Source organism: Mustela nivalis (genome assembly GCF_964662115.1).
Source record: "Mustela nivalis genome assembly, chromosome: 10".
In the NCBI taxonomy this organism is placed as follows: Eukaryota; Metazoa; Chordata; class Mammalia; order Carnivora; family Mustelidae; genus Mustela; species Mustela nivalis.
The window spans coordinates 104117285-104254245 of NC_139029.1; the positions used below are offsets into that span (position 1 = coordinate 104117285).

Sequence of the window (136961 nt, forward strand, 5' to 3'; positions counted from 1 at the left end):
TCTATCAGTCCATACACACGTCTATGTGCCTCATCTCTTTAACTATGACCAAGACGTAAGACGAGATGATCTTCTCTGCAGGAGCAAAAGGGGAGAAGAGAGCCGTCTCTGAGACGCAGGTGGGGATTCACGCTTGTGACGGTGATGCCGGTCCTGCCCCTAGCCCCTCTACTCAACCAGCTTTCTCTCTTCCCTCCAAGTCCGGCCCACTGTGACTTTCCCCCTCCCTCCCCCCTTTCTTCACATGCTTGTCTTTCAAAGCCTTTCTTCATTTCCTTAGCTTCTCCCACAGAGACCACGGTCACGGTTTTTCAGCACAGCTCCTTCCTGGGTTGGGCAGGAGCAGGGGAGGGGAATTGTGGGGGCATGGAGGTCATAACTTCCTGGGCTTTGTAATTAGAGTGAACGTGGACTGCTGGGTGTTGATGTCGTTAATAAGTTAAGGAAACGATATTTACTGATTTCCATGTTCTAGGGTTGTACTAAGTGTAAGTGGTTGTACTGCTCTCTGTTGCCTTTGCTTATTAAGTGAAATAAGAGGAAAAAAACCAGAAGATAGTTATTCATTAGATCGAAGACAGACTTGGATAAAGCCATCTCAGGTTCTGATCCCGACAGCCGCTAACTAATCGTGTGGTGACAAGATTTCCCCACCACCCCCAACACCCCCACACACACCCCCCTCCACCCCACCCCCTGCCCCTGTCAGGAAGCCCAGGGATGGGCAGACTCTCATTTTATCAAGGCGGGGATTTTCCTATTGTCTCTACTGTGCCCACTGAGGGCCCAGCACAAGACAGGGACAGCCTGGATCATAGGAATGCCTGAGATACTGTCCCTCCCAACATTCTACAATTCTAGGCTTCTTTTGCCAATAAATGACCAGAATATGGTGGTTAATGAGACAAGTGAGATGCAGGGGGACAGGGACGGTATGGAATTCAAGCTGGCAGTAGAAATATTTCACTGCAATTCAGACAAGGAGAAGAGTTGGTATTCAAATTAGTCCATTAAAATTCATGTAGAAAACTTGGTAAAAGTGTTATAAAAGGTTACCATTCAAGAAATCAAAACAGTGATAGGAGATGCACTATATTCTGAGACAGGCATAGGATTGAGAAGACTTTATGACTCTAAGAAGGGTTCAGCTTATCAGGGTAGGGCTTTTCTAGAAGGATCTTGGAATTATTGTGCAAGACTTGTTTCCCCACTCAGAGTCTCAAACCAAACCCTGACTCTGAAATGTCAGTTACTGTCCGTGACACTGAGGTGGTTTTTTAGTTAGTCAGATGAGAAAAAAATGTAGCTCTGGGAAATTGTACAAAGAAGTAGAGAGACAATAAAGAAATGAATACAGGATCAGTACCTTCATAAATTGTGTTCATTCAGGTAAAGTAATTTGTCTTTGCGATGCTGCGTTGGTTATGCTCTGTCTGCTAACCACATTTAGCAGGCTGATATGTTTGATTTCTAAGACTTGCCCACCTGCTTGGAAAGATTGTGTTTATTGGGTCAGAAGTTTGGAAGCATTGGAGAACATCAGTTATTTCTCACTTCTAATTGTAGGTGGAAATGTCTAATGATATTTGATGAATTACAAGCCTTCCCCGATCTTTAAGTCCTCTTCTTTCCTTCTACAGTGGTGGGTGGTGGGCTCATTTCCCCAGCTTTACAGAGCTATATGTCTGCTTTATCTCTGGAGGTATCATGTATATATCAGGACTTCCAGCAGCTGTGACACCTTATGATGAGCCTCTGTCTCATGTAGGAAACAACAACGACAAAACAAAACAAAACAAACAAACAAACAAAAACAAACAAACAAAAAAAACACATACAAAACCCCTCCTCAAATAGTATGGGGGAATCTGTCAGAGTGGAAGACAGGGCACTTTGGGAGCAGTGAGCAGACTAGCTTGACTGTAATCACACAGGGTATCTGAGAGCATTGTAGAAAACTTTGAGTACTGGACTTTCACAGAAGAGTCCACCGGAACTGCTGATATACTCAAGGCAGAGCCCCCCCACCCCTCCTCTGCCCCTAAGAACCTAGAGATAAGATTCTCATCTGAATGTGAAAGAAAGGTGCACTTTCCCTGCTTTGTGACTTTGGGCAAGTTTCTTAACATCTCTGAGCCTGTTTCTTCATCTATAAAGCAGGGATAGTAAATAAATAAATAAAGCAGGGATAATAATACCTAGCACAAAGGATTATTAGTAAAGCTGATTTGAAGTAATGTTTATAAAATGCTTAGCGTAGTGCCTGCACATAGGAAGAGTTCAATCCACAAGAGTTGTCTGTTGCTGTTGAATAAATGGCCAGGGAAGAACTGAGAAATTCCTAATTGTAATCAAGTGGTTAACATTATAGCTCAGTTCAACAAATGTGTGTTGTGTGTGTTAATGTTGTAGTCATACAACAATTTATTGGAATTGTTGGAATTTTTATTCCAACAGCTGGAAATTTATTCGTATTTGTTCAGCAAATACTATTGCGCAATTGCTTATAAGAAACCTGAATAGTGCCAGAAAGATACTTTCAAATTCTACTCATTCTATTTGTTCTTTTTCTTCTGAATGTATTCTGCATTTAAAAAAAAAAAATGTTTTTTTTTAAAGTAAATAGATATTGCAAAGTGAAAGAAGCCAATCTGAAAAGTCTGCAGAGTGTATGATTCCAATTCTCTGAAACTCTGGAAAAGGCAAAACTATGGAGACAGTAAAAGGATTGATGGCAGCAAAGGATTTCAAGGGAGGGAAGGAGGAATGAGTAGTAGGTAGGGCACAGGGGAGTTTTAGGCAATGAAAACATTCCACCTGATACTGCCCACAGAATGTATGGGACTAACAGTGAATTCCAAAGTAAACTATGGACTTCACTTAATAATGGTGTATGGATACTGGCTTACCAATTGTAACAAATGTAGCACACAAAGGCAAGATGTTAACAATAGGGAAAATTGTGTGAAGGAGAAGGTGAGGCAATATACAGGAATTCTCTGCCATGTACTTTTCTTTCAATTTTCATATACCTGAAATTTTAAAATGTGCCTATTTTTTAAGTAAATAGAAATTTCTGATTTCATTTTATCCCCCAGTCCTAACTCCTCAAGGTTACACTTTATTTCTCTGGCTGGAATGTATGTTTCTCCTTCATTTCCCTAAAATAGCTGTGTGTTTCTCTTAATCCCAGTACCTCTGCATTAATATACCTTTCCCATAGGAATGGAAACTGTAAGGACAGGGACCATGCTTTATTCATCTTTATGAGATCATGTCAGTTTTCTGTTCAGACCTCCTAATGGCTCCCCATTCCAAGTGCTTTACATGTATTGACTCGTTAAATCTTTAAAACAACCCTAGGAAGTAGGTGTGATTCTTATTCCCACCAGATAGGAGATAAACCTCATCACAGAGAGGTTAAGAAACATGTCCAATTTAATAAAGCTAGTCACTGGCAGAGCTGAGATACCACCCTAGGTAGTCTGACTCCAGAATTTGCAGGAAAGTACCAGAAAACTCCCCAATTTTTTTTGTACAGTAGGCTACACACATTTTTGGGTGGTATAATCATTTTAGGGTGCCTCAATTATGTCTTCTAATTTAAAAAAAATTATCTATTTTAGAGAGAGAAAGAGGGTGGGGGCAGATAGAGGGAGAGACAGAATCTGAAGCAGATTTCCCGCTGAGTAAGGAGACTGACAAGGGGCTTGATGATCCCATGACCCTGAGATCATGACCTGAGCAGAAATCAAGAGCCTGATGCTTAGCCAACCAAACCACCCAGGAGCCCCACTCAATTACATCCTTTTTAAAATGCAATAATAGAATGGTAGGAAAAAAAGAAGAAACACCTTGCACAGTGATTTTTTTTTTATAATTTTTGCAAATTACATGCATGTGTCTTTGTGTTGGATGCCATATTAGATGCATTTAGAAAGCTCACTGCTGTAATCTGTGAGGAGAACTGTTCCTTTGGGTAACAAGAAGCCCAGAGTTGAAGCACCTGCAGGCTCCCGCCAGTTGCACCAGGTACCTGCCCTTTTACTCAGAGAGCATGTTGGCCCCGTTCTGCGCAGGCGCTGGCTTCATTTCAGCCACTCCTGTCATATCCAAACCTAGTGATGTCTAGAAGCAGAAAAACACCATCCCTTCTAGAGGAACCTGTCCCAGACGTCCCCAGCAGATCGCCCCTTGACCAGAATAGATGTCTCCTTACTGGTCAGAGCTGAGTCGCTTGCCCACTATAAATGAAGCTCGAGAAAGGAGACTGGGACTTCTTTGATCAGATTCCGCCCACGTGATACAACTCTGCCAGCAAAGATAAAAGGCAGAATGGATGTTATGCAACCTAAGTGTTCGCCCTGAGTAGAACCCAGAAGAACAAAAATATTTCAAGTAATTCCCTATCTCTTTAGAGGTGGAAGTTAAGGGCAGACTATCCTTTGATTCATCCATTCATTTATTCCCTCAAATATTTACTGATTACCGTGTGTGCACCTGGGACATGGAGTTAAGCAAAAGAGACACAATTGATGCTTCTTGGGGAAAACTTTAGAAAAGGAGAGAATAGTTGAATAAACTCAGAAATATATGTGTAACTACAAATTGTTACAAGTGCTTGTGCAGAAACAAAGGCAATAGTGTGAACTGAGGCTGTAACAGGATCTGATTTACAAGCGGGAGGGTCAAGGTTTGGTCAAGGTTATGCAAATGGAGAGCGCAAGCTCTTGTCTGAAAGAGAGAGATTGAGAACTTTGGCTCTAGAAGCTCTTTACTATAATATAAAAGGTCATCTTTGTTTCCATTATTCAGATGTCCTTTACAAATCCTGGCCACCATGGCTTTTTCCTGGTAGATGTATCGGTTATTGTCCAAGTCATTTATCACAGGAGATCAGAAGCCCAAACTCCAAGATGGTCTGAAGGCTAGATGGCTGAGCTTCTGTTTACATCAAGCACTGAAGAGGAATTGTACAGGACTATCAATAATATTATTCTGTATCAGCCCATCCTTTGGAGTGGTCTTTGATTTTGTTTTTGTTCTGGTGACTTTGTGCCAAGGGGCAAGATTGATCACGTCCTGTGTATGGGCCTGCACTCTCCCCTGAAGGTAATAAACATTGTCATTGTCGGTCATTCTAGAAGAACTGAGTATGAGGCAGGGCTGGACTCCAGAGCATTTCTGTTGCACTCAGGTCATCTGGCCTCTGGAGCATGGGGAGGGGTGGGTGGAGCTGAGGGCAGGCAGAGAAGTGTCCAGGAGAGGACCTTGGTGTAGACCCCAAGAGCAGTGATACTTGGCTTCTAAGTTCCCACTTTGGCAATATACTTATCACATCACTAAGCCTTCAGCAAAGTCTTAACAAAACTTCTTTCCTGATCTTAACAGTCACTGTATGGAACTGGAGGTAGGATCAATCTCAATCCCCAGGTTGGGCAAAATGGCACAGGGAGAACAGAGGAAAATGGACATAACTGTGGAAAGAGAGGGCAGTAGTTTGGATCCCTATGACGATGACAAGCAGCTACCAGAATTGGTCTGTAGAACATGTAAATACTTCTTAAGGGCTTCTCAGGACTCCCTGGAAACAGGAGCCTGGTAAAAGATAGTAAGTACTTCTGCCATGAAAAGAGACAGAGTGTAGGCTATGGTGATTTGGGGCATGAGGTTTGGACATTTGGATTACAACGTGTTCTTTCTAGTGCTCGCAACCCCCATGGCAAGGTGATTTTATTATCTCAGAGGAGAGTGAGGCTCAGGGAAATGCCAGCCTCAGGCTTTGGGGCAAGTAAGCGACAGGTAGGGCTGAGTCCAATGTCAGTCCATTCTGCCATGCTACCTCCCTGAATAAAACTCCCTTGGGAACTTCCTTTCAAGACTTCCAAGAAAGGCTCAAGTCATTTTCTTTTTTTTTTGTTGTTTTAAGATTTTATTTACTTATTTGACAGACAGACATCACAAGTAGGCAGAGTGGCAGGCAGGGAGAGAGGGGGAGGCAGGCTCCCTGCTGAGCAGAGAGCTGAATGCGGGACTCGATCCCAGGACCCTGGGATCATGACCTGAGCGAAGGCAGAGGCTTTAAACCCACTGAGCCACCCAGGTGACCCATGTCATTTTCTTTCTGCTCCACCACCAGACTCTGGGAGAGTAATCTGTGGAATAATGTGGGAAATGGCAGCTACAGGAAGAAAAGAAGAGAAAAACTTTTAGCAGAAACTGAGGTGTCTTGTTCTATCCTCTAACTTCTCACTTTCTCATCTACAAAGCAGTCAGCATCCTACCCATTCTCATATCCTGCTTTCCCCTTCACATAAAGTTCTCTTTTCCCTTTTGAAGCCAATCTTGTACCGAGGCCGTCTCCCCTCCTGTTAGACTTTGATCCACCTGCCATTCTCTTTACTTTACTTCCTATCCCTGTTTGTTCCCATCCCTAGGCTTATATAAACACCTTCTTATCTTTTCCATTTTAACCCAACATTTCAATTAACTTTCCTAGTGTTGTCTGTACTTCCTCATTCTCACCTGGCTTATCCCTTCATTTATGTCACCGTAGGTCCTCATGAGTATTTTAAGAATCCTTTAAAATTATACTCATATAGGGGCACCTGGGTGGCTCGGTCTGTTGAGTAGCCAACTCTTGGTTTCGGCTCAGGTCATGATCTTGAGGTCGTGGGATCCCACCCCATATTGAGTTCTTCGCTCAGTACAGTCTGGTTCAGATCCTTTCTCCCTCTCCCTCCAGCTCAGACACACACACACACACACACACACACTCTCAAATAAATAAATAAAATCTTTTAAAAAATGAATAAGATTAAATTAAACTCATATGCGTATAGAAAAACACATAAACATGTACAATGCAAAGAATGATCACATAGTGAACACATCTGTGTATCTGCCACTAGGTAAAGCCTTAGGACATTCCCAGCACCCCAGAAGCCCTATGTTGTTCTTCGAATCATTCCTTCCTCCTTCCTTCATAAATCTACCATCATCCTGGTTTCTCATACCATGAATTTGTTTTGCTTGTTTTTAACTTCATGTAGATGGAACCTTACATTATGTGCTGTTCTGTGTCTGGTCCTCTGGCTCAACATCACGTGTGTGTGATGTAACCATGTTGCAGGCAGCAGGGGTTTTACTTACATTTTCACTGCTGTATAGTACTCCATTGTAAGATTATTCCACAGTCCATACATTTCACTGTTTAGGAACATTCGAGATTATTTCCAGTTTGAGGCTATTTCAGATCAGATTTCCATGAACATCCATGCATGCCTTTTTAGTGTGAACATGCCCGTATTTCTTCCTCTGTTTTTAAAGGAAGGAAGTAGTTTGGTGAGCACCACCATAAAATAGGTTGGGAAAATTAAGGCACAATAATATTTAACCAACTGGACAAGTTGATCATGAACAATCACAATACTTACACAGAGAAGCACAGGATACCAGGGAAGCCAAGAGAAGATACTTAGGGAAGAGATGTGTCCTTGCACGAGGGTGTAACACACAGAGAATAGAGAACAGAAACTGACCATGTAATTAAGTACAAAATTGCATAGGCCCAGAGTACAGACAACTTTTAGAACCTCCTGGCAAAGACTAGACAGTTTAATACCAGGGCTGGATTCTCCACTCCTGCTCACCCACCCTGTCTATGACAGAAGAGGTACCTGGAGGCCACTCATGGGAGAGGGAAAGGAGCTGTAAGTCCGAGGGTCATTTCTATAGATCCCAGACATATTTCTGGCTGTGTCTTCTGCCCTTTGCCTCCCACCCTAAAACTGAGACTAAAACCTCTGTGAATGGAGACACCTCCGATGGACTTTGCATGCATCCCACCCTTCCTACCCTACAGAGGCGCACCTGGGAGGGAGAAGAGAGCCGGCAGATGGCCCACTAGCCAGTGGGGTTTATCAGATGCAAATTTTTATGTCTGACCACGGAAGCCTGAAGTCTCTGTGTATTTGGAAGCCAAAGAATATAAGGGTGGAGGAGGAACTGAAAGGCTGTATGGGATTTGGGATTAGACCCCGAGTGCAGACAGCTGCCACTGACATCATCATTATCATCCATCATCATCATGGTCACCACCACCACCATCATCATCCCTTACATTCCTATCACAGAAGAGTCTACAAAGAACTTTCTGTTCCTCAGCTTTCACATCTCTGTGGGGGCCGCAGGGCAGGAATTACCCCCACTTTGCTGATTTGCCAGAGAACGCTCCGGAGGGAAGGCAGGGTCAGAACTCGCGAAGCGCCTCTCCTGTCCCTCCTTGGGAGCCCAAAGGGCAGCCGTTGGCTCGATGGCTCGCTGCTTCTTACGGAAGTGAAACAGGGAAAAGAGGGAAGGACACGTGCCCTGCGGTGCAAGGACTCAGAACGCAAAAGTGCTGGAATTGGCCAGAGGCTAAAGCGGCTGCAGGGTGGGGAGAGATGAAAGGTGGAAGCCTGTGCTGACTCCGAGAATTCTGTGCGCTCTGAGGTAAGTCCGGAGCCACCTGGAAGAGGCACGGGTGCCCAGAGGGGTGCCCAGTGGGCACTTTCAGCCCGTCCGCGGAGGTAGGGCGCGACCGCGTCGCACCCGCGCGCTTGGGGACTGCGGGCTCCGGCAAGTCGAACTTCCCGGGGTGCCCCACGGAGGGTGGGAGCGCGGTGGCGCCGCCTCCTCGCGGACGCGCGTCGAGCGCCCTCTGTCACCCACGCCACCCCGCCGGGGGCCCGAAGGCAGAGCCGGCCCGCCCAGGTGCGCCGGGGGTTGGCCCGCAGTCCGGAAGGTGCGCCGCCTCGTCCCGGGCCTGTGCCCTCGGCCTCCCCCCGCGTGAAAGCGAAAGTGCCGGGCCCGCGAAGGGCGAGCTTTGGGGGCGGGGCCGGCGCGGACCCGGGACCGGCGCCGGGCACTCGCCGGGCCATGGACGGGCTCGGCCGCCGCCTCCGAGCCAGCCTGAGACTGAAGCGCGGCCGCGGGGGTTAGTGCTGGGCTGGGGCGCGGGGGCGGCACCGACGTAGGAGGCCCGGCCACTAGGCTGGCGGGGCTGGGGGCGGGGGGAGCTCGGCGCGGGGGGGCGGCTCCGCCGGCAGTCCGAGGGCCACTAGGAGCGCAGCCTTGGCGCCAGGTGAGCGGGAGGGGGGACACAGGTGCAAGGGACGGGGCCAGGTGGCCGCGAGGTCGGAGATCTGAAGAGCGGCCGGGCCCGTGGGGGCGAGGGGGAGGTGGCGGGCCAAAGGAAGCCTTTGTGGGGCCCCGGGGCCACGTGTCCTTCCAGCCAGGAAGCTTGTGGTGCAACCGCAGTGTGCTCGAGGCGCCCTCCGGGAGCCCCCGCCTCAGTCCCGCCCCGCCCCGCCGCTGGGCTCGACAGGAACTCGGCTCCCCGACGTGAACACCCCCACCTGCGGGTGGCGGCGGGGCCGGGGAGAGCGTGGCCCCCAGCAGACCGGGGACAGACCTGCCTTGCTGCTGCCTTAGAGTGTGTTACCCAGACAGGGCGCACCTCCTGTGGCTCCTGACACCCGCCACCACCCCCCTTCTGCCCCCCCAGGTGAGGGGAAAATAATTACAGGGTTGTGGGGTTTCAATCAGAAGTCACTGTTCGATCCCTTTCTTCTTAGCAGGGGCACTGGCTTTGCAAGAACGCCATTAGTTGTTCATTCATGTTTTTAATTCATTCAACAAACATTTATTTCGATTTGCTAGTAGCCCGTCTTGTGGCTGGGCAGCAGGAACCCTTAGATACTTGCCCAGAGGTCCCACCGACTGAGGAGAAAGTAGCCAACTAGAGAGTAAATTGGGGCCATTCCAAGCTGTCTAACATTGACAGTCAAAAAGTTGAGTGAGAACCCTTCCTACTCCAGGCCTGGGAAACGGGGAGATCTGGGAATGAGATCAGTGCCCCTTCTACCATCACTCCTGCACCACCCCCCCCCGCCCCACCCCCACAGACCTTGCTGTTCACCCTAAACACAGGCTTCCAGTATCTGGTCCCTTTCAAGGCAAAGAGGTCAGAGACCAGAGTGGGGACCCACTCTGGCACCCCTAGTGTCCTCTTTTCTATGGAGACTTACTGGTCTGCTCTTACTGGACACCCTTAACTCTCAGAAATCCATGTGAATGGAAGAGTTCTGCTTTTTGCAGCCACGAAGAGACATTCCAGTTGTTTCCACACACCCCAGCCCCCAAACTGGGCTGATGATTGCAGCTGAAGCAGCTACCTGGGCATGGGAGTAGCTGTGAGATGAGCAGCCTGTATTACCTGTTCTGAGGTCAGCCACCTGTCAGGCCAGGAGAGTATGCCCTTTTCATCTTCCATACTATCCTCCACCTTTCTAAGGAGTTCCCCGTCTTCTTTTGCCCTTTTGTCCTCAGGGCAATTGTGTGATAAGAGGTGGTGTGTGTGTGTGTGTGTGTGTGTGTGTGTACATGCATGTGTAAGTCATCCTGGTGGGAAGACGTGGCAGTGGGGGTGGTCCTGAGTTGGGAGCTGCTGAGCTAGAAAAGGAAAAGCCAGCTTTCCAAATAAAAGTTCCAGAAAGTTCCCTCACCTATATTCTAGCTGGTTCTGTAACTTTACTCGGGTGCCTGTGGGAGGAGTTTCCTGGTGCAGGAACAAGTGTAACCAGACTCCTGACTTCCCTGGAAAGGGTGGCTCCCTCCTCAACTGAAAAACTCAGGACAGTAATTTCATTCCAGGGCTCTGGGGATTAAATGAGATGGCCTATATTAATAGGGTAGAGTGTTTTCTTTTCTGCTTTTCTCTTGTGTTGATAAACCTCTTTGAAAGGAAGAAGAAAGCAATCCTTTTCTGGATTTCTTGGGTTGCAGCCCAAAAGTTTAATAACTTCTTTTGTTTGATTTTACGTGTTTTGCTGTTCTCCAGGCTCTCCTGATAATGCAGGAGGAAATGGGCTGAAAATGCAACCCCTAAACCCAGGGTTTAGGGAAAGGAATAATTTCCTGAGGTTCTGGAACGATCAGTGAAAAGATTTGGGTTCTCAAAGACTTTTGCAAACAGGAGGCACCCCACATTGGTGGGATATTTGGTGTGTACTGCATCCAGAAGGTGGGAACATAGACATGGACCTCTCATAATTCCTACTCCAAACAGACTCTGTTAATAGTCCCTAAATAGCCCCTGAATTATTCTGTGCCTGAGTTTCCCCATCTGTATCAGGACAATACTTGTTCCTCAGACAGGTGGTGAGGATTGTGAACAAGTCTGCACATTTTGAGTAAGACGTAGCGACAATTCTGAGTGTTCTGGGTCATTGTCCTCACCATTACAGCTTTTGTGACATCCTTATTTACTGTAATTGGGCTTCTCCCCAGGAGTCATGTCTGGATCCCCAAGTATTGGCTCTTACTAGTCCCACAAAAGCCTGGTCTGGAGCTCTTAAGAACGAGACAGCCATCTCCCCATATTCCAGCAACCCACTTTCTGCTAGAAGTCTGCTAATTCTTTGCTGAAGCACAGACAGGGCCACCAAACCCTTTTGCCTCCTGGCTCTTAGCCCACAGATTTGCTCATTCGGAAGTTTATGTGAGACTCCCAGGTGACTTAGTGCTATTTTTCTTTTTTCCCCAGCCTCCAGACACAGCGTTGAGATACCACTAGAGCTCAAGGGGCCAGTTGCTTGGCTCTTAGCTGGCCTGACCCAACAGGGAAAAAAGACTGAGCAGGACTGGGGGTGGGGCCAGGATCACCTCGTAGCTTTCCACTGTCAAGGAGTTAGCCTCAGGCTGCTGATGCAACCAGTCCCCTACTGTGGGCCACGGGGGGTGGGGGTGGGGGGAATGTCCTGACTCAGTGCTTCCTATCTGGGAGGAGGCATTCTTTGCTGGAGCCCTGGAGTGGGTCCCGTGAGAGAAGTCAGTCTTCAGATATATTGCAGGGCGATGCCTGGGCAACTCAGAGGGTTAAGCATCTGCCTTCAGCTCAGGGCATGATCCCAGGGTACTGAGATGGAGTCCTTCAGCGGGGAGCCTGCTTCTCCTTCTCCCTCTCCCATTCCCCCTGATTGTGCTCTCTGTCAAATAAATAAAATCTTAAAAAGAAAAAAAAAGAAAAAGGATATATCATAGGTGGTAAGAGATGCACCATTGTAGATCATCCTGACATACCAGGAACTCACCAGCTCAGAGATGGATTTGCTCTCTTTTTTACGTCCAGGAGAGGAGGGTTTTAAGGTTTGGATCGATTTCCACAACTCTTTTGCTAGAAAAAATTTTCCATGGAAGAAATTAATGAGCCGAGTCTATTTATCTTAATCAAGAGAGGCAGTGGCATGCTGGCTGTGGGAAAGGTTTGGTATCCTGTGCTTGCTTGCAGTCCTGAAGTTCTGGAAGCTTCCATGTGCAGCAGGGGGGCCTTGCAGGGTTTTTTGGCCATAGTGAATCAAGTTGAGATGTGAAAGGTCAGGAATCAAAGTTACAGGAATACAAAAATCCCTGTCCTGGGGCTGGAGAGGTTCCGGTGCCCAGTCTGCTGCTGCTGCGCTTTCCTCACTGTCCCGAGGTTGTCCATAAACCCACGGCACAGTCCGCAGCACAGGATTCAAAGCCCTTAGCCCAGAAACAGCTGGGCCTTAGAGGTGTTTGCTCATGACCTTTTTTCTTGCCACACCCCGGGGCTCTTGGGAGGAGCTGAGGTCAAAGCAGCAGTGCCAGGATGCTGCCTCTGTCAACGCGGGCGTTTAGCTGCCTTCCTGGGTCCCGTCACATCCTTCTTGCTCAATCATTGGGTGCTCAGCATGGAAGCCGCTCTCCTCTCTCTGGAAGGCAGCGCCTGGCGTGGCTTCATGGAGTTGTGGCTGGAGACGGAAGCGGCAGCCACTCCTTAGACTTTCTGTAGCCAGCCTGTGTCCTGAGGAAGGGGAGACACTCCATGCCCCCTGCAGGCTGGAGGCGATGGAAGGACAAGTGATAGGCGGGATGCTCAGGCTCTTCCACAGCCGGCTGCCTCGACTCCGAGCAGGTCTGGACTGGACTGCCCACTTCCTGTTTTCTAGGGTGACCCTCTCCCACGGGGCTGTTTCCTCCTTGAAATGCTTCTTCCTTCTCTTCCACATAAAGTCTCTATAGCCTGACCTCCACTTGGTCCCCCATGTGCGTAGGCCAGGATGCTTCCCCTATTAGATTGCAGAGCCGGTCATGCCAGCCCTAGGGGCCAGTGTGGCCACAGACACATGGCCCTAGGACCTGCTCTGATTCAGGTCCATCTCCACCCAGTCTTTCCTGCTTCGGGTCTTGCCCTGGGCGCCTTTGAATGGGCCCAGTCTCTGCCTCCACAGTGGCTCCCCAGTACATTTCCTTGGCTTCCGAATCAGCGGTTTCTGTTCTCCTCTTGGCTCCCTGTGCTTTCAGAAATCTCCCAGGGGAGGCATGAAAACCATCCGGGTGGCTCTCCCCGTGCTCCGGGCACTAAGTCATTGGGCAGGCTCCGGGCATCTCGGCGTCGGCATGGTGGCCTTGAGGGGCGAGGCTCTCCGGAGCCACACAGATCCCTTGGGGCATGGGCCACTGAAATACCAAGTGGGCCTTGGTGTCTTGCTTTCAGGATCTCTTCAGGATAATCCAAGGGACCCTGTAAAGGAGCCAGAAAGGCCCCAGGAGCACTGTCTGCCCGCCTTCGCTGGAGGGCAACACTTCTTTGAATACCTCCTCGTGGTTTCCCTCAAAAAAAAGAGTTCCGGGCCTGACTATGAGCCCACCATCACCTACCAGTTTCCCAAGGTAAGGATGGAAGGAGGAGGCAGGGTGAGGCAGGATTTGGGTGTTTGAGAGGCGGTGGGGGGAGGGATGCCCTCTTCCCCACTCCACCCTGCCAGGGCTTGAGTCTGGAGCCGCCCTATGCTCGGTGCTCCCGTTTCCTTCAGGCCCAGCCCCGTTTCCTGTTATCACCCACAGAATCTAGGTCTGGCTTCTTTGTGAGGAACTGACCTGGGCTCCCTGGCAGAGAAACGAGGCTGGTTCTTCTGCCCCTTTTGGGGGGCCTCCTCATTCTTCTAAATTCTGTCCTCAGCCACCTTTCTCTGTAGAGAGGCCTGCCTTCCGCCAGACCTCCTGGCCAGCATCCCCTCTCTGGGGTGGGTGGGAAGGAGAGGGTGGGGCCAGCTCTCCGCTGGTGGGCAGGCTCGGTCTGCGGCTGCAGCCCAAACACCAGGCTCCTTCTAGTCTGTCTGCTCTGGGGGTAGGGTCAATGGTGGGGATGGGGCATCCTTCTTGTGCACCCCGACGGTTCGACAGCTGAACGAGTCACTACTCTGCTCTGCTGTGGTAGCTCTCCCACGTGGCCCTCCCAGGAGGCCAGGCAGCCTCTGGGCCTTTCTGTGTTCAGTGAAGCCCTGGCTCCCTTCCTGCCTATGTGGGTCCTTAGGGTCCTGATATCTAACTTGGGCTCATGTAGATTTGGCCTAGGAGGGGCTGTTTCAGCCTTGGGGTGCATCCAGCGCCAGAATGTAGTTTCTGTGGGGAGGGCTGGTTAGAGGCACACTCTGAGCCACCATGCCAGCAGGAAGGCTTATCGTCAAACTGCCCTAGATCCACAAAAGAAGCCTGCCAGCCATGAGGCCCTCTCTGCTGGCCGGCCATGACCTCCACAATTCCCTGGTCTCTTGCTCTTCCTTCTAGAGGGAGAACCTGCTTCGGGGACAACAGGAAGAGGAGGAGCGGCTGCTCGGGGCCATCCCCTTGTTCTGCTTCCCAGATGGCAATGAGTGGGCCTCACTCACAGAGTATCCCAGGTAACTGCTCAGGCCTCGGACCGAGGAATCTGGGACAGGGGGAGAAGAGAGAGGTGCGAGCTCCCTGGGCCCTGTGGCTCCCTCCCTCGCTGTATACGCCAGTTTCTCACCAGCTTCCCTCCTGAAGGAGAGGGACTGGAGTCGACTCACTTATAAACATCTTGCCTGGAGTCCCCCAGGGCCAACGATCTGGGCCAACCACATTGACCCATCTGTCACCTGTGTCCAGAGAAGGGCAAGAATGTCTCGCCTGTCCTGGGAATGACGGTTGCCACGGTTGACTGCTTCTGGCCAAAGCTGGACTTTATGCAAGGCCTTTGGCTTCTGAGAAGGCAGTGTGGCAAAGTCCCCCTCAGCATCAGCCCTGGGATTTGGCTGCCTGAGTTTGGAGTTTGCCTCAAAACATTTGAGTCGAATGACTTTGGATAAGAACGACCTTCTCAGCCTCGACGCCTTTGTCCTTAAAGTGGGGATAACAACTGAATCCACCTCAACGGAAGCCTGAGGGGGCATGTTTAGAGCTAGCTACCGATACGCACTTAATAAATTACTGATGTGATTATTACTCTCATGATTCATCAGCAGCTTCCGCGGCCCTCCTGACCCCCCTCAGCATCTGTCTGAGGCCAACCACCTTCCTCTCTTAGGATCTGGTGAGTAAATGCAAACCACGTGTCTTCTCTTCCTCAGGGAGACCTTCTCCTTCGTCCTGACCAACGTGGATGGGAGCAGGAAGATCGGCTACTGCAGGCGCCTCTTGGTCTGTGCCACTCAGAACTGCCCCCTCCTCTCTGCAGCCCACTGCGCTCCACAGCTGGGCTTGCTCGAGCTTCAGCTGCAAAAGCCTCGGCTCCCTGGCAATGGCGGTTGCCTGGAGAGCCCGGTCCAGCCCCTGCTGTCACGTTAGCGCCCTCTATACCCCTGTAGTACGGGGACGCAGGCCCCTCCTTGCCAACCCACGGGACCTTTGCTGGCCCGGCTGTGGTCTCCGCTGTCCCCAGGCTTCCAATAGCTCATCCTGTGGGAGGTTCCCACCAGATCCTCTCTCTAGCCTCCGTACCCAGGCCTAGCTGCCTTGGCCCCTAGAGCCTCCTGGAGCAGAGACCAGAATTCAATGATACTTGGGTCTCCAGAGGCTTCTCCAAGTCCCTTGTACAGTATTGTTGCCTCTAGCCTGTCCCTCATCTCCACAGCATGCTTGCTCCCTCTCTCTGCAGACCCCAAATGGTGCTGGCACTGATGGCAGCAGTGTTTGGCTCCTTCCAAGCCATTAGCTTTTGACTTTGGGGGCTGCTCTGGCCTTCCTGCTGCCCACGCCTTGTACAGAACCTCTGCCCGGCCACGTCTTTCTCCCTCTGACCCCACTTCCCCCTCTGAGTCCCCCAGCCCCCACCTCTGGGCTTGTGCCCCATCAGCCCCAGTAGGGAGAAGCCCTGGGGAAGGCCGTGGCCCTGAGGGAGCCTCTCTGTCCCTCCCCAGCCCACCGGCCGTGGCCCTCGCCTCCCCAAGGTGTACTGCATCATCAGCTGCATTGGCTGCTTCGGCCTGTTCTCCAAGGTACAGGTGCAGCGGGATTCCCTGGGGCCTGCAGGGCCTGTTCAGCTCCTGGGTCTGCCTGGCTGCCTGACCTGTCTGTGCTCCCTGGGCCCCAAGCGGAGCTTTGCCCTCAGCACGGGCGGGCAAACCAAGGCAGAGAGGAGCTTGAGCTCGACTTGATTTGGGAGAAAAGTGGGCACTGAACCCAGGGGACTGTCTCCCCTGCCCTGCAGAGAGCCCAGGCCCCACCTCGGGTCAGAGAAGAAAGCAGGGGAGCGGGACAGCAGGGAGGGCCCCAGGTTAGGAGGCAGGAGTTTCCCATTCCTCATCTGGCAAAAGTGTGTGACATCCCTCACTTCCCTGACTCGTGGTCGGGCGTGAGACTCGAATGAAGTGACAGGAGAAACGCGGAACACTGAGCAAATATGAAGACAGTTACTATACGGAGTCATAACATGCTTTTCTGAGACTCGCTCTGACTCCTCCAAGGGCAGAGGTCTCTAGGGCTTCTCCTGCCGGAGTAACTGGAGTGCCTGGACACCTGAGGAGGTCCTTAGAAGGGACAGGGTGTGTCTTGGTGGCCACAAAAGAACTTCAGTGTGCTTTATCTCCAGCAGGCCCTTGGGAGGATGAGGGTGGGACACGGTCGGCCTTTGCTTGCTGGAGTGCTCCTCCATACAGGATTCTGAGGGATGGAGTCTGCCCAGGTTTCCAGGCTCCCACTGCATCCAGCTTGACTGGACATGGTGCTGTCATGGATGACGGCTTACCCTGGGAGGTCTCCGGCGGGGGAGGAGGGAGGCAGTTTACATGAGGCGCTAGGAGGAATGGGGACCGGTGAAGAGGATAAGAGGAAGAAGGCGGCAGGTCTCTTGCAGCAGGTCAACAGCAGCCCGGGTTCTGCCAGGGAGGAGAGGGGAGCAGTTGGCGGAGGGGTCTGGAAGGTCCTCAAGGATTGGCTGGACCAGGGCAGGGGTGGGGTTGGTGGGGTAGTGGAGGGGGGAAGGCCTCTGCCACCTCCCAGTGGCTGCCTTTGAGCCTTGCCTCCCAAGGTCCCCTGCCTTGCAGATCCTGGATGAGGTGGAGAAGAGGGACCAGATCTCCGTGGCGGTGATTTACCCCTTCATGCAGGGCCTCCGAGAGGCGGCCTTCCCTGCTCCTGGGAAGACTGTCACTCTGAAGAGCTTCATCCCCGACTCGGGCACGGAGGTGGGTTACTGAGGGTGTGAGCCCCTCCCTGGCTGGAGAGGGCAGCCTCTGGGGGGTGCCACTCTTTTAGTCCTGCCGTCCAGCCGGTTAGCACAGACAGACTGAGCCAGGCGGGGACAGAGGCCCGACGGGACTTGTTGACGGAGCTGAAAATCAAACCCATGGTTTCCGATCCTCCCAAGCACCTCCTTACGGTTCAAGTCACCGAAACTTGTATTTATAGCGACACACGTAAGCTGAGTTTCCTGGCACTAGAATGGATGCTGCCTGCAGCCCCCAAATTGCCACTTGTCCCCAATCCCCATCATCTTTCCGTGGGTGTCCAGTGTCTCTATCTGATGGCCTCCATCTGTCTTCTTGTCATCCATCCCCACCCCTGCGTCCCCACCCATGCCTCATGGCGATGCTACCGTTGCAGGCACTAAGCCCACTGAGGCCGCAAGTAGGACATTGGTGTAAGCATCCCAGGCCTGACCCTGGGGACTGTGGAAGATCGGTGTGTCCCTCTGAACTTTGGCTCCCCCACATAAAAATAAGGGGCGAGGCTTTTCCCTTTCTCCAAAAATAAGCATAACCCACATACCGCTTGCCATGCTCCAAGCGGTACTATTTTCTGGATGGAAAGTGGTGAGTACAATGAATGAGATTCCTGACCTCCTGGAGCTGAAAGTCTAGTCGGGGAGACGGATGTTAAATGTTCAACACACAAATGAAGTACAGAATTTATAAAGGTGTGACAGTGGTGAAAGGGAAGAAACGGGATGCTGCCTGGGTACATGATGGGAAACACACATCGAATTAGGGGGACCTCTGAGACGGAGGGGGAGACAAGAAGAGTGACCCGGGGGGCCCAAGCTGGGAAGGCCCTCAAGCAGAAAGTGTGTGCAATGGAGGGGGGCTCACAGCCAGCCTGTGGGCCAGGCTGGGGATGGGTCAGCATAGCCCTGAGCTTGAGGGAAAGGAGGGGAGGGGCAGGATCCGATGTAGGCAGGTGGGGAGAGAGGAGCGGAGGCTGGTGGAGGCCCAGAACTCAAGACCTTGCGATTGTTCAGCGTGGTGATGCCTCCTCTCTCCAATTCCCCTGCAGTTTATCTCTCTGACTCGGCCCCTGGACTCCCACCTAGAACACGTGGATTTTCGTTCTTTGCTGACGTGTCTCAGTGTTGAGCAGATCCTTCAGATCTTTGCATCTGCGGTGTTGGAGAGAAGAATCATCTTTCTGGCAGAAGGTCTCAGGTGGGTCCAGCTGCCGAGCAGCTCTCCTGGGCTGCCTGGCATTCCTGGGTTCAGGGGACAGGCCGGAGGGCTCTCTGAGGGAATCAGGCTGTAGGACCTGTGGGCTCACCCTTCTGCCTCCAGGTCTGATTTTGTACTAAGCCTTGTAGAGAAACACCTGTTGCAATTCCCCTGCTTCTGCCTCCAAACTTGACTGCTTCCTGTGCCTGAAGAAAGTTTCAGATTTATCTCTGAGCAGGGCCTGGAGTATTCCTGGGACAGCTGAGGTGGAGACCAGTCAGAGCAGGTGCAGATGTGATGGCTTAGGGAGGGCACAGGACAGGGTGAGAAGGCTTATATTGGTATGGAGGTAAAGCCTGTCATCCTTAAGGGCAAACACATCTCATCCATCCATTATTCACTCATTCAACAAACATTTATTGTGTGTCAACTGTCTGCCAGATGTCAAACATCAGGGAGATGCAGACAAACTTGACCTGGTCTTTGACCTTAGGGTATGTAGTATTCTATAGTGGTTGAAAGCAGAGGTGTTGAAATCAGCAGAACAGGGTTCCAATTCAATATATTCTTCTACCTTAGCTATGTGCTTCCCCTTAGGTCAGTTTCTTCACTTCTTGAAGTCATGATCTCATCTGTAAAATCAAGATCACGATTGTACCTTCCTCATAAGGCTGTGTTGAGGGTTAAACGAAATAGGGCACACATCAGGTACCTACCACTCTAGCAGGCACACACATACTAGTCAGAGCTAGCTGGGATTTTTTTTTGGGGGGCTGTTCTTTATTTTTACTTATTTCATGTATTTTTATTTTTTCATACTTTCTATTAAGTATAGTTGACATCCAGTGTTATATTAATTTCAGGTGTATAACATATTGATTCAACAATTCTATACATTGGGGCATCTGGGTGGCTCAGTAGGTTGGGCCTCTGGCTTCAACTCAGGTCATGATCTCAGGGTCCTGGGATCCAGCCCTGCATTGGGCTCTCTGCTCAGTGGGGAGCCTGCTTCTCCCCCTGCCCCCACCTGCCTCTCTGCCTACTTGTGATCCCTCTATCAAATAAATAAATAAAATCTTTTTAAAAAAGCATTTCTAGACATTATGCAATGCTTACCAAGATAAGTGTAGTCAGCACCTGTCACCATACAATATTATTATAATATTATTGACTGTATTTCCCATGCTATACTTTTCATCTCCATGACTTCTTTGTTTCATAACTAGAAGTCTGTACCTCTTAATGCCCATCACGTATTTTGTCTGTCCTTCTTCACACCTCCTTTCTGGAAACCACCAGTTTGTTCCCTGTAGGTATGAGTCGGTTTCTCCTTTTGTTTGTCTTGTTTTGTTTTTTAAATTCCACATAGAAGTGAAATCACATGGCATTTGTCTTTCTCTGTCTGACTTATTTCACTTGGCATGATATCCTGGAGGTCCACCCATGCTGGTATGAATGGCAAGATCTCATTATTTCATATAATGTATAATAGTCACTGTACGTACTTCTTTATCCATTCATCAGTCGGTCGCACTTAGGTTGTTTTCGTATTTTGGCTATTGTGAATAGTGCTGTCATGAACATGGGTGTACATATAGCTTTTCCAAGTAGTGTTTTTGTTTTCTTCAGGTAAACACCCAGCAGAATTACTGGGTTGTATGGTATTTTAATTTGTAATTTTTTTGAGGAACCTCCATACTGTTTCCCACAGTGGCTGCACCAGTCTGCATTCCCACCAACAGTGCACGAGTGTTCCTTTCCTCCACATCCTCGCCAACACTTGTTATGTCTTGTCTTTTTGAGACTAGCCATTCTGACTGGAGTGAAGTGATATCTCATTGTAGTTTTGATTTGCATTTCCCTGACAATCTGTGGTGTGGGTCATCTTTTCGTGTTAGGCCATCCGCATGTCTTCTTTAGAAAAATGTCTGCTTAGGTCCTCTGCCCATTTCTTTTCTAGAATTTAGGACTACTACATGAACACTTTTTATTTTTATTTTTATCTTATTTAAATTTTTATTTTATTTTTCATTTCATTTTATTTTATTTTTCAGTGTTCCAAGATTCATTGTTTATGCATCACACCCAGTGCTCCATGCAATACATGACCTCCTTAATACCCACCACCAGGCTCACCTAACCCCCCACCCTCTTCCCTCCACAAACCCTCAGTTTGTTTCTCAGAGTCCACAGCCTCTCCTGGTTCCTTTCCCCCTCCGATTTCCCCCAATTCACTTTTCATTTCCTTCTCTTAATGTCCTCCATGTTATTCCTTATGCTCCACAAGTAAGTGAAACCATATGATAATTGACTCTCTCTGCTTGATTTATTTCACTCAGCATAATCTCTTCCAATCCTGTCCATGTTGATACAAAAGTTGGGTATTCATCTTTTCTGATGGAGGCGTAATATTCCATTGTATATATGGACCATATCTTCTTTATCCAATTGTCTGTTGAAGGGCATCTTGGTTCTTTCCACAGTTTGGCAACTGTGTCCATTGCTGCTATGAACATTGGGGTGCATAAGGCCCTTCTTTTCACTACATCTGTATCTTTGGGGTAAATACCCAGTAGTGCAATTGCAGAGTCATAGGATAGCTCTATTTTTAATTTCTTAAGGAATTTCCACACTGTACTCTGCCCATTTCTTAATCACCTGATGGTGATGATTCTTGGTGCTGAGTGGTAGAAGTTCATATATTGTGGATATGAACCCTTTATCAGATTAGATCATCTACACATGTTCTCCCATTCAGTAGGCTGCTCTTTCATTTTATTTATGGTTTTCTTTGCTGTGCAAAAGCTAGCTGCTATCCTTAATATTAAGTTCTCTGTTGACTATATTTCTGGGCATAGTCAAAGAAGGATACTGTCATGTCTTGGTCTCTGCCTCTTCGGGGCTTCAAATGTGAGAATCCTTGGGGAGACATGTGACAGAATGGTGGAGAAAAATAACATGGAAAGAGTGGGAGGCTGACCTTCTGTGGCTGTGTGGGAAGGAGAAAGCCAGTGAGATTGGGCTGACATCCCTGGTTCTGTCTTTTAGGGAAGAAGAAGAAAAGGATGTTAGGGACTCAAAAGTTAGGCCAGAGGGTCAGGTGGATATCATGGGTTTTAGAGGAAAGGAAGTCTGGGCAGGGAGTAAGGGCTGTGGGTTGAACCTTTTGCAAAATCAGTGATAACCAAAAAGGCACTAGTTGTGAGCCAAATCCTTAAGGGAAGTGGTGTAATCTTTTGCTCTGGAAACAGTGCTTCCACTTTCAACCCTGTAGAAAAATGAGAAGGTTCTGTTGCGGCTAGGGCTGGGGTTCCTGCCTTTCCCCTGAGATGAGTGTTCAAGAAGTGAAGGTGATTCCAGGTGCCAGCTAATCTGGATCCAGGCCCAGGCCGGCAGGATTTGTCTCTCAGGTGCTCACTTTCTCCAGGGAGATCCCGAGACTCCCCAGTTCCTTCCCACACTGCGTTTGTCAGGGCCCCGAAGCCCAGGCAGGGAGGGGACTTCCGGGCAGCCTCAGCCTTGGCTGGACCCTCAGAAACCCAATCTTTCTAACTCAGGAAGTACGAGCTCCATACCAAGAACTGAAACAGGTTTCGGCATCCGTGTTTTTATTGGCCTTGGTTTGAGGCTTGTTTGGAGGAACGAAGAGCCATCCATGAAGAGGCTGTGGAGAGGACAGAGAGCGGGGCTGGGTGTGTGTGCTGGAGGGCGGGGTGAGGAGTCCGCCTGAGCCACGACCGAGGCCGTAATCACACAGGGAATGCTTTACTGGAAGGGTGGAGGGCTCACCTCTCTGGGACTTTCCGGCGGGCAGTCGCCAGGCAAAGGTTCCTGGAATCTAGGAATTTCCCAGACTAGCTCAGGCACCGACCTGTTCACTTGAAATAACCTCGAGGGGCCAGAGGGAGCTGTGAGACTTAAAGGCTGGGGGTGAGGGTGGAGAGCCTCCAAGAGGAAATGGGGCTTGGCCTCTCTGCTCTGCTCCACTGTTTACATGTTTGTCTCCTTAACTACGCTGTGAGTTTGTCAAGCCGGGTCAGTGCCTTGGACTTCCTGGTATCCACATCCTTAGCGCCGGGGCGAGCCTATAGATGTATAGATGGGCTCACCCAGTGATCTGCCCGAGTGAAGGCATTTCCTCTTTCCTCCTCTTTGGGGCCACTAGTTTTGTGCGGGGGTGAGAGAGAAGACTAATGGGGAAAAGAAAGATCAGAGAGAGAGAATCCCTGTCTTTGATGAGAGGGGCCTCAGCCTCTTCTGGCTTCTGTCCCTCCCCTCCCTGCTACTCAACAACCTGCACAGCTCCCAGACTCGCTTCTACGGTCTGTGGGGAAGGGGCTGTGGGCGCTGCACAGCGGTGGAGGCGCGGGCAGGCCTCCGTGACTCATGTTCTCTGTGCCCTGTCCCTAGCACCCTGTCTCAGTGCATCCATGCTGCTGCCGCACTACTGTACCCCTTCAGCTGGGCACACACCTACATCCCCGTTGTCCCTGAGAGACTCCTGGACACTGTCTGCTGCCCCACCCCCTTCATGGTCGGAGTCCAAATGCGCTTCCAGCAGCAGGTCATGGAGAGCCCCATGGAAGAGGTACGGTGTGGGAAGGAGGGGGTGTGACTCCAGGACCACTGGCGTTGGACCTGGGCTCTCTGTGGTTAAGGGCGGCGTTACTCGGAGCAAGTTGCTTCACCTCCTTAAGCCTGAGCTGCTTATCTGAGAAATGGGGACAGTGGTTTTCAAGTGCTAGCTAGGGATTAGAGGGGACATAACATACAGAAAGCTCATAGCCTGGAGCCTAACATAATTGATGCTCAGTAAGCGGCTGCTTCCTCCTGCTGAGCGGTTTCCTTTTGGGTGTAAGAGGCAGCTCATGCAGGGGTCATCCAGCTGTCCTAGGTCAGTTACCAAAGGGCAGGGTCTGGGCTGTCCCGTCTCTCATCTGAATGGACAGGCACAGCTGGTCTATACAACACACAGCCCATTAGAATTCATTCGCATTCCTTGCAAGTGAGCTAATGTAGCCCTCCTACAAACTATGAGTCTTGAAAAATGCAGATTTATGTAGCAAGAGTTACCTTTTTTTAAATTTAAATTTTAATTTATTTTAGAAGGGGTGTGTGTGCACGCAAGTGGTGGTGGGGCAGGGGATGCACAGAGGGAGAGGGAGAGAATCTTAAGCAGAATGTGTAGCCCGATGTGGGGCTTGATCTCACAAACCTGAGCATGATCTGAACTGAAATCAAGTCAGATGCTTAACAGGCTGCGCCACCCACGTAACCCAGGTTATTTTTCTGACTACCTCAGTGTTCACTCAGCCAATGAGAATATAGGTCCAGATCCCACTTGATTTTGTCATCTTATTTCTTTGCAATGCCCTGGACACACCAGAAGTGTCAGTTGTGAAAATGGGCATTGGTAGCATAAAGCTATCTCCAGTGTTGGAAAGACAACTCAAAACGTGCACTCTAGGGGCGCCTGGGTGGCTCAGTGGGTTAAGCCGCTGCCTTCAGCTCAGGTCATGATCTCAGGGTCCTGGGATCGAGCCCCACATCGGGCTCTCTGCTCAGCAGGGAGCCTGCTTCCTCCTCTCTCTCTCTGCCTGCCTCTCTGCCTACTTGTAACCTCTCTCTGTCAAATAAATAAATAAAAATCTTTAAATAAAAAAACAAAAAAAAAACAAAAAAAAAATGTGCACTCTAGTTTCAGTTGTCAGTAGCCACTTTCCGAAGGATTCCTTAGGTCTATCTGCATTGTTACCCTGCGCAAAGGGCTGACCAAAGGAAGAGGTGGGATCTCGTCGTAAGCTACTGAAGAGGCAGGAACCAGCCCTGGTGGGAGGACTCCTTCTACTTCCATAAGAAATAAGGGAGGTCCAGAGAACTCAGTTGACATATTCTAGGCCCCACAGGCAATGAGGGAACCTAGCACCCCAGGGAGAACCAAAGCCCTTCTTATACAAAATATTGCTGGGAAGTAAAGAAGCAGGCTGTTTCCCTTCCTGCTTCCTTGGCCTTCCCAGCCCTCCTCAGAAGTGCTGAGTAGACGAGCCCTTTGAGGGAGTCTTTGCCATGTGACTAACTGGGTCAGAGTATCAGCCCCATGTTTGGCAATGACTTAAAATGTCCCAACCCTAGGAATTATGAAACTTGCTGACGATGCAGTTCTAGCTCCTCCCCTGACAGCCAGGCAGGAAGACACCCCAAGGCCAGCCAGACTGCAGCTCCTGCTATCCAAGAGCCTTGGCCCATTTTAGTCCTCAGCAGCCGCTCTGTGAAATGGGCAGGGGATGAGGAACGGGGGAGGGCCAGGGCCCACTGTGGCTGTGGGGGGATTCTCTGCCCACCAAAGCTCGACAGACAGTAATAACGGCAAATACTAGAAAGATTTGGGGGAACTTCACAAAAAAATTCTTCATGCACATTCTTAGCTCCCTGAAATGAAGAGCCTTCCCTGATTAAAGAAAGGCATCCCAGCCTGTGTATTCAAAGTGGTCTCAGGCCTGAACTAGTTCAGCTTTTCTCCCCTGATGATGAATGATTACACTGCCTGCGCTCTCTTTTGGCACACTTTCCAGTTGCTCTTTTCCTTTATTTGGAAGAAGGGAGCATAGAAGGAGCATTCACCGTACTGACAAGACCAGAGTCTAAAGGAAAAGACAGGCTCTGCAGGCATTTAAATGGCCAACCCAGGCTTTGGGGGATCCTGGTAAACTGTGGAGCACAGACCTTCCTAAGGGAGGCAGCTGCCCTCCGTTCCATCTGAACGCGGTCCTTTAGAAACGTCGTCAACCAACCAGTGTTAGAGCCACTGACTTTTCAGAAGCACCTAAAGCAAACTTGATGTGAAATTTTCCAATTTAAATATTGGAAACCAACTCCAATTATTTAAAAGCACTCTGAGGTTTCGAGAAACAGATCAGCAGGTTGGAATCTAACCAGCAGGATGCCAATTTATAGTGTCAGGTCTAGACGGAGGGCCCCTCGGCAGTGATGAACTCAAAGGCCAGCCCTGTGTTCGCCTTTCGCACAGCCCGCAGACACACAGTCTCCTCACTGCCTTTCCTTCCCTGTTCCTGTTGCCCTTGGCACATTTCCTTCTCTTCCTATTTCCTGCGGGAAGGCCCAAAGATCCCAGGGAGTTTTTAAAGTAGGATTCCCAGGCAAGTACATCAAGTTGTTGCAAGCATTAAAAAAAACCAAAAATCATGGGGCACCTGGTGGCTCAGTGGGTTAAAGCCTCTGCCTTCAGCTCAGATCATGATCCCAGAGTCCTGGGATTGAGCCCCACATCGGGCTCTCTGCTCAGCAGGGAGCCTGCTCCCCCTCCCCCCCGCCACTCTCTGTGCTTGCCTCTCTGCCTACTTGTGATCACTGTCTGTCAAATAAATAAAAACAAAATCTTTAAAAAAAAACAATCAAAAAGTGTCCGGTGCTGGCCGAAATCTGACCAAGATGGCAGGGAGCTGAAGGCGTGGGGAGGACAGGGATGCGGTATCTAGAACAGCTCCATCTACGCTTGGAAACCAGTTCTACTATTTGTAGGAACTTGGGCGACTTCTTTGCCTCATCTGCAAGATGGGGATAGTGGGAAGGATTGAACGAGAGAAAATCCTTCCTGTGGGAAGGATTGAACGAGAGAAAATATGCAAAGCCTATCATGTGTGCCATATGCTAACCGTGCCATATATAGAAGCCATTCCTAGGATCAGTGTTTCATTAAGGGAGTGACTGGCTGTGGTTTCCCCAGTTGTATTCCCTCCTACCGTAGCACTCCTCCTCCCCGTTCCTACACCCTCCTACCTTTTCCCAGGAAGGCGACTGGGGGTTTCCAAGGATGGTGAGAAAGGAGGGTATCAGGCAGGAAGGGAGAATTGCTGATCTTGTTGCCACCTGGGCTGACAGGTGCAGCCACAGGCAAAAATGCAGATGCTAAGTGCTCCTGGGGTCTCTGATGGGAAGAGGGAAAGCCATTCATTCTGTGTTTATTTCAGGTCCTGTTGGTGAATCTTTGTGAAGGAACCTTCTTAATGTCGGTAAGTGTCTGGGCTCCCGCACCCTGCAGGCCCACCCCCAACTCCATCGCTCCAGTCCCTCCCATGCTCCACTTACTCGCACAAACTTAAAGTGCTTTTCCTGGGTGAGAACCCGTGCTAACAAGACCTCTCTGGAGGAGTCCTTGGCAAAGACGGCTCTACTACCAGGCTATCGGTTTGGGTGCTTCTAGGTCAGGGATGTAAATCGTGTGCCACAGGGATGCAGGGGAAACTTGCTGATGTTTACAGTCCGATGGAAAGCCAAGTAGCAGCTTCTGTTGCTTCTCACCCACGTGGCCAACTTGGGGTGGAGTTGGGGTGTAAGTTCCATGCCCCCCTCAGGCTTGTACAAACACTGCACCTCCTCCCAGTCTGCTTGACTTCAGAAGAGTCTGAGCTCTTCTCTCCTAGGTTGGGGACGAAAAAGAGATCCTTCCGCCTAAGCTTCAGGATGACATTTTGGACTCCCTTGGTCAGACGACCCATGAGCCATGGAGTAAGTCCTGGGTCCCCCCTATTTTGGGTTTCTCCACAGAACCTGAGGGCGGATTCCCAACCATCCCAGCCAGAACAAAAATGGACTCACTCAGCAGTCCTGGACTGGTCCCAGGGGCCTAGATTCTAGGGCAAGTATGAGTGTGAGATTTTATTCTTCCCAAGCAATGGCGGAGAACCTGTACCCCGTCTCCCATTTTAATCAGTAATCATGAGCCGGAACCCAGCTGCCTCTCTGGGAGCTTTCCGCCTGCCTTGGAAGCCACCTGGAGGCAGGAGTGGGTGGTTCTTCTGAGACGGCCTCTGTGTGTCCTGCAGCTTCAGAACAGCTCAATGAGCATGTTTCGGGCCCGTTTGTGCAGTTCTTTGTCAAGACGGTGGGACACTATGCTTCCTACATCAAGCGGGAGGCAAATGGGCAAGGCCACTTCCAAGAACGGGCCTTCTATAAGGCTCTGAACTCCAAGGCCATCCGCCGATTTGTGAAGAAGTTTGTGAAGACACAGCTCTTCTCCCTTTTCATCCAGGAAGCGGAGAAGAGCCAGACTCCTTCTGCAGGTATACGGTGACAGGTCCCTATCATTCAAAGCCCAGGGAGGGTCCAGGTCAGGTGTGGCCCTGGCTCTGGAGGCCTACAGAAGAGTCTTATCGGTGGGGTTGGACTGAAATAACCTAAAGCCTCAGAAAATGCCTCTGGGATGCCATTTTGTGCAAGTTGCTCTTTGTTTTAATCTGGAGCCAACTGCTATTAATTATTCTATTTGAAAAAAAAAAAATCCTATTTGTAGCCCCAGTTTTGGGCCAAACTGAATACCCCGCTCTCCAGGGGCCCATGAGGACATGGGGATCCTGACAGGAATGTAGATGCGGCAGGGGAGCACGGGGAGCAGGGAGGTTATTTCTGATTCTTACCCCTGAGTTTATCATCGTCCACGTGGCCAGACGACATACCTCTAACACCTGTATCTGAACCTGCAGGCTACTTCCAACGGAAGATACTTGAATATGAGGAACAGAAGAAACACAAGAAATCAAGGGAAAAGACTGTGAAATAAGAGCTGTGGTCAACAGGAGGGACTGGACTCACAGGCCAGTTTTGGACTTTTGGCGCCTGCCAGCACGGTGGGACTGGCGAAGCACGCCACCTCCAGAATCCACAGCCTTCTTCTGAGTCCTGGTAACCAGGTCTTGCTTTGAGCTGGCATCTTGGGTTTGGGATCCCTGGAATCAGTTTCTCTGGACTCTGGAAGGCTCCAAGCTCTGTGCTCACAGGGCTGGGCTCCAAGGGGCATGGCCTGCATGGGAGATGCGGAGCAGCAGACGGTAGTAGCACAGGGTTGGCGAGCCTCCGAAGTTGCTGTGACGGTCCTCTTCCAGGAACCACTATTACTAAATCCTCAACACGGAGAGCAGTTGTGGCCCAAAGGCTCAGTCTCTCCACATAAAAAAGAAGTCTGTGGGCATGTGAAGCTAAGAATAAAGATGAATATCTCCTTGTTGTTTACGTGTTATCTTTGGCTTTCCCTCTGGGGGCTGTGGAGAACCAGGAGTATGAGGCTGCAGATGTGAGAGTCAACTGGACTGGGAGTGGGGGACCTAGGCATAGTGACCCAGAACTCTGGGGCTGTGTGCGGAGTGGGAGAACTAGGGGGTCAGCAGCTGAGCTTCTAATAGGAAGGTGGGGGACACTGGTAGAAATAGCTACAGAAATAGCTACAGCACTGGGACAGGGCAACAGTTCTTCGTTCCAGTCAGGTGTGCCTTCCAGAACCTGGGAGGAAAGCCTGCTGGCCAGGGAAGCATCTGTGGTCTAGGGCAACTTAAGGGTAAGACATTTCAGCTTTCAGAAGCCAGGGAAGAGCTCTACATTGCCTCCATAGATAGGTCTGTCTGCCCATCACTTCCAGTTTGGAGCCTTCAGTTGTAGACATCCAGCTTCCTACCTGGTTATTTTGAGAAGCCTGGTTCAACTCCTCAGCTGAAGGTAGGGGGATTGTTTCTCTGCCATTTTTCTCCTTCCAGAGAAGAGTATTATAATCTTAAGAGTCCAAAGGAGTTTAGTGGTCACCTCAACCATCTTCCCTCCATACTTTTTCTTTTTTTTTTAAAGATTCTATTTGAGAGAGCAAGCGAGCGTGGCAGGGTGTGGGACAAGCAGATTTGGCACTGAGCACAGAGCCTGATGTGGGGCTCAATCCCATGACTCTGAAGATCATGACATGAGCTGAAATCAAGAGTCACCATGGCTTAACTGACTAAGCCACCCAGGTGCCCTTCCCTCTATACTTCTAATGACAGCTTCTGTTTCAATACCGTGAGGGATGGGAAACTTTTAGAAACCTCTTGTCTTTCAGAACTTTCATCTTTTTTTTTTTTTAAATTAAAAAAAAAATTATTTATTTATTTATTTATTTGACAGATGGAAATCACAAGTGGGCAGAGAACCAGGCAGAGAGAGAGGAGGAAGCAGGCTCCCCGTTCAGTAGAGAGCCTGATGCGGGGCTCGATTTCAGGACCCTGGGATCATGACCTGAGCCAAAAGCAGAGGCTTTAACTCACTGAGCCACCCAGGTGCCCCAGAACTTTCAACTTTTTAATGTGTGATGTGCCCTGGCATTTTCCTGCATGCACTTCTCTATCCCAGATGCTGGAGAAGTTGCTAGCAAGCAAAAATAGAGAGAGGTTTCTCTTTACTTCAACACTATAGCCAAGAAATTGAAGGTTTCACTGTTACTGCTACTCAAGATTACATGGGATTAATGGAGACATAAAAAGTGCGAGAAAGCAGAGTTCTGCCTATCAGCTGAGGCAGTACAGCTACTGTTCACCCAGGATCATGGCAACAGTATACACAAACAGCAGTAAGAAGATATCTCGTTTTAGCCAATATTTTCTTTTCTGCTGTCCCCCTCCATTCAAGCAACTTTACTATCTACATACCATGGAAACAGATCTGGATTATAATTAATGAAGATATCTGGTTCTCATTTCAAACTATAGTATACTGAGGAGCCAGAACAGGAGTACAACTTTTCAATAACTGCCCAGAGAGGCCTAAGCCTCTCGAAAATTTGGGAGAAAGGCCTGAGATTCCTAAAAGACATAATCTTAGGGTGCCTAGGTGGCTCAGTTGGTTAAGCATCTGCCTTCAGCTCAAGTCATGATCCTTGGGTCCTGGGATCAAGCCCCGAGTCGGGCTCCCTGCTCAGTAGGAAGCCTGCTTCTGCCTCTCCCTCTTCTGTTCCCCCTTGCTTGTGCTCTCTCTTCTAAACAAACAAATAAACAAACAATAAATAAATCTTTAAAAATAAATACATAAAAATAAATGATACAGCCTTTAAAAAAAAAAGCCATAATCTAAAGGATGACAAGTACAACAACAACAACAAAAAAAAAACTTGTCAAGAGGGAAAATGAACACAGTTCTCCTATGTTTCATTTTTTTGTTTTCTGTTTTTTAGTTCTCCTAGGTTTTGAGTTAAACAACTTCAACAAAATAGAAAGATCACAAGACACATAATGACAAAGCAGCTGACCGAATTTCCTTATTTATTAAAGAAGAGAAATAAATTTTGCTTGAATTTTAAAAAATGACATCAAAACTTAGTTATCTTTCCACTGAATAAAATTGAGAAAAAGGCTGGCTTTCAGGTCATATATTTATTTAAAAAAATAAAATGGATCAACAAAGTTACCACATTATTCTGCATGCTAACAGGATTTCCCAAGCCCATGAGAGATACCATTTCTTGAGCAATAAAATAATGACTTCCTCAACAATGTAAAGATAGGAAACCTTTCAATCCAAATTCAAGGTCTTTATCACTAATTTCATCTCACAAGCTCGTGGGATATGTGCCATAAGCTGAGCTCCTTAGTTAAAGAAAGCCTGAGAAGACACTAAACAAGGACGTCACTAAAAGATGATGATTTGTTAAAATTATAAAGCAACCATCTTTTGGCCTGCAAATATTCTACATTAGAAATCTCCACCACTGGGGATCTGCTTCCCAGGACAATTTTATTCTGAATCCAGGATAATTACAAACACATGGCAAATTTTCCTGCATGCTTCCTTGGGCCAAACCCTGTATGACAACATGTACAATTACAGGACAGGACTTGAAATTCCCATTCTCACACAGGATAGTTAAGGAGTGTTACTGATAACGAAAAGTTATACATCATTGATTATTATAAATTATATTTGTTCTTATCCACCCCATTCTCCTCAATATGTTTGGATTCTTTCCTGCAGAAAACACAAGGTTCCTATATAACACCGAGTTAACATCATTAATGATGATTAGAATGAGCTGCAGAGACCTTGATTCTGAAGACATGTATGTGCAGGTGAGACGCAATCTGATTGCAAACACTGACACAGTAGCGGATCAAATCAAAGAAAGAGAAGACCTGGAAAGAAGAGACACTGTTAGATTCTCAGGACCTTCTTAGGCCTTCCCTAAGCTTCCTGAAAGTAAAAAGGATGGGCTTCTCTGACTTTCTTCCCTTCTTTTCAGATTAGACTTCAACTCCATATGATTTAATAATTTCATTTTCTCAAGGGTTTTTCCTTTACACTAAGGATCATTAAACTCTTTCTCAGAGAGACAGTAAATATTTAAGGCTTTGTCTTCATTTCAACTGCTCAACTTTGCCATGCTAGCTCGAAAGCAGCCACAGACAATACAGAAATGAATGGCCATGGCTGTGTTCCAATAAAACTTTATTTACAGAAACAGGTCACTGGCCCACAAGATGTAATTTGTCAGTTCCTGCTTGAGTCAGAAATCTGAAGTTTCTGAGCACTGAGGAAGGCAGGACTAATAAGAATAATGAAAAAAAAAATGGCTCAAAGACGAAGCCACAAGGCACTCTTGCCAAGTCCCCTAATTGTGGTTTTTCTGGCATACCAAATCATGATAATTATATGATCTATCTTTCAGGACTGGCTGACAGAAACAAGAAAACAAGTGGCTTCCAAATCATGAAATAGGACACAGTATAATACTTACCAGGGCAATCCAAAGTACAATATATTCATCAATAAAGCTGTTGAAATACTGGTCCAGAAACAAAAGTGCTGGGCCTATGAAAGCTGTGTCGAGCAAATGCATTTCACTTTTAGTCATGTGAGCCACCTGCAAATGAAAGAGAAACCATGATGCAGGTGCTTTCATGCTAGAGCAACTGTGTGCTACACAGTAAATCAGGTTTGTGCTCAAATCACAAGTTTCAAGAATTATTTAGCAATACTTAATAGAAAGTTGCATTTCCAAAACTATAAAACTGACAAGAAGTATGGGTAAGAGCTATACACCAAAGGGACAGCCCAAGCAGCGAAGCCCCCCAAAAGATGTGTTTCATAAAGAGCCTTGAGTGTACAGACTAAGATTGGAGAAGGCACATAAACTAAAGCACCAAATTAAGCTGCAGTAGAAAGAAGTGCTGCGGAGGTCCATGCAGAGGTCCAGGCGGAGGTCCACGGAGCTTCTGGTAATGTCAAGCTGTAGCTTCAAGGAGAAAAATGGCTCCCATGTTGATGGAGGAGAGCAAACTTCAGAACAGAATGGAATAAAAACTAGGGCCATAAAACCAAACCAAGATGAATATTAAAAACAAAACAAATAAAAACTCTAGTGCTTACCACAAGCTTATTAGTGATTTTAGCAGATACAAAACCGAATGTCAGTATATAAAGACAGGGATGCTTTTCAAAAAGCTGAACTGCTGATTTCTTATAGATCATTGCAGCAAGGGTAATCACTGATCCAATATGGAGAAAAGGAGAGAGGACGCTTGTTCCCTGTGCAGAGTAAAGAGAGGGGAGGGATTAACAACACTCAATACTGTCAGATACTACTTGGATCTGCTTAAGGCAGATCAGCTCAAATTTTTAAGAACCTCATGGTGCCTGCCAGCCAGCAGTATCTGTAACTGAATACCAGACCAGCTAATGAAGAAAGCAGCAGCAGGGTTAGGCACAAACTGAGGATTTTACTTACACTGCCAGGTTTATTTTACAAAGCAGATCATAGTTCTCTTTACTTTTAAATTTATTTTGAGAGAGCACAAGTGGGGAAGCGGCAGAGGGAGCCAGAGAGAGAAATATCAAGCCGACTCCATGCCGAGTGTGGAACCTGATGTAGGACTCGACCCCAGGACCCCCAGATCATGACCTGAGCTGAAACTAAGAGCCAGGGGCTCAATTGACTGAGCCACCCAGGTGCCCCCAACCATACTTTTAAACATATGTATGTGTATAAATGCGCGTGTGTCTGTGTGTGCATACACAAAGAAATGCATGTAGGTGTATAAACATATGCATGTATAGATAAAACTGAGAAGTTTTGGATATCACTTTTATTTAAGACTAAGCAGAAACTCTAAATTAACTAGTATTTTATACAATTCAAATGAAAACGCAATTACAAAACTAAGTCCTGGTAAAAACAATTGCTGGAAATCTTAAGATGTACTCACTGCTATTGTTGATCCATTTTTTCCAACACCACCTGTGAAGATTACACGGAAGTAATTTGTACAGGAAAATATTGTCCCTGCTACAGTACAAAGTGCAGGAAAAATTTTCATTTGAATATTCAGCACTGGAATCTTTAATGGGTAGAGAGAGAGAACAATTAAAATCTTTACAAGTTAAAATAAGAAAAATACAACAGATGTTTGATTCATAATGCCAAATATCCTCCATTCCCTCCAGTTTAGCAAATACTTAAATTAATGAACATTTCCCTCTTTCCATTATAAACGATATAACCAAGAGAAGAGGCTATATAGAAATTAATCTCACTTCTGACACCAACTTTTAAAAATTACTGATTCAACTTCATTAATTTGTGCCACAAGCTAAGCAGAGTTCAACTAAATCCCAGAAGTCTGGCAACAGTGGAACAGGCTGTCTTCTGGACTCTGTATAAATGAAGTGTACTTTGCCTTTTTCTCTGTACATTTTTGGAATTCTGAATTCAAATCTGAAGTTTGTTATGAATTGTTATGGGAGAGAAAGTGTGGAGCATAAAAGACTAGTAATAGTTGCAACTAGATTTTTAAAAAATCTGCAAACTTAGGTGCCTCGTTGACACAGTAGGTAGCGCTCAGTCCCATAAAAAATCTGCAAACTAGGGAATGGAAGATGAAGTTTGTACGATTGTACTCAGAAGAGTTCCCAACTCCCAACTGTTAGGATACAAGCAGCTTGAAAATGCAGAGGGCAGCCAAGAGACATTCATATACAGGGCAAAAAAGACTTCAAGCACATCAAAGCAGATACAACTGTGTATCCAAAATTTTAACATGTTAAGTTTCCTTATATAAGCAATAAGCAAATAATGTATCTTTGTAGTTTACTGCAAACACGGATTGATTTACCTAAAGTAAGGGGAGGGGTGCTGGGGGCATTGGGATAATGTATTCAATCTTGCAAACACAATATCCACCATTTCAAATGAAATACATTTGTACTAATTTTTGAAAATCATTTAAGATTTTCTTCCTTTTTGCACTTCTCATTCCACTTTTAAGAAGGTTCACATTTTGTCCAATATGGGTTGAAAATAAAGCAACATAAAGTGATATATTCTATTAACAGAAACAAATGACCACAGCTACAAAATTCCAAAAGCCCACAGGATTTAATAAACAATGGGTTCTTATAATGAAAACATTTTAATTAGGGCTATTTATACTTTTTAGGGATACCATTTCAAAACCAAATAGGAAATGTCACATTTCCTACTTTTTTTTGGTACATATAAAACCCAAGTAATATTGGTAGACATAAATCTTTATCTTTAGATACTCCATTTCTTCAAAACTCTGAAGAACTCAGTTTGTTTACACAGCTCTATGACCTCTTGCAAAACTGCAGCTCTAAAAAAAAAACTGTAATCAGCTGTTCAAATTTCAAGCTGTAGTATGGCAGTGCTTAGTTTTCTAAAATGAAGTAGGTCAAATTAAAAATTAAGCCCAGAACATTAAGGAGTATCCTAAATGGTCTTCTTCCTTCCCTAATTCATTTCTAAACCCAACAGCCCAAAACAAAACTTGTTTACAGTAAAGGAGAAAATCAACACCAGGGATCCTTTGAGCTCCAAGAGATTTTTCTGCTCTAGTTCAGAAAACTAGGGATACTGCAATCTTAATCTGATGCACCTGGCTTAAATTTAATACCCTGGCTAGTTTCCTTTTCCCTCCAGAGACAAAGGACCTGTATGGCAAAGGGGGAAATACTATACTCCCTCAGATTTCAAAAAAAGCAAAGCATTAATCCATTACAGAGGTATGCCTGTGTTAGGGCCAGGATATCACATGAGTGCCAACCCTGGTGTAGCAGTAATCTGTGCCATAATACTACTACAACTATAATTAAAATTTGGTGAAAATGCTTTCAGGTAAATGGAAACTCTTGCCTGTTGAAAGAAGAAAGAATACATAGAAGTATTAAAGAAGCCAGGCAAATTAGTAAATGGCCTGAGCCACAACATTAGCGAGTTATAGACTTAGGAGGAAGGTATCATAAGCATTCTTAGGACGCTCTCCATTTCCTTCATAGAGGATAGCTATATACACCAAACCATAAGCTCCTGAATGTAGGATTTTGTTTGCACTGATTTTTATATTCTCTCTACAGCCATGCTTATTATAAGTGCTCAATATACACTTGTTGAATGAAGATTAAGATCTCCCTTTCTCTTAATTCTCTATGCAGTCTTACTGTTATGGGAGAATATGAAGACCGATCTTACCCTCATATTAAGAAGGAAAAGGATGTTAGCTACAAGAAAATCTAAGGCAAAGTGAAGGGAAAGCTAGAATGAGAGGAATCCCAAGGCTCACCAGGCAATCCCTTAAAACTTAGCACCAACTGAACCATTTATAAAAAGCTCTAAAATTGTTGCCATTTTCACCTCCCACCCAAGATCGAGGAGGGTGGGCACATTCTATCTTTCTCAATCTTTCCTTTTCTATCTTCCTCCTCTTGGAACTCATCTAAAGCAACCCACGGGCATCCACTCTACAGAAATAGCAAGAAAGCTACATTGAAAACACCTTTATCAGAGCTCTGGGTCTTTTAGACCTTGAGTCATGGTGTCTGCTCTATAGCCAGGGGAAAAGCCTCTGGATTCATGCTGCCACATTATGTGTTTAAATAGTATCATCCAATCTAACTGATCTTAAACAGGGTTAGAGATGGAAAAGCAGTTTTAAATTCTCCGATTTACCAGATTACAATGGACGTGTTTTGGTTCAACAGTTTGGATTAATACAGAATATCAATTATTAATTTGTTAAGACAAGTTTTCTTAGGGACATAATAAAATGTTCTTATAAGCTTTGCAAATTTCAGCAGAAATATAATGTATCACTTTGAGATTAGATACTATTAGCTGTCTTCAAAACAATGTGGCAATGACTGTAAATACTTTTAATATAAGTGATTTCCATCAAAATTCAATATAACAATGATTACAGTGTCTACCAAGTGTTTTACGAGAAATCACCATGTCTGAATTATTTAATTGTAAGGGCACTTTGTCAGTCTTTTAGTTTAAGAATGAGACACAAATAAATTATACTACATAGTAAGTCTTTAGTTCTACCTAAAGAATTCTGAAACTTCACCTGAAGTCTTTCACGACTTGCCTTAACTGGATTCCAGAAGGTATCTCACGGTTTAGTAAACATTTAATAAACTACTACATTTAAAAGAATCAAACATCAGTGAAAGTAACCATGAGGGGATTACATGTGGGTCCCTTTCAAAGTGATGAGATTCTCCTTTTAAAAAAAAAAAGAGTGATGTGATAAAAAAATAGTTTCAAGACATTCCAAAAGAATATATACTCTTTCAGGAAAGCAATACAAAAAATCCACATATGGGCTGTTGTTTTGTGTCTTGCAATGTGTTAACCTTGCACTGACTTTTGTGCATGAAAATAATTTCTTTCCTTCGAAAAAAGAAAAAAAAAAACACAAAAAATAACCAACCAAAACCAACAGAACTAATTACAGACTTTGGTAAAAACCCACCTTCTCTGAAGAAAAAAAAAAAAAAAAAAGCAGCAGCAAAAAATGGGTAATTCATAAACAGCAGATATAAATCACTTATCTTTGCAAAACAGCTGATCTTTTGGAATCAGCTATATGAAAACATTTGTACTGTTTTTGTTTGTTACCAAAAATCTGCTTCCTATCAGTAGAAGACTTTTAATGATGATTTGGAAACCAATTTCCATTTTATGCCTTCAACTTTAAAAGAGACAAAGATTTCACATTTGGGCCCGAAACTGGTATCTGTCCTCCATTCTGGAACACAAATAAGTCAGAGTATTACATGTAATCCTTCCTAAATTAACATAATGACATTTGAAACACCACATTCAATGATGAATTATGGGCTATGTAAAAAGAAAAAAATACAGTGGTCTGAGGCCAATTATGGGAATCTGTACTGGTAATAGCTCAAAGTACACAATATTTTTCTGAGCCTCCAAAAAGCACCAGAGAAATCAGGCCCTTCCCTTTCAGATAATGATGGTAAAGTAGGGTCAGTAACACTAAGACAAAGGCAATCTGTCTCCCTACTGCAACCTAATCTCACTACTACTGGAACTAGATTGCTGGGCCTGGGGATTTTCAATCTTGGATCTGACAGTAACTAAGGTTACTTTTTAAAATATATAATAAAAAAGGATGATTATATTATTTAATTATCAATAAAGATAGGACAAGATATTTGATCCTTTTGAAAAAAAAATCATTCTGTTAAGTACTTTGATATAAATCCTAGTAAAATAAGGTAACAAGTGCACTTGAAGCAAATTCATTGCCAGACACCACCTAAAGAAATAGGGATATATAGGGGCTCAGTCAGTTAAGTGGCTGATTCTTAATTTTGGCTCAGGTCATAATATCAGGGTCGTGAGATCAAGCCCTGAGTTGAGCTGATTGCTGGGCATAGTGCCTGCTTGGGATTCTCTCTGTCCATCTGTCCGCCCACAACAACAGTGCACTTTCTCTCTTTCTCCTCACACACTGTAAAAAAAAAAAAAAGATCCTCTCTCCCTCTGCCCCACACCCCCATCTTACACCTTTTCTCTCTTAAAAAAAAAAAAAAAAGGATGTGTGTATAGCCTATAACTTTATTTGCAATGCTTTATGCATTCCTATACTGATAAGGATAATCAGGTGTATATAACCAACACTGACTTGTTTTCCAATGATCAAGCAAGAAATCAGTTTTTTGGCTATTGGTATGACAAAACTCTACAGGTAATTTATACATGTTTAAGATAAGATACTTAAAAAATTTTTGGAAGAGGGGAGATTTTGGTATAAAGCACAAAGCCTATGAACATAATAATCAATATGGTCAAGAGATACAAAAAATTTAAGTCAACATACAACTGACCCTCAAATAACATGAGGGTTAGGAGTACTCAAACCCCATTCCAGCTCCATGCAGTTGAAAATCCGCATATAACTTTTGACTCCCCTCAAAACTGAACTACTAATAACATACTACTGACCAGAAGCCTTACTGATAACATAATAAATTAACATGTATTTTGTATATGTATTATATACTGTATTCTTACAGTAAAGGATGTTAGAGAAAAGAAAATGGTATTAAGAAAATCATAAGGAAAATACATTTACTGTACTGTATAAAACATTTTTTTTTTTTTTTTTTTTTTGTGGGACGCTTGGGTGGCTCAGTTGATTAAGTGGCTGCCTTTGGCTCCAGTCATGATCCCAGTGTCCTGGGATGAAGTCCCACAATTGGCTCTTTGCTTAACAGGGAGCCTGCTTCTCCCTCTACCTCTGCCTGCCACTCTGCCTGCCTTTGCTAGTTCTCTCTCTCTCTCTGACAAATAAATAAAACCTTAAAAAAAATTTTTTTTTTTTTATAAATGGACCCTCATAGTTCAAACCTGTGTTGTTCAGGGTCAACTGTAGAGAGTAAAAGTAATAAAATTCTCTGTATCTATTTATCTCTATGTATGTATGTCCATATTCTATCTATGTCCATATTCTATCCACAGAGCTCAGATTTCACTAGAATATATCTTAGATTTCACTAAAGACCCTACTGGCTTTTGAGATTAATGTGTAGGAAAGATGTGAATTTGAATGATATTATATACATAACTGGATAGTTTCAGAATTTTCCTGGTTGACTATGGATTATTTTTATTCCTTTATCTCCTCCCTCTTCACAACCCTATCCTCCCAACAAAAGGCATTAAACAATTTCTGGTGATGAGTATACAGGGAAGTATGTCAACTACACCTCCTCAAGTAGCTAATTTACCATCATAAAGTGAATCAAGTGTGGGAAAGATCTTGTTCAGTCAATTCTCTTATACCCTAAAATCAATCTGATATATATATATTTTTTAAAGAATTGTTTGTTTGGAGTAGTACATCTTTTGGTGAGATGTCACCAAATGAACTGTAAATTCTGAAGCAGTGTTGGTACTGATCAGCAATTACCTGGACTAGGGCTTACAAACGACTGTGACTCAAATCTGGAAGGAAAAGTTGCAACCGTAAGAACGGCTTTCACTGATACTAGATACACACTGTTCTAAAGGCTTTACATGCATTACTCATTTAACAAAAAAGAATAACAATGAAAAAAGTACTGTGATTGTCCTCATTTTACAGAGGAGGAAACTCAGCCACAGAGAGTTGAATAATAGATGGTGTTCACATAACAGGCAGCAGAGCCTGATTGAACTCAGGCAGTCTGGTTCCTAAGTCTTGGCCCACATATTATATATATTATGTTCCCTCTTTCAGAAATTTGTGGAAAAAAAAAAAAACACTGTGTATATGGGTCAGGTTGAAAATCAAAGTCCTGGCTTGTTGAAAAAATTCTATGGCACAATTTCAGTAAGCATTTGTTCTGTTTTGGGGCTAGTTTATCTACAACCCCAAATTTGTTATTCAGCTTTAAGCATATGACAGAAAAACTAGTAGACTCATATAGCTCAGAAAGAGAGAAAAAAGTCTTACCCTGTCTTTGGTTAAGTTGTTATACCACCTGCTGTTTCCTCAGATGTAAAATGGGTCAACAAATAATAATTGAAATACCCTTCAAAAACTATAGCCAAGGGCGCCTGGGTGGCTCAGTGGGTTAAGCCGCTGCCTTCGGCTCAGGTCATGATCTCAGAGTCCTGAGTCTCAGCAGAGAGCCTGCTTCCCTCTCTCTCTCTCTGCCTGCCTCTCCATCTACTTGTGATTTCTCTCTGTCAAATAAATAAATAAAATCTTTAAAAAAAAAAAATAGCCAAGGAATGGACCTAATGTACGACCTAACTCCAAGTAATAAAATTCACCATGCCCTAAAGAGAAGTTTGTGTCCTACCATTGCTGTGGTTTTTCATTTTCATAAAGAGTAAAATAATTTTATATATCACCCTTTAACTGGATTATCCTATACTGGAAAACACAAGCGAAAGACAACATGCATTACATGGGATACACAATGTGAACAAAGTTACCATAGATTGCCAAAAAGGTGGTCCTCCAATCACTGCCAGCAAATGCATGATTATTATGAAGATTTGCACTTCAGTCACATCAATTCTGATTAGGTACAAAAAGCCAAAAAAGCAGAATTACTCAAAACAATTTCAAGTTAATTACTTGCAAGCTTAGCAGCATTCCTCTATCATGCACAATAGAAAAAAATCTCAAATATTGAGGAGAGGGGAAAAGGAGGTGTCAAAAATTTGTTATGAGCAAAATCAAATAAAATCCAGAGGCTTTTAATTTAATTTGATGAATTTCACAGAGCAATAAAAACCCCTCCTTTCCATAGGAAATTTCTGACTCATTGAAGTTGGGCTGAAACTATAGCTTCACCTTTCCCACCAAAAATATAAAAACAAACAGACAAAAACAAAACAAAACAAAAAAACACCAAGAAACAAGAAAAAAGGGGTTGGGCAGGATATGTGTGTATTAAATTTCGAGTCTCAAGCAGAGAGGACTGCATTGTACTGCTATATAATATGAAATCTTGAAACAAGTGCTTTGTAATACCAAGTGAAGGAAATGGTGAGTTTTTACAAAAATAACATTATCACTGATATCTTACAAAATTTACTGCCCTTTAGTTATATTCAGTTAATGCCTTCCATGGTAGGGGGTTTGAAAAAAACTTTTTTTCACTCAATTCTCAATCAAATTCTTATCCTTAGGTCAACTACTCTTAAGATTTCTGGAAAGAAGAACTGAAAGCAGCCAAGAATTAGTTTTGAGGTTGCTGAAAATGATCTTAGAGTCAAGAAAAGACAAACCTGGTACAAAAACAGGGCAGTAGAAATTAGAAGTCTGAAAGTCTGAAAAAAAAAAGAATATGGACAAAAAGACTGAGGAGCAAAGCACAAACTGGTATTCCTTTCTTCCTATAGACTAGCACTTTGTATAATCTTGAAATCATCATTCTCAGATTATTGGATCCAAACTAAAATTCTCAGAACTTATCTTAGAGAAATGATTGCACAAAATGTTTACACAAGGTTATTTATTACAGCATTATTTATAATAGGAAAATTTTTAAAATAGCCCTCAGTGAGGAATTAGTTACAGAAACTCTGGTACTTCCATACAATGGAATATTTGGTAGTTCTTAAAAAAGGAGTGGGCAGCTCCCTACATAGTGATATTGAAAAATATCAAAGGTATATTAGGTGAAAAGGAATGCTGCAGAGTGTACAAATAGTATCTTTTTTGTGTAAAAAAGGAAAATAATATTTTCTTTCTTTCTTTTTTTGCCAGCAATTACATAACAAATTTCTGGAAGGAAACATTACAAACTAAGAACAGTGGTTACCTATTCAAGAGAACAGTGTGGGAATGGACAGCTGGGAGATGAGGATGGGAAGGAGACCATACACTGCATACCTTTTTTATGTTAGTTTTAAATGAAGTGAATAATCTATTAAGGTAAATTTTTAAAAAATTAGTCTAAGAAAAATAGGTATCAACAGTAAGGGGATTCAATTCCCAGAATAGAATGAAACCCCCATTTCTAAAATTGACACTTAAAACATGTAACATGAGCTAGATATGTAAGCTTTCATGCCCATAATAAATACTAACCTGAAACCAGTCTCTCACAACTAAAAAAATTGAGCTTTCTTTGCTTAAGAATGTCTTTTTAACAGAAGCTTATTAAGTTGCAAACAAACTGTGATGTAGTTCTCTTTAAATACACATTTATTGGGGGAAAAATGGACTGAATTAGGCTAAAAAGAATCTGTAGAGCTGACCTGATGAATGGTGTTGCCAATAAGGGGAATTACACTCAGTAGCAGATTCAGGAGACTAAGCAGGTGTCAAAGATGATCGACTCTGTCTTGGGTGGAGGAGGGCAGACATCTTACAACATTTTGCTGGATATATGAAGTAGCCTTTTGGGAGGGGAAGGGCCAGAAGTATAGAATTACAAAATAAAAATGGAGGGAACCTCATGCAATTAATCTTTGTACCTCGGATGAATGTAAAAGAGAATAGGAAACATGAAAGATCTTTACAAAGCCCCAAATGGGATTCTTAGGTAAAATTTTATGGATTAGCTTGTTCGAAAATTTTGGAAGATAGAATTTTCAAACCCATCCAGATACTGTCATTGTATTTAGATCAACAATGCCTTAATGTTAGCAGGGAGAGTGCAGGAAAGCTTACTTACCAGTTGTAGGTAGTTAGGAATATTTTTTCCTGTTTGCTTATCTGATTTAGAGGAATACTCAGTACTCCTGGATAAGCCCCTCCTGCTCTGAATCAGAACTGCCTATCACCACTCCTGGAGGTGTGGCTCTAATCTTGACTGTCAATCTAAAAGGTGCAGTAAGAGGCCATCCCCAGAGGCAGGAACTGAATAAGCTTATTAGAGGACAGGAGGCAGAAGCTATTAACAATGAACAAAAAAGTCAATGATTCTATTAAGGAAAGAGCTGGTTATGTGGCAGTTCACCTTCCCACCTTTCTACTAATCAGTTTCTTAGTGTGGGCTGAACTTATTGTAACATATATTTGGACAGGGCTCATTTCTCTCCTCTCGGCTGGGGAAGAAAGACAGTTATCCTGAAGGAAGATTGTTAAGGAAAGCCAGGAATCTGGCATTTCTGTAGTCACTTCCTTATTATTATTTTCAAAATAATAACATAGGTGATAAAATTCCCAAATGTTGGGACTACTCAAAAAACAAACAAAATCATCCTCTATAACTATACCAAAAATAAGCCCTTCGAGATACAAAGAATATATGGTACAACAGCATCCAAAACACCAGAGTGATTTCTTTTACAAGACCTATGGGAAAACAGGTCTCTACAGCATTAGATTGCCACAACCTAAAAGTTTCTGAGGGGGGTAATCTGATGATAATCTACTTAATTTTCTATAACCATGAAGGTATTTGAATATCCTGAATGGTACTGCTTTAAATAATTTCTTATTTCCACTTCATTGTAGCACAGGTTATCAAAGTACAAAAGGAACTTCCCCAATTGCTGTGTAAAATCCAACTAAATTGCTACCACAAGCCAGCAATAAGCAACATTCTGATTACTGATAGCTGCCACAGAAGACAAAGGGAAAGAAGCAAGTCAGTTGTGGAGACTAAGCTCCCTCATTCTTCTGGTGGGGAGACTCTAATATGGCACTCAAAATAACTTTGAATATTCATAATAAATCCCCTGGGCCCTACACTTCGAACAACATCTCAATGGTCTATTGAATGAAGAGGTAAAGAGATCAAGGTATCTTAAATGAATATGAGTAATTTTAACTTCTAACCAGTGAACAGAAACTCTCTAGTTGGACAGAACTCATGGGGCCTTCATCCCAACAGAAAGGCAGCCTAGATCAGTTATTACATCAGAATTACAGGTTTAAAATGTGACTCAGGGGTGTAACAACCCCAAACTACCTATGTTAACTAATTATGAAGAAAATTCCTATTTTGAGTTTTTTATTTCTCAGTGTTTAGTGAGATACCTAACAAATGCATTTGGTTTGAATCCCAACAAGACTCAGGAATAACTGAGGTATGTAAAGGGATTTAACTGACATTCTGTGAAATTCGGTAAGCATGTTAACCATCTTTTCCCAGAATGTTTTATGTATTTCCACTCTAATATCAGAAATAAGACAAGTTTATTTTTCTTGTACAGGTAACATACGCATTCAAAGATATATTTGCAGCTAATTTGCAAACATAATTTGTTTGTTAAACCACACATGGTAAGTAAATATAATTGTGTTATAATTTGGGTTGGCTATTACCTTGGTTAAAACAGAATTTGCACTAGGGTTAAATTCATAACATCAAACAACCCCAGATTTGTACGACTTGACTTGTGAGCTATTGATTATTTAAAAAGAAGAATTTTGTTTGAAAAGACATTCACCGAGGGTGTCTGGAATCCAATTCAAGAATTAGATTGTTACTAACCACAGATTTCCAAATATCTATAAATGGATCTGAAGTTCTAGGGAGCTTTTACATAACCAGAATACTTATTATACCAGAAACAGCATGGGTGGAGTGAAATCTTGGTAGACTGCCATGAAGAGTGGTCTAGAAGTTGATCATACTCCCTTCCAATACGTTGCTTCCTACCCTTGATAATGGACAAACTGGGTAAGGCAAGCTAAATGTTAAGTAACATTAACCAGACAAGTGAATGATAGCTATATTTTAAAATCAAGTGGTACATACAGAAAAAGTCTAAGCATCTATTTTTGAGATAAGCTGAATTATTTAAAACCGAATTATCTACCACTTGAATTATTACATGGATCTTTCGATTATTTGAGAAGAATAAAAACCACAAACAACAGTAACTCATCCAGTGGTTTTTGAATAGGAAGACAAAAACACCCAAAGGCTAAAACATAGTCAGTCCTCTCAGAGGAACTAAAATTTAGGTCTCACATTTAAGGGGACAGCAGACCCTTACATCCTTGGAAATGGAAGAATTAGGAGAGTCCTCTCACCTCTTTAGTAATAATGTTGATGGAGTTAAAGGAAGGGATCATGGACCTACTCTTCCTAGCACAATGAATTCTGGAAGAAATCTGGAAACTGTAGGGAATTACTAACACAGGTCTTAAAATTAATATAATAATAGTGGTAACAAACACTATGCACCAGGCACTTTAGATAACACATTACATTTTGACTCTTAATCTTCACAACTATCCCAGGAGGTAGAACTTCTGCCACCATTTTACAGATGAGGAAATTCAGTTACACAGGTTAACTGACTTTTCCAAGAAATTGGAAGTGTTGTACCTACAATAGTGCTAAAACTCTTTAGTATGCTGATCAATTGGGGTAAAATCTGTCCTAAGTCTTTAACCTTTTATCACTAAGCAGCCCACATAGGATGATGCTTCTTACATACTAAAACAACTTTCCTTAAATTGGTAGAAAACAAAAGCAACAGAATAAGAAGTTTAAATGCTAATAAATTAACTGGAAACAAAATATAATGAAGAACTAACTCTTTCTTAAGCTTATTTCCCCCGAACTTTGTAAAAAAAAAAAAAAAGAAAGAAAGAAAGAAAAGAAAAGAAAAGAAATACCCACAAAGAAACTATGACAGTCTCATCTCAATGATCAAATCAAAGCAACAAATATTAAAAGCAAATCTGTGCAAGTTAGCAACTGATAAAAGAGTGTATTTCCAAAAGATTTTTTAGGATGTTAAAATTAAAATGCATTAGTTTCTAGAAACATTTTAATAGGAAGGCTTTATATATACAGGTACTTTGTTATCAGAAACAAACAAGATTAAAGTAATATGGTCAATACACTGAGTATTTTCATTAAGAACACTGGGGAAAAAGACCTTTGGTGAGTGTAACTAATAATAATCATAAATGAGCCAACAAAAATGATAAATCTAGACAACTGCAGTAAGTGTAAGTTTCAGGTCTTTGAAGAAAGTACCAGAAGACAGGTTATGGGTAGAGGGGTGCTAACAGTGACACATTCTGAACTATGCACATTATTCCACCCTAGGAAGGACTCTCACAAATAATTGTGCAAATACATTGTGAACTCAAATAAAAATGGCTTTTTGTTTTGCTTCTAAATCATGCCTAGCGTACTTCTCAGTATTTTCCAAATTCTAAGCTTATTTTGTGTGTGGGGGAGGAAGATTTAGACTATCATTATTAATCTGTCCCCAAAGACGTCACTACCACTACTGATTAAATGGATTTACAATGCTACAAGATACTTTTCAGAAAAGAACTCTGCTACTAGACTTTAACTATTTCTACCACATTACTGAAACATTTTTGGGCACGGGGATTCAATATAGGAAACCTAATGCAGCCTTGTATTGCTAGAACGATCTGTAGGTGTCCACATGAACAGTTCCCCAATGTTCCGTGAATGCAAAATAAATGGAATTTAAGCTCTCTTTTTCTTGTGAATAAACCTTTCATACTGAAGTGTGAAGAATTCTTGGCTATTCTACTGGAAAACCATTTTCTAATAAATCTTTCTGAACTTTTAGAATTCTTAAGGTCAAAATTATAATTCTAATATGAGAGGAAAAGGAGAGGTTATTCACTCAGCATTAACTAAGGAAATATGTGTTTATTAGAAACAAACCAAACCTGAAAAAGGAGGGTATTCAAAAGATGGCTAAAGTAACATGAAAAGCGAAGGACACTAGTTTTAAAAGCACAACTAAGAGAAGAAAACAATAAACGATACAAATAGAAATGAGAATAGCTTCAAGCATTAATTTTCTAAAAAATGAAGATCATTGAAAACAGAAGCAGAAATGGTACTAGATTGCTTAAAGAACATATTCTAAAAGATTTAAGAGAATACACAGAATCTCTCCTACTACTGTTAAGAGTCCCCTCAACTTACTAATCTAAAGGGAAACTCTGCTTACTTTATTCTGTTTTCAAAATATAAATATAAAAAAAAAATCTATTTAATGGTGGAAAGGTATCTGTTTTAAAAAAAATACTACATAGAGCAAAAATTGTATTAGGTATAGTAGGTGAGAGAGAATTTTTTTAGCATCAAATGACCAGAAATATTATTTTCAAAAAATTTTAATAGGGTGGATTTTTATTGCCCTATATATATTAAAATTATTTTCTATTAACCTGTTTGTCTGTGAAATACCACCAGAAGGCTTTTTATTTTTTACATTTCAATTACTCTGTGCATGACAAAGGTGCTGTCTTTATTGAGTTCACGCCACTGTTCATTGGACAGCATGAATATTCTAGCAGTTACCGTGAAGTTCCAGAACCAAGGTCCCAGGGTTCCTGTGAGAAGCTGGCATATTATAATTATGATCTGGGACTCTGTAACATCGAATCTATGCATAAGGAAACAAACATTTCAAAATAACTTTACTCAGAGCTTTTGCCAAAGAGCCTTACAGGTAGCAAAAACAGATTTAGAAGGTAGCATTACCCATATAACAACATATAAAGATTCAATGATACAATTTATACAGTACTCTTACTATCCTTATGCAAACATGTATATTTCTTACCCACACCAAAATAGTAGAAAAGTTTAAAAATTCTAACTGTAACAAACTGAATAAATGACTTGTTAAAAGGGAGCTGGTAACACCAGAACTAAAAACAGAGTCAACTCTTAATTACCTAAGTAGTGAATACTACTTGCCAAATAATCACACTATCTTTAACGTAGGTCCCGTCCGTGGCAGAACCTACCCAGACTTCTCTGGAAAGGAATGTTTTCCAGAAGCTCCAGTGCACAGTCATCTATGTATTTGAAGAAACACTAATCTATCCTCTCCACTGCCCCACATCTCATCATACTCCTACTTGTGCTAATCTCAGTAGAATTAGCCCATGTATATGGAAAAGGTAAGGAGAAACTGTGACTACTTCAGATACAATTAGAACCCAATCAAACTGGTCAACTCCTTGTCCTGTTTCCTAATAATCTCTAGTCCAGAATTTTACCCTTTTCACTCTTTCTCTTCCCTTAATTCCAACCAGCATTATAACTCTCTACTATACTGGATTAGCTTATTAGTGGTAAAAATAAGTAAAACATCCAATTCAATCATGAATGAAGTTTTGGAACATAGATGGTGACAGAAAAAGACTAGTGGTACGGAACAGGCTTCAAATCAAAATCGTATCATCAAAATTAAGAGCTGAGGAATGCTAAAAAAGACAGAAACTGGTCTATGATTTTACCTGATGATCCAAGAGTCCAAACTGCAATCTAGGCTTTAGGTTAATGTAAGTAGGTGTTTTAAGATATGTTTTTTAACAACTTAATAAAATTAAAATGAGCACAGTCCTAATGACTGACTCATTACCAACAGCAACAAAAAAAATACACAGGGAAACTAAAATCTGCAAGGAAAATCTCTGATATTTCTCAGTTTATGTGATAAGTCTTTAACTTTTAAAGATAAAAATACCCTATACAGGCATTCAATAGGAAGTTTCCTAATTCTTAATCCATAAAGAGTGGATCATACAATAACAGACAGTTTGGATTATAACATGAACAGTTTTTAATTAATAGGATATCTGCAAGTATTTATTCTTTAGAGGTTTCTTGGGAAAGAAATGAACTGGATTTGTCAGATTACCAATAGAGCATAGCCTATTGACTTTTCTTATTCAACTAGAAAAGAAAAATTCAGAAGTTATCAACTTATATAGAAATAAATGTGGTAGCAGAGTTATTAGCTAATGTAAATGTGAAACATTAGAAGCATGAACTGAAAAATGTAATAAATACTCTGCCTGTTGTAAGTAGTAACTACACTGGAAACAACATCTGTGAAATTAATAGACTCACAGAAGGAACCTTAGATACCATCAAACACAAAACTCTGATTTACAAATTAGGAAATTAAAGTTATAGGCCTTGCCCAAGCTTATATACAGTATTATAATTTGGAGATAACATTTGAGGCAAGATATACTGATCTAGTTCAATTCATTATAATTTTTTTGTCTTGTGAAAAGAGTATCCTCCCCATTCCCCCAAGCTCCCCACACAATGATAATTTAAGTAAGAATTCTACTTTTCAGGGTGGAGGATTTTTTTAAGTCCAGTACTTTGCATAAATAGTTTTATCGGAGATTATTTAGAGTTTCTAAAAATTTAATTTATAAAAATGATTCCATATATATATGTAGAAATTATGGATTTTAAAATATCTAGATACACAGGGTTTAAGCCTTAAGAGAGGAAACATGTTCTCTTCCATTTAATATAATCCATAAACATTTTAAGAAATATTTTACAAATATTTACAAATGAGCTTCAACTCTTAATTTTTTTCCACCCACTTGTTCCTTCTGTGAAGTTCTAGTTCCTCCCCAGTCTTTCAAATTCCGGCTAGTAAATATCCTAATGAGCCCAGCTGGACCTAGAAAGGTCCCAATGAGCAATTCTCATCTAAGTCAGATCTGTACCAGCTCAGTCCAGGACTGTGAGGACAGGGGTCTGTCTAGATGTGAAAGGTAATAATATTCTCTGTAAAAGGCAGTTTCCAGCTGTGATCAGAGCAAAGTGTTGAAAGATTTAGCTCATAATTTCAGGGATAATGTATCCAAATCACATTGGCTTTCTCATAATATCTGACTTTGAAAGGAAATTACTTATAGAGGAATTAAACTATGGAGCCTATTTCTAGTCAAGATATTATAAGCAAACTTAATAGTAACTAAAAATTGTGATATTAAAAGACTAAGAAAAACAAAAATCTCTTATTTGGCAAATACAGTATGTGGTTATTAAACACACAACAACCTATATTGGTTATATATAAAAAAGAAAATCTTATGATCTTTTTCACTTATGTGTAAGCATCAAAATAAAACAATTAAAATAAAAATACTTTAAAATAAAGCTCCTAAGGTACCTAAAGCTGCTTTCACTTTCTTCCAAAAAAGAAGTAAAAAAAAAGCAAGTAATTAAAAAAAAACTTTTTTAGTCAAATTCCATTTCAGAGTTTACCTTATTATTTTCTAATTAAACAAAATAAAGTTTGGACTTTCTCCACACATATAAACTTCACTTCAATATTTAGCCTATTATACATCTGCCTATTCTCTTTGTTCTTGAAAAGAACATGAAATCTAAAGTGGCATTTAAAAAAAATTCTTCAGGAATATTGCTATTATTCCATATGCCATTACACTGCTATTTTGATAACTATCTCCTTAAATAAGCACTCACAGCACATTACTATGACTGTTGAGAACTGCTTTTACTTTAAAAAAGAAATAGTGCAGCTTAAATATGAATATAGGATTTCAGAAAATTGTATTCAAATTTTCCAAATGAAAATCAATTCCTCATAATAATAATATGTAATTTAATTGAGATATTAAATTCAAACTGTCCCCAATATTTCTATATATATTTTCATCACAAGGAAGCACGAGAGTCTCAGGGGGAGAGTGTCCTCCATCGAGCCCCTCTGCCTGTTACCCTAAACTCTGGTCCTGCATGTTCAACAATCTAGCTCCATGTATCCATCTCTCTTTTTTCCCCAAATATCTTCAATCTCTTCTCTAGTCAATTTCTTCTGCATAAATACAAAACCCTCCTTCCTTTGAGCCTAAGTTTTATCTTCTAACAGATGCCTTGCTCCTTCCCATCATCACAGCCACACATTTTATAAGTCACCTGTATTAATGTGTGCTTATTTATTCTCTTCACTTGTCATCCCCTACAATCTGGCTTTTACCCTATCTGCTACAGAGAAACGCCTCTGGATGGCCTCACACTGCCAAATTCAGTGTACAATTTTCTGTCCTCGTTCTGAGTCTTGGCAACATTTTGCATTGTTCTCTTTTGAAATCTCTGGCTTTTTATTCTGGTATGCCTCCTCCTCTGACTGTTCAATAATTTTCATAGGCTTCTTTCTAGGCTTGCTTTCTAAGTTTTTTAAGCTATTTTCATTCTATTTGGATGTCTAAAATCCCTCAGATACACATTCTAGGTGGAACTCTCCCTTTCAAATTGGTTCTTCTGCCGATAGGGCCTTTCTCCGCCTTCCATCCAACCACCCCTGGAGGGGAACTGGAGTTACTTCAGTCTCTGCTCCCTCATTCATTCCCCATATGCAGATAGAGATGAGGTCCTACAGTTTCTACCTCTTAAGCCTCTCTCCAACCTGTGACTTTCTCTCTGATTGTGCTGTCATCGCACTAGCTCAGGCATCAGCATTCCTCACAATAATGATGCTAATGACTCCTAAGGGTCTCCTTACCTCTGTCACAGCTCACTCTAATTCATCCTCCGATTACTGCCAGCCTGCTCTTTCCAAACTGTTGTTTTGTCATTTCCCTGGGTTAGGTCCTACTAAGGCTCCCCACAGATTCAGAACAAAAGCCCATATTTCTCGGCAGGACACCGAAGTCCTTGATTCTTTGGATCTTCTCCAGCTTTGTCTCCTGCCACTGCCCTATAAGCATCTTATGATTTAACTGCTGTTAAGACAGAACTACTCATAGTTCTCCCAATACATATTTAATTAAAGGAATACACCACAAGGGACCTTCCAGGACTGGCAAATAGGCGTGATATCAAATTGCTCCTAAAAAACACTATTCTCCCCCTACTTCCATGGTTCCTTCGTCCTCCTTCCTTCAGTTCCCGTACCACAAGGTTGGCGCTGCTTTACTTGAAAGGGAAAGATCGTTATATTTCTGATAATTAATCAGAATTTCTAAGCTGGTGATCAATAAGCTTTCAAAATAAGGGCTTGAAGTTAACTATGAGATAATAACCAATGAAACAAACTATATAAAATCTAGGTACTATAAATTCTGCTATTTTTGAAAACAGTAACATCACTAAAAACTAAAGGGTGAACCACATGTTCTTAGAAGTCTAATATTTTGTAGTTTCACCAATGCAGAGAAATACTATGAAAACATTACTGAGATAAAGGCTATAAAAACATTGAGAAAAAAACATCTGTACATAATATTTTCAATTACTGCTTTTTTTTCTATCAGAAATCCATAGTATTTTCTGAGCACTGATCATTTTATATACTGCTAAAGAACACAGAGGCATATAATTTTCAACTGGACACACATATCTGCTATTGCACAAAGGGTATTACCTTAAGATGGGCCTTAAAAATGTTTTCTAAGCCTCCAGGACATACCTTTTAATTAATATTCAAAATATTAATAAGTATTATTACTGCTGTAAGTTAAGAATATCTTAAGTTCTATTTAAATAAGTTTAACAAAAATCATTTGAACTAAACTTGTAAGAACAGCCGAATTTCTGTGCATCCCAGCTCTTACAAAACCTAGAAAACTAAGTTTATGTGGGATCTAAAATTGAAATATCCATTAATGATTCATCTTAAAGAGACTAGGTTAAGATGTTCCATCATTTGCAATCAGAGATTTTTATTTGGATATTTCATGAAGTATTTAGTCTTTTCTCAAGTTCTTTGTCTTTTAATCCTACACCAAGAAAAAAATAAGACTAACTTGAGCAGTGTAAACAGGATCTGTGATAATTAAACACTGGTTGATGAATTCCATCCTTCACCTCATTCCAAGACTAGTTTACTCATTAATATTTATAGAAAAGTATTGATCACCAGGTAGGAACCATTCATTTTGGAGTTTGAAAGCAGTTTGCTATTTCATTTTTTAAATTCTTGGGCATCTTGTTGGTGGTAGTAATCTACATGGTATGTCATGTCAGCTGAATTATCAAGAGCTTAGATTTTTATAGTCATAAAGAATATAGAAAGAATAAAATTTAATTAAACTATGATATTTAGAGATGAAAGTTGCTCTGTGCTCTCATAAACTATCTTATTTTTCCTGAAAACACATTTTCATGTGTCAAAATAAAACACAGAGTTACGGTGAATAATAGGAAAAATACAGTGAATTTACCTGAGGGAAAAATAAGTGGGTATTAGTGAGGAGGGACTCCTGCTTTTCATATTATTGAAAAAAACAATTGGTTGGGAGGTTCTAATAGTTCCTTTTAGGCAGTATGATAGAACAACAGACCATTAGGCAGCTATAATAATGAATTTTAAATTTCTTTTATTTGTTAAGCTAAAATTGTGCTTTGATCATTCCTAATATTGAAATACCTAAAAGCAACATTCACCATATCTGAAAGAGGAAACAAACAAAAAATTACCATTGTTACTTACATTCCAAATCGCAATGTTCCAGAAACATATGTCTGCCAGTGTGCACAATAGAACATGAATGTCCCAGCAAAACAACAAAAAAACATCCAGTCAGGATTTGTCCCCAGCTGCACTGCAATACAAGTTCCAAGAACCACGAAAACTGCAAGAGAAAGATCACAATAAAAACTGAATAATCTGAAAAATCAACATTAACTGAGCCGGGAATGTTGTTAGATGAGGCAAAAAGAAGACATGCTATGAATGTACAATTTTCTCTCAGTTATTCAAGGTACCAGAAAAGCAGGATGTAATCTTTTACCCCATAATTTCAATTTCTTCTTTCACTACACCACATACTGGAACCAAAGGTAACTAAAAAAAGGTAACCAAAAGTAACTAAAATACTTGAGCATTTTTGAAGTATTCTCCCAACTCAGTAATAGTGATATTAATGAACAGTAAAAATTTACAGACCAGAGTTAAAAACAAAAACAAAAACAAAAAGAAAACCACCCCCTGTGCCTTAGTTTCCTCATTTGTAACATGATGATAATAACCAGATAAAATGTATCAGTATTATAAGGGATTTCAAATAGTGCCTGAAACAGAGTAAACACTACATAACTGTTGAAAACAAAAAACCCAAAAAAACCTTAAGGCCTACATAATTCACAAAAGGACTTTTTAAAAAAGATTTTATTTGTTTATTTGACAGAGAGAAAGATCACAAGTAGATAGAGAGGCAGGCAGAGAGAAGTAGAAGCAGGCTCTCCGCTAAGCAGAGAGCCCAATGTGGGGCTAGATCCCAGGACCCTGAAATCATGACCTGAGCCGAAGGCAGAGACTTTAACCCACTGAGCCACTCGGGTGCCCCAGGACTGACTTTTTTTAGATTCATAGCTATTCCAAGTCTGCAACATAATCTTAAACGTCCACAGAATATCCATTTAAATATAAATACCATGAATTTCCTAGTCTCCCACTATTGTACTCATCTATAATTTATGAGACTTTTGATGATGACAATTATGCCCTAAGATTTTAAAAACAAGAGGTACCAAAAGAATACTACTTAGGTTTAAAAATGACTTCAGGAGGTGCCTGGGTGGCTCAGTGGGTTAAGCCTCTGCCTTCAGCTCAGGTCATGATCTCAGGGTCCTGGGATTGAGTCCTGCATTGGGCTCTCTGCTCAGCAGGGAGCCTGCTTCCCCCACTCTCTCTCTGCCTGCCTCTCTGCCTACTTGTGGTCTTTCTCTCTCTCTCTGTCAAATAAATAAATAAAATCTTTAAAAAAAAAAATAAATAAAATAAAAATGACTTCAGTAGAAATTAACATAATTTCTAAATTTCCCCTTATAGCCAATAATGAACAAATATTAACTGTATTTATAGTCTTTCGAAAACATTAAAAGTAGATATAAATCACTTATTCTGATAACTATCAAAACATCATAAACTTCTTACTCATTCCAATTTTTTTTCACATTAATTTTATCACTATTAATTAACATTTAAAAAAATCAACAATACCTGTTGATAGTGAATCACAACCATGATCAAAAAGTTCTCCCAAAGGAGAACTGCTATTGGTTCTTCTTGCCTGTTTCCCATCTATAGCGTCCAAAGACTGGTAAATGAAAAGGCCACATGCACAAGCAATATATGCCCACAGAGGAGCCTATGAAACAAAAAGTTAGAAACACAAGAGTTATAAAGACATTTGTTACTATGTTTCGCTGATCTATTTTTACTCACAGGTATTTTATCTTTACTTTCCAGAGAAGAACTGCTGGTTGGAAGCTATAGGAAAGAATCCCAAGGCTATGTAATGGAAAACTTTTTGGGACAATCGGAACTATAAGAGAATCAAATTCTTTGCTTTGTAGGGGTGCTCAAGCAGATGCTGGATAACTACTACCATGTAGGTTATATAAGAGATCACACTAGGTGACCTCCATAACACTCTTCCTAACATTTAGACTCTAAGAGTCATCTAAAAAACTCATCTAGTGTAGTTGTTTCTAAACCGTATATTTCAAGATGGTTCCAGCCCTTAATTTTGTTAATACATACTGTGAATATTCAAGAAGGGGGACACAATATGCTGCCATTTTCCAAATTTATTTGAGCATGTAACGTATTTTTCAACACACCTCTTCAACCTCTTCCTAGAATAACACTAGGAAAATGATGATCTAGTACACAGAATGTTTAGAACATTATTTTTCAAACATTTTTGGACACATTTTCAAGGAACCAATTTCTCTTTTCCCAGACAGAAACTGAACCAGTAATACTGGATTTAAATGTGTTAAAAAAGGAGAACTTCTATTTGACATCTTTTTAAGAATGTATAAGAGTGTTTTATATCACTTTTCACTATTTTCCGATGCCCAAGCCAGGAAAAAATTTCTATAATCACAAAGTATTTTCTCAGTATCGGTTATCAAGTTAAGCTGAGTGTTAAATGTCACAGCAGCATATTAAAACTACTCAGAGCTGCAAATAATATTTATATTCTGCATTGCAAAGAAGTTTCTCTCAAAATCTTATTTAGTTCTCAGTATTAAAGGTAAGGATCTTCTCTTAAACATTTTCTTAAAGTCGCATGTTTTAGAACACTGAAGCTGTCAAAAGGACCATAGCATAAACCTGAGTTACAAACCCTGAAAGCAATCACTGTGATTGTGTAATCATACTTTATGTGCAAGCTCACTGTACTGATAAATCTCAACTGACTAAGAACCCCACCTTCTAGACTTTGAGGCTACTACTTCTTGCTCCTAAAGGAATCTAGTAACTCTCTAGAGCTGCTCTGTCCTACACAGTAGCCATTAGTCATATTAGTTTAGATTATTAGATATATTTTTTATTACTTTATTTTCAGTTTAGATTATTAGATATATTTGGATTAGTTATTTTAGTGTAGATTCACTAAAATTAAATAAAACTAAAGACTCCGCTCCTCAGCTACACTAGGCACATTTCAAGTGCTCAACAGCCAGATGTGGCTCTGCGTACCACACCAGACCACAAAGACACAGACAGAACATAACTAGCATCACCGAAATTTCTATTGGACAGTACTGCTTAATAGGACTAGAAAGCTAGGGACTTTTGGGGGTCTAAACTCTGGATTTTAATGGGGGCAAAGTATAAGTCTGAAACAGAGACAACTTCAACCATCAGTATACACACAATCCTAGGAAATGGTAAAAAAGTAATTACATATATATAAGAAAGCAAAGTCTTGTGTCTTCCGATCGTTCTTTCCTCCTGTGAATCTGCAGAATACTAAAACTAATATTTATATATTTCTTCATTGTTCCCATTGTTTACAACTCAGATTTGTTTTAGGAAGCAAGCTTTCTCGCGGAGCCTGGGTGGCTCAGTCGGTCAAGTGTCTGCCTTTGACTTAGGTCATGATCCCACGGTTCTGGGATCCAGTCCCGCATTGGGCTCCTCTGCTCAGTGGGAGTCTACTTCTCCCTCTCCCTCTGCATACTGCTCTCTGCCTACTTGTGCATGGGCACTCCCTGTCTCTCTTTCAAATAAATAAGCAAAATCTTAAAAGAAAAAGAAGAAGAAGGAGGAGGAGGCAGCTTTCTCACTCAGGAATAAGCAATGGTTTCAGCTGGTTTAAGAGCCTGAGAGATACACTGCATCAATAAAGGACACATTTATCATTCAGAAAACCATCACACCCTGATAGGCAGGAAGAGAACAATTAGCATAGGAAAATAATCTTATCACAATCAGGCAATAAACTGACTTGCAAAATCTTGCAGAGATGTTCTCATATGAGTCAACTCAGGTGAAAAAATTCTAAGAAACATGGTTTTAGGGAGCTTTTGAAACAGAACTGTGGGGTTTACATACATACAAATGTGTACATATACTGAGCAAGAATGTTTCTTTTCTTTTTCCTGGGAGGACATATCAAAAACTTGTTTACATTATGTACAAAAAAGAGGAATTAGAGGTAAGAGTGTAAAGAAAAGTCAGGTAAAAAAGATTTTACTGTTTTTATACCATTCTGTTTGAATTTTTCCAATATGTAATGTTTCCCCTTTCTTTTTCAATGTCAGTAGGAGTTAACTGGGCAATAAGATTATGCACAATGTGCCACTTTAATTTTCTTTCCAATCTTGTATATGAAAAGGAAAAAAATCTAAGAAATTTCTTAGCAAGTTAGATAAAAAACATTAAATATAGCAATATAAAACAGTAACAAATGAATGTTAATACAAAAAACTCCGTCTCATCATATTCCAAAAAGTTTTATTTAAACTTGATGGGAGCTCCTATTAGTAACAGCACATAGCTCAATTCTGGTTTTCCTGTTTATAAGATAGCTAACACTAATTTCTTTCATCTATCTTATGTGGCAAAGATATGTCAAACATATGTAAAATTAACAAGCTGCAAGATAAATTCTAAATTAACTTATGAAACTAAAATCAAAGTTACTAGCTGATGAGATTTAAATACTTAGTCTCAGAATTAGATCACGAGGATATTTTGGTATCCATAAAAAAAGGGCTAAGTCTACATTTCTATCTTAGAAATATGAAAAATAAGGGCTGATTTTCCTTTCTTATCTACTGTAAAGTTATTTTCTAAGAAGAATGGCAAACTCCACTGAAACCATTACGATGACATTCTTTTCTAGGAGAAAGACTGGTATCTGAAACTATTAAGAAAATATCAGTAACATAAAAAATATATGGAAACCTCACAATACCTGGAGACATGAAATTTAATATTCACCCACTGGGACAAGGCCCAAAGGAATTAGACCTAAAATGAATGAGAATGTCCCTGGGTAATGGAACTCTTTTGACTCCAAAACAGTTATTTAAAAAAAAAAAAAAGAAATCAATAAGGACTTATATAATTTGTGATTCCATATATATGTATTTTTAGAGGAAATCAGGAATAAGAGGAAGGTTGTAGGAAAGAACAGGTTACATACTTAATGTTCTTGACCAATGAAATATTAACCATTTATTGAACTTTGTATGTTAGGTACTCTAAATGGATAATTTTATTTCTCTTAATACTACAAAACAAAATTTCAAAGGATAAATAAACTGTGTCTTAGAAAATTCACATAATAGGGCACCAGGGTTGCTCGGTGGGTTAAAGCCTCTGCCTTTCGCTCAGGCCCTGATCCCAGGGTCCCGGGATCGAGCCCTACATCAGGCTCTGTGCTCTGCAGGGAGCCTGCTTCCTCCTCTCTCTCTGCCTACCTGTGATCTCTGTCAAATAAATAAATAAAATCATAAAAAAAATTAACATAATTTACTGAAGATCACAGAGATAATAAGAACATACCATGGAAGATAGCTATGACCTATTTTAATGCACTGTGATCTAAAGCCTAACTAGGATTTCTACTGTGCAGCTATAAAGCATCCAGGCATAGCCTTTGTGGGACACTACCTTCCCTAGCAGAGCACGAAACAGTGGCTCAGTCATGTTCTACCTTGATTCCTCCTAGCAGCAATTCTAAAAAGTTCTCTGTGATTAGAATAGTTTCCATTCTGGAAGTTTCTTCAAAGATTTAAAGTAATTCGAGGATTACTGTAAAAATTCCAAATCACTTAAGCACAGAGGCTAAAGAAAAGTATTATAGGGAACATGGTACCTGGTACAATCTGGGGTATTCAATAAATAACTATTAGTGGCTGAGCTATCTTTGAACTTGCTCTCAGTCCCTGATCCCCATCATGAAAATAGCTTAGGATTGTGGGAAAAACTTCCTTTGGAATCAACACACCTTCCTGTTGTTCTGCTGTATCTCTAAGGATGTGTGTGATATGGACCAAGTTCATCTGAAGTGACTATCAGGTCCTCAAGTAAGCCACAGATACAATAGTCCAAAGGACATGTTATGATAAAGAATCCCAGGACACATTTAAACAATCACACTGGCATTTAAGTTTCCTGATTGATATAAAGGAAGATAGTTAAGAAAATGATAAAAATTAGAAATATATTCATACAATCTGTATGGACAGGATTTGTATAGTAAAAGAGGAATTAAAATAAAAGTATTCAAGGGTGAGGAAGAAATGAACATCTGGAAGAAAACAACAAAAAAGTCAACGTGTTTTAGAGGTAACTGTGATGTTCAATAGCTATTTACTTTAAGAGTGCTATGAGGAAACAAATTAATTGATGATAACCAAAAGGAATAGAGAGTTGGAGGGCGATAATTTTATCACAAAGAACAAATCATCTGAAAAGACTATTTAAATGATTACTTACAGCTTAAAACAAGATAAGGACTATTGTGACCATTACGATTTCTTATGATTCAGAGTCACCTCTGACCCCTTTAGTTGAGGATCACCTCTATCTTCTTGGTTACCTGGGACTGATCACTTGGATTAATAAAGGCACAATAAATGTTTCTGATTCTCTTCCATTTACCTTACTGTTTAGCTCCCTTCTTATCAAGGAAATTTTAAAACCAAAGAGATAAACATTAATTTACTTATTCTGATGAACAGTTCTAGTTTCAGTTTTGGTTTTAAGTAACAGGTACAGAAGGAAAAGAGGGACCAGCAGTAGACTTTTACTTAAGGCGGCCCAGGGAGAAAGTCTTTGTCAGCAATAACTACTCCCCTTCTTAACAGCAGCTGTTGCATAATACAGAACAGGAAATGCATTCTATTGACTTTTTCTTGTATGTCTTTTGCTTTGTTAGTATAACAGAAATATGCCTGAGATCTATCAGTCACAAATATTTATAGGAAGAGAAAAGGGATATTCAAGTAATTCTTAACAGGAATGGAGAGGAAACCACTTTTGATAAAACTGATTTACAGGCGTGCCATCTCACTACTTTTTCTCTCTGGTCATCTTAAACTTTTCTAAGATTTCATTCAGCTATTAAAAAATACTTTAAAAATTCAGTCATTTTTAAAAACTTTTGTATTGAGATTTACTGATTTTAAAAGGACTGTCTTAACATGTTAATCCCTGATAACATTAATTTACCTACTAGAATCAGACTGTACCTTTTGCTTCTGGTTTTCATAAACAGAGGGTATAAAGCAGACTGTAGTTATAACTTTATTAATAGTATGTGTGATACAATACAATAATAAAAAAATTTTAAAACAGTTGATAAACAATTGTCGAATCATCTTATCTTTAGCTAAAATGACCTAAAAATCCCAAGTACAGAGTTTTTTGTATATAACAAATGCTCCTAACTGTTAAGAAATCCATCTTACCTGCTCTGTCGCTGTGGGACAGTAGAAGACTAACAAAACGGTTGTACAGATGTTTATTGACAATCCAATGATGGTGATGAGATTTGGGGCAATCCAGGAGGGAACTCTTCCAACTAGCCATTCCCAATACCCCTGCATTAAGGGCTCCAGCAGGGACCGTCCAGCACTCTGATATCTGTGTTCTTCTAGCCGCTTTAGTTGGTGTCTTGATAATGGTGGTGTAGGTAACTGAAACAATTTATTTAATACACAACCTGGAGTACTCATATGCCCGAAGCCCACAGGGGACTCCGGGTGAGAATCTCCACATCGTTTCCTCGTTGATCGATGCCCACTCATGGATCTTGGCTGTCTTATGTGAAGAGAATAATTTATCTTGTTTCACAACTTTTTTGCAGCTGGTCTTTACCTGAAAAAAGAGAAAAGACACATCTGTCAGCCACCATTTATATCAATATCAGTAGTAAATTAAAAAGAAAAAAAAAAACTGGTAACAGTAATATGTATCAAACAGATCAGAACACCAGGGATCTGCTTTTAGTTTTTGTTCTTATTAATGGTATAAGCCAAAACAAGTCCTATAACTTCACCCTCAGGCGAAAAATATTAAGGGATTTTAACAGTAATATGCTTCCTGATACCTTATAGCTTGTGTGACTTCAAAGCTCTTGCCTTTTTTTTCCTATCTCACACTGATTTAATATAAAGGGACAAATCTTAGAAATGACTTAGTCATTTCACATATATGGACACTGAGATCCACAGATATCCCCAAAGACAGCTAGCAAATTAGTATTAATATCAGAGGAATGACTTGAATAATATGGGTTTTAAATCAGATTTTAATTTAATGTTAATAGCTAACACTAGGCACCTACTACACACTAATGCTTCAAGCATTTCACATTTTTTAAAAAAGATTTTATTTATTTATTTGACAAAGAGAGACACACAGAGAGAGGGAACACAAGCCAAGGGTGCAGGAGAGGGATAAGCTGGCTTCCCACCTAGCAGGGAGCCCGATGTGGGCCTTGATCCCAGGACCCTGGGATCATGACCCGAGTGAAAGGCAGCTACTTAACGACTGAGACACCCAGGCACCCAATAACATCATTATAAGTTACTAAGCAACATAAGAAAATGACAAGTATATTTTCAAGATTAAAGGGTAGTTATATATATTCATCAGACTGCATGCAAAATGTAGTATTAATACTCAAAAATTAGTATGGTGACTTCAAATGTTTGAAGTGGGTAGTGCCTAGAAGAGGGTGGTAAAAATGGAAATGTGAAAGTCAAATCTCTAAGTAATTTTTATGTAGAATGAGAATCAAAGGAAAGCACTTAGGAATTAGATATGAAAGGTGAAGGAGAAGAAAACACAAATCAAGAGACTAAAAAAGAGAAGTTAGGGGGAAAAAACAGTTATTTTGGCTTGGAAGGTGATGGAAGGGGATCTGGGGATAGAGGTTAGAAAAATATAAAAGTAGCTTTTAAGTAGGTATGTTTTAGATAAGATCAAACACCTGGAGTTTAAGCAAGAGATGAAAATTTCAAGTTATCAACTCTGGATGCTAAAGTCTAGTGTTTGTTTGTTTGTTTGTTTTTGAAAGAAAAGTTCTTAAAGGGATTAAGTAGAAAGAAAAAAGGAAAATAATAAGAACTTGTGGGAAACTTGGTTATAGAGCAGAAGAAAGGGAAGCCATAAGAGGATTAAGGGGGGGGGGGGGAGGAATCATCTCAATAGAACTGAAAGGGTAGTGGCATCAAACCAAGAGAGGTGTACTTTGATATTCTGGTAGAAAGCTATCCAGCACGCAATATGAAATTCCCAGAAATGTTCCACTATGAGAATACAGAATGTGATACAAGAAGTAGGACATTTCAACAATGGACCCGGTATCAAACATGCCTAAGACTACTTCTCTCTTTTCCCATATACATCAAGTTCTAAAATTTCAGTGTCACCAAGGATCTAGAGTGACAACCAAAATCTTGATCATGTGTCTCAATAATTGGTTCAGAAAATAGTTTTTTAATTATCAACTGCCTTAAATAAATTTTCAAAAATCTTAAAAGAATCACCAGTGCCACGATTTACCTAAAGTGTGAGATAAAAATACTGAAATAATTTTCAAACCAAAGCAAATTATTTCAAAGAATTCTACCACTCACTCAACTATATCACAAAACAACTGATTAATGTCAAACAACTGGTTACAAAATCATTTTAGAGAAAGTGACAGACATAACCACCCAAAACTTAATTTTGTAGTAGTCAAATTTTCTGTAGTTAAATTAAAGGACACAGCTTCACATTTGGTGAGCTATAATAAATCAGCTTTTACAGAATTCAACTTAAACGTGGGAATAAAAAGTTTATTCATCTCAATTTGTACTTTACTATTGTAGTATTCACTTATCCTACTGTAAAAATGAAGTGACATATTGAGGGTGTTGGCTTCCTTTTGGCACTAAACAACTACAAGCAACTGATCCTAATGGTTTTAAGTTTGAGCATTTGGCAGGATTATATGATAAACTGATACCTTCCTTCTGAGTGTTTTCCCCCTCTGACCTAGATTTTTTTTTTTTTTTACCTTTTAATTCTCTCTTAGAAAAGTCTACAGTTTGACAAACCTTAATAGATCCAGCCATTACTTATTTCATACATGAAAAAAAGCCAGTGAGTTTTTAACTATTTCAATTTGGCAACATTGTTTCTGTGAAGCTACTAGCAACAAGATTGCAAATATAAATTCAGGTACATGTAGCCCAACCTACAGATATCCACTTGGGGTTTTAAATCAGATTTTAAATCGCCTTCAATACATGCCTATAGACATAGACACAGAGGGTGTTATCACTGCTATAGGTCCATCTCCACTCTTCTTCATCTGATTACATCTGAGACCCAGAGGCTACTGCAATTCAAACCATCTCAGGAAAAAACAGGAGCTTCTGAATTTCAGCAAAGGAAAAGCAAGCATATCTCAAGGGAGTGCAACAGGGTAGGTGACTATTATAGGAAGAGTGAACTTTATGTAGAAAAAGGGAAACGTGATGTGGGATGGGAATATGCAGTGGAGGAGCAAATAGTATAAAAATTATTCTAGCCACTTGAGATTTTTTTACCTAGACAGGCTTATGCCGAAAAGCGTGAAGAGAAAATGTCCTTTTGTTGCCATACTACAAGGAACTAAAACAATTAATGTAAGGAATTAAAATTTATTGCTGGCTAGCCTAGAAACCACCAGTCACAAGTTTTTATGAGAAAATGAATTCTAAGTTCCAAATGCATTCAGCCAACATTGAGTGCGGTAAGCAAGATAGACATCCTCCTGGTTCCCATGTCCAGCTGGAAAATAACTAAAAACAGGTAAACAAGCAAATAGCATTACACACTGTAATGGGTGCTATGAGGAAAATAAAGTGTGGAGCCAGAAAATAGTTAGGGGTGCACATTTTAGATAAGGTGGTAGGAATATATGAAGAAGTAACATTTATATCAGATTCAGAGAATGAAAAGAACCTAGTCCAAGTAAAGGTAACAGGCCCTGAAGCAAGAAAGAGCTTGTCTTGATCAGGTGCCTTTGAGATTACTAAGGCTGGACAGCAACAAATCAGATGGAAGAGTGACATAAATAAAGTTTGAAAAGCCAGACAATGCATTTTATAGACCATGATAAAGAACTGAGATTTTCTTTTGATGTTTTGAAAAGTCATCAATGAGCTTATAAAAATTTCTATAATTTTGGTAGCACAACCTACTTATTAACTGAGGATGTGTTTTCAGAAATCGTAATAGTAAAAGTGAGTATTTTAGCTGAAAAACTTCCCATCACCTGGAATTTATTTTAGTATAATACTGTTCACAGGTCTATAGCTATTGTAACCTTTCCACTTATTATCAGCAAATTCCCCTTCTCTGTTATAACCTGGCTATACTGCAATACTCATTTTATAGCAATTAATACATTGGGTTTTTCTGTTTGTTGTATTGTTTCTGGTCTTCTCCCCACATTGGTCTATAAGCTCCAGGAATGCATAGGCCATGCCTGTCTAACATTCTTTTCCCACACTCTCATACCATACCTAACATTAAGTAGGTAATCAGGACTTATTTGTGGAACAAGGAACAAAAATGGCTCATTATTATTTAATGAGCACCTAGTTCTTCTAGACCCTGAAGAAAGAGACTGAAGTATGGCCATCCACGATCCCAAGAAACTTAAAGGGGGTGGGGAGGAGAGTCTTATAAACAGCTAAGTTATAGTGTGCTGTGAACAAACTGTTGTGGGAGTCCAGAGAAGGGGGGTACATATGGTATAACAAAAAAATTTTCTTTGTGCAGGCATGAATATTTATGTGAAAAGCCCAACAAAGGTACAAAAATATAATCAGAGCTATTTAGTGAATACCTTACTAAAATTACACACAAATTGTGAAGCTAAATCTATGACATAGAACATCTGTGCTTATAGCAGCTGAGGAAAATGGCATGCTGCCTACATTATTCCTGTGTTTAGCTGTGGGGAACATCTGACAAGTATCCCACTAAAAAAGGCATCTCCAACTGCTCAGCAGAGCATAAGGTAAACTTACACAATATCCAACCTGTAGTATGAAATTCCAGAATTCCCATCCCCCACGTCTAAGGGTGCCAAGTTTTAAACTCCACCGATTCAGCAGTGTGTTTACAGTCCTTTCACGGGAATTGGTGATTACACAGTTCTTTCCAACCTTTATGGCACTAATAAAGAAAATTACTAATGGCCAACACTATTTGGAAGGCAGAACAAATTACAAAATGTTTTTTTAAGAAAGGAAAACTAATAGGATCACAGGATTACATTCAGCATTATTTAACAAGTGGTACATAGAACAAGTTAGCAAAAACAAAAGCCTTTTCAGCAGTCTCGGAAGCAAAAACAGTACTGTGTAATACAATTTAGATCTACTGTTTTGAAGAGAAATCTTGCATTCCTTAAAAAAAAAAAAAAAAAAAGGAAATAACTTCCCCCAGAAAAAAAAAGAAGAAGAAAAGCAAAAGCCTGGTATTTTATAGATTATTTTCGTATTCCCCTAAAAAAGACAGCACAGCATGACCCTCAAAAGAACATCACCTGCACTTTTAGCCAACTTAAAGAACAACTCTACTGCTGCCTAGAAAACAAACTGACTATGCAATAAAATGTAATTTGGCTTATGGCAAAGTTTAGAGTTACAGATATCAAACATTTAAGTGTTTATAATGTAAATTTGAAGAGATTGGGTGTGGGAAAGGAAGGAGAATAAATTTATGAAATCATAGTTGTAAATATTCAGAACAGTCTTTTAATTGGACAAGAAATAAATACGCCTCTAGTGGAACAGGTTAATACAAGAGGCAGATTTGTCACACTTATTTCTCTAATGGAAGCATTGCGCAGACAAGTTGTACAAGGGACTCTGAATAGTTTTTTTCACCACAGAACAGATAAGCAGCAAAATAAATGCTTTTAGGACTTCAATCGCTGGAACTTTATGTGACTGCCAATGTTCCAAAGTAGTAAAGCTAAATATCCTTACCACAGTCTAACTTGTGGTGTTAGTCAATTAAATACACACAATGAACACAATTCTATCCTACTAGTTCGAGTGCAGAAACTGAATCTTTATTCTCTGCCCACATACAAGATAAGACATTAATATTTGCTGAAAGATAACTATGAATTTGCCTATCATAATATGGATTCATTAATAAACTAAAAGACCTCAAACAAAACTATATATTCGATACCAATGATCCAAAACAGCTAAGTGATATAACGCCAAGCACCAAATTGGAGAAGACAAGTTAAACACAGCTAATTGTAAAGACCCCATCCATCCAGTGTTCCTGGGAACACCTGCAAACACTAGCAACCCTCCTGTCCTTTCTCCTTCCAAGAATACTGCTGAAACAAACCCCAGCTATTTATAAGTAAATATACGCTAGTATTTCTAGAAAAGTTGCTGAACAAGAAGCGTGGCCCAGCCACACGAGCACCGCATTCCAAAAGGCAGGCCACCCCGTCACCGAATGCAACACTGTTTGGGGACCTGGAAGCACCTGAGCAGGAGGGTGTGGACCCGACATGGCACGGTCGGTTCCACGCGAGCAGCGTCCCCGCCCGCCCTGCCCGGGCCGGCCGAGGTTCTCCGCGCCACGACTCCCAACTCCTACACTCAGCAGTCCCCGGACTCTCGCGCTAGCACTTCGTCACCTCAGTCTCTCCACCTGGGGCCAGAGGGGCAAGCGCCCCTCGCCCTCCCCACAACCCCGCGCGCGAGGCCAGCCGGCGCGAGGAAGCGCTGCGTTCGCCTCGCCGAGTCCATACACACCTATATTCCAATGCCCCACCCCAGAGCATGCAGCGCTCTCTCCACGCCTCTCGAGAGTCATGCCCCCCAACACGTCCGTCACACCGGCCATCTTCCCAAGGCCGAGCCCCGCAGCCTTACCCCGACCCCCGAGAGCACACCGCTAGAAATAAGCCCTCCGCCTCCAGACGACTGAGTGACTCCGATCGGCGGCAGCCCGTTCGCGACACTTTCGCGTTGCCGTAAAGGGATACAGGGTCGGAACGAGCGGCGGCGCGGGCGCGCTCCTCGGGGCGGTAAGCGCGCCCCAGGCCTGGCCCGGCTGCTCGGGAGCGCGCCCTAGGGTCCCGCCCTGTCTCGGTCCCGCCTGCCGGCTTCGAACGCTGCGGCTGTCCCTGGCGGGGTCATCCACACAAGGTAGGCCAAAAAGGGCATGAAGGCGGGCCCCAGCCCCCGTAGGGGTGTGGGTCAGAGAATGGGATCGGGCGGGTTTGGCAAGTGGAAGCCGCCCGGAGCTTCACCCCAGTGGCCCGCTCGCGAGTCGCTTGCGGGCTGGCTCTGCCTCCCGGGACCACACTGCGAAACGCGGGAGAGGGACCCGCTGGTGCCCGGAGCGCAGGCGGGCTCCTGGGGACCTGAGGGACAGGGGCGGGGGCGGGCTGGGCTCAGGTGCCCTTGCTTCACCTTTGCCTCTCCATCCTCGGTGTCTCCGGGTTCCTCTCCCCTCCTACCCCCGCGCGGGCCGAGTCAGGCTCCGCCTCCCGCATCTTTTCCTGGCCGCAGGCACAACCCGGCCGAGATCAGAGTCCCCGGGCTTTGCGCCACTGGAAGAAGGCAGCCGTGTAAATAATGCCTTGGTTTTCTTTTAAGCGGCTAAGGAGAACCCTCATCCCAGTCCCACAAAAACTGCGGTTGGGTACCGTTCCAGTTTTCACTCCTAGGCTCAGATTCCTTGGTGGCGGGGGGGGGGGGGTAGGTTTGAAATTGAGATCTGTGGTGTGACCTTGTGTTTATCTGAAGCTCGTCTACCACGCGGAATTCTGGTCTACTGGGCGCACGTGAGGGGTGTGTGGGCCCAATACAGAAAGGTAGATGGCTGGTCCCTTGTAGCCTCACACTGTTCGTTCTTTACATTAGGATACATTTGAAAACCAGTAAACACACCGGGGAAATACTTTTTCCAGTTCTCCCAAATTTTAATTTATAAATCAGTACCCAAATGCAGTTTTGTAATTATTGTGGCATCATCGGATTCTCTTCCCACCCCCTTTTCTCCCCTTGTAATTTTTGATCAAACTTATTTAAAAAAAGTTACTTAATTTTCTAGACTCTTTGGGATTTAACAGTTACGAGAATATCACATTTGTCAGAGGCCAGCTTAGAGTTTAGAAAAATAACTGTTTTCTCTTACGCTTTGCTTTGGGCCTGGTGGTTTTGTGGACTTTTAAAAAAGAGCTTAAGACTATCTCTCTTTACTTGGAATATCCAGAATTTACTTTCTTATTGTTTCTTAGCAGTCACCGCTTAGAGGAGACAGTAAAAGGAATTAATCTTATTACCAGTGGCTTTCAAATATTTGAGAAATTTAAGAATTGTGACTGCAGTTCTGATTCATGGATCTTCAAAGAAAGCAGAGAAGGTAGGTGAGAGAGCTGGGATCATTCATTAAGCACTCTTACTTCTAGATGGAGGTTATTCTTTCATATTTTCAAAGGCATCTTAAATCATTAACCGTTAAAATTTTAACTTTGCTTGCTTGGCAGTTAACCAGCCACACTTCTAGCTTTCCACTGTGAAAATGCATGGGCAAAAGTAGTCTTCCTCACTAAGTCAGGGCGCTTACGTTTTTCAGTTGTCCTTAGGAGACTGGTAAATCATTTCAAGCCTTGCTTGTCTTCTAAACTGTTAGTTTAACCAAGAACCCTCAAAGCCTGAGGAGATATGAAACCCATGATTCACTCTAGTAAAGAATTAAGTGTTGTTCCCATCCTTGTGGCTAGAATTGACAAATCAGCTATCATTGTTATATGGTATGCTTTCTCTGTTCTATTCGAAGGAACAACCCTTTGAGATAGCTACTTTACAAATCAGAATACTGTAACTAAGAGAAGCTTAGTAACTTTCCAAAAATCATACAGCTGGGACTTGATAAAGCTAGGATTTGCACTTGGATAAAGCCCATCTCACAACTGTATTCTTCCCTTTGCATCACACGGACTAGTTAATGTTTTATTTTGCTTAATAATAAACTATCCTTTCCTCATTTTTGTCTTTCCTTCCATAGGAGGAAATTCAGTGTTTTTCCTTTTATTTTATCTTTTTGATGTCAGTGAAAGGTGTCTAATGTGAGAAAGGATAGGAAAATTGATATCCTAGATTTGAAATATTATTTAATTTCTGATGGTACAATATCATTATAAAACACACTAGTACACTTAACCCGATCAGCACCAGGTACTGTATGGAAGTTTTGAATCACTGTTTACACACCTGAAACTAATATAACCTTGTATGTTCACCAAACTAAATTTAAAATATAAAAATTAAACACATGTATTGACTCTTTAAAGAAAAATAACTTATTAATAATTCTATAACATAGTGTCCTACCCATGGACAAATATTGGCGCATTGAATTGAAATTGTACATGTTTAAAAGAATGTGGTTTGAAACATTTTCTTATTTTCTTTGTATGTAGATTTCAGGATTTACAAAGGTGCAGGTTTGTGCAGATTTGAAGACCAGTATCTTATGAGCTTGTAAAACAGGTAATTTATCTTTTACAGTCTAAAAGAGAAACAGCCATTTATTGATCATCTGTGACAATGTTTTACATATATTAACTCATTTAGTTCTTGCATGAACCTCTGTGAAGCGGGTATTATTTTAGACCATTTAACAGTTAGTACTAAAAGCTACCACTTATTATGTATCAGTAGTGTGTTTCTTTACTTGTGCTTTGTCAGTGCAGTCCCTGTAAGAGCTACTCAGCATTGTCCAGTAGAACTTTCCCATGATAATGGAAATGTGCTCTATGTTCACTATCCTTTGGGGTAGCCACTAGACACATGGGGCTTTTGAGCACTTGACATGTGCCTAGTATGACTGAAAGACTGAATTTTTAAGTTTTATTTTAGTCCATTGAAATTTTAATTTTTTTAAAAAAGATTTTATCTATTTGACAGAGATAACAAGTAGGTGGAGAGACAGGCAGAGAGAGGAGGAAGCAGGCTCCCTGCTGAGCAGAGAGCCTGATGCGGGGCTTGATCCCAGGACCCTGGGTTCATGACCCAAGCCAAAGGAAGAGGCTTAACCCACTGAGCCACCCAGGCACCCCTGACATTTTAATTTAAATAGCCACATGTAGCAAGAGGATACTGTCTTGGAACCTTGGGTTACTCGTGAGATCTCAGAATCTGGATAACCTGGAAAAATGACAATACTCTTGACTGAAATAGAAAAGTCATGAATCTTTTTGGGGTTTAAGAATCAATTTGGTTTTGGCTGTTTGTTCATTCAGAAAATATTTTGTGATTAACATGGGGAAGGCCCTCTGCTATGGTTAGGGAAGTGGAGTCTCTCCTCCAGGATTTTATCCACTTAAGACCCTTTACTTATTTGTCATAGTGTAGAAGACAATAGCCACAAGAGATGTGCAAATCGAGTATTCTTAGAAGAAGGAGTGCTTATTTCTGGATGCAGAGAGATTAGGGAGGTTTGCTGTGGAAGGTCATATTTGAGCTTGATTTTAAAGAATAAGGACATGTGCATACAAAAATGGTTAAAGAAAGGGGGGTTATGCTTCTAGCAAAGGGATGGACACAATCTTTTGGAAATCCCTTTTGCCAGAACACCTAAATGCTGAATAAATTATATTAGCCTTTTAAATACACTGTAGGCCTGTAGAACAGAAAGGGAAATCCCCAGGGCTAAAAGGTCAAAGAGAGAATAGAAACCAGAGTAGTAAACTAGCAGTGTGTCTTTTGGTTTGGCTGATAGCAGAAATAAAGCACAGTTAAGGACTAGTAATAGGCTCCTCTTGCTCCCCACCCAAGGTAGAGAGAATTCAAAGCCCTTTGACCTTTCAGGTATACAATTCCAAGAGGCACCATTCACATGATAGTTTGTATAAATGTGTTTCAGGGGATGATTTTGTTCATAAAAGTTAAAATGTAAATATTTCTACTTGAAATTGTACAACCCATGGCCTTGGAGAACCACCTTTCCCCAGATTCAGCCAGGATTCTCAAAAAACTACTCAGTGAAAGGTAGGCTAGGAAAAATATCTCCTTCCTGGCAAGGGGGATCACAAAGAAATTTGTTCATTTTCACCCAGGTCCAGGTGGGTGAGTAAAGCTACTTCTTGACAACTTGAAACTACAGGGTTTGCCAACACTCAGATTCAAGGTTCAAATTTACTTATCTACATGGTCTAAAAAACCTGGAAAAAAGTTGGCCCAGGTTGGTAATGCGCCAGACTGTCTGGCAAAAATAGATATAGACCCACCCTCTTTGAAGGGGACCCATTCTCTTTCAAAGAGAATAAAGGAGAAGAAATAAAGATTTTAGAAATAATTTAAAATTTGTAGAAATTGAGAATTATTATCCCAGAAACTTATGCTGGGGAAAACACTATAGGAATGTGGCAAGGAATTATCACGTTTAACTAGACTGATGAAGAAAATTGTTAGAATGTTAAAGACTAAAAAGGAAAAAAAAACCAGAAAGGAGGAGATTTTGATAATTCAAGGAGGAAATTACTCATATCGAGTCTATAATGGTGACTTTAGGGAAAAAGGAAAAGAAACTTAACTTAGCAAGACTTAAATGTATATATTTAGCAACAAGTCAGATGATCAGAGTAAATGATGAGTACAAGTCAAAAGTGGCTGAGATTTCATTATTTGGAAGAAGCTGAGCACATTGGAGGATTATGCAGGTAAGAGTTGTTCTTACAGGGGCGCCTGGGTGGCTTTGTGGGTTAAGCCTCTGCCTTTGGCTCAGGTCATGCATGATCCCAGGGTCCTAGGATCCAGCCCCACATCAGGTTCTCTGCTCAGCAGGGAGCCTGCTTCCTCTTCTCTCTCTGCCTGCCTCTCTGCCTACTTGTGATCTCTGTCAAATAAATAAATAAGCTCTTAAAAAAAAAAAGTTATTCTTACAAAGTTCATGGGAAATATTTAATTTCTGTCCATCAAACTATGAGAAGATACTCCTCTAAACATGATATTTTCATATGCATAGCAATAATTTCTTATAACTTGAGGGTATTTCTGTATTTATTTTTAAAAATTAAGTACCTTCAGATATGTTAGTATCAAGTAATCATTAGTGAATTCGGAAACAACATCCTCAGTCTGGAATTTAAGAGAGAAAGTGGTGATGTGTGATATGTGTGTATTTAGGTACTCTTTTTCTTTTCCCCCTCATGCAGGAGCTGGAAATATAATGGTGAACAAAATGGTTGGTTCCTGCTCTGTCAGAAGTTAAGGTTTAGTGAGGAAGATAAAACCAAGCAAACAAGCAATAGTTAAGTGAGATGAATGTCTTGGTCGGGGAAGTCAAGGGTGTTCTTGGAAACAAAGCAGGGACATTCAGCTGAAGCTGTAAGAGTTAGTACTTGAAAATATATAGGAGTAGGGATGTCTGGATGGCTCAGTCAGTTGGGCATCTGCCTTCGGCTGGAGTCATGGTCCCACATCAGGCTCCCTGCTCAGCAGGGAGTCTGCTTCTCTCTATCTGCTGCTCCCTCTGCTTGTGCTGTCTCTTTCTCTCTCTCTCTCTGACAAATAAAATAAAATAAATTAGAAAAAAAAGAAAATATGTAGGAGTTAGCAGGTGGTAGTGAGGCTGAAGGGTGATAGCATGGTGGTCTGTTACCCAGTCAGAACAGTGTACATGAAGGTCTGCGAGTGTACAAGAGAGCATAACAGATTTGAACATCGGAAAGAAGTTTCCTATAGCCATATAGCACAGTGATTGGTGCTGGAACAGAAATGCTTTAGTTCAAATTCTGAGTCCCAGCCCTGTGACCTTGGACAATGTTCTTTACCTCTGTAATTCTGTTGTGAGAAGTAAATGAGATCATTTATTTAAGGTGATTAGTAATGTGCTGACACAGAGTAGACACTGTGTTTGCATTTGTAATGATGATGAAAGCTAGAGCAAGGAATTGGGAACAAAGAAGTAGCCAGAGATGAATTACCAAAAGTTAAGTAGAGATCAGACAATGCAAAGACCCTGTAGATTGAGTTAAGGAGGAAAGACAATTTATAAGGGCACAGGGAGGCCCTGAAATATTCTTTATAGGAGAACAGGTAGATTGATATTTCAGAATTTTAGAATGATCACTCTGGCTTTAGGGTGGAGTCTAGATTGATCATGGTCCATACTACAGAAGAACCATTTGAGAGATTATAATAATAATTGGGCCAAGAAATGATGGTATTTTCGGTAGAGTAGTGGCAGTGAAGATGGAAAGAAAGGGTAGATTTGAAGGAAACTTAGAAGGTTGAATAAACAGTGCTTACTACTTGATTATGTGTGGAAACCCGAGGGAGGAAGAATGTTTCTGGATATGGCAAGTGGGTGAAGTTTGGTTCCATTTACAGAGAAACTGAAAGCAAGCAGGTGTTAGTAGATGGTGTGGGGGATGATATCAGAAGTGGAAAGCTCATGGTGATAAGTATAAGATAGTGGGAGTGGATGGCTAAAGTAGAAGAGATAAAATACTTGTGAATAATTTTCTCTAATTTGCTTTTTCTACCTCAGAAGACCTGTTTGAGATGTGGTGGTTTCAACAAGGTCTCAGTTTCCTCCCTTCTGCCTTAGTAATTTGGACAGCTGCTGCTTTCATATTTTCATACATTACAGCCATAACACTTCACCATGTTGACCCTGCTCTGCCTTATATCAGGTCAGTGAAATGTATTTTTTTATAGGAGATTGTTTATATATCATTCACATTTTAATAGTGAAGCCAACATTCCATGTTAACATTTTAAAATTCAGGTTTTATGTTCGACATTATAATAACACAAAGAGTCTAAAAAGGAAGTTGTATTTGGTTCTTTCCATGTGATAGAGAAAGGTGGAGACAGGGATATGATTCACTTAGTGAATTAGTGAATTAAGACACTTTAAGTGTCTTGTCTCCCAAATAAATATTTGAGGTTGTCTCAGAAGATAGAAGTAGAATTACTCTCCCTTTAAAATTCAAAAATGCTGCAAACAACAGTAGTAGTATTAAAAGATAATGGTAATGACAACTATTTATTGATCTACTTGCTATGTACAGGGTTATGTTTTAAGCATTCTTCAGATGATAAATAATTGAATCCTTACAATGTAACTACCCTATGAAGTAAAAATTGTTACCCCCATTTAAGATAGAAGGAAATAAGTTATTTATTCAAGGATTCATGACTCAGTAAGAGGTGGAACCAAAATGCGGTTTGGGCAGTTTAACTCTAGAGACCCTGCTTTTAATCTTTATGACATATTGTCTAGGTCTTTCTGACACATTAAGTATCAAAATTTATCAGTAATATTTTTGAAATTTCAAGACTAATAATGATATAAGTATGGGTACTCAGTTGCTTGTGCTATGTTTGTAGCTCTCTTTTCCCAGTTATAAAGACAATATATACTTATCCTAACAAATTTTAAATAATACTAGACTGATTATAAAAGTAAAAAGTGAAAGTCTGTTTCAGCCCCTCTCCTGCTCCTGCCTGTCCAGAGGTAATTAATGGTTTGATTGGTTTCCTTCCATAGTTTGTTTTGTTGTTATAGTTGTTTCATTTATTTATTTGTTTATATTCTGAAAAAAATGACCTCTCCAATGTAGAAAATAGTGAATTTTTAAAGGGTGAAGAACCAGAAGGCTAAATTTATCTTTTTTTTAAATTTTTTTTTAAGATTTTATTTATTTGTCAGAGAGAGAGGGGGAGAGAGCGAGCACAGGCAGACAGAATGGCAGGCAGAGGCAGAGGGAGAAGCAGGCTCCCTGCCGAGCAAGGAGCCTGATGTGGGAATCGATCCCAGGACGCTGGGATCATGACCTGAGCCGAAGGCAGCTGCTTAACCAACTGAGCCACCCAGGGGTCCCTAAATTTATCTTTTTAAACGTATCAAGAAGAGGGGCGCCTGGGTGGTTCAGTGGGTTGGGCCTCACCTTCGGCTCGGGTCATGATCTCAGGGTCCTGGGATCAAGCCCCGCATGGGGCTCTCTGCTCAGCAGGCATCCTGCTTTCCCCTCTCTCTGCCTGCCTCTCTGCCTACTTGTGATCTCTGTCAAATAAATAAATAAAATCTTTTAAAAAAAAGTATCAAGAAGAGATCAGAATCTTACTATCTACGTTTGTTTCCACAGTGGTATGGTATGGAGCAAAAGATAGCAACAAATTGAGTACACTTTGGGAAGATGTACAAAAACCAAAGATATTTTAGAATTGAAGGTTCCGATTCTAGGAATAATTTGTTGAATAATCACTACTGATCATAGCACGCTGCTACAGAAACATGTAGCTTAAGGAGACAATTCATTCTTTAGTAACTTTTTAGAGAACATACATCAGTAATTTCTGAGTGCCTTTCAGCATTTTTATTTCCCCTTTAAGAACTTGTCTGCTTTCACTTTAAAAGGCTTTTAATCATTTAAGAGGCCTTTGGGTTCTTTTTCAGAGTTTCAGTTCTCTGATGGTACTGCATGTGATTTTCTGACAGTACCCTAGACACTTCCTTTTCTGTCCCTGTTCTACCCTTTTATTTTTCTGCTACTGACCTAAGTATTATTACCCTGGGACCTTTCTCCGATGTTCTAATACATTTAAACTCAGTACTTAATTTTACTTCTCGGGCTCATTTCCTTCATCTGAAGAATGATTAAGTTAGTCTAGATGCTCTGCAAAGTTCCTCTCAGTTCACGGACCCCATCTAAAAGGTTTAATTGTTAACAGTCCCAAAAGACATAACCAAATGTAAATTTCTACACTAAAGACAATTTCACAGCAAGTATGTTTCAGGTGTTCTCTTAGTTTGTTCAGGTAGTGGATGCCTGCGTAGAATGCAGGAGATGAGTACTGGGGGAAGAGAACAAATTAGAATATCTATGTATATTTTAAAATCTTGTTATTTGAGCTTAACTAATAAATACATATATTTTGAAGTTACACAATCAGACTTTTTAATTTTTTTTTCTTTTTGATGGTGTGTGATCAAAATAGTTTGATGATCACTGGGTTGGAGTGCTGTATGATGAGGTGATGGACATGGCTGATTTTACTTGTAGTCCAGTTTGTATCAGACTGTTCCAGAGCTGAGGCAGGAGCACACTTAGCCAGCCATCTTGGAAATGCATGCTTTTGTTTCCTTACAGGGTGTTTCTAAACTGTAGCATCTCTTGAAATACAACTATTAAAATTTTAGGAAATCAGAAATTTTTTGATTATAGGAATGTATATACATTATTTTTTAAAAATTGGAAGGTAGAAGAAACAAGCAGCTAAACCATAATTCTCACTACCTGAAGATGATCAAAGTAACAGAATCTTTTGTTTCTAAAGATACATCTTAGAGTTGGAAGGAGCAATCCTTATATGTGTTACTTCACTTTCCCTAAACTAACCCAAATTTCACCAAACACTATTGATTCCTTACCAGATGTGACTTTCCCTCTCTTTTTGATTCCAATTAGATTGGGTTAGCTGAGATCCTTATTATCTCTTTCCTTTAGTACTTCAGTTTGTGGCCAAAGACTTTGTCTTTTTCATCTTTACTGTAGTTTGAGGGAAGGGAAAGGAACATTTAATGGGTGTCTCTCCTGTGTCTGCTGCTGTGCTAGATTTTCACATGTATTGTCACTTTCATTTCCTCATGTTGCAGATGAGGCTGGAGGAAATTAATAGCCCCATTTTGCAGACAAGGAACAGTCATAGAAAGATAAGAGAGCATACCCAAATTTGCACAGTAAATGGTAGGTGTTGATCTGGATCTGTGTTTGCCCTGAAGCACAAGCATGTAAGCTGATACATTGTAATACATTGTGATCAGCAATTTTAACAGAAGTCTGGACAGGTGCTCTGTGATTTCTCATTCTGCTGGAGGAGTTGGCCAAGGCTCTGGAGGGCAGGGAAAAAGTGGTCTCATGTGGAAGCTACAAGATGGGAAGGGCTTTGTCTCTTTTACTAACCACTGTACTCCTGTTCCTAAAATACTGTCGGGCACATAATAGGTGCTTGGTAAATGTTTTTGAAATTAACAGGACATGATTAGGTATTAATTGAGTTATAGACAGGGTCAACAACAGATGACAAAAGCAGAGTTGTAAAAGGATCTGTAGTGTTTCGAGAACATCCAGGTGAGACAGAGGAACACACCTGACCAATTGATGGAAATCAGTAACACAGCCCTAATGTACCCAGGGTAGGTATTTTTTGTTATTTTTTTTAAAAGATTTTTATTAATTTATTTGAGAGAGAGAGAATGAGCAGGCAAGTGGGGCAGAGGGAGAGAGAAGCAGGCTCCCTACTGAGCATGGAGCCTGATATGGGCCTCAATCCCTGGACCCTACAATCATGACCTGAGCCAAAGGCAGCTGCCTAACTGCCTGAACCACCGGGTGCCCAGGTTTGTTTGTTTTTAATTAAGTTCTGTTGATTTCTGTTATCTGAAAAAGAAGTAATCTTGGGGTGCCTTGGTGGTTCAGTCAGTTAACTGGCTGCCTTTGGCTCAGGTCATGATTGCAGGGTCTTGAGATCAAGCCCCGAATCTGGCTCCCTGCACAGTGGAGAGCCTGCTACCCCCACTCTCTCTGCCTGCCGTTCTGCCTACTCGTGATCTCTCTCTCTCTTTCTGCCAAATAAATAAATAAAATCTTTAAAAAAAAAAAGTAATTTCAAGTGGTAGGAGAAAGAAGTGAATTAGGGCTACTGGGTGGCTCAGTTGGCTAAGCGTCTGCCTTTGGCTCAGGTCATGATCTCAGGGTCCTGGAATGGAGACCCACATCAGGCTTCCTGCTCAGCAGGGAACATGCTTCTCCTTCTCCCTCTGCCATTCCCCCTGCTTGTGCTCTCTGTCAAATAAATAAAATCTTTTAAAAAAAGAAAAGTGAACTAGATAAATACTGTGAGTTCAAACTGTCATGTTCTAATAAAATTATATGAGTTGAATTTAGGAATGTGTAAAAAGATACAGGATTTGAAGTAATCCATTATTTCTTACTCCTTAGAAAAAAATACACATGTATATTTAGTGTGAGAAATCCACATACCTTCTTTTTTTTCTTTCAGTGATACTGGTACAGTAGCTCCAGAAAAATGCTTGTTTGGGGCAATGTTAAATATTGCTGCAGTTTTGTGTAAGTAATGGAAATTGTTTTAAAAATCAAAATTAATAGCAAAATTGCCCTTTCCTTCTTTAAACACTTCTGTTACTTGTTTTACTTTCTGATTATACCTGAGAGAATGTTATCACTAAATTATTGATCCCAGATATGTTCCTTTTCAAAGAAAGGCAGTTTCTAAAAATACTAAATTATAGAAATAAACCTTAAAAAATATCTATAAGGCTATTTGACTACTCATCCAAATAGAAGTTGTAAAGTATGACCAAATAGTTTTTGAGACCTTAAGTGGATTTCTTAAGTGACCAGTAGAGGACAGAAAGCTTATAAACACACTGACTACAACTAAGACCAACTAAATTCATTTAGGATAAACAATTTATAAGTTTAAGAGTAGTGGTAGAACTGCGTTTTGATTTTTGAACGATGTTCTAACGACAAACGACTGGAATTCTACTGTAATTTACATTCCTGTTCATTATTTATTTTTTGAATCAAACTTGTATGAATGATTAACTAAAATATTTTTTTCATCAATTGTGATTATTTTAAATATTTGCACTTTTCCATATGGTATTTACTATCTCCTTGGTTCAAAAATTGAAGTCAAGGAAATAAATGATTCAGTGCGTAGAAGTTGATCTTATGACTAAAGTTTTCAAAAACATGTCAACAAAAGCATATCTCTGTTTCATTTTCTATACTTTCAAATTATTTGGCAATACTTTTGCAATGGGAAATTTGACTTGATTTGACCCTTTGCTGATAACAACTATCGTAAAATTGGTGTTTTTGTTCTGTGTAATTGACTGCTACATCTGATTGAACCAAGTTATAATAATTTGAAATAAAATGAAATGGGAGTGAGGCAAATCACCTTTTGTTGTTTCTTTTTTTCTTTTTTTTTCTTGGTTGGTTGATTTTTGTTTTGTTTTGTTTTTTTTGCCAGTACCCGTTTTATCCATATTTTAGCAATAATTACTATAAATGTTAATGCTAATCATCTAGAAAATTTTGTTTTATATAACACTTATCATTAGAGATTTTCAGAAAACATCAAACTTATCTCTTAAATTTTGTCCTAAATATTTGTAAATGTGAGGCCCATGAGAGTGCCCTTCAGTCACACAGAGATATTACTAGTTCCATAATGCAACCCTAAAGGTTCTTTAAAATCAACAGCTATTTCTGTTTTTTGGTTTTTCTTTTCTCTCAAATTAACTTTGAAAGGAAGATTTATGTTAGGTGACCTTTGTTAACTCTTTGTTGGCAACTTTATTCCCTGGTTACTTATTACTTTGCTGTCTTTTGGGTTATCTCTTCCCAGGCATTGCAACCATTTATGTTCGTTACAAGCAAGTTCATGCCCTGAATCCTGAAGAGAGTCGTATCATCAAATTAAACAAGGCTGGCCTTGTACTTGGATTACTGAGTTGTTTTGGACTTTCTGTTGTGGCAAACTTCCAGGTTTGTATTTTAGCCCAGCATAAGTATTTTCCTGAGGTACATAAATTAATACATGTTCAAAAGGAAACCTGAAACATTCAGTTACACACTGTTATTGTTTCTTTGCCTTAACAAAGTAGAATCCCCTGCCTTTAGATCATTTGACCTTCTTAGGGTTCACTACTTTCACAATTAGAAAAATTCATTCTCAGTAAACTCCTGAAAACCTATAAATTATTCTGACCTTTTAATCATTCACAGGGCTCTATTAGACTCTTCATTACTACTTAGTTGGAGATTACTCCAAGACCAGAGAGAATTGATATAAATTGTAAGTGACACAATTATAGATTTGAACTTTGAAAAAATATATATGGCTAGGGGCACCTGGTTGGCTCATCTGGTAGAGCGTGCAACTCTTGATCTCGGGGTTGTGAGTTCGAGTCCCATGTTCGGTGTAGAGATTACTTAAAAGTAAAGCTCTTTGGGGAAAAAAAATATGCTAACAAACTACACTCATTTACCTATTTTATATTCTTGTTTAGATGTTCCCATTGATCACCTCTATTTCTAGAGGTGCTCAGCCCCTCATATGAGGAAGTAAAGGAAGTATATGGAGCTTTTCACCTTTTTCTCAGGGAATTCTTGAAATAGCAGGTTAACTTTCACAAAATTTGCAAACTCTTCACATTCCTTTCAACTGACCTTCTTTCCGATGAGTCTTTGGTAATACCAGCTATGTCCTGGGCATATGGGTGTTTTTTGCTTAATGGCTCTGCAGTCTTCAGAGTTTCAATTTAGACATCTAATAACTATTTATACACCCTCATACAAATACACATATAGAGGCATATTCATGCATCCACTGCAGGTATTTTTGCCTGATAGATAGCTTTCCTCCCACAGTGATTTAAGGCACAGACATCTTTGAGCTCTCGCATTCCCTAAGTCCTTACTGTCTTCTGCATCCAGCCAACTGGAACAGTCAAAGAGAATATGCAGAAATCACACCTGCTTCTTAACAACCTTGACCTGACAGCGACTCACATCATCCTACTAACATTTGCTAGACACAACAAGAGGGACTGGGAAGTGAAGTCATGCTGAGCATCAGTTCCTGAGACAACTCCATACTGTGGAAGGGACACAGGACTTTTGGTGGCTAGCTAGCTAGCGGTCTTTGCCACAAATAGGATTCTGTCTTCACTAATCACTTTCTGAAGCTCAGTGTTAAAAATATGTTTTGGAGAAATTTTAGTAAATGGATAGTGATTCTTTGTTCCAGTTGTCCCTTTAGCAATTTAACAGTATCTCTCATCCCTGTGTGGTAAGAATGGATCCCGAAGTGACCTCCACACATAAGATGCTACCTGTGTTAATAATTAATACTTGTTTATGCAATCCAGTAAATTCCAATGGGAGTTCCTAGTTGTGGCCTGTGCACTCTGCCTTTCTGCCTTTTTCTCATTTACATATAAAAATGGTTTATATACTTTTATTGCTATGTTCCTTTTAGCTTTAATTCTAATTCAACTTCACCACAGGGGTCCCTGGGCTTTTTAATTTTGAATCAAATTCCTTTTTTCTCTCTTGATCACATCCCTTTTCATGTAGCTTTGCACCTGTTGAATTTCTTCACATCCTTCACTGATGGCTTCATTGCTGGGCCCTATTTATAAGCAGATTCTGTAACAATACCACAATATCCTTCCTTGTATAAACTTTTAGTGCTTAAGTGGTGAGCACATTGCCCCTGTCTCTCCCCACTTCTGTGTTGCAGAGTTTGACTTGGAAGAGACTCTAGCACTGTTTTAAAGTAGGGACTTGTTGGTTTTACCCCTTAAACATTTCTTGAAAACATCTGCTTCTCTGCATTTCCATCTCTGCTTGCTCTCCCTACCATCTCTTCAACCAGTTCAGATTTCATTATCTTTCATACCCTGGTCTAGTACCATAGCCGTCTAAATGCTTCCTCTGCCTTCACTCTTACCTCCTTTTCATCTTAATATTGCAGCCAGTGTAATCTTTTGTAATTATATGTACATCTCACTCTGTTTCCCTGTACCCTGTTTAAAGTTGTACAGCTCCAAGCTTCCATGAAAAGAGATGTAATCAAGAGAGAAAAAGGAATTTGATGAACCGCCAAGCTTCTTAATTCATTCAAAGGTCTTGCATGATCTACTTCTCCAGCCTCGTTCTTCGTCATTCCCCTTCTTAATATCCTCCCTTGTACATAACACTGGACTTTCTTTATTCCTTAAATAAGACAAGTTTATTTCACTCCATTTCACGTTTCTTTTGTTGGACATTTCACTACCCCATCCCTAAATAGATCTAGGTGTCTTCAGGTTTTCCGTGCAGACCTCTTCCTCAGAGAGATCTTCTCTCTGACTAGACTTGTTCCCATGTAGAGTTTACTTTATTTGTATTCTTTGTGTTCTCTTAGCCTCTGGAAACAAATTCTTCACAGCACTTACTATAGTCTAATTTTTTTATCCGTGGTTTTAAAAATTTTTTAGTTGATGTGTTTCTCCATTAATTATAAGCACAATGGTTGTGTTCATCGCTGTATATTCATCACCTAACGTAGTACTTCAAACAAAGATGTTCTCATTGTTTAGTGACTTATTAAAGAGGCTAAAGGGACTAAGCAGGATGAATAAAAATTCTTTTGCTACTGCTGTGGTTGTCGGTGCTTAAAGAGACCTCATGTGATTTGGAAAACTCTGACTTAAAAAATGCAGATTTAATTTCTTTGAAAACAACAATAATATTCAGTAAACACAAACACATGATAAGCATCCTCAGTGCCTACTTAGAGGTATTTTTCCCTTCGAAGGACATTTATCTTTGAGGAAAGTTGGAAAGAATAAGTAAGCAGAAATCTGTATTAATTTCGTAGGGCTGCCATAACAAAATACCATAAATTGAGTGACTTATAGTAACAGAAATTTATTCTTTAAAGTTCAGGAGGCCAGAAGTCTGAAACTAAGGTGTTAGAAGGGATAGTTCCCTTTTGGGGACACATGCCTCTTCTCTAGTTTCCAGTAGTTACCAGCCATCCTTGGTATTGCGTGGCTTATGGCAACAAAACTCCATAATGTGTGCCTCTGTTGTCACATGCCATTCTTTCTTCCTATAAATTTTATCTTCAGGGAGATTTCAGAGAGAGGATAAGGCTAAGAAAGCAGAAGATTAGTTCCTAAGTTTCATTAACTGCTTATAGGTAAAGATTACAGACCATTCATTGTATACTTTTTAAGTTCTTTATCAGACATTTGCTCCTGACCACACATATCGCTGTAATTTTTCTTGTCTTTGTCAAAGGATAAGTTTTTGTCTTTGCTTTGTGAAAAGATATATTTTTAAAGAGAATAAAATAATGACTTTTGTACATGTTATTTAACTTAGTAATTAATGAGGGAAATAGTAGGTAGTACAAATCAGCTGAAAAGAGAAGTCAAGGTACCACAGGTTTGTAGTCAAATAAGGAATGCTAAAACAAATTTATGATGTAAAACTGGTCATTATTCACAGTGATAATTAATAACATTCAAAAAGACACAATTGCATTTGTATAGTTATGGGTTATTTGCATTTCTATCAGTTTTCTACAAATTAACTTCTGTCTCTACACATAACTTCTATCATTAAGGAAGTTTTCAGAGCCGAGTAAAACTGACATTCATGTAGAACCAGTGCCAGAGGCTTTAACATTCCACTGGAGTACTCTCTGGCCTATTTCAAGATCTTTTGCTGTTTCCCTGGTCTCTAAAGTAACAAAACTGAATGTCCAAGCAGAAGTACTGCCAGTTAAAACCAGTTTTAAATGCCTTTATTTTTAATCATAAAAATACGGTAATAAGTGCCCTCCATTCTTTGCTTTTACTTTTTTTTTTTAATTTTAAAAGATTTTATTTATTTATTTGACAGAGATCACAAGTAGGCTGAGAGGTAGGCAGAGAGAGAGGAGGAAGCAGGCTCCCTGCTGAGCAGAGAGCCTGATGTGGGGCTCGATCCCAGGACCCTGAGATCATGACCTGAGCTGAAGACAGAGGCTTAACCCACTGAGCCACCCAGGCACCCCTGTTTTTACTTTTTAATTCACAGGATTTTGTTGTTGGAACTATGTACTGATCACAGTGGGCATCAATCAGGCTATATCAGTATTTAGCTTCATCAATTTATATGATAATTTTTTTTAAAGATTTTATTTATTTATTTGACATAGAGAGAGAGATCTCAAGTAAGCAGAGAGGCAGGCAAAGAGAGAGGGGGAAGCAGTCTCCCTGCTGAGCAGAGAGCCCGATGTGGGGCTTGATCCTAGGACCCTGAGATTATGACCTGAGCAGAAGGCAGAGGCTTAACTTACTGAACCATCCAGGTGCCCTATATGAGAATATTTTTAGGGGGAAAATTTATCCATATTCCTGCTTGTGGCCCTAAAATTGTTAATTTTGTTTTTGCCTATATTTTTCTAGCCTTTAATCATATGTATAGATAAATTCTCAGAAGAAGATAGTACCATTTTGTATTATGTTTTATGGGTACTGAAGTTTTTTTTTTTTATTGTTACCCAAAGTGGTAATAGCAATGCATTCTTTTCTCTTTCCAGCACTCATAACTTATTGCCAGTTAGAACACCATAAACCAAATCAAAATAGCCCTTCTTCTCCAAAAGAAAACCAATGGCTTTGGCAAAAACATGATTACCTTTTACTTACTATAGCTTCAACTAAGAAAACTGGGTGCTATGTTTGTGAATTAGCAGTCAGTTGTGAAAGAAGGGACCCAAGTCCTAACCTTTCCCCTCTTGTTACCCCATCCTACACTCTGCCAGGTGCTCTGCAGTGCCTTCTCAACCAAGCGAAATACAGGCTGCATCAGCTTCGAAAACTAGAGCAGTTCAACCAAAAACATTTGTAGAATTTTTGGAGAGCTACCGTTGTCACTTTTAAGCAGAGGGTACATGTAGTAAAAAGTAAAATGTAAATGGATACTGATAAAAAGGAGGAAAATATTGGAATTTACGGTAATCTCATGTATAATTTATCCAAAACCAATCAATGAGTACCAAGAGAGAATGCTTTAATTTTCTGAGCCTTTAAATTGCACGCAGATTTAAATTAGATTTAAGTTGAAACCCTCCCTGCAGCTTCCCAACCATCCTGATCTTCCTTTGCCATGCACTATCCTTTTTTTATAACCCTTATTACCATCTAACAAACGATGGACTTCGCTTATTTCTAAAGTTTGCCACTTACTGTTTTTGCTTCTTCACTTGAATGTAAATTCTGAGGGCCAGATTTTTGTCTGTTTTGTCCACTAATGTATCTGAGTACTTAGAACAGTGCTTGACATAGAAGAGGTACCCAAATAAACATATTCATGAGTAAATGAATAATCCTTGCCATGTTTTCAGTCGTGACTACTGATTTAACTGGAATCTTCTGGCTTTTGTGGAGTACTCTGGGAGAGAATTGCTTCAGGAAGTAATCTCTGGAATTCATAGTGTTTTTCCATTCAGCGACTGTTTTTTTGAGATCACTAACCTGTGCTTTTAAATATTGTGTTGGCCATATGTTTTGAGCTTCTCTTATTTATTTCTTCTTTCTACCTCTCAGAAAACAGCCTTTTTTATTGTACACGTATGTGGAGCTGTGCTCACCTTTGGCATGGGCTCGTTATACATGTTCGTTCAGACCATCCTTTCCTACCAAATGCAGCCCAAAATTCATGGCAAACAAGTCTTCTGGATCAGACTACTGGTGGTTATCTGGTGTGGAGTAAGTGCATTTAGCAGTATCCTTTGCTGTAAAACGTAGCTGTACTTGGAAAGGAATTAAATAACAGAATATAAGTGAACACTGTTGGCATATTGTGAGCAGGCATTTTGTGGGGGGGAGATTCTTGGGTTACTAATCCTAAATTAAAGGACGAGATTCAAATTTGACATAGGATCTCAGTAATTGAGCTGGGAACAAAGATAAAATTCAGCCCGATCATACTCACTTCAGAGATGTGAAGGATGAGTTAATGCCCTCCCGAGAACAATTATTTAGCAGAATCTTAGGCTAGTACTGCTGATTTACTGAGCAAAGAGGGATTGACTATGCAAACCATTTCATAGTAATCCTCTGGGTACATTTTAATCTTCACTACTACTATATAATATCGAGTCTTTAAGAAAATGGGTTTGGACCTTGGAAATGAATGAATAATCCTTGTGGAACTTTAAAGTGATTTTTATTTTGAATCTAATTTAAACGTACAGGTTTTCTCTGAGATTCTCCTTGACTTACTTTTTGTATAGTGCTGACTTGCTCATCACTTTTGTACAGTGGGAATTTTGGCACAGATATTGTACAGAAACTCCATTGGAACCCTGAGGACAGGGTAAGATCTTGGAATCTATAAAACATACTTTTATATTAAAGATGACTATTTTGGTTGATTTTGATGTATTTTTCATGTCATCACTAAAAATACTACTTTTCTAGAGTAATCATTTTGTTAAATTAGGATTATTTTCTGTGTCTGATAGAGTTTGTGTAGCACTACACAAACAGTTGAGACAGTAATTGAGACAGTATTTTCTGTCTCAATTCAACAATGAACATTTTCAAGACACAAGGAGAATTGTGATGGCGAAGAGTTTTCTCAGAAATTGACTCCTCCAAATATGGATGTAGTGTACAACATACCCAACTGAGCTCTTTTATTATTGGAATACTTGTTTCCTGAATTACCATCTAGAAGTTTATTACGTACTCTTTATTTAGGTTCCAGTATAATGCATATCTGAATGGAGATAACATCTTTGACCCTGAGGGAAAAAAGAGGAGGGACATATACTAACTAGATGACAAAATTAAGTTCATCTGTTTTCACAAACCTCTCAGTGGCATTTCATTTTGAATTATTTTTAAAGAATTAGCCCTGGATAGGACATGTTTGTAAGAATAAAAGAGTGAAATAATTTGCTAGTTTCCCTCAGTTATAATCTATATATTATTTAATGCTTTATTTTTAGTGTAAAAATAACACTAAATTTATTATGAGTATTTTTTACTGAAACATTTTTAGTGACATTTAATGAATCTTATGGCTGTGGGAAAAGCGGTGACTTCCCAAGTAGAGAGTAGAGGTTCTCCTGTTCTTAGTTCTTCAGATGGAAATTTTATTCCCTCTAGATGAAGTTACGACAGCTAGATCATTTAGGAAGACTTTCCTAATGCCTTTCTTCAATTCTTGAGATATGTTCATCATCATTAGCCATCAGGGAAATTCAAATCAAAACCACATTGAGATATGTTCAATAAATTAGGATTGTTTTGTTTTGTTTTTTGTTTTTTTCTCCAGAAAGTTTGGATATGGAATTATTTATAAAAGATAAATAGAATTAAGTTTTTAAACAAATGTTATTTTAGACAGTTTTATATTTACAGAAATATTGTGAAAATAGTGCAGAGGGTTCTTTGTTATCAGTATATTCTGTACACACACTTTTTATTAATATCTTTAGTATGGCATGTTGGTTACAATTAATAAACTCACATGTATATAGTTTTTGACAAAAGGCCATAGTATATTAATATGTCCTTAGTGTTTATCTCATGTCCTTTGAATTTCAGAAGACAGATTGGTTTGCAGATTTTATGGTTCTTTTATTTGAGAGAAATTCTAGATCACTCAAGTGAAATTTCAAAAAATTATTCTTTTTTTCCATTGTCACTCAAGGGTTACGTGCTTCACATGATTACCACTGCAGCAGAATGGTCTATGTCTTTCTCCTTCTTTGGTTTTTTCCTGACTTATATCCGTGATTTTCAGGTAAGAAAACACAACATTATATTTATGTAAACTTCCCTCAGGTGGAATAAAAGAAGATGCTATAGTCAAGTCTCCAACATTTTTGAAAATTAACTTCATAAGCAGCGATGCCATAAGAAGAGATGCTCAGGTAAGTCATTTCTGTGTTTGGGAAAACAGTGTGTTGTTAGTAAAGGGTTCATCCTTGAAAATCAGATTGTAAAACAGGTCAATTTCATCAACTCTGCCTACGTTTATGTAGGCCAACCTCAACATTTCGTTTCACCAATTCCTTTTAAAAACCAAAGAAAAATGAAGAGCTTCTGAGTAGAAAAGCTTGGTTTTCCTAACTCTGTTGGTACTACAGATGATACCTTTGGCAGTACAACATCTGTTCAGTCTTTTTACTCATTGGAATAGATTTACATCTCCAATCCCAAAAATATTCTTCAGAACATTTTGAAGATGGAAAGTTGAAGACGTTGAAGATGTCTTTAAGGAACAAACGCCTATGTATAATTTTCTTTTCTGTTACAGAAAATTTCTTTACGAGTGGAAGCCAATTTACATGGATTAACCCTCTATGACACTGCTCCTTGCCCTGTTAACAATGAGCGAACACGACTACTTTCCAGAGATTTATGATGAAGGGATAAAATACATCTGTGATGATTACGATTCTCAGGGATTTGGGGGAAATGTTCATGAAAGTTCCTTATTCTGCTTTGAAATTTTTAACCAGTTAATCAAGGCTGACAGTGATATTGATGAATACTGATAATCAAGAGACATGAATAAAGCCATTTGATAAGTTATTTTCAAGGATATCTTCAAGAAGACCCTGTAAAAACATTTATGTCTATACATTCTTTTTAATCCCAGAAAATAAAACCAAAGGACTACAACAACACTGTAGTTTTTTTTCTAATTTATTTGAGAGAAACAAGATGTGCACCAAGCAATCTACAAAATCCAGCCTTTCATATTTTCTAAATCGCTGTAAACCATGTTTTGCTTGGAACACTCTTCTAAGAGACATTTTCCAAGGACCCCGGATAATCATTATTACTCAACAGCTCCTTTAGAATTGGATTTGAAGTAATAGTTTAACCATTTCAATACATTTCTTACAGTCTTTATAAATTTTTTTTTTTTTTTGGAATCCACTTACTAATGGGAGCAGAACTGAATTCAAGTGCTTTCATTGCTTAAGTTTTACACAAGTGCTTCTGTAGGTATGGACTTGATTCCTGCCACAAAGCCAAATACTATGCCAAGTGGTCTGTCACAGTTTCATGAAGCTTAGTCTCTGAAATGAGATTTTAATTACTATTGTATGAGAGAAGTAGCTGTAGGCAGATTTACTTCAATTGTGTTTTACATAAAACAAAGGTTAGTGTTCATACGTAAGGCTGAGCAATTAGTGAATAACAGTAGATATGATTAATATAAGTAACCACAAACTGTAGTCAGGAGCTTCTTAGATTTTCATTTATAGCAAATTATAATTATTTATAAAAGTAGTCTTGAGTGGGCAGATATTAAGTCTTTTGAGCAGGGTGTGATCTCTGTAGAACCCAGATTCTAAAGGACAAAATCAGTCCTCAAAAAAACAAGGCACAAAATAATTTTGATACCTGTATCCATCAAAGCTGTCTTTTTCCTCTCTCTCTGTCATGCAAATGATCATATAGCTTCTACTTGGATCCCTATCTGGGCAGATAAAGGATGGTTTACAAATCCCAGATAAAATTCATATTCAAATTATTCATCCAGGAGGTGCTCAGTGACTGGTTCTCAAAGGATCTTTGAAGATTAACGAGGTTTATCATTTTAGAAGAAAAGGTTCTGTAGCCAAAATAAAAAATGGTGAGAACAAGTTTAAAGCACAAAGAAGGAGCACTTTTAAAGGAACAATGGATATATGGTGGAACCAGATCTTAATTAGGAATAAGTTGCTAGATATAAGACTGTGTAAATAATATTTCTGAAGACTTATGAGCCCATAAGACAAAATGGAATAAAATACTGTTTACATACATCATGCAGCAGTGAACATGGGAGATATTTCACTAAATACTGATTCATTGAAATCTGGCATCACTAGAAGAAAACGTGGATACAAACCATGAAAAATTTCTGTCATGCCTCTGAAAATTATGGTGTAGCCTCACCTGAGAAACAGCATTCAGTGCTGACTCCTGTACATCAGGAAGTTGAAATTCAAGTTGTGAAGGACAACAGTGTAGTGAGAGAGGGATTGATAGAATCAAAGTTTACAAATTATATATGGGGAGGATGGCATAGGGAGAAACTTGGATTTACAGGTCCATACTAGAATATTAGGCCTAAAAATATGCACTAACACATTAAAGAAATTATTTTAAAACAAAAATGTTACTTTGATAGTATTTTAATTCCATCCTTTAACTTTAACCCTTAGAGGCTGAAAGAGGCTGAAAATACAAAGTTCAAAGGGGGATTATAAGCAGAGATTTTTGAATGTGTGTTTATCCTTCACTTATGGCTGAAGTAACAGGAAGGTAATGACCCCCTCCCTCAAAATATGCCTTGCCTCCACCACCAGTACAGTAGCTTGGATAAACAGATAAGATATTCCTTTTCAATTCAATCAACACTTTTTTATTGAATGTTTATCCTTAAAAAAAGAAGGTCTTAAGCTGACAAAATTAGTAAGTTCTATGAACTGAGTGTATCTATTCCTTTTTTGACCTGAATATACAGCAAGACTATATTTCCCAACTTCCCTTTCAATTAAGTATGAGCATGAGACTGAATTTTAGGCAGTGAAATGTAAATTAAATGGATGTTCATTATTTTATTAAGATTCTGAGAAATGGTAATGTTCTTATCCAGTTTTTTCTCCTTACACTAAAAGGATATTGATGACAAGATTTTAGGAGATGGCAAAAATCACATGATAAAATGAACCTGAAGTAGTCCACTTCTAATTTTAGATTTTAGAAATCAAACGAGATCTTTTATAATTTAGGAGCTCCATTTTTATCCATATCCCAGTTACTTAAATTATATTGTATGTTGCCAGAATAGTGCCATATATTGTAAGTGTTCACTGGATTTGTGAAAGAGAAAGAGAACTTTTCTTATCTCTTCAATGTCCTGTATAGACTCACTGTGAAATGAAGTTCAGTAGACATTGGCTTATTAATAACTTTGTAAATCCATGATGTATGTCTTACTTCTTTTCAACCAGCCAGATTGCTACTTTTAGTAAACTATTCATTTACTAGGACGATAAGAACATAGAACTAAAATAAAGAATAAAATATTTCTGAGACATTGTAAGTGTAAGCAACTGGGTCCTCCAAAAGGTGTGGTAATTTGAGAGAAGTCACCTACTGAGGAAGCCCGAGTAGAATACAAAGAGAATACTTCAGGAAATCTAAAATATGCTATTGAAATGTAGTGCAGAGAACAAGTCCCCATGTTTGGATATCAGGCAGTTTAGCTAAAAAGCACAAAGATTCCACTAGGATCTCATCAGTGCTCAGATCCAAATCTCCACTGAAAGGCAACTCTTCTCATTTAAAATATTTGAAGCAAGTGCTAAAGTTAAACTAAATCAGCTGCAGAGCTCATCTCTACCTCAACTGCGGGTGAGATTAACTCAGTTTCCCACTCTAAGAGCCTGACAAAGGAACAGCCATGCCCTTTTGTGGCAGTAACTATTATTTATTTTCATTTTATTTTTTATTGTTCTTTTATGGAAAATACCAGCACACAGCAAGAAATTTTAAGACCCGGAGAGAAGCAAAAAGTTTGATCCAGAGAGCAGACAGTCAACAGAAGCAAACTCAGATTCCCCAGATGTTACAGTTATCAGAGGTAGATTAACTATGATAAAAATGCTGAAGGAAGTAGTAAAAAGGGTGGTAAACATGAAGAGACGGGGAATTTTAGCAGAGACATGTAAATTGTAGGAAATAAAAAAAGAATTCTAGAATTGAATATGATAGGATTACACATAGAAGAAATGATTTTTTAAACTTGGAAGACAGGACAATTGAAAATAAAAAGAAAAAGGGAGTGAAAATAAAATGTATAGAGTATTTGAGTTTTGTAGGCAAAATCAAATGGCCTTGAATCTCATAACTGAGTTTCTGAAGGTGAAGATAAAGAATGATACAGAAGAAATGTTTGAAGACATGATATTGACTGAGAACTTATACACAGTTGTTGGAAATTAACACAGAAAAACAAAAGTGAGATTTTGAAAATTACAAAAATTGATAAACACCTATCAAGATTCATATACTGGCTTGAGTAATATTTTCCAAAAGGTCATGTCCATCTAAAACTTCAGAATGTGACCTTATTTGGAAATAGGATATTTGCAGAAATAATTAGTTCTGAGGTCATATTAAATCCAGTGATTTGGTATCCTTATAAGAAGACCATAGAGACAGAGAAACAGTAGGCCAAGTGAAAACAAAGGCAGAGATTGCAGTAATGCATCCTCAAACCAAAGAATGCCAGCAACCAGAAACTATTAAGAGGTAAGGAATAATCCTCTCCTAGAGCCTTTAAAAGGAGCCTTGATTTTCTATTTCAGTCCTCCAGAAATCCGAGAGAAATCTCTGGTTTCGAGCCACTCAGTTTATGGTAATTTGTTATGACAACATAGGAAACAAAACAAACAAAAACCTGATCAAGTGAAAAAGAGAAAATACAAATACTAATATAAAGAACGAAAAGGAAGGTATCACTACATAGCTTGTTGGACATTAAAGATAATAGCATATTATGGAAAACTTTATGCCATTAAGTTCAACTACTCAGATGAAATGGACAAATTGCCTTTTGACCCATAGCTTGTGAAAAATACAAGAAGAAAATAAATCTAAAAATATTTCCATATTTATTAAAATATTGAATTTGCAATTACATATTATTCCAATAAGAAAACTTCCAAACCCTGATTAATTCATTGGTGAATTTTGTTAAATATATTAGTTAAAAATGACACTGGATTTTAAAAAAGCAAACACTGAATTCTACATAAACTCTTTAAAGAAATAAAGAGGACTTTCACCTTGTTTTATGAGGCCAGCATAATTCTAGTAACAAAACTTGACAAATATGAGAAAAGAGAAAAGATTAATATCCCTCATGAATACAGATGCAAAAATATTTAAAATAGTAGGAAACAGAAGTTAACAGTGAAAAAAAAATGATATTGCATGACCAAGGTGGGTTTATCCCCGCAATATAATTAACCAACTTAACATAAAGGGGAAATGACAGTAATGAGAATAGTTTGACAAAATTAAACACTGAAGTTCAAAAACTCCCAGCAAACCAAAAATAGAAGAGAATTTTTACCATTCGATAAGGACATCAATGCAAATCTAACAGCTAATATCATGTTTAGTGATTTCATATTAAATCCTTTTCCCCTGGAATGGAAAGGAGGCAAAAAATATCTGTCCTTGCCCCTTGTATTCAACATTGCAATAGAAACCCTACCTTCTAGGTAAGAAAAAGAAATAAAAAAGATTAAGAGAAACAAAACGAAAGTATTTGTGTATTTACAAAGTTTTATGAAATTTTCAAAATTACTAATTTTACATGAATAAGTGAATTTAGAAAAGTTACAGGGTACAAGTTCATTAATGATAAACTGCATTTCTATATTAATAATGAAGACTTGAAAACTGAAATAATATGATCTAAGCATAAAATAGTCATATCTAGGAAGAAATCTAATTACATATGTATGAGAACTTTATACTGAAAGGTAAAAAAGTTGCTGTGAATAATTTAAAAATGCCTAAATAAATGGAAAGTTATGTTGCATTCCTATGTTGGAAGACTCAGTATTGTTAAGATGCTAATCTCTACTTGGTCTATGGATTCAGTGTAACCCCTAAAAAACCCCAGCAGGATAGTTTGAGGAAATTGACAAGCTGATTATACAATTTGGAAATTTATAACATCTAGAATAGCAAAACCAATCTTTTTCTTTTTAATTAATTAATTTACTTTCAGCATAACAGTATTCATTATTTTTTCACCACACCCAGTGCTCCATGCAATCCGTGCCCTCTATAATACCCACCACCTGGTACCCCAACCTCCCATCCCCCTGCCACTTCAAATCCCTCAGATTGTTTTTTCAGAGTCCATAGTCTCTCATGAGCAAAACCAATCTTAAAAAAAATTGGAGGACTAACATTACACTATCCAACTTCAAATTGTATTCTAATTAAAATAAGGCAATATAGTATTGGCATATGGATAGCTAAGTATACCTTGGAACATAATGGAGTCCTAAGTTAGACCACACATTACATAGTCAATTGGTTTTCAACCAGAGTCAAGAAAATTAAACAAGAAAAGGAAAGTTTTCAGAGCGCTTGGGTGGTTCAGTGGATTAAAGCCTCTGCCTTCGGCTCAGGTCATGATCCCAGGGTCCTTGGACCGAGCCCCACGTGGGGCTCTCTGCTCAACAGGGAGCCTGCTTACCTGCTACACGCCCCCCCCACCTGCCTCTCTGCCTACTTGTGATCTCTATCAAATAAATAAAATCTTAAAAAAAGGAAAGGAAAGTCTTCAACAAGTGATTTGTGATTTTACAAACTACACCATCCAAATGGAAAACAGTGACCTCAACCTTTACCTAGTTCTAAATAGACATTTTGAGGTATTTCATGGACTTAGAGAAAAAGCCCAAACCATTAAGGTTCTAGATGAAAACCTTTGAGGATATATTTGCAACACTGGGAAAGGCAAAATTTCCCTAGAAATAAAAAAGAAAATGATACAGAGGACTTTTTCAAAATTTAACATTTCTGTTCTTCAAAAGATACCTAAGAATCTAAACAGGCAGACCACACACTGGGTGAACATATTCACAGTATGTACATTTTACAGAGAATGTTTTTGCAGAATATATAAACATGAACAAATAAAAAATAAAATGAACCATCCAGATTTTTTCATATGTGCAAAGTACTTAAACAGATACTTCACAAAAGATATATGAATGGACAAACTGCACATGAAAAGACACACAACATGGAGTAATAGAAATAAGGGCCAGAATCAGGTCATCCCCACTGGTGACTTACACAACAAATTTATTTTTTATTACAGTTCTGGAGGCTACAGGTCCATGATCAAAATGTCAGCGTGTTTGGTTTCCTCTGAGGCATCCATTTGGCTTCCAAATAATTGCCTTCTTGCTGTGTCTTCACACATGTCCTCGTGTGCATTCACATGTGTCTCTTAATGTGCCCAAATTTCCTTATAAGGATACTAATCAGATTAAATTAGAGGCCACCCTAATGGCTTCATTGTAACTCAATTACCTCTTCAAAGCCCTGTCTCCTGAGACAGTTTTATTCTGAGGAACTAGGGATTAAAACCTCATCATACGAATTTTGGGAATACACAACCCAATACCTAACAGTCCACCCTCTGGACCACCAAAATTCATGTACTTATATGCAAAATACATTCATCATCAAAACACCCCATCATCATCTAATTTCATCCTGCTAATTTCATCATCAACTCTAAATCTTAAATCTCAACTAAGTATGATCTAAATCAAATGACTTGAAGTATGTATGATTCATCCTCAGGCAAAATTCTCCAGTTGTGAAACTATGAAAGCTATATAAGTTATCTACTTCCAAAATACAATGATGGAAGAGACATAGGTTAGACATTTCCATTTCAAAAGGGAAAAATTAGAATGAAGAAAGGAGTCATGGTCCCATGTAAGTTCAAAACCTAGGAGGGAACATTTGACTAGATTTTAAGATTGGAGACTAATCCTCTTTAGCTCAGTGCTGTGTCTTCCAGGCCCATTGAGGAGTAATCCCACCTTCTTAGCCTGCTAGGGTAATAGTGTGTTCTCCCTGAGTCCCTGGGGCAGTCTTTACAGCCCTGGGCAGCAATCTGGCCTACTGAAAACCAGGAGATGGCTCTGACCTCTGGAATCAAAGGAAACAAAGGCTCCAAGAGGAAACAAAGCCTTGACCTGTGGACCTGTGCCTTATGATCCCATAGTAGCTAACAGACTTACCAATCTCTGAATACCTTCAGGGTCATTGTTCCCTTTTCTTGAAGTATAAAATATGTTCACAGATGGATAGTTCTGAGATCTAGTTCTGTAGTATCCCAGAAGTCTGATAGCCTGCCTCTGTATCTTACCCATCTCTGTCCCCTTCAGTCCAAACTAGCAATATTCTACTAGTATAAGCCCCATCCCTCTATTCCTAGCTACTGTTGAGACAGCTGATTGGATCTATGAGTAACATCCTGTCTTAGTCCTTCAGGCTGCTGTAACAATACTAAATTTGGTTTATAAATAACACATTATATCTCACAGCTCTACAGACAGCTCCAGTCAATCAAAGTGCCAGCAGTTTTTGGTGTCTGGTGAGGGCCCTCTTCCTGGTTAATGTTTTTTTTTCCCCCCTGTATTCTTACATGGAAGAAGGAGAAAGGGAGCTCTCTTGGGTCTCATTTTTAGAAGGGCAGTACTCCCATTATGAGGGCTCTATCCTCATGAACTAATCACCTTTCAAAGGCCCTACCTCTAAATACCATATTGGGGAATAGGTTCAACATTTGAATTTTGAGGGATACAAACACTCTTTATCAGATGAGTACTTAGCCATACCCTTAGTGTTATCTCAAAACATGGTTTCTTGATTTTTGTAAAATGACTGGGCTGGAAATAATCCAAATTATCAAGTTTAGGGGAGGAGCAGGAAATGGAGAGAGAATTTCAAGCTGGCTCCACGCTCAGCACAGAGCCTGTATGGGGCTTGATGTCACAAACACTGAGATCATGATCCGAGCTGAAATCAAGTCAGAAGCTTCACTTACTGAGCCCCCAGGTGCCTGACAGCTTCATCTTTTTTCCCCTCTTGTTTATTTTATTATTTTATTTTACTCTATTTTATTTTATAAATTCAATGAATTAACATATAATGTATTATTAGTTTCAGAGGTAGAGTTCAGTGATTCATCAGTTGTATATAGTACCCAGTGCTCATTACATCATGTGCCTTACTTATTAACGCCTGTCACCTAGTTACCTACCCCATCAGCCCACCTCCCTCCCCTCTGGCAACCCTGTTTGTTTCCAAATGTTAAGAGTCTCATGGTTTGTCTCCCTCTGATTTCATCTTATTTTTCCCTCCCTCCCTCTATGCTCCTCTGCATTTTTTTTCTTTTTGTTTTCTTTAAATTCTACATATGACCACTCCATCGTCCATTATCTTTCTCTGGTATTTTACCATAAGTAGTAAGTAAGAGCAGGCCACTTTAGCAGCACTTTGCTTAGAAATCTGACTTAGTGGGGGCACCTGGGTGGGCTCAGTGGGTTAAGCCTCTGCCTTCAGCTCAGGTCATGATCTCGGGGTCCTGGGATTGAGCCCCACATCAGGCTTTCTGCTCAGCAGGGAGCCTGCTTCCTCCTCTCTCTGCCTGCTTCTCTGCCTACTTGTGATCTCTGTCTGTCAAATAAATAAATAAAATATTTTTTAAAAATCTCACTTAGGGGTGCGTAGATGGCTTAGTTAAACATCCAACTCTTGATCTCAGCTCAGGTCTTGATCTCAGGGTTGTGAGTTTGAGCTCTACATTGGGCTCCACCCTGGGCATGCAGCCTACTTAAAAGAGAGAGAGATAGAGAGATCCCTTAGTTAGATATTCTATTTCATCACCTACAAATCCTACCTTCCACAAAACACTAGAAAACAATCTAGACAAGTTCTTTGTCACTTTTTAACAAGGATCACCTTTCCTCCAGTACACAACACATTTCTCATTTCCACTGAAGGCCTCCTTAGAAGCACCTTTAAGATCCATATAACTGCCAGTTGTGTCTTCAAAACAGTGTAGGCTTTTTCTAACATGCACTTCAGAGGTCTTCCAGTCTCTAGTCATTAATTAGTTCCAAAGTCACTTCTTTAGATATTTGTTATAGCAACTTGCCACTTTTTAGGATTACAACCTGTATAATTTTGTTAGGGCTTTCTTAACAGAATTCCACAGACTGACATCACGCAGAATACCTTCTTTGACCACAATGGGATGGCATTAGGAATTAATAACAGAAGGAAAACTAGAAAATTTACAAATTTCTGGAAATTTAACAGCATAATTTTTGTAAAAAATGGGTCAAAAGAAATCACAAGGACAATTTGAAAAATGTAGGGATGAAGGAAAACAAAGAAAAAAACCACCAAAACTTGAGGGACACAGGAAAAGAAGTGCTAAAGGAGAAATTTATAGTCATAAATGCTTACATTATAAAATGTAATAAAGTACATTATTACAAAGTACTTCAACAACCTAATTTATAATTTAATGAACTAGAAAAAGAAAATAAAGTAGCAAAAAGGATATAATAGAGATTAGAGATTAGCAAAATAGGAAGCTAATAGAGAAAATCAATTAAAAAAGAAAGTTGGTGTTTCAAAAAAGTCTGCAAATTAATAAGCCATTACCTGGATGGACAAAGAAAAAGGGGAGAAGATTCAAATTACTAAAATCAAAAATGGAAGTGGGAACATTCCAATTGATTCTACAGAAAATAGGATTGAGTCTACAGCCATACAACCCTGAATGCACTCAATCTCGAAGCTAAGCAGGTTCAGGCCTAGCTAGTAGTTGGATGGAAGAAATAAACAGGATTGTGAGTACTATGAATAATTCAATGCCAACAAACTAAATAACCTATATAAAATGAACAAGTTCCTAGAAATTCAAAATGCACCCAAACTAAATAATGAAGAAATAGAAAATCGGAATAGACCAAAACTCCTAAGGAGAGTGTATCAGTAATAAAAACATTTTCAAAAAAGAATACCCCTGGACCTGATGGATTCATGGTGAATTCTGCCAAGCACTTAAAGAAAATCTAATACCAACCTTTCCAAAAAGTGAAGGGTACATTTCCTAACTTATTCTAAAGGGCAGCATTACCCTTAACACCAAAGAAACTACAAGAAAACTATAAACCACTATCCATTATGAACACCAATGCAAAAATTCTCAACAAAATACAAAGAAGCAGAATTTGGCAGCATATTTGAATGATTACACAACCTGAGTATTAAAATTTATTCTTGGAATGCAAAGATGGTTCAACATACAAAAATTGATCAATGTCAGGGCACCTGGGTGGCTTAGTCAGTTAAGTGCCTGACCTTGATTTCAGCTCAGGTCATGATCTCAGGGTTGTGAAATCAAGCCCGGGGTCGGGCTGCATGCTCAGTGGGAGTCTGCCTGGGATTCTCTATCTGTCTCTCTCTCTCTCTCCCTCTCTCTCTCTCACCCTCACCCTCCATCCTTCCCACCCCTTTAAAAAATATGCTAAAAGTAAACAATCTGAAAAGGAAATTAAATCAATTTTATTTAAAATGGCATGAAAAAATTTTAAAAATTGGGAATTAACTTAATCAAGGTGGTAGACAACTTGTATAATGAAAACTACAAAACACTGCTGAAAGGAGACGAATAAATGGAAACACATACTATGTTCCTGGATTGGAAGATTTCATATTGTAAAAATGTGAGTACTACACAACGTTATCTACAGATTTAATGTGATCCTTAACAAATCTGCGATGACTTTTTTTTCAGAAACAGAAAAATGTATCCTATAATTCATGTGGAATCTCTTGACCCTGTATAATCAAAAGAATTCTGAAAAATAAAAAAGCTGGAGGAATCATACTTCCTGATTATAAAATTTATTATGGAGTTACAGGAACCAAAATAGTGTGGGTTGGCATAAATGCAGAATCATAGATCTATAAATAGATGGAGAATCCAGAAATAAATCTTTATTATATAAAGATAGACATGGCCAAAGGATTTTTTTCCCAATGTTTTATTTAAATTCCAGCTAGGTTAAATACAGTGCAATACTAGTTTCAGGTGTACAATTTAGTGACTTATCAGTCACATACAATACTGGGTGCTCATCATGACAACTGCCCTCCATATTACACATCACCTACTTAACCTATCTCCCCTCCAACCTCCCCTCCAGCAACCCTCAGTTTGTTCTCTATAGTCAAGAGTCTTTGCTGGTATGCCTCTCTCTCCCCACCCACCCCACCAATGTTCATCTGTTTTGTTTCTTAAATTATGCATATGAGTGAAATCATACAGTATTTGTCTTTCTCTGACTGACTTATTTCACTTGGCATAATATTCTCCTGCTCTATCCATGTTCTCACAAATAGCAAGATTTCATTCCTTTTATGGCTGAGTAATATTCCATTCTCTCTCTCTCTCTCTCTCTCTCTCTCTCTCTCTGTCTCTGTGTGTGTGTGTGTGTATACACAACACATCTTCTTTATCCATCCATTGATGGACATCTGGCCTCTTTCCATAATTTCACTATTGTTGATAATGCTGATGTAAGCATCAGGGTGCATGTGCCCCTTTGAATCACTATTTTTTGTTCACTTTGGGTAAATACCTACTAGTGCAATTTCTGGGTCTTTGGGTAGCTCTATTTTAAGTTTTTGAGGAACGTCCATACTGTTTTCCATGGTGTCTGCACCAGTTTGCATTCTTACTAACAGGGTGAGAGGGTTATCCTTTCTTTGCAACCTTATTAACACCTCTTGTTTCCTGAGCTGTTAATTTTAGAGATTCTGATCAGTGTGAGGTGGCATCCCATTGTGGTTTTCATTTGTATTTCTCTGATGAAGAGTGATGTTGAGCATTTTTTCATTTGTCTGTTAGCCATTTGTATGTCTTGTTTGGAGAAATGTCCACTTATGTCTTCTGTATTTCTTTTTTTTTTCCAATTTTTTAAAAAAAATTATTTTCAGTGTTCCAGAATTCATTGTTTATGCACCACACCCAGTGCTCCATGCGATATGTGCCCTCCATAATACCCACCACAAGGCTCACCCAAACTCCCACCCCTCTCCCCTCCAAAACCTTCAGTTAGTTCCTCAGAGTCCACAGTCTCTCATGGTTCATCTCCCCCTCCAATTTCCCCCAACTCCCATCTCCTCTCCATCCCCCCATGTCCTGCGTGTTATTTCTTATGCTCCACAAATAAGCAAAACCATATGATAATTGACTCTTTCTGCTTGACTTATTTCACTCAGCTTAATCTCTTCCAGTCCCGTCTATGTTGATACAAAAGTTGGGTATTCATCCTTTCTGATGAAGGCATAATACTCCATAGTATATATGAACCACAACTTCTTTATCCATTTGTCTGTTGAAGGTCATCTTGGTTCTTTCCACGGTTTGGTGACTGTGGCCATTGCTGCTATGATCACTGGGGTACAGATGGCCCTTCTTTTCACTACATCTGTATCTTTGGGGTAAATACCCAGTAGTGTAATTGCAAGGTCATAGAGTAGCTCTATTTTTAATTTCTAAAGGAATCTCTACCCTGTTTTTCAAAGTGGCTGCACCAACTTGCATTCCCACCAACAGTGTAAGAGGGTTCCCCTTTCTCCACATCCTCTCCAACACTTGTTGTTTACTGTCATGTTAGTTTTGGCCATTCTAACTGGTGTAAGGTGGTATCTCAATGTAGTTTTGATCTGAATCTCCCTGACGGCTAGTGATGATGAACATTTTTTTCATATGTCTGTTAGCCATTTGTATGTCTTCTTTGGAGAAGTGTCTGTTCATGTCTTTTGCCCATTTTTGACATGTTTATCTGTTTTGTGTGTGTTGAGATTAAGGAGATCTTTATAGATCCTGGATATCAGCCCTTTGTCTATATGGTCATTTTATTCATGTTTTCTGCATTTCTTGAATGGATTTGTGCGTGTGTGTGTGTGTGTGTGGTGTTAAATTTGGTAAATTCTTTTTTTTTAATTAATTTTTTATTTTTTCAGCATAGCAGTATTCATTATTTTTGCACCACACCCAGTGCTCCATGCAATCCATGCCCTCTCCAATACCCAGCACCTGGTTCCCCCAACCTCCCACCCCCCACCCCTTCAAAACCCTCCGATTATTTTTCAGAGTCCACAGTCTCTCATGGTTCACCTCTCCTTCCAATTTCCCTCAACTCCCTTCTCCTCTCTAACTCCCCTTGTCCTCCATGCTATTTGTTATGCTCCACAAATAAGTGAAACCATATGATAATTGACTCTCTCTGCTTGACTGATTTCACTCAGCATAATCTCTTCCAGTCCCGTCCATGTTGCTACAAAAGTTGGGTATTCATCCTTTCTGATGGAGGCATAATACTCCATAGTGTATATGGACCACATCTTCCTTATCCATTTGTCCATTGAAGGGCATCTTGGTTCTTTCCACAGTTTGGCGACCGTAACCATTGCTGCTATAAACATTGGGGTACAGATGGCCCTTCTTTTCACTACATTTGTATCTTTGGGGTAAATACCCAGTAGTGCAATGGCAGGATCATAGGGAAGTTTTATTTTTAATTTCTTGAGGAATCTCCACACTGTTCTCCAAAGAGGCTGCACCAACTTGCATTCCCACCAACAGTGTAAGAGGGTTCCCCTTTCTCCACATCCTCTCCAAAACATGTTGTTTCCGGTCTCGCTAATTTTGGCCATTCTAACTGGTGTAAGGTGGTATCTCAATGTGGTTTTAATTTGAATCTCCCTGATGGCTAGTGATGTTGAACATTTTTTCATGTGTCTGATAGTCATTTATATGTCTTCATTGGAGACATTTTTTGATATGATTGTCTATTTTGTGTGTGCTGAGTTTGAAGAGTTCTTTATAGATCCTGGATATCAACCTTTTGTCTGTACTGTGATTTGCAAATATCTTCTCCCGTTCCATGGGTTGCCTCTTTTTTTTTTTTTTTTGACCGTTTCCTTTGCTGTGCAGAAGCTTTAGATATTCATGAAGTCCCAAAAGTTCATTTTCGCTTTTGTTTCCTTTGCCTTTGGAGACATATCTTGAAAGAAGTTGCTGTGGCTGATATCGAAGAAGTTACTGCCTATGTTCTCCTCTAGGATTCTGATGGATTCCTGTCTCACGTTGAGATCTTTTATCCATTTTGAGTTTATCTTTGTGTACAGTGTAAGAGAATGGTCGAGTTTCATTCTTCTATATATAGCTGTCCAGTTATTCCAGCACCATTTATTGAAGAGACTTTTTCCACTGCATATTTTTTCCTGTTTTGTCGAAGATTAATTGACCGTCGAGTTGAGGGTCTATATCTGGACTCTCTACTCTGTTTCACTGATCTATGTGTCTGTTTTTATGCCAGTACCATGCTGTCTTGGTGATCACGGCTTTGTAGTAAAGCTTGAAATCAGGTAACGTGATGCCCCCAGTTTTCTTTTTGTTTTTCAACATTTCCTTAGGGATTCAGTGTCTCTTCTGATTCCATACAAACTTTAGGATTATTTGCTCCAGCTCTTTGAAAAATACTGGTGGAATTTTGATCGGAATGACATTAAAAGTATAGATTGCTCAAGGCAGTATAGACATTTTAACAATGTTTATTCTTCTGATCCAAGAGCATGGAATGGCCTTCCATCTTTTTCAATTGCTTTTATGAGTGTTCTATAGTTCCTCAAGTACAGTTCCTTTACCTCTTTGGTTAGGTTTATTCCCAGGTATCTTATTGTTCTTGGTGTTATAGTAAAAGGTATTGATTCTCTAATTTCCCTTTCTGTATTTTCATTGTTAGTGTATAAGAAAGCCACTGATTTCTGTACATTGACTTTGTATCCTGCCACGTTACTGAATTGCTGTATGAGTTCTAGTACTTTGGGGGTGGAATCTTTTGGGTTTTCCGTGTAAATAATCATGTCATCAGCGAAGAGAGAGAGTTTGACTTCTTCATTGCCAATTTGGATACCTTTTATTTCTCTTTGTAGTCTGATTGCTGTTGCTAGGACTTCTAATACTATGTTGAACAAGAGTGGTGAGAGTGGGCATCCTTATCGTGTTCCTGATCTCAGTGGGAAGGCTTCAGGCTTTTTCCCATTGAGGATGATATTTGCTGTGGGTCCTTCATAGATAGATTTTATGAAGTTCAGGAATGTTCCCTCTATCCCTGGTTTGGGGATCAGGGGATCAGGGTAATGCTGGCTTCCTAGAAAGAGTCTGGAAGTTTTCCTTCTGCTTCAATTTTTTCAAACAGCTTCAGGAGAATAGGTGTTATTTCTTCTTTGAAAGTTTGGTAGAATTCCCCAGGGAATCCATCAGGTCCTGGGCTCTTGTTTTTTGGGAGGTTTTTGATCACTGCTTCAATCTCATTACTAAATATCAGTCTATTCAGGTTGTCAATTTCTTCCTGGTTCAATTTTGGGAGTTTATAGTTTTCCAGGAATGCATCCATTTCATCTAGGTTGCTTAGCTTACTGGCATATAACTGTTGATAGTAACTTCTCATGATTGTTTCTACTTCCTTGGTGTTCATTGTGATCTCTCCCTTTTCATTCATAATTTTATTAATTTGGGCTTTCTATCTTTTCTTTTGGATTAGTGTGGCTAATGGTTTATTGATCTTATTGATTCTTTCAAAAAACCAGCTTCTAGTTTCATTGATACATTCTACTGTATCTCTGATTTCTACCCCATTGATCTCTGCTCTAATCTTGATGATTTCCTTTCTTATGTGTGGAGTTGGTTTGATTTGTTGTTGATTCTCCAGTTCTTTAAGGTGTAGAGACAGCTGGTGTATTCTGGAATTTTCAATTTTTTTGAGGGAGGCTTGGATGGCTATGTATTTCCCCCTTAGGACCACCTTTGCTGTATCCCATAGGTTTTGGACCAAAGTGTCTTCATTCTCATTGGTTTCCATGAATTGTTTCAGTTCTTCTTTGATCTCCTGGTTGATCCAAGCATTCTTAAGCAAGGTGGCCTTTAGCTTCCAGGTGTTGGAGTTCCTTTGAAACTTTTCCTTGTGATTGAGCTCCAGTTTCAAAGCATTGTGATCTGAGAATATGCAGGGAATAATCTCGGTCTTTTGGTATCAGTTGAGTCCTGATTTATGACCCAGTACATGGACTGTTCTGGAGAAGGTTCCAGGTGCACTTGAGAAGAATGAGTATTATGTTGTTTTAGGGTGGAATGTTCCGTATATATCTATGAGGTCCATCTGGTCCAGTGTGTCATTCAATGCTCTTGTTTCTTTATTGAATTTCTGCTTCAGTGATCTATTTCTGAGAGAGGCATGTTAAGATCTCCTACTATTAATGTATTCATATCAATATGACTCTTTATTTTGATTAACAGTTTTCTTATGTGATTGGCTGTTCCCATATTGGGGGCATAGATATTTACAATTGCTATCCATCTTGGTGGATAGACCCTTTAAGAATGATGTATTGTCCTTCTGTATCTCTGACTACAGTCTTTAGTTTAAAATCTAATTTGTCTGATATGAGAGTTGCTACCCCAGCCTTCTTTTGAGGCCCATTGGCATGAAAGATGCTTCTCCATCCCTTCACTTTCAGTCTGGGTGTATCTTTAGGTTCAAAATTGGTCTCTTGTAGACAACATATGGATGGCTCCTGTCGTTTTATGCAATCTGTAACCCTGTGTCATTTTGTGGGTGCATTTAGGCCATTCACATTGAGAGTGATTATTGATAGATACATTTTTATTGACATCGTGTTACCTTTGAAGTCTTTCTGTAGATTGTCTCTATATTTCTGTTCAATGCTATTCTTAAGATTTTTCCTCTTTTATAGTACCCCCCTTAATATTTCCTGCAGTGTTGGCTTGGTGGTTGCGTAGTCTTTTAAGCCTTGCTGGTCTTGGAAACTCTTTATCTCTCCATCCATTTTGAATGTCAGTCTTGCTGGATAAAGTATTCTTGGCTGCATGTTCTTCTCATTTAGTGCCCTGAATATATCTTGCCAGCCCTTTCTGGCTTTCCAGGTCTCTGTGGACAGGTCTGACGTTATTCTGATGGGCTTTCCTCTGTAAGTAAGGAGCCTCTTTGTCCTAGCGGCTTTCAAGAGAGTATATCTACAATTATGATTCCTCAATTTGACTATCAGGAGCCTTGTTGTTTTTCTGGAATCTATAATCTTGGGTGGAGACCATTAGGCCTCTAGTACATGAACGCTGTTTCCATTCCCGAGATTGGGAAAATTTTCATGAAGAACTTGTTCCACTATCTCTTCTAGACTTCTTTCTTTCTCCTCCCATTCAGGGATTCCAATAATTCTGACGTTGGAATGTTTCATGTCATCATTTATTTCCCTGATTCTGTTTTCGTGGCTTTTAAGCTGTTTGTTTTAGGCTTTCTCCTGATCCTTTCTCTCTGTTTGTCCTCCAGATCACTAATTCTATCTTCTGTCTCAGTTACTCTAGCTTTGAGAGAATTTAGATTAGATTGGAACTCATTGAGAGCTTTGTGAACCTCATCCCTGGTAGCTTTCAGCTCAGCCCTAACATTGTGAACATGTTCCCTGGTCGCTCTCCGCTCAGCCCTAATCAATTCTGTTTGGTCATCCATGGCTTTCTCCAACCTAGCTATTGCCTGGATAATTGTTAGCTTGAATTCTCTATTCGACATATTGTCTATGTTGATAGCCGTTAGCTCTGTTGCAGAAGGCCCATCCTCTGTATTTTTCTTCTGTTGGGCATTCCTCTTCCTAGTCATTTTGGTGAGAGATGACTGAATGGATGTAGCTGGATATATCGACCGTGATGCAGTCAAGGTGGACCCTGGAACACTTCTGAGTAATCAGGATTCCCCACCCAAACAAGAGAAAAAAGAAAAGAAAAAGAAAAAAAGAAAAAGAGAGAAAGAGACAGGGAAAAAAAAGGGAAGATAAAAGAGAAGATTCAACCCCAATGGGCCCCAAGGTGAGATTTAGGAAGTATACAAACAAAAACAGACAAACAAAAAGACTGATAAAAGTATATGACTAGAGGCAGTGCTGCCAACGCCCTGGGGGAGAAGCTGAGGTCATCACTGAATTTTGAAGTATTTTAAGTGGATACAAAACTGTTTCAGCAATGCAGACAATTAAGTGTATTGTTGTGGGCGATGGTGCCGTTGGTAAAACATGTCTCCTGATATCCTACACAACAAACAAATTTCCATCTGAGTATGTACCGACTGTTTTTGACAACTATGCAGTCCCTGTTATGATTGGTGGAGAGCCATATACTCTTGGACTTTTTGATACTGCAGGGCAAGAGGATTATGACAGATTACGACCGCTGAGTTATCCACAAACAGATGTATTTCTAGTCTGTTTTTCAGTCGTCTCTCCATCCTCATTTGAAAATGTGAAGGAAAAGTGGGTTCCTGAAATAACTCACTATTGTCCAAAGACTCCTTTCTTGCTTGTTGGGACCCAAATTGATCTCCGAGATGACCCCTCTACAATTGAGAAACTTGCCAAGAACAAACAGAAGCCTATCACTCCAGAGACTGCTGAAAAGCTGGCCCGTGACCTGAAGGCGGTCAAGTATGTGGAGTGTTCTGCACTCACACAGAGAGGCCTAAAGAATGTATTTGACGAAGCAATATTGGCTGCCCTGGAGCCTCCCGAACCGAAGAAGAGCCGCAGGTGTGTGCTTCTATGAACGTGTCTCCAGAGCCCTTTCCGCACAGCTGGTGTCAGCATCATACTAAAAGCAATGTTAAATCAAACTAAAGATTAAAGATTAAAATTCATTTTTGCAATAATGACAATAATGGCCCTGCACCTACCCACATGCACTCCTGTGAGACAAGGCCCGTAGGTATGGTCCCCTTCCCCCTCTCAGTACTAGTTAATTTGAGTAATTGTGTATTGTCAGAAAAGTGATTACTACTAGTTTTTGTTTTGTTGTTTCAAAAAAAATTTTTTTTTTTTTGTTTTGTTTAAAAGCAAGGCATGCTTGTGATGACTCTGTAACAGACTAATTTGGGTTGTTGAAGCTGCTCCCGGGCTCCATCCACTCTGGAGAATGATCTGGGACATTTAGGGTTTTTTGTTTTTGTTTTTGTTTTTGCGGGGGTGGGGTGGGGGGCGGGGAGTGTGTGTCGGGTTTGTTTTTATTTAGTTATGTTTTTTAAATTCATTAACCATCGGATAGCCCTTAAAGGGAGGAGGACTGATTGATTCCACATTCCACTTCCTAGATCTAGTTTAGAAAACTTGTTCCCCACCTGGTGCTCTTAGGAAGGAGTACAGTAAATGCCTCATTTAATAACATACTCCTTTTTGAAAGTTGCCTTTTCTCTCCACCCTTGAGTAGGTCCAGTATTTGATGAAACTCATGAAAGTGGGTGGAACCTCTCTTGCCCCTCCTCTTTTCTAGGATGCACTATATATGTGACTGTGACTTTCAAGGAAATTTGTTTGCCATGTGCTGATTTTTTTTTTTTTGAAGTTAATTTCTAACTTCTTTCACTGATAAATGAAGAAAAGTATTGCACCTTTTGAAATACACCAAATGGATTGAGTACGTAATTAAAAAACTTTTTTTCCCCCCTGTCAAAAAAAAAAAGTATATGACAGGAAAAAAAAAAATATATATATAAGCAAATAAAGGAAGAACCTCATCAAAAAGAACACCAAGTATAAGATTTATATACTATCAGGACAAACACAGAAACACTGGTGGAAGAAAAAGATGGGAGAGTGGTTATAAATTCTCAGTGTGGGAGAGGAAGGTGGTTTTGATTCTTCCTGGATGTATCTTGATTTCTTTGTTAAAGGACTCAACTTTCCTAAGATAAAGGGGGATTAAAAACTGGTTTACCTATAGGGGTAGCATTGATTGGGGAAAGGGAATTACCTTGAAGTTTAACTCTATATGAATATTAGAAAATAAAAATAAAAAAGGAATAAACTCGATTAAACTAGACTAAAATTTAAAAAAATTTAAAGAATAGAAATGCAAAAGAAAAACACAGGTGTATGAATTAAAAAAGTTCAGGTTAGAAGGTTATTATGGAATTTGATGTACTGGACATCTCACTGTGATGGTAAATAGATTAAAAAATTATCTATCTATCTATCATCCATCTATCTATATCTATCTATCTATCTGAACCAGAATAGTGGGAACGAGTTAAAAATAAAAGTTGTCCTATGAAGTAGAGGTGTTTGTTCTCTTTTCTTTCTTTTTTCTTTTTTTCTTGTTGGTTTTCTGGGGGAGGGGCCTGCCACGTGGGTTTTCAGTCAGTGATGTTCCCTGAGTTAAGTCCTCCCTTCCCCCTCAAGGGGGTGGGCTCTGAGGAAACCGGTTTTTTCAGACTTGTTCTCTGGAGGTTTTTATGTTATTTCACTTTTTTTCTTCTCCTTGCCTTGACCGCTTTTGATGGTTTTTGTAAGTTTAGAGGAAAGCAAACTGCACCCTGACCTCCCTCTGAGAGAGAAGCCTCAGTCTGGCTGCAGAGCCCCAATAAATTCCCTCTCGGCTGCTGGCAGACCAGGTCCCCGAGTCGAGGTCCCTGGGGATGCAGGATCTTCTGTTTGTACCCAAAACCATGGCGACTGTGGCTGTCTGGCCAGCTCCAGACTGCCAAAGAGGTTCCAAGCAGCGATCGCATGCTGAGATTTTCCCGGGTGGCCCAGGCTGGGAGTGCCTGGTTTTTATGGGTCTAAGAGTGCCAGGCTTGCATGCACCTCTCTCAGGGGAGTGTGTGGGGTGCGCGCGCACCTCTCAGGCTCTGGTGGAATGGCGGGAGTCTGAGAGCACCAGGCTGGGCCTTTGAGCACCACTCTCAGGGGAGTGTGTGGGGCACGCACGAGTGTCTCAGGCTCTGGTGGAATGGCGCAGGTCTAAGAGCACGGGGTGGGTGGGGAGGGGAGTGCACATCTCAGGCTCTGTAGCACCTGCCCTCTGGCTCTGGAGCCTCTGCCTTCTGGCAAGGCTCCCAGCCCCTCACAGGAGCCGGACCCCACGTGTTCACGGCGCGCTGGCAGCTCAGGACCAAGACCTGGTTTCTCCGCAGCACTCTCTCTGGCTCAGCGCCTGGGGAGGCTGTCCTGGGTCTGGGGACTTAAGCCCCTGTCCCTAGCTGCCCCGATTCCTGCAATTTCCCCCTTTGGTCCTTTGCTCTCTTTGAGTGCTTTCAACCAGACTCCAAGTTAATGCTGGTCCCCAGAGGCAGGGCACTCTCAGGTTGGGGTATTACTTTCCAATCACTTGTCTCTGGTGGCTCCCTCCCCCTTTTGTTTATCTTCCGATATCAGTCCGAAGTTCCCACTCTGCTTTACCTGCCCACTGGCGTCTTCTGCCCCTATAGAGATCCAGACATGTATAATTCTGATCTCAAGCTGTTTTCATGGGTGATCGGAATTCTTTGGTAGGTAATCAGCTCACTTTAGGGTACAGGTTGAAAAGGCGCCTTCTCCTACTTCCCTGCCATCTTGTCTCCCCCGAATTTGGTAAATTCTTTATAGTCTTTGGATACTAGCCCTTTATCTGGCATGTCATTTACAAATATCTTCTCCCATTTCGTAGGTTATCCTTTAGCTTTGTTGATTGTTTCTTTTGTTGTGTGAAGCTTTTTGTCTTGATGAAGTCCCAGTAGTTTTTTGCTTTCCTTTCCTTGCTTCTGAAGACGTGTCTAGTAAGAAGTTTCTGTGGTCTAGGTCAAAGAGATTGCTTCATGTGTTCTCTCAGATTTTGATGGATTCCTCTCTCACATTTAGGTCTTTCATCTATTTTGAATTTAGTTTTGTGTATGGTATAAGAAAGTGGTCCAGTTTCATTCTTCTGCCTGTGGCCATCCAATTTTCCCAACACAATTTATTGAAGAGACTGTCTTTTTTCCATTGGATATTCTTGCCTTCTTTGTTGAAGATGAGTTGAGGGTCCCTTTCAGGGTTCTCTGTGTACATTGATTTATATGTCTGTTTTTGTATCAGTACCATGCTGTCTTGTTGATTATAGCTTTGTAATACAGCTTAAAGTCCAGAATTGTGATCTCTTCAGCTTTGCTTTGCTTTTATAACATTACTTTGGCTATTTGGGGTCTTTTCTGGTTCCATGCAAATTTTAAAATTGTTTGTTCCAGCTCTGTACAAAGTACTGGTGTTTTGTTAGTGATTGCATTGAATGTGTAGATTGCTTTAGGTACTAAAGACATTTTAACAATATTTCTTCTTCCAATCCATGAGCATGGAATGTTTTCGCATTTCTCTGTTTCTTCCCCAATTTCTTTTCTAAGTGTTCTATAGTTTTCAGAATACAGATCATTTACATATTTGGTTAGGTTTATTCCTAGGTATCTTATGGTTTTTAGTGCAATTATAAATTGGATCATTCCTTGATTTCTCTTTCTGCTTCTTCATTATTAGTGTATAGAAAAGAAAGAAATTTATGTACATTCATGTTATATCCTGTGACTTTGCTGAATTCCTGTATCACTTCTAGCATTTTTTTTTTTTTGTAGAGTCTTTCAGATTTTCTATATAGAGTATCGTTTCATCTGTAAGTAGTGAAATTTTGACTTCTTCCTTGCCTTTTATTTCTTCTTCTTGTCTGATTACTGAGGCTAGGACTTCCAGTACTATGTTAAATAACAGTGGTGAGAGTGGACATCCTTGTTATGTTCCTGAACTTAGGGGAAAAGCTTTCAGTGTTTCCCCATTGAGGATGATATTAACTCTGGGCTTTTTTGTATCTGGCCTTTATTATGTTGTGGTATGTTCCCTCTAACCCTACTTTGTCACATGTTTTTTTCTGCATCTATTGAAATGATCATATGGCTTTTATCCTTTCATTGATTTATGTGGTGTATCATGCTTTATGACTGTTGAACCACACTTGCAGCCCAGAAATAAATCCCACTTCACTGTGGTGTGTAGTTATTTTAATTTACTGTTGGATTAGATTTACTAGCATTTTATTGAGAATTTTTGCATCCATGTTCATCAGGGATATTGGCCTGTAGTTCTGTATATTAGTGACGTCTTTGGTTTTGGAATCAGGGTAATTCTGTCCTCATAGAATGAATTTGGATTTTCCTTCCATTTCTATTTTTGAAATAGTTTGAGAAGAACAGGTATTAAGTCTTCTTTAAATGTTTGGTAGAAATATCCTTTGAAGCCATCTGGCTCTGGGCTTTTGTTTGGAGATTTTTGATTACTGATTCGATCTTTTTTGCTTCTTATCAGTCTGCCAAAGTTTCTATTTCTTTCTATTTCCCTTTTGATAATTTATATGTTCTAGGAATTTATCCATCTCTTTCAGTTTGTCCAACTTGTTGGCATATGGTTTCTCATAAAATTATCTTAAAATTGTTTATATTTCTATATAGTTTGTTGTTGTTGTTAATTTAAATTCAATTAGCCACCATATGGTACATCATTAGTTATTGATGTAGTGTTCATGGTTGTAGTTTCTTCTCTCTAATTGGTGATTTGATTTATTTGGGCCCTTTCTCTTTTTGATAAGTTTGGCTAGGAGATTACTAATTTTATTAATTCTTTCAAAGAACCAGCTCCTAATTTCATTGATCTTTTCTACTGGTGTTTTTGTTTCTATATCATTTGTTTTCATTTTCATTTGTTTCCCTGTAATTTTTTATTTCTTCTTTGACGTCCTGGTTGACCCATTCATCGCTTAGTAGCGTGTTATTTAACCTCCATGTATTCGTGGTCTTTCCAAATTTTTTCTTGTGGTTGACTTCAAATTTCATAGCATGCTAGTCAGAAAATATTCATGATATGATCTCAATCTTTTTATATTTGTTGAGGCCTCATTTGTGAACTAGTATGCAGTCTATTCTGGAGAATCTCCCATGTGCACTTGAAAATAAAGTATATTTTGCTGCTTTAGAATGAGGTGTTCTGAATATACCTATTAAGTCCATCTGGTCCAGTGTGTCATTTAAAGCCATTGTTTCTTATTGACTTTCTGCTTAATCTGTCCATTGCTTTAAGTGGGGTCTTAAAATCCCCTACCATTATTGTATTATTATTATTAATGAATTTCTTTAAGTTTGTTATTAATTGATTTATATATTCAGGTGCTCCCAAGTTGGGGGCATAATTATTTACAATTATTAGATCTTGTTGGATAGTCCCCTTTATTATGATGTAATATCCTTCTTCATCTCTTGTCAGTCTTTGCTTTAAAACCCAGTTTGTCTGATATAAGTATTGCTACTCCAGGTGAATGTCCATTTGCATGAATACATATTTCTCCATTCCATCACTTTTTTTTTTTTTGAGATTGTATTTATTTGTCAGAGAGAGAGAGAGAGCACAAACAGGAGTAACAGCAGGCAAAGAAAGATGTGTGCTCCCCATTGGGCAGGACACCCAATGTGGGACTTGATCCCAGGACACCGGGATCATAACCTGAGCTGAAGGCAAAGCAACCCATGCATCCCTCCATTCTCTCGCTTTCAATCTGCAAGCGTCTTTAGGTCTAAAATGAATCTCTTAGAGACAGCATGTAGATGGGTCTTTTTTTTTTTTAAATCCATTCTGATATCCTGTGTCATTTGATTGGAGCACTTACTACTTTTACTTTCAGAGTAATTATTAATAGATATATTTTGTGCCATTTTATTACTTGTTTTGTTGTTGTTTCTGGAGATTTTCTCTGTTCTTTTCTAGTCTTTGTCACTTTTGGTTTTTCCTTTCTACTTAAAATTCTCCTGTAGAGTTATTCCTAGAAAATATATTGTAAACCCTAAGGAGTGATTGTGGAAGCAGCTGAAATGTCAGCAGTGTTCCTGTTCTTGGGCTGTTGAACACAATGGCCTGCTAGGAACAGGATCCCATGATCTCCTGGCACAAGGCATAGGTTAAGAGAATATATTGTAAACCCTAATGAGCGACTGTGGAAGCAGGTGAAACATCAGCACCATTCCTATTCTTGGGCTGTTGAACATAATGACCTGGTAGGAGCAGGATCCTATGATCCCCAGGGGCAAGGCATAGGTTCGGAGCTATGAAAGAATGTGACCCTCAGTCCCCCCTTTCTGCACCTGGTGATTGGTAGCCCAAACATGCCGCTTCTCCTTTATCCTGTGACTGACTCCCTGCATGCCTACACGTAGGGAAAGATACAAGACTGCTTCAAGATATTTGCCATCCCTTTGTACTCCTTTGTCACACTTGGAGGCACCTTTGCTGATAAGTAAATAAGTAAGTAAGTAAATAAATAAATAAATAAAAAGCTATTGCAGGATTCAACTGCTGCTGCTCTCTTTTGCAGAGGCACTCCATGGCTCCTCAGATTGGTGTTTGAAAACTTTATTTCAGTGAGTGATGACAATCTCCTTTAATATTTCTTGTAGGGCTGGTTTAGTGGTCATAAACTCCTTTAGTTTTTGCTCCTCCATGGAACTCTATCTCTCCTTGTATTCTGAATGGTAGCTTTGCTGGATAGATTATTCTTGGCTGCAGATTTTTCCCATTCAGCACATTGAATATATCATGCCACTCACTTCTGGCTTGACAAGTTTCTCTTAAGATATCTGCAGCTAACCTTGTGGTTCTTCCCTTGTAAATTAGGGCCTTATTTTGTCACCACCCCTAGGATTTTTTCTTTTCTTTTCTTTCTTTCTTTCTTTTTTTTTTTTTAAAGATTTTCTTTATTTATTTGATAGACGATGAGAGAGGGAATACAACCTGGGGGAGTGGGAGAGGAAGAAGCAGGGTTTGTGCTGAGCAAGGAGCATGATGGGAGGCTCAATCTCAGGACCCTGGGATCATGACTAGAGCCAAAGGCAGGCACTTAATGTTGAGCCAGCCAGGTGCCCCAGGATTTTTTCTTTATCACTGTATTTTGCAGATTCAATTACAATATGTCTTCGTGTTGTATGGCCAAGTGATTTTTGAAAAGAATATCAAGATCACTCAATGAGGGAAAACTCAGTCTGTTCAACAAATGATTCCAGGAAAACTGGATATCTACATACAAAAGAAAATATTGGACCCTAATTAACACCACTTACAAATTTAAAATAGGTAAGGAATCTAAATATAACACCTACAAATGTAGATCAAAAGCTTCATAGCATTTGATTTGGCAATGATTCCTGAGATATAACACACTAAAGACATGGATATCAAATAAGAAATAGACACATTAGACTTTCTGAAAATTAAAAAAGTTGATATATCAAAAGATACTATCAACAGAGTACAAAGACAACACACTTAAAAGTTATAAATACATTTGCAAGTCATCTCTCTAAGAGCTTAATATCCAGAATATATAGAGAACTCCTAAAACTCGACAGCATAAAGCCAAATAAATCAATTCAAAGTTGAGTGTAGGACTTAAATAGACATTTATCCAAAGAAGATATGTAAATATGAAAAAATCCTCAAAATCACATCATTAAGGAAGTACAAATCAAGAGCAAAATGAAATACCACCTCACTTGCATCAGGATGGCTACTATTTAAAAAAACCCACTATTAAAAAAGCCAAAACAAGACTTATTATTGCTTTTTATTCCTTTGCCAAAAATCATTGCATAGTATAAATATACCACATTTTACTTATCTGTTTATCAATTGGTGGAAATATGTGTTCCTACTTTGGGACTATTATGAATATTGTGGTTATGAACATTTGAGTACATTTTTGTGTGTGTGTGTGTGTGGATGTATGTTTTTATTACTGAGGTATATACTTAAGATAAGTTGGGTCATATGGTAAGCACTTTTAGTAAATTTAAGGGTTTCCAAACTTTTTTTCTAAGAGGCTGTAGCATTTCATAATCCCACCATCAATGTATAAATCTTCTAATTTATCCACATGCTACCCAACATTTGCTTATCTGACTTTTCTCTTGTTTGTTTTTTAAGTCATCCTGGTGGATTTGGAGTGTATTTTATATATATGCCACACCTATCCATTTACCAGTCGATGGGCATTTGGGCTTTTGCAATAATTTGGCTATTGTTGATGATGCTGCTATAAACATCTGGGTGCATGTGTCCCTTTAAATCAGTACTTTTGTATCCTTTAGGCAAGTACCTAGTAGTGCAGTTGGTAGGTCATAGGGTAGTTCTATTTTTAACTTTTTGGGGAAATTCCCTACTGTTTCCCAGAGTGGGTGTACCAGCTAGGATTCCCACCAACAGAATAAGAGGTTCCTCTTTTTCTGCATCCTTGCCAACACCAGTTGTTTCCTCTATTGTTAATTGTATCCATTCTGACAGGTGTGAGGTGGTATCTCATTTGTAGTTTTGTAATTCCCTTTGGTAGCCTCTTATTTCTGTCTGGTCATTAGAGAAGTACCTCTGATTATTTTTAATTTTAATAATTTTAATCTTCTGTTTTTCTCATTAAGTTTTAGTAGGAGTTTGAATAGGATTGGTGCTAATTTTCTGTGTTTTCTTTCTTTCTTTCTTTCTTTCTTTCTTTCTTTCTTTCTTTCTTTCTTTCTTTTTTCTCCTTTAAATGATTGGTACAATTCAGTAGTAAACCTATCTACTCCTGGACTTTTCTTTTTTAGAAGATTTTTGATACTGGTTCAATGTCTTATAATAAGTCTATTGAGATTTTCTGTTTCTTCTGAGTCAGTTTTGGTGATTTGTGTATTCTAGGAATTTGTCCATTTTATCTAGATTATCTAAGTGTTTTGTATTATTATTTATAGGATTCTTTCAAAATCCTTTTAATTTCTTTAAAGTTGGTAGTAATGTCTCCACTTTCATTTCTAACTTTAGTTATTCACATCTTCCTTCATTTTTGTTAGCATAGGTAAAGATTTGTTGATTTTATTGTTATTTTCAAAGAACCAACTTTTGGTTTAAGTCATTTTCTTTTTCTATTTTCTATTTCATTTATCTTTGTCTGATTTTTATTACTTTATTCTTTCTATTGGCTTTAGGTTTAGTTTGTTTCTTACTTTTCTGATCACTTGAGGTGTTGGCTTAAGTTGTTGATTTGAGATATCTATTTATTTATTTAAATTTATTTTTAATATAAGAATTTTTAGACATAAATTTCCCTCTGGCCCCACTTTGGCTTCATATTTAAGTTTTGAAATTTTTATTCATTTTAATTCATCTCAAACTATTTTCTAATCCCCACAGTAATTTTTTCTTTGACTTATTTGTTGTTTAAGAGTGTATTTACTTGGAAGGTATGTGCCATGGTGAGTGCTGTGAAGTGTGTAAACCTGGCGATTCACAGACCTGTACCCCTGGGGCTAATAATACATTATATGTTAATAAAAAATATTTTATTTTAAAAAAAGAGTGTATTTACTTTCCTGATAGTTCTGAATTCTACAGTTTTCCTTCTATGATTGATATGTAGCATTTCTGTTGTGTTTTAAGATATTTTATAGATTTAATCTTTAGAATTTTTTTTAAAAATTTTATTTATTTATTTGACAGAGAGAAATCACAAGTAGTCAGAGAGGCAGGCAGAGAGAGAGAGAAGCAGGCTCCCCGCTGAGGAGAAAGCCCAAGCGGGACTCGATCCCAGGACCCTGAGATCATGACCTGAGCCGAAGGCAGCGGCTTAACCCACTGAGCCACTCAGGCGCCCCTAATCTTTAGAATTTTATTGAGAATTATTTTATATACTTGCATGGTCTAACCTGAAGAAGGTTCTATGTATACCTGAGAAGAATGTGTATGCTGAAGTTGGATGGAGTCTACTATGTATATCTGTTAAGTTTAGTTTATTACAGTGTTCTTCAAGTCCTCCTTTTCCTCACTGATCTATCTAGATGTTCAATCCATTATTGGAAGAGGTGTATTGAAATAAGAACTATTTCTCCCTTCAATTTTGTCTATATTTGTTTCATATGTTTTGGAGCTCTATTGTTTGGTGCATGTATGTTTATAATTTTTGATGAATTATCTCTTTATTAATATATAATGTCCATCAGTCTCTTGTAACAGCTTTTTATTTAAAGTCCATTTTGTCTGCTATTAGTATAAACTCCAGGTCTCTTGGCTGTAATTTGCATGGGATATCTTTTTTCCATCTTTGCATTTTTAACATATTTGTGTCTATGTATTTAAAATGAGTCTTGTCCATGCAGCATATACTTGGATAATTTCCTATTGATATGCTATGACAAATCTGTCTTTTAATTTTGACTTCAGTACATTTAAGTTTAAAGTGATTATTGACAATGGACTTCTACAATTTTACTATTTATTTCTATTTTTTAAAATTTGTTTATTTATTTTCAGAAAACAGTATTCATTATTTTTGCACCACACCCAGTGCTCCATGCAATCCTTGCCCTCTATAATACCCACCAACTGGTACCCCAACCTCCCAACCCCCACCACTTCAAACCCCTCAGATTGTTTTTCAGAGTCCATAGTCTCTCATGTTTCACCTCCCCTTCCAATTTCCCCCAACTCCCATCTCCTCTCTAACTCCCCATGTCCTCCATGCTATTTGTTATGCTCCACAAATAAGTGAAAGCATATGATAATTGACTCTCTCTGCTTGACTTATTTCACTCAGCATAATCTCTTCCAGTCCCGTCCATGTTGCTCCGTCATCCTTTCTGATGGAGGCATAATACTCCATAGTGTATATGGACCACATCTTCCTTATCCATTCGACCGTTGAAGGGCATCTTGGTTCTTTCCACAGTTTGGTGACCATGGCCACTGCTGCTATAAACATTGGAGAATAGATGGCCCTTCTTTTCACTGCATCTGCATCTTTGGGGTAAATACCCAGTAGTGCAATGGCAGGATCATAGGGAAGTTTTATTTTTAATTTCTTGAGGAATCTCCACACTGTTCTCCAAAGAGGCTGCACCAACCTTTTTTCTTTCTCACTTCTCTTTTTTTCTATTTTTTTATTATGTTATGTTAGTCATCATACAGTTCCTCACTTCTTTCTAATAATGCCTGTGTTTGTGTTTGAGTTGTGTATGTGTGTGCATGTGATTTAGAATTTTGATTCTCTTTTTATTTACTTTTTGGTGTCTATACATGTTTCTTCATTATTTTCCTAGTGGTTACTGTGGGCAAAGATAAAATGCTAACTTTACAATAATCTAGTTTGAGCTGATACCAACTTAGCTTCAAAATATACATGAAAGCTTCTCCAATTTAGTTTGATCCCTCTTTTGTGTTGTTATTGTCACAAATTACATCTCTTTATATAAATTTATATTTAATCTTTTATGTGTTTGCCTTTTCCATCTTATAGGGTATAAAAAGAGGGCTTTGAAACTAGAAAACAATAACACTTGCTTTTATGTTTACCAGTGTAATTACCTTCACCAGTGATCATTATTTCTTTGAATGACTTTGGGCTACCCTCTAGTGTCCTTTTATCATTTTTTTTTTTTTTTTGGTAGGGTGACTCTGATAATGACAGCCCCTCTTAGCTTTTGTTATTGTGAGACTGTCTTATTTTTTCCTTTATCTTTGAAGAGTAGTTTTAACAGATATAGATTTCTTGGTTGACAGATTTTTTTTTCCAAAAATTTTTTTAGGATTTTATTTATTTATTTGACAGAGAGAGATCACAAGTAGGCAGAGAGGCAGCCAGAGAGAGAGAGGAGGAAGCAAGCTCCCCACTGAGCAGAGAGCCCGATGTGGGGCTTGATCCCAGGACCCTGAGATCATGACCTGAGCCGAAGGCAGAGGCTTTAACCCACTGAGCCACCCAGGCGCCCCTTGGTTGACAGATTTTTAAAAAAATTTTCAGCTTGTTTTAAATATATCGCCCAACTATTTTCTTTTTTAAAGATTTTATTTATTACTTTAAAAGAGAGAGAGAGAGCACAAGCAGGGGGAACAGGAGAGGGAGAAGCAGGATCCCTATTAAGCAGAGAGTCCAATATGGGGCTTGATCCCACGATCCTGGGATCAGAATCTGAACTGAAGGCAGACACTTAACCAACTGAGCCACCCAGGCACCCTCATTCTACTACTTTCTTGCCTCCATAGTCTCTGATGAGAAATTGGCTGTTCTTCTTGAGGATTCCTTGTACCATGATGAGTTGCTTCTTTTTTAAAAGCTTTATTTCTTATTTAGAGAAAGGGGGAGGGCCAAAAAATGAGAGAGAATATCACACATACTCTGTGCTCAGCATGGAGCCCAGCATGGAATTTAATCTCCTGACCCTGAGATCATGACCTGAGCCAAAACCGAGAATTGGATGCTTCCTTGAGCAACCCATGTACCCCAATTAGTTGTTGCTTCCCTTCTGCTTTTAAGATTCTGTCTTTGGTTTTGTCTTTCAGTAGTTTGAAATAGAGTGTCTTAATGTGAATCTGTTTATCCTGTTTGTAATTTGTTGAGCTTCTTGGATGTGTAGACTTACATCCATCATAATTGGGAGTTTGGGTCTTCAAATTTTTCTGTTTTCTTTTCTTCTCTCTTCTCAGACTCCCATAATATGTATATTGTTAACCTTATGGGTGTCCCACACATGCCTTGGTCTCTGTACACCCCCCTTAATCTGTTTTATTTCTCCTCTGAATGGCTAATTTTAATTACTCTGTCTTCAAGTTCTCGGATTCTTTCTTCCTATCAGAATCTGGTACGGAGCTGCTCTAGAGAATTTTTTTTTAACTATTTTATTTTTCAGATGCAGCATTTCTATCTGGAGATATATATATATAGTTTCTCTTCATTGATATTCACTACTCACCCATACACTGATATCCTTTATTTGTTCATTATCTCCTTCAGATCTTTGAGAATATTTAAGACAGAGTATTTGTGTCATCAAGTTCAATGTCCAACCTTCCTCTGAGATCGTTTCTATCACTTTTTCTCTTTCCTTTGAATAAACCATGCTTTTCTTTCTTTGAATGTTTTATTATTTGTTGTTCTTGTTGTTAACTGGACATATTGACTAGCATAATGTGCTGACCCTGGAAATCAGATTCTCTCCTTGTCCAGGGAGTTTAGTTCATTGATGATAAGCAAAATTGTTTCTTTAAAAGGTGACTTTGCAAACCATTTGCAAGTGTTGTATTCTTTGTCATGTGTAATCATGATGTTTCTGCTCTGTTATCTAGATGTTTAGCCAGGGGCTTTACAGAGGTTTCCTTAAATACTTGTACCCAGAAGGAAAATACAAGTGATCTCTTTCTTTAATTCTTTAGACAGTGGGAATCATTTCTGTCTGTATTTGAAATGATCACCCACTGTGCTCTTTCTTATTTGAGCAGCCAGTCAGATCAAAATATAAACCTAGAGTTTCAGAGGACAAAGCTTTTCTGGAACTAAGAAGCCACAGCTGGATATGAATTACTATCTTGATGGCTGGCAACTGCAGGGCTGGGACTGGGGGGATGATAAACACAATGCTAAGCATAAAAATTTACAAATATTTGACAGCCTCTTTTTTCAACAGTGATCCCACTGATGACTTCAAGTTTTCAACTAGAGCAGATTTCCAAAGTCCTTGATTTTGATAGTTTTTATCATTTCGGTAATTGTTTTGCTGGAGGGATGGATTCCTAGAGCTTCTTACTGCACCATTTACCATTCTATGACTCTTTGTTTTCTACATTTCTGTATCTTTATTTTTTCTCTATTTCTGTGTTACTGGTTTCTTTTTTATTAAATAGGTGTTGTCAATTCTACCAGCTTAGCTCCTATATATTTTTGTGTCACTTTTAAATTATTTCCTTAGTGATCACTTTTGGATTATAATTATATTTTAACTCAAATCATTTTAGTTCACCTTAGTACCAACTTAATTTCAGTTGTATACAATACATTGCCCTAGTATGGCTATATTATCTCCCCATGCATTTGTGCTAACGTTTTCATATATATTACATCTTTATAAGGCCATCAATTTTAAGCCCCTCAAAAAAATTTTGTAATTATTGCTCTATGGAGTTATATTTTGAATAAAATTGGAGAGGAAAAGATTTATAAGTCAAATATATTTACACTACATATTTTTTCATGTAGTGATCTTTAGTAGTGCTTTTTACTTCTTTGTGTGGATTTGACATATTCTCTATAGTTTCCTTTCATTTTGGCCTCATGGTTTTCTCTTAGTATTTATTATATGCCTGGCCTGCTAGTGACAGCTTATCAGTTTTTGTTTGTCTGGGATGATCTTAATTTCACCTTAACTTTTGAAAGATGGTTTTTATGGACTTAGAATTATTGGTTGACAGCATTTTCCTTTCAAGGCTTTCAATATGTCATTCCATTGCTGGCTGGCTTTCATGGTGTTTGATGAGAAGTCAGTAGTTAATCTAAACGAGGATTCCCTCATGAGTAATTTTGTTCTCCTGCTTTCTTTTTATTTTATTTTATTATTTTATTTTGTCTTGTTTTATTTTAATTCCAGTATAGTTAGTATACAATCTTACATTAATTTCAGGTGTACAATATAATAATTAAACAATTCTCTATGTCACCCAGGGTTCAGCATGGTAACTGCACTTCTTAATCCCCAACACCTGTTTTATCCATCGCTCTGGTAGACATCAATTTGTTATCTATAGCTAAGAGTCTGTTTCTTAGTTTGTTTCTCTCTTTCTTTTTTTTCCCTTTTGCTCCTTTATGATTGCCTGTTTCTTAAATTCCACATTTGAGTGAAATCATATGGTATTTGTCTTTCTCTAACTGATTTGTTTTGCTTAGCTTTATACCTCTAGATCCATCCATGCCATTGCAAATGGCAGGGTTTCATTCTTTTTTTTTTTTTTTTAATAATTTTTTTTTAGTTTGGTTTCATTCTTTTTTATGGTTGAATAATTGTCCATTGTGTATATATACCACATTTTCTTTATCTATTCATCAGTCAATAAACACAAGGTGCTTCCATAATTTAGCTATGGTAAATAATGCTACTGTAAACATAGGGGTTCATGTATCCCTTTGAATTCGAGTTTTTATATTTAGGAGTAAATATCCAATAGTGAGATCATAATATGGATCAAATACCAATATGGTATTTGGATCACAGGATAGCTGTTCTTAACTTTTTGAGGATTGTGTATTCAGCTTTCCACAGTGGCTGCACCAGTTTGCATTCCCACCAACAGTGCAAGAGAGTTCCTTTTTCTCCACATCCTCACCAACACTTGTTGTTTCTTTTTTTTTTCTTTTTTTTTTGTAAAGATTTTACTTATTTGACAGAGAGAGAGAAATCACAAGTAGGCAGAGAGGCAGGCAGAGAGAGGGGAGAAAGCAGGCTCCCTGCGGAGCAGAGAGCCCGATGCGGGGCTCGATCCCAGGACCCCGGGACCACGACCCGAGCCGAAGGCAGAGGCTTCAACCCACTGAGCCACCCAGGCGCCCCAACACTTGTTGTTTCTTGCATTGTTGATTTTAGCTGTTATGACAGGTGTGAGGTGATGTATCATTGTAGTTTTGATTTGCATTTTCCCGATGTTAAGAGATGTTTTCATGTGTCTGTTGGCTATCTAGATGTCTTTTTTGGAGAAATATCTGTTCATTTCTTCTACCCATTTTTTTAAATGGATTATTTGGATTTTGGGGGTGTTCTACTGCTTTCAATATTCTTTTGAAAAGTCTTGCATTTGACAGTTTGACTTTGATGTGACTGCGTGAATCTTTTTTAGTTTACTGTAGTTAAAATTCATTGCTTCTTGGATAAGTATATTACTGTTTTTCTGTAAATTTGGGAACCATTTGGTATTTATTGTTCTTTCTGCTCCTTCTTTCATTCTGGAATTCCTTTAATGTACATGCTGGTGCACTTGGTGTTTCAGTGGACTCTTAGATTTTGTTTATTTCTCTTAATTTTTTTTTTTAGTCCCTCAGATTATATAATCTCAGTTTGACCCATGCTCAAGTTCACTGATTTTCTTCCCCGCCAGTTCAAATTAGTTGTTGATCCTTTTTAGTGGCTATTTAATTTCAGTTATTGAAAGTTTCTCTCCAGAACTTTTATTTGGTCTTTTTCCCCCATGATATCACTTTATTGAAAATTTTTATATGACGGGATATTCTCATTTTTCTTTAATCCTTTAAACACAGTTTTCTTCAGTTCATTAAGCATATTTATAATAGATTTTTTAAGTTTTTATCTTGGGGATGCCTGGATGGCTCAGTCAGTTAAGTATCTGCCTTCAGCTCAGGTTATGATCCGAGGGTCCTGGGATCAAGTCCTGCATCAGGCTCCTTGCTCAGCAGGGAGCCTACTTTTCCCTCTGCCTGCCACTCCCCTTGCTGTGCTCTCTCTCTCTCTCTCTCTGACAAATAAATATAAAATCTGTTTAAAAATTAGGAAATAAAATTTTTATTTTGTAATTCCAAAATTTGAACTCCTTGCAGACAGTACCAATTGACTGTTTTGTATTGGCCATACTTTCCAGTTTCTTTGCATGATTCATAATTTTTGTTTAAAACTAGTTACTTTATTTTTCTTATTTATTTATTTATTTTAGTTTTTTAAATTTTTACCCATTTAAACACACATGCAGCAATGGGTTTAAAACTCAAGCCGTAAAAGCTCATTAATTCAAAAATTCCAAGTTTTGATAGAAAAAATTTCCCTTAAATTTAAAAATACTGAGACCTACATACTCCCAACTTAAATTCCTACCTAAGCAAATTTATAATATTTATAAATAAGTCACAAGCTAATGTTGAATTGCTTTTAACATGAATTCACTCTAGAGCAACAAAGACCAAAATATCATTGAAGCTAATTAATATAATACAAAGTTAAGTTTTAGACTTACAGGTGACAAACAATACCAGCATGAGACATCAGAGAAGGTAACCTAACCCAATAAATCTACAGCAGTTTTGATAAAAGCCCCTGGAGTACAATTCACAGCTAAGGGGGAACATGCAAGGGTCAGTTCCCTGATGCCTCAGGTCTTGATGCAGTGATTTCCTAAGAGGATGGTCTACACAGGATGCAGGATATCCTTACCCCTGAACAAGTCTAGCTTCCTTCTTTGGGTTAACAGCCTGCAAGTACCTGTCAGCTCCAGCCTCTGGGTGCTTACCTCTACCTTGGGAGAACAGAGCAAGGGGCAGGCTAGGTTGGGGCTGTAAGCCCCCTGCTGTCTGCCATCACACCAAAAGCTGAGTATCTTCCCAGTTTAGGTCAATTCTGGCTGAAATCCATGGAAGGATATTTCTGTCTGGACATAATATTTTGCCCTGGTAAGCACCATGGGTGTCCTAGACCGAGAACAAGATGCTCTTTGTGGCCACTGGAGCTGGGACCTAGGCACTATCCACTAATGCTTGGCATCTGCCTGAAAACCTCACTGGTCACTGGATAAATGAGGTCCTCTTAAGGGCTGGACTAATTCTGGCAACTAGCCAGAACCTATCACTTTGCCCATGCAAGGTCAGTAAGAAGTCACCTCAGCAGCTGCTCCACAGGCCCTCAAATGACTCTAGTTGTGGTGGCCACCTCCCAAGACATATTTTCTGGCCTCCTTCCAGTGCCATTGTAACACACAGCAGGTCAATGGCTGCAGCTAAGCTCAGGGGATTCCCTCTTTCCTCTGACAGCATTGTGAGGGAGGTGGGGACCAGTCATAGATGTCAGAGAGCCACAGCTGCACCTCCTGCTTGTACAGGTAGGCCTCTTGTGTCAGTGTGTCATGCTTCTCCAGCATGTTCTCTAGGCTTTGCTTTTGTGTCACCAGGTACTGGTTGTTACAGCCACAATACTTGTATTTGCTGTAGTAGTCTGGGTTTCCAGACTGTTCACAGACACCAGCCAGGCACCTGGGAACACCTAGATACTGTGTCACATGCACAAGTGTGGCTGAGATGCAGGTAATGCATCAGGTTGCTTGAGAATACATAGCCACCCCCCAGCACGTATGGTAGTGAGTAGTTGCAGAGCAGCCAGGTGGCCTCACACTAGCACCCCTAGACTTGACATGGATTTGGCCTGAAAAGCAGCTTTGGTAGAGGTGGCTGCAATGCACAGGGTCACACATGTGCAGCTTGGCCAGCTGCCGGTCCAGCTGCAGGAGCAAGTCCACAGTGAGCACAGGCTTGAAGGCCATGTGCTTGGCCAGCTTGCCAGTACATTCACTGTGAGGTTCTTGTATGCATTGTGCATTGTGGGCAGCAGCAGCAGGTCACCATGCTGTTCCTGCTCATGCCTTAGGGCATATAGTTCCCCAGTGCCCAGGCTGCCTGTGCCCACCATGAAGCATGCCTACACATCATCCCAGCTGCCTTGCCATGCCACTACCAGCCACCCAAGCCCAGTGCCATCTGGTCCCACCATGCAGGCCACAGCAGCTTCATGATGCACATGTGGGAAGCACCCAAGGCCCTGAAGCCAGTGGGAGGGCCATGTCCACTGGATGTGGAAGCAGAGGGCCAGGGAAAAGGTAGTATATAGGAACTCTAGAAATCAGTCCTACTCACCTTTCACCCCCATTTCCAAAATCCTCTTGTTTTGCATTTAGATTACTTATTTGGATCAGTTCTGCACATTCCATATTTTTTGTTGTATGGAGTCAACAAAATCTTTGGTAAGCATCATAGTCACCAAGTGACTGGTAGAAATTTTCTTAAATGCCTTAAAGCAAAAAAATCTTCCACCATTTGCAAAGAAGCTCTGTGTATATATGTTGCAGTATGCCTTCAGTATTCTAATAGTTTATAGTTCTTTCTTAGCTTTCATTTCCTGCTTGTGCAGTAACTCAGTCTCCATAGGGAAAAGATTAAGGTCTTTTAAATGATATTCTTGAGTGCCCATCTATCCTTGCCCATGATTTCTACCATCTAGATCTCTAGGAATAGGGTGTAACCTTTTAAAGCCATTTGTGAACATTTATTCCCTTGATTTTCCCATGTAATTTTCTTGGCTATCTTTCTTTGCCCTAACTAGTTTTTCTGCCTGAGGCAGCTGCAATTTTATACAATTGCTATTATTTGGTTTTGAGTAACAACCAGATGTTTCCTCACTGTGTGAACTCTGAGTCAGTTCAAAGCCCTGTGAATGGGCATTTCCAGGAGCTTCCAGTCAGGTCAAATAGTGAGAATTCTCTGGCAGTGGGCTTTTTTGGAAACTTCCCAACCCATTGTCCCTTCAGTAGCTACTATGCTGCCGAGGTTTTGTTTTGTTTTGTTTTGTTTCATTTTAAGCTACTCTTGCTCTCAGGCCTCTCATTTTTAAGACTACCACTTACCTGTGGAAGTGAATAGGAACAGAGAATCCTCAAAGCTCACTATTCTCACAGAGATTTAATTGTTGTTCCTGAAGAAATGCTCTCCAGTTTGTTGCACCTTTGGGTAATTTCCAAAGTTTTGAAAAAGCTGATGTTGGCCACTTTGCCAGTGTTCCCTCTAAGTCTGTCTTTCTGTCTCTCTCTTTCTCTCTTATAAAGGAGTGCATATGAGAAGTCCTTACTTGAAAATTAAAAATAGAACTTCCCTATGACCCTGCAATTGCACTCCTGGATATTTACCCCAAAGATACAGATGTAGTGAAAAGAAGGGCCATCTGTATCCCAATGTTTATAGCAGCAATGGCCACGGTCACCAAACTATGGAAAGAACCAAGATGCCCTTCAATGGACGAATGGATGAGGAAGATGTGGTCCATATACACTATGGAGTATTAGGCCTCCATCAGAAAGGATGAATACTCAACTTTTGTAGCAACATGGACGGGACTGGAAAAGATTATGCTGAGTGAAATAAGTCAAGCAGAGAGAGTCAATTGTCATATGGTTTCACTTATTTGTGGAGCATAACAAATAACATGGAGGACATGGGGAGTTAGAGAGGAGAAGGGAGTTGGGGGAAATTGGAAGGGGAGGTGAATCATGAGAGACTATGGACTCTGAAAAACAATCTGAGGGGTTTGAAATGGTGGGGGGTGGGAGGTCGGGGTACCAGGTGGTGGTTATTATAGAGGGCATGGATTGCATGGAGCACTGGGTGTGGTGAAAAAATAATGAGTACTGTTTTTCTGAAAATAAATAAATCAATTTAATTAAAAATTAAAAAAAGAATTCCTTACTTAACCATTCCAGAAGTGTTCTCTAAGACACTTTTAAGTAAAATATTTAGAGTTTGAGAGTGTTAAGTGAAAATACTCTGTCAACACAAGATTCTTACTAGCCCCATAGTCAGGTGAACCATTTCAAATACATCTTTTTCAAGAATTTAGTTTTGGAAGTAGGGGGTAAGAAAACAAGTCTTGCTTATAAAAAACTATGAAAAGAATACATCACGTATATCTGGCCCAGATATTTTTAACATGGATTCCAAAGAAATTCAGTGAAAAAAAAAACTATAGTTTTTTAATCAAATAGCACTGGAACACCGAATAGACAAATAGAAACAAAACTGGCACTTAATACCTTGCACAAAATACATATTTTACATAGACATCTATTTAAGATTTCTAATACTATAAAACTGATAAAATTTATATATGAGTAATTTCAGCAGTCTTGGGTAGGCAAAGTTTTATATACATTAAAATGTAAAAGACTTCAGCCATTAAAATTGATAAATTAGACTCATCATAATGAAAATTTTCTGGTTCAGACACTCTGTGATGATTAATTTCATGTGTCCAGTTTGGCTAAGCTATGGTACCCAGTTTTTTTTTTACCAAACACTAATCCAGACGTTGGTGTGAAGATACTGTTTTAGATATGATTAACTTTTGTTTTGTTTTGGTTTGATTTTGTTTTTGTTTTCAAATATTTCTTTGTTTTTAATTTAATTTTATTTTTTCATTGTTCCAAGATTCATTGTTTATGCACCACCCAGTGCTCCATGCAATACATACCCTCCTTAACACCCACCACCAGGCTCACCTAACCCTCTACCCAAACTCCCTCCAAAACTCGCAGTTTGTTTCTCAGAGTCCACACTCTCAAGGTTCATCTCCCCATCTGATTTCCCCAATTCACTTTTCCTTTCCTTCTCCTAATGTCCTCAGTGTTATTTCACAAGTAAGTGAAACCATATGATAATTGACTCTCTCTGCTTGACATAATTCACTTAGCATAATCTCCTCCAGTCCCATCCATGTTGATAGAAAAGTTGGGTATTCATCCTTTTTAAAAAATTTTTATTTGTTTTTTTTTTTTTAATTTCTTTTCAGTGTTTCAGAATTCATTGTTTATGCACCACACCCAGTGCTCCATGCAATACATGCCCTCCATAATACGCATCACCAGGCTCACCCAACCTCCCACCCCTTCCTCTCCAAAACACTCAGTTAGTTCCTCAGAGTCCACAGTTTCTAATGGTTTATCTCCCCCTCCAATTTCCCCCAACTCCCTTCTCTCCATCTCCCCATGTCCTCCGTGTTATTCCTTATGTTCCACAAATAAGTGAAACCAAATGATAATTGACTCTCTCTGCTTGACTTATTTCACTCGGCATAATCTCTTCCAGTCCCATCCACGTTGATACAAAAGGTGGGTATTCATCCCTTCTGATGGAGGCATAATACTCCACAGTGTATATGGACCACATCTTCCTTATTCATTCGTCCATTGAAGGGCATCTTGGTTCTTTCCATATTTGGTGACTGTGGCCATTGCTGCTATGAAAGTTGGGGTACAGATGGCCCTTCATTTCACTACATCTGTATCTTTGGGGTAAATACCCAGGAGTGCAATTGCAGGGTCATAGGGAAGCTCTATCTTTAATTTCTTGAGAAATCTCCACCCTGTTTTCCAAAGTGACTGCACCAACTTGCATTCTTGCCAACAGTGTAAGAGGGTTCCCCCTTCTTCACAACCTCTCCAACACTTGTTTACTGTCATGTTAGTTTTGGCCATTCTAACTGGTGTAAGGTGGTATCTCGGTGTGGTTTTGATCTGAATCTCCCTGATGGCTAGTGATGATGAACATTTTTTCATGTGTCTGTTAGTCATTTGTATGTCTTCCTTGGAGAAGTGTCTGTTCATGTCTTCTGCCCATTTTTTGACATGATTATCTGTTTTTTGCGTTGGGCTTGAGGAGTTCTTTACCGATCTTGGATATCAGCCCTTTGTTTGTACTGTCACTTGTGAATATCTTATCCCACCCCTTTGGTTGCCTCTTTGTTTTGTTGACTGTTTCCTTTGCTGTGCAAAAGCTTTTCATCTTGATGAAGTCCCAAAAGTTCATTTTCGCTTTTGTTTCCTTTGCCTTTGGAGACACATTTTGAAAGAAGTTTCTGGCTGATGTCAAAGAGGTTACTGCCTATGTTCTCCTCTAGGATTCTGACGGATTCCTTCCTCACATTATGGTCTTCTATCCATTTTGAGTTTATCTTTCTGCATGGTGTAAGCAAATGGTTGAGTTTCATTCTTCGACACATAGCTGTCCAATTTTCCTAGCACCATTTATTGAAGAGACTGTCTTTTTTCCAGTGTATATTTTTTCCTGCTTTGTTGAAGATTAGTTGACCATAAAGTTGAGGGTCCATATCTGGGCTCTCTACTCTGTTTCACTGGTCCATGTGTCTGTTTTTGTGCCAGTACCATGCTGTCTTGGTGATCACAGCTTTGTAGTAAAGCTTGAAATCAGGCAACATGAAGCCCCCTGTTTTGTTTTGTTTTTCAATATTTCCTTGGCAATTTGGGGTCTCTTCTGATTCCATAAAAATTTTAGGATTGCTTGCTCCAGCTCTTTGAAAAATGCTGGTGCAATTTTGATCAGAATGACATTGAAAGTATAAATTGCTTTTGGCAGTCTAGACATTTTAACAATGCTTATCCTTCCGATCCATGAGCATGGAATGGTCTTCCATCTTTTTGTGTCTTCTTCAGTTTCTTTCATGAGTGTTCTGTAGTTCCTTGAATACAGACCCTTTACCTCTTTGGTTAAATTTATTCCTATGTATCTTATGGTTCTTGGTGCTATAGTAAATGGAGTTGATTCTCTAATTTCCCTTTTTGTATTTCATTGTTAGTGTATAAGAAAGCAACTGATTTCTGTACATTGATTTCGTATCCTGCCACATTACTAAAATACTGTATGTGTTCTAGTAGTTTGGGGATGGAGTCTTTTGGGTTTTCCATATAAAGTATCATTTCATCTTCAAAGAGAGTTTGATTTTTTCATTGCCGATTTGAATTCCTTTTATTTCTCTTTGTTTTCTGATTGCTATTACTAGGACTTCTAAAACTATGTTGAACAAGAATGGTGAGAGTGGGCATCCTTGTCATGTTCCTGATCTCAAAGGGAAGGCTGTCAGATTTTCCCCATTGAGGATGATATTATCCTGATCCCCAAACCAGGCAAAGACCTCACCAAAAAGCAGAATTTCAGACCAATATTCCTGATGAATATGGATGTCAAGACTCTCAACAAGATCCTAGCTAATAGGATCCAACAGTACATTAAAAAGATCATCCACCATGACCAGGTGGGATTTACCCCTGGGTTGCAAGGGTGGTTCAACATTTGCAAATCAATCAATGTGATAGAACAAATCAATAAGAGAAGAGAGAAATAACACATGGTCCTCTCAACTGATGCAGAAAAAAGCCTTTGACAAAATAAAGCATCTGTTCCCAATTAAAATGCTTCAAAGTATAGGGATAGAGAGAACTTTCCTTAACTTCATAAAATCTATCTATGAAAAACCTACAGTGAATATCATCCTCAATGTTTTTTATAAATTCAAATTTACAATTACCATACAAGTCAGCCGGATATTTACCCAAAATAAATGAAAACTTAAGTCCACAAAAACACTTGTATTGGAATTTCATAAAAGCCGTGTTAATAATGACTATAAACTGGTAATAAGGCAAATGTCTGTCAACAAGTAAAGGGATGAACACATCATGGAATATCTGCACAATGGAATGCTAATAAAAAACTGCTGATATATTCAAAGATATAGATGAAATTTTAAAACAGTGTTTGGCTAGACACAAAAGAGTATGTTAATATAATTCCACTCATATGAAATTTTAGAAAAGACAACAAATTGTAATTTGTAATTATATAAGACAAATCCATCTTTGCCTGGATTTGGGTGTTAGGGGATTGGTTGCATAGGGAATTTGGGGGAAACAATGGAATACTTTTACTTCCTAATTCTAGTAGTGTTTACTTTGCTGTATATAGTTTTCAAAGCTCATTTAACTCTATACTTATAATGAAATCATTTATTTTATGTGAGTTACACGTCAATAAATTTTATACTAAAATGCATAAATATGTTGAAAGGCATCAAAATTTGCATAGATATTGCCAAATTTAGGAGCCAAACTTTAAAAAGAAGAAATGTTCAAAGAAGCAATTCTGACATTGGTGCTGCTTTTTCCTCAAATCATAGTAATGGCCAATTCTGAAAGGAGATACTGAGAGGGTACAAAACCAAGCATCACTTTCTGTGTAGCCAAAAGTAGTATATTGACAAATATTGCAGTATTTGACCCTTATTAGGAGGTAAGACCTTGGGAAATGAGACCACACATTTAGTTGGGACTCTGAAAGGAGTGAGGCTGACGTACATGTAGAATTTCTCTTATATAGTTTAAAGCCAATCTTTAGATCATATTATTCTGCGTTGGGTTTTTTTGAAGGGTTTATTTATTTATTTGAAAGAGAGAGAGAGAGAGATATCACAAGCAGGCAGAGAGGCAGGAAAGAGAGAGGAGGAAGCAGGCTCCCTGCTGAACAGAGAGCCCAATGTGGGGCTCGATCCCGGGACCCTGAGATCATGACCTGAGCCAAAGACAGAGGCTTAACCCACTGATCCACCCAGGCGTCCCTCATATTAATCTTTGAATAAGTCATCCTGGTGTGGGATTTCTAGTTTGTTTAGTCTATCTTCCTAATAGAAGCATGAGCAAACCCTGTCTGGAGAAAGGTCACATTATCCAGAGTCTCAAATTATATCTACAGTTTTTCAGATTAAATCTCACAGTAATATATCTGACAAACAAATGAGTATATGGGTGGAAGATGGGGGAAATCCAAGAGCCAAGAAAATATTTTTTAAGAAAATATTTTAGACCACCAAGAATCCAAATAATGGAGTTAACAGGTATGGACTTTAAACCCATACAAAAGGATCAAATGGATTTATTAGATTAAAACTTGTAATAACTGGAAATAATATTCACTTAACAGATTAGATGTAGAGGAAAAGAGAATAAGCAAACTGGAAGATTGGTCAGAAGAAAATATTACAGTGATGTCACTATAAGAAGCAAATAGGTGGATATTAATAAAAGGACCATAGGAGATATGTTGGTTAGAGTGAGAAAATACTGATTGAAGAAGATGGTGGAGAGAGAACAGGGATGAACAGTACTTTAAGAGACACTGGCAAAAGAATATTAGAAGACTGAAGAAAAATCAACCTACAAATTAAAAATAAAGCACTATAAATTTACAAAGGTAAGTTAAAAGCAAACATACATAGGTACATTATAGCAAAACTAATAAAAATTAATGACAAGGAGAAATCTTCAAAGCACCAAAGAAAAGAAAAGTTGTATTTCAAGGGAGAATGAAACATTTACAAGTGACCTCCTAACAGAAGTGATGGAAATCAGAATGCAGTGGAAGAATGTATTCAAAGAACTAAAAGAAAAAGAAAACAATTGCCAACATAAGCCTCAAGTGAAACTGTCAAAATTATAAAATGATGACATGATGACAAATGATGACATTCTATGCTTTTCCCCCAAAGTATGTTTGTAAAGTTTTTCCAGCGAGATCAACACAACACCAGGCAAAGTGGGTGCAAGGCAAGATTTATTAAAAACACTCTCCAGTGAAGTTTCAGGGCTCAGGAGAAGGGGAGCCAGGAAAGTTGCGCCGGCAGGAGGTGGGCACCCTCGGGCGAGATTCCACGACTCTGGAAAGCAGAGTGGCGGAAGTCGCGCAGAAGACAGGGAGGAGGGGGCTTTTAAGGGGTCTCGAGGGGAAAGCTCAGGGGTCTTTTGGCAAGTTTCCCTTATTTGGATATTTCGCCTGCTCGTTGGGGTCCCATTGGTCCACTGGAGCTCAGGGCGGGAGGGTTTTCAGATTCCTGCTTGGGTCTTTGTTCTCCTGTCCAAGCTCAGGTTTTGTGGCAGGGACTTTTGCCATCTTAAGTAGCCCTTTCTTTCTGCCATCCCAACATTCCAACCTTTTGCTTTATATAGTGGTGCCAGGGGCGTTGACTCAGTTCTGGCTACTTCCGGCTGACAGGGGGTTGGGGGGCGTCATCATAGGGGTAGTCAGAAGTGGGCAGGCGAGAGTAGGGGTGAAGGAGGAGTTGACTGATGGACACTCGGGCAAGTTCTTGTAAGCAACCCTGCAGGCATCAGAAAAGACAGGGAGCAACTGAGACTAGAAGGAGGATTATGCATACACGTCCTGCCAAAGGGAGCAGCCAGGTTACCCAGGTGTAGGGGTCCAGGCCCCAGGAAGACATGTCTCGCCACCGTGCTTGAATCCGATCCCTGAGTTCTTTAATCCTGGAGGTAACTATACATGATTGGTTAACAAAGTAACACCATTCTTCATTTAAGAATAGGCAGGTCCCCCCTTTTTCGGTGGTCAGAAAGTGTAAGGCCCATCGGTTCTGCAAGGCTAAGGTCGCCAGGCTGGTAACTTGCGTCTATAGGGCTGTGAGGGAGTCAGCAATCCGTTCCATGTCATCATTCAGGGCTTGGGAGAGTTTGTAATAAAAGTCTATGTAAGTTCCTAACCCCTCTGTTCTGGTTACCACCCCTGTGGCTATTCCTGCCCCTATTATGAATGGGAGGAAGGCAGCCCTTCCTCCACGGTGTTAGGGGAATAGGATGGATTGCAGTTGGGATTCAGAGTAGATAGTGGTAGAAGGAGATAGTAGAATGAATATACAGCCTAGGGAGTCATTAGTGGTCAGGCAGTGATAGGTTCCCTGAGGGCACGAGAGAAATATTCCCGAGGGAGTACAGTACGGGAGGGAGGAGTTAGTGACGTGGGCAGCTGTGCTGGTAAGGGGGAAGGACACATTAATAATAGGTATGTTTCCCCCGATGGGGCCGATATGGACTGTATTATTTGTGGCCATGGAGTTGTGGAGTGGCCAGTCAATAGGGAGAGGTATCCCTACAATGTTGGAACTGTTGAAAAAGGGAAACAGATCCAGCAGTCACTCTCACCATTCTTCAACACATTTCACCATAGGTTGTAACTAGAGTGCAGGAGGGCCACTGTCAGTTGTTTGGTGGTAGGGAATTTTTGGGTGCTACCAAGATTGATGCCCTTATAGACCGGGTCGCTGGGGGTTTGGAGTCGTTTAGTCAGGTCCGTGACCACTGTTTTAATGCGTTCGCGGCTAGCCTGGTCCTGGAACCCGCTCCCCCCCCCACCGCCGTCAGAGAGACTGGCATGACCCAAATAGGTCCAGCAAACTTCCAGACCTGGGGTAGATGTTGCTGTAAAGTTTTTTCCGGCGAGATAAACACAACACCAGGCAAAGTGGGTTCAAGGCAAGATTTATTAAAAATGCTCTCCAGCAAAGTTTCAGGGCTCAGGAGAAGGGGAGCCAGGAAAGTTACGCCGGGAGAAGGTGGGCACCCTCAGGCGAGGTTCTGCAACTCTGGAAAGCAGAGTGGCAGAAGTCGTGCCCAAGGCAGGGAGAAGGGGGCTTTTAAGGAGCCTCAAGGGGAGTTCAGGGGTCTTTTGGCAAGTTTCCCTTATTTGGATATTTCGCCTGCTCCTCAGGGTCCCATTGGTCCACTGGAGCCTGGGGCGAGGGTCTCAGATTCCCGCGTGTCAGGGTCCCATTGGTCCACAGGAGCCCAGGGCAGGAGGGTCTCAGATTCCTGCTTGTCAGGGTTCCATTGGTCCACGGGGGCCCAGGGCAGGAGGGTTTTCAGATTCCTTCTTGGGTCTTTGTTCTCCTGTCCGAGCTCAGGTTTTGTGGCCGGGACTTTCACCATCTTGAGTAGCCCTTTCTTTTTTTTTTTTTTTTTTTTTTTAAAGATTTTATTTATTTATTTGACAGAGAGAAATCACAAGTAGGCAGAGAGGCAGGCAGAGAGAGAGAGAGGAGGAAGCAGGCTCCCTGCTGATCAGAGAGGCCGATGCGGGACTCGATCCCAGGACCCTGAGATCATGACCTGAGCCGAAGGCAGCAGCTTAACCACTGAGCCACCCAGGCGCCCCTTGAGTAGCCCTTTCTTTCTGCCAGCCCAACAATGTTCACTAACAAAATTTAAATAATAAAATAAATGAAATATTCTTTTATTAGAAATTAAAGAATAAACAGAAAGAATGTATATATAAGTGGGTAATTCTAAATTACTGTTGATTGAAAACTACTTTTTAAAAGATTTTATTTATTTATTTGACAGAGAGACAGATCACAAGTAGGCAGAAAGGCAGGCAGAGAGAGAGAGGAAGCAGGCTCCCCACTGAGCAGAGATCCCAATGCAGGGCTTGATCCCAGGACCCTGAAATCATGACCTGAGCTGAAGGCAGAGGCTTAGCCCACTGAGCCACCCAGGCGCCCCTATTTTTTAAATTTTTAAAATTATTTAAAATTAAAAGACACAAAAAGATGGAAGACCATTCTATGCTCTTGGATGAGAAGAATAAACTGTTAAAATGTCTATACTGCCTAGAGCAATCTATACTTTTAATGCTATTCCAATCAAAATTCCACCAGTATTCTTCAAAGAGCTGGATCAAATAATCCAAACATTTGTATGGAATCAGAAGAGACCCCGAATCACTAAGGAAATGCTGACAAACAAAAATAAAATGGGGGGCATCACGTTACCTGATTTCAAGCTTTACTACAAAGCTGTGATCACCAAGACAGCATGGAACTGGCATAGAAACAGACACATAGACCAGTGAAACAGAGTAGACAGATATGGACCCTCAACTCTATGGTCAAATAATCTTCAACAAAACAGGAAAAAATATACACTGGAAAAAAGACAGTCTCTTCAATAAATGGTGCTGGGAAAACTGGGCAGCTACATGTAGAATGAAACTGGACCATTCTCTTACACCGTACACAAAGATAAACTCAAAATGGATAAAAGACCTCAATGTGAGACAGGAATCCATCAGAATCCTAGAGGAGAACATAGGCAGTAACCTCTTTGACATCAGCCACAGCAACTTCTTTCAAGATATGTCTCCAAAGGCAAAGGAAACAAAAGCAAAAATGAACTTTTGGGACTTCATCAAGATCAAAAGCTTCTGCACAGCAAAGGAAACAGTCAAGAAAACAAAGAGGCAACCCACGGAATGGGAGAAGATATTTGCAAATGACAGTACAGACAAAAGGTTGATATCCAGGATCTATAAAGAATTCCTCAAACCCAACACACGCAAAACAGACAATCATATCAAAAAATGGGCAAAAGATATGAACAGACACTTTTCCAATGAAGACATACAAATGACCAACAGACACATGAAAAACTGTTCATCATCACTAGCCCTCAGGGAGATTCAAATTAAAACCACATTGAGATACCACCTTATACCAGTTAGAATGGCCAAAATTAGCAAGACAGGAAACAACATGTGTTGGAGAGGA

General features: G+C 39.9%; 4 protein-coding genes, 1 long non-coding RNA gene and 1 pseudogene across 33 annotated transcripts; 3 read left to right on the plus strand and 3 right to left on the minus strand.

Moving 5' to 3' along the window:
• Positions 1-5903: 5903 nt before the first annotated feature.
• On the minus strand, positions 5904-12614 carry LOC309842742. 2 transcript variants are annotated; one of them, XR_014299752.1, is made up of 3 exons: positions 12135-12614; positions 7153-7317; positions 5904-6181 (listed from the first exon to the last, which is right to left on the minus strand). It is a non-coding gene; the product is annotated as an uncharacterized lncRNA (long non-coding RNA). The 2 variants fall into 2 exon arrangements; XR_014299753.1 differs by lacking the exon at positions 12135-12614 and adding an exon at positions 7873-8509 and having other exon boundaries at positions 7153-7315.
• DENND2D (DENN domain containing 2D) lies at positions 8632-28749 on the plus strand. 3 transcript variants are annotated; one of them, XM_082687439.1, is made up of 12 exons: positions 8632-8977; positions 13559-13734; positions 14632-14744; positions 15435-15504; positions 16224-16301; positions 17349-17489; positions 18577-18725; positions 23136-23313; positions 26714-26755; positions 27167-27251; positions 27569-27808; positions 28229-28749. In XM_082687439.1, exons 1-12 carry the CDS (start codon positions 8920-8922, stop codon positions 28303-28305), a joined length of 1407 nt encoding a protein of 468 aa, XP_082543565.1. In that variant the 5' UTR covers positions 8632-8919; the 3' UTR covers positions 28306-28749. The 3 variants fall into 3 exon arrangements, with proteins under 3 accessions (XP_082543565.1, XP_082543564.1, XP_082543563.1); XM_082687437.1 differs by lacking the exon at positions 8632-8977 and adding an exon at positions 12619-12976; XM_082687438.1 differs by lacking the exon at positions 16224-16301 and having other exon boundaries at positions 8633-8977.
• A 2142-nt stretch (positions 28750-30891) lies between these two features.
• On the minus strand, positions 30892-67314 carry CEPT1 (choline/ethanolamine phosphotransferase 1). 4 transcript variants are annotated; one of them, XM_082687440.1, is made up of 9 exons: positions 67200-67314; positions 60714-61122; positions 54997-55144; positions 53485-53626; positions 40783-40867; positions 33737-33868; positions 32901-33059; positions 32269-32394; positions 30892-31666 (listed from the first exon to the last, which is right to left on the minus strand). In XM_082687440.1, exons 2-9 carry the CDS (start codon positions 61050-61052, stop codon positions 31547-31549), a joined length of 1251 nt encoding a protein of 416 aa, XP_082543566.1. In that variant the 5' UTR covers positions 61053-61122; positions 67200-67314; the 3' UTR covers positions 30892-31546. The 4 variants fall into 4 exon arrangements, with proteins under 4 accessions (XP_082543566.1, XP_082543568.1, XP_082543567.1 ...); XM_082687442.1 differs by lacking the exon at positions 40783-40867 and adding an exon at positions 47565-47649; XM_082687441.1 differs by having other exon boundaries at positions 67080-67262.
• Positions 67315-67334: 20 nt separating this feature from the next.
• DRAM2 (DNA damage regulated autophagy modulator 2) lies at positions 67335-88569 on the plus strand. 22 transcript variants are annotated; one of them, XM_082687447.1, is made up of 11 exons: positions 67335-67475; positions 68573-68697; positions 69758-69827; positions 72494-72665; positions 73891-73975; positions 78351-78418; positions 79731-79870; positions 85474-85651; positions 86163-86245; positions 87590-87682; positions 88199-88569. In XM_082687447.1, the coding sequence occupies exons 6-11, from the start codon at positions 78394-78396 to the stop codon at positions 88304-88306; spliced, it is 627 nt and encodes a 208-aa protein (XP_082543573.1). In that variant the 5' UTR covers positions 67335-67475; positions 68573-68697; positions 69758-69827; positions 72494-72665; positions 73891-73975; positions 78351-78393; the 3' UTR covers positions 88307-88569. The 22 variants fall into 22 exon arrangements, 20 of the variants coding, with proteins under 20 accessions (XP_082543573.1, XP_082543585.1, XP_082543572.1 ...); XM_082687459.1 differs by having other exon boundaries at positions 72494-72588; positions 73831-73975; XM_082687446.1 differs by having other exon boundaries at positions 72494-72588.
• Positions 88570-106520: 17951 nt separating this feature from the next.
• Positions 106521-107297, plus strand: LOC309842746 (cell division control protein 42 homolog pseudogene; annotated as a pseudogene). Its single transcript has one exon. The product of its transcript is annotated as a cell division control protein 42 homolog pseudogene (transcript).
• Positions 107298-124968: 17671 nt separating this feature from the next.
• Positions 124969-125648, minus strand: B3GALT6 (beta-1,3-galactosyltransferase 6; the record flags this gene model as incomplete). Its single annotated transcript, XM_082688578.1, is given in 4 exon segments — positions 124969-125251; positions 125253-125355; positions 125358-125516; positions 125519-125648. Coding segments are annotated over 4 exon segments (675 nt in total).
• Between the last annotated feature and the right edge of the window lie 11313 nt (positions 125649-136961).

Coding starts and splice junctions, on each gene's coding strand:
- DENND2D (XM_082687437.1), top strand. CDS start 12,910: ATGGAAGGACAAGTGATAGGCGGGATGCTCAGGCTCTTCCACAGCCGG. Junction 14,745..15,434: donor TCACTCACAGAGTATCCCAG/GTAACTGCTCAG, acceptor TCTCTTCCTCAG/GGAGACCTTCTCCTTCGTCC. Junction 26,756..27,166: donor AAGGAACCTTCTTAATGTCG/GTAAGTGTCTGG, acceptor CTTCTCTCCTAG/GTTGGGGACGAAAAAGAGAT.
- CEPT1 (XM_082687440.1), bottom strand. CDS start 61,052: ATGAGTGGGCATCGATCAACGAGGAAACGATGTGGAGATTCTCACCCG. Junction 53,627..54,996: donor TTGTGATTCACTATCAACAG/GTATTGTTGATT, acceptor TTTCTCTTGCAG/TTTTCGTGGTTCTTGGAACT. Junction 33,869..40,782: donor CACCTTTTTGGCAATCTATG/GTAACTTTGTTC, acceptor TACCCATTAAAG/ATTCCAGTGCTGAATATTCA.
- DRAM2 (XM_082687444.1), top strand. CDS start 71,925: ATGATGAGTACAAGTCAAAAGTGGCTGAGATTTCATTATTTGGAAGAA. Junction 79,871..85,473: donor CTGTTGTGGCAAACTTCCAG/GTTTGTATTTTA, acceptor TCTACCTCTCAG/AAAACAGCCTTTTTTATTGT. Junction 86,246..87,589: donor ATTGGAACCCTGAGGACAGG/GTAAGATCTTGG, acceptor TTGTCACTCAAG/GGTTACGTGCTTCACATGAT.